The sequence below is a fragment of the Prosopis cineraria genome, unplaced genomic scaffold (assembly GCF_029017545.1).
Source record: "Prosopis cineraria cultivar Desert tree isolate PC_DT_omini unplaced genomic scaffold, ASM2901754v1 PC3, whole genome shotgun sequence".
NCBI classification, from domain to species: Eukaryota; Viridiplantae; Streptophyta; class Magnoliopsida; order Fabales; family Fabaceae; genus Prosopis; species Prosopis cineraria.
The window spans coordinates 7,255,752-7,399,930 of NW_026555334.1; the positions used below are offsets into that span (position 1 = coordinate 7,255,752).

Here is a 144,179-nt window from a genome sequence, read left to right on the forward strand (position 1 = left end):
TCCATAATAAAAAATGATAGAGATTAAATATCCTCATATTTACAAGATTAAATAGTATTGATAAGTTTTCACTGATATGGTTTATCAGTTATATTTTCATAGATTAGAAAAACGAGAAAAAATATAATTATTTGTCCAAAACAGATCAAACACAGTTAGTAAAAAATTCTAGAGATTTTAGTTTATCATAGAGAATTAAATATCTCTTTACAATGAAAATTTTAGATTTACATTTATCTTCGCACAAGGAAGCCTTGCAATGAGACTCATTTAAAGAGGCACAAAATAGAACTACTCATGTTGAAATGTCTCTTATAGAAGAGCACACTTGTTTGGATAACAAGAAAGCAATTGGTGAATAACACCTTGATTCCTCCACCTACCAAGAAAGGGAAGGAATTATTGTGAAAAGGAAAGAGATATGATGGACATGTGTGTAAGGATTTGATTCAGTTAGTTAAATGTAATGTCATTTAGTTATTATAAGAGATATATTCATGGATCACTTTATGCAAAGTATTTTAATAATATATTTGTTCAGTGGATAAAAGGAAAAAATCACCTATAATTGATTTTGTGAATGGCAAAATATTCAAAAAACCTTACCTATAATTTATGACAATTGTATTGTTCATGGCCATTAGGCCAATTTACTCATTGTTGGGCTAAAAATGAAATGATGCCTATTCAAAGGTCATAACAGCTATAATAAACATTGGGCCAAGTAAGTGAGTATCAGGCCCAATAAAAGATTCAATTATAATAGGTTCGGTCCATATCATGGTAAGATGACTTGATTAAGTAAGCATGGGTCCTTGAATTCCTTTAGCTCCGAATTACTAGTTGGATTGTTGCCTTACATGAGACCATGGTCTAAACAAGTTCAAATCTCACGAAATCGTGATTTTTACCCACAAATATTTAGAGAACATAGGCTGACAGTTATAAACGGGCCAACACGGCCTGTGCACATTGTAAATAGAAGAACAGCTACAGAGAAGATATATGCAAAAATGCCTCAAAACTTTTAGGAGCTCTATCAATCATTAATTTTTAGCCTTAACTTACCTTCTAGTTTAGTTTATCTTATTAATTTACCCGTTGTAATTTTGTGCGCACACACACTATTTAATCATACTTTTTCCATTTTGTCTCAACTTGCATCTCTGCATCTAGGTAAATTGAGGTAAAGGAGCTCGAGAACCCATTTTATTTGAGACTCAGTTTTTCTGACACGCCTAGTACTTCAATCATTTGGTTGATTCACTTCACAAATGCTAATAGTATTAAAATATCAAATTTTGAAAAAAAATGTAATTTTATTACCTTGAATTTACAACTCACTTTCCTAATTTTAATAGAAAATAATAATCTTGGCTTGACTCATGAATAATGGACCATTGTATCAATAATAATAATAATAATAATAATCATCATCATCATCATCATCATCTTAATGACTAAATTTTAAAAATAATGTGCTATTATTTGAATTAATGGTGGTGTCAGGACCTTGGATCAAGGGGTGCAACATTTTTTTAAACTTCAATTGAATATATTTAAATTTTTTTAAGAACCCAAACATCTTTAAAGTTGGGCTAAATTAAAGGGTGAAAAATATTTGAACCAAGAGGTGAAAAAAATAAAATATATAACCTTCTTTATAATTTTCTTCAAATTCAGAGGGTACATTTACTCCTCCTCACATACACATAGTGCTGCCCCATGATTTGCATACCTCTAAAAAATTGTAACTTAATCTCTCAACATTATAATTTTACCTTCTTGAATTTTCAATTCATTTTCCCCCTTTTTAAAATTTAGAACAGTTTGCATTATATGAAAATATCCGTCAACAATTTAAGAAACTTACTTCACATTTTAAAATTTATTAAGACTTTACTTGAGTAAAATAATTCCATTGGGACTTAAATGTCATTCCCCTATTTTAAAATGGAGTATTCACTAATAATAATTTGATAGGACTTACATTAATCTTATATACTTTCAATTTATTCTTTAATTAATTGATATAATATTTTCCAATATATTTGATTGTTAAAAGCATTCAGGTTATTTTCATCTTATTCTCACTCCTTTCTATGTCAACCAAACATGACTATGACAGCAGCATCGAAATCCCATTGCTTCACTCACTCTTGTTAGCATCAACTTCTTTTTACGTAACAAACATGCCCCGATATTTTTTAGCAATGGAATATAAGTTCTGGATTAACCTTCAAAGTCAAGCAAGAATAAATGATGTCAACTAAATATTCCATCAACAGGGGGCCAAAAAAAAAAAAAAAACTTAAATCACCCAGGGTCTACAAATGCCAGATATATGACAATACATAGTCACGTCCCTCACTTCAGCCTAATGGCAACAAACTCCAACACAATCATATGAAGGGCACGCAATCCAAAAATAAGTAGATTATAACTTAAGTGCTAATGGAAGCAAAATGCAGACAAATTCACAAGAGAGCATGGCCAGATTGTGTGCTTATCAGAACCTTATGTCGGGTCTAAAGATTCCTGCCAGGCAAACAAAGCTTATACTGAGCCATGAAGAGCATACAAGCTGCAGAAGCAGAAGGCCAGGTGTTGAAGGCACAGATGAGATCGTGTGAGATGGATGGCTAAGATGGCATTTTATTACACACACAAAACTTGCCAAACATAGTCTTACACCATGAAACAGTGCCTTTCGATGTTGATTCCTGTGAGACATGAGCTCCGTGCCTCCATTGGATCACAAGGGCTAGGATTCACTGGGTGAAATGATGTCATTTTGCTGGCGCCATGCCTATCTTCAAGACATGCACTAAATCCAAGCACATGATAGGTAATGAATTTGAATGCAAACATTAAAATGAATAAACAAATAGAATGAAACCAAAGAGTAGAAATAATTGGTAAGATGAGTTACCTATAAAGGAGATAAAACACCTAACGAGTCATGAAGCAGCCAAAGCAAAAGTAGGACATAGCGACAAAGCACAAATAAAGAAACCATGACACATAAGCATGAATACCATCGATCTCTATGTTGCTTAGATCCTGTTCCTTCATAGCCTTTATCATCCCTCCCCGTACTTTGGTCATTTAACACAAGTCGATCTTTCCAGCACGCAACTTGATATTCCCATTCCATTGGATCCTGTTCAGAAGATAGAAGGCACTACTTAGCGCACAAAGTAAGAAATCATGCAAACAAAGTTTTCGACAGACATAATATGATGTGTACAACACTAGCCATTCTGCCTTTTTATTTTTGTTGCATTAGGAGGTTTAAAATTTGAACCCTAACTTCTGTAGTCATACTCCATCCCATCTTTACCACCTAAACTAACCTACTGTCTCAAGAGCATTACTCTCTCTCCAAAAAAACTAACTTAATGAAGTATGTAACGCATCCACTTATATATTTAGGACCCTCTCCAAGTCCTTCCGATGTGAGACATATCAACTCCTCCAACCAATCTGTGACTCTCCCCTCACAGGTGACCTATCAACTAGGCAAATTTGGATTCAACTCTAATACTACTTTGTTATAAGGTTATTACTCTCCTCTAAAAAAGGCTAACTCAGTGGGGTGTGCAGTACACCCATTTAGGTATCCAAGACCCCCTCCAAGTCCTTCCAACGTGAAACATAACATTACGGTGGCTAACCCCTTTCTTTCATCTATGCTAATTATTGTGATCACACAAGTCCCATTTTCTATGATAATAGAGAAGCTACTTCATTAATTGCATGCTTAATTCCCCATTAATATGTTAAGATTGTTAAGATCAATAGTCTTTTTGCTGAATTCCTAAATTGTCCCTGTTCAATTTTATCAAAACACTCTAAAGGTGTTCATGGGTTAGGCATCACTTTGGCCCCAAGTACAAGGCCTGGCGGCTGGACCTACAAAGTTCAAAGGATGTTTATGGGTTAGAACACCCTTTGAGCCAGAAAAATAGCATGCCTCGCTGGACCAATCTAAAAAAGTAAATGAGCCACAGCTTATTTTCATGGCCTGCCTGAGTAAATGAGCAATGGAATTGGTGGTTCTTTAATCCATCTGAAAATGAAAAACCAGCGTTGATAAAATAATCAGACGGTTTCATTGGAAGTGATTTCTGCCCTGTTACCCTAGAGCTCTCCTCAAGCGCCAGCTCCCCAAACGCGGATCCGACTTAAACAAATAATAATAATAATAATAATAATAATAATAATAATAATAATAATTTGTTTTTCTCCTATCTTTGAGCGGTTCAACTCTTGCCTGAGTTGTGGACCATACTTAGTTTTAGTTTTGCCAGTCTGCTACTAAAATTGGCCAGTTTAGTCTGGTTTTTTAGAACTTTGACATGCTAACAAAGCTTTCAAAATTAATTCTATCAAAATGATAAAATTAATATATTTTAAGCTTCGCACATGCTCCTTTACGCATAAGTGCAAGCATACACAGATCTAAACTTATATTTGATCAAAATTCTTCACAGTGGAATCAATTTTTTAACAGAATTTAGTAAGCATCATATGTATACAGTGAGGAGAGTAAGAACGTTGTGAGACAGGGAAAGACATGTAATGCACATAATGCCACTGCCCTTATAAACCTAACAACCATACAACAACAACAACAACAACAACAACAACAAGCCTTTATTTCACTAGGTGGGGTCGGCTACATGGATTGCAAGACGCCATTGTGCTCTATCATTTATCAAGCTTTTAGGAATATTATTAATTAAGAGATTGCTTCAATAACTTCCAAGAGTATTCTCTTAGGCCTTCCTCTACCTCTTTTAATCGGACTCAAAGTTATATGTTCCACTCTTCTCACTGGTGCCTCCCTTGGTCTTCTTTGTATATGCCCAAACCATCTCAACCGATTTTCTACCATTTTTTCCTCAATAGGTGCCACCCTCACTTTTTCGCGTACATGCTCATTTCGAATTTTATCTTTATGTATATGTCCGCACATCCATCGTAACATTCTCATCTCTGCTACTCTAACTTTATGCTCTTGCTGTCCCGTTAGAGCCCAGCATTCACTACTATATAACATTGTCGGTCTGATAGCAGTGCGATAAAACTTTCCTTTAAGTTTATTAGGCACCTTACGGTCGCAAATAACTCCTTTAGCTTTTCTCCAATTAAACCACCTAGCTTGAATTCTATGTGAAATATCTCCACTGATTTCGCCATCATTTTGAATAATGGCTCCCAAATATCTAAATTTTTTCACTTGAGGTATAATTTGATCTCCCAATTTCACTTCCAAATTATTGTCGAATAATCCTTTACCAAATTTACAATATAAATATTCCGTCTTACTTCTAATCAGACGAAAACCTTTCGACTCTAATGTCCTTCTCCATAACTCAAGTTTGCAATTAACTTCTTCTCTTGTCTTTGCTATAAGAACTATATCATCCGCGAAGAGCATACATTTCAGAATTTCCCCTTGAATATGTTCCGTCAAAACATTTAAGATCAAATTGAACAAATAAGGACTCAGAGATGATCCCTGATGTAGTCCAATCTTTATAGGAAAATTCTTTGTTTGACCACTAGGCGTTCTTATACTAGTTTTTACCCCCTTATACATATCTTGTATGACTTTAATATAAGCAATCTGTACTCCCTTTTTTTCTAACGCTTTCCAAAGCACTTCTCTTGGTATACGGTCGTAAGCTTTTTTCAAATCAATAAAAACTATGTGTAGATCTTTATCTTTACAACGATACTTTTCCATTAATCCTCTTAGTAGATAAATCGCCTCTGTAGTTGATCTACCTGGTATAAAACCAAACTGATTCTCAAAAATACTTATCTCCGATCTCAACCTGTGCTCAATTACTTTCTCTCACAATTTCATTGTGTGGCTCATGAGCTTAATCCCTCTATAGTTAGTATAATTCTGAATATCTCCTTTATTTTTATAAATAGGAATTAATGTACTTCTCCACTCATCAGGCATTTTCTTGGACCGTAAAATCACATTAAATAACTTAGTTAACCATCTCACCCCTTCTTCACCTAATCATTTCCACGCTTCGATAGATATACAATCAGGTCCGTTAGCTCTACCATTTGTCATTTTCTTAAGAGCTTCATTTACCTCCTTATCACGTATTATTCGATAGAATGACAAATTTTGTTCTCCTTCACCAGTTACTAAATCCTCCAAGTTATTAGATAAACCCTCTCTATCATTGAAAAGTTTAGAAAAGTAAGTCTCCCGTCTATTTTTAATTTCATCATCTGTAACTAAAGTTCTTACCTCTTCATCCTTAATACACCTTACCTGTTCTAGATCTCTTGATTTTCTTTCCCTATTCTTGGCAATCTTATAAATATTTCGCTCTCCTTCCTTCGTCTCAAGGCTCTTATAAAATTCTTCAAAAGCTTTAGAACGAGCTTCACCCACAGCTCTCTTAGTTTCCTTCTTAGCCATATGATACCTCTCCCAATTTTCCTCATTATTACACAAATGTATGGCTTTAAAACAGTTCTTCTTATACTTGATTTTGTCCTATACATTATTATTCCACCACCAAGACTCCTTATCTCTCGGACCATAACCTTTTGATTCTCCCAAAACTACTTTTGCAACCTCCCGTATCTTTTTAGCCATATCCTCCTACATGATGTTAGCATTTTCCTGAGATTCCCAAATTCCTTTATCCAAAAGATTTCGCTTGAAAATATCTTACTTCTCACCTTTTAATTGCCACCACCTAATCCTTGGTGCTACCACTTGTCGACGTTTTTGGATTTTACTCCTAATACACACATCAAGGACTAGGACCCTATGTTGTGTCGTTACAGCATCTCCAGGGATCACCTTGCAATTTTTATAAAGTCTTCTATCTGTGTTCCTAACCAAAAGAAAATCAATTTGTGACCTTGAGACTCCACTTTTGTAAGTGATGAGATGCTTATCTCTCTTCTTGAAACAAGTGTTGGCAATCTTAAAATCATATGCCAATGAGAAATCAAGAAGAGTTTGTCCTTCATTGTTTAGCTTTCCAAAACCAAAACCACCATGCACCCTCGCATACTGACCAGCTTCCCTCCCGACATGCCCATTAAAGTCTCCTCTAATAAAAATCTTTTCACTCTGTGGTATGTGTCGAATCAACCCCTCCAGATACTCCCAAAATAATTCCTTAAAACTGGCTTCTGTCCCGACTTGCAGCGCATAAGCGCTAACAATATTAACAATCTCACGTTCAATTATCATTTTTAAGGAAATAATTCTATCTCCAATTCTGCTAACTTCTACAACGTTCTTCTTCCACTCCTTATCTATAATGATGCCTACTCCATTGCGTGCACTTACTTTTCCTGTATACCAAAGTTTGAAACCTTAAATATCCTTAGCTTTTTCTCCACGCCATTTTGTTTCTTGCAGGCAAAGGATATTGATTTTCCTTTGAATCATAACCTCTACAACCTCTACAGATTTACAATTCAATGTCCCAACATTCCAAGTTTGAAACCTAACAATCATATTTATAAGAAAATAATTAAAGAAGTATTTCAGTCATGAAAAAATATTTTGAAATTTTAATACGATGAGCAACCTTATTGTTGACTTGTTTAGGGTTCATAGTTTAATAAGCTATTTTATTCAACTAGTAGTTAGTTAGGATTAGGATTTTCTTAATTTGCAATATAAATATAAATTTAAATTATATATCATTATATTGTAATTTATCTACTAAGGATATTAATGAAAAAGCATAGATACAAAGGTAAAGATTTACATATGATGTTTGTTGATTTGAAAAAACCTTATGATCATGTATGAGAGGAGTACTTTGAAATGCACTGGAAAAGAAGGGTGTCCAGGTTGCCTATATTCAAGCTATAGAAGATATGTGTGAGAGGTCAATAACTAGTATAAGAACGTTTGGCGGTGAAACAAAAGCCTTTCCTATAAGGATTGAACTGCATCAGGGATCATCTTTAAGTCTTTATTTACTTGACCTGATCCTATATGTTTTGACTGAGCATATTCAAAAGGAAATCTCCAAATGCATGCTTTTTGTAGATGATATAGTTCTTATTGCGGAGACAAGCGAATAAATTAACTATAAACTTGAGTTATGGAGGAGAACATTAGAGTTAAAAGATTTTCTCTTAAGTAGGAGTAAAACGGAATATTTACATTGTAATTTTGATAAAAGGTTAGTGAATAGTAATTTGGAAGTGAAATTAGGTAATTAGAGTATATCTCAAGTGGAAATATTTTTGGGAGTTATTATTCAACATAATGAGAAAATTGATAAGATATTGCACATAGAATATAAGTTAGGTGGTTTAATTGAAGAAAGGCTAAAAGAGTTATTTGTGATTGTAAGATACTCCCTCTGTTTTTATTTATAGGAGAAATTGTCACCTTTGCTTTGTTTTTTTTACATAAGCAAAATCACATTTTTCAATAAACATTTATTACAATTTTTTTCAATTACTCCTCATAATTTCATCATTCACAATCATGAGAAAAAGAGTGAGATTAAACAAAGGGTATTTTAGTCTAACTTCTTTATTTTCAAGTACAATTAATACAAATGACCAAATTTCTTAAACTGTGTCATACAATTTTATTTCCTACAAATAGTAACGGAGGAAGTAACTAATAAACTTAAAAGAGAAGTTTTATTGAACTACTATAAGACCAATAATGTTATATGATAGTGAATGTTGGGCTTTAATTGGATAATAAAAGCATAAAGTTTGAGTAACAGGGATGAGAATGTTAAAATAGATGTAAGGACATATACATAAAGATAAAATCTAAAATGAGTGCATATGGGAAGAAGTGGGTGTCGTATCTATTGAGACAAAAATAGTAAAAAATCATTTAAGATGATTTGAACATATTCAAAGAAGACCACGAGAAGCACCTATGAGGAAAGTAGAACAAATAACTTTGAGTCTTATCAAGAGGGGCAAGAAAAGCCAAAGAGAACACTTTAAATTGTTGATCGAAACCTCTTAGTTAACAACATTTTTAAAAACTTGACAAATGATAAAATCTAATCACATCGTATAATCCGTGTAGCCAACCTCACTTAATGGGATAAAGCTTCTTCTTCTTCTTGTTTGTTTATCATTATATTGTAATTTAATGTAACCTGGGGCCCATATATAAAAACCATACCTGCTAGGGTTAGTTTAGAACAATCATTAAAATTCAGTATTTTGTTCGTACTTGGCTTGTCTCCACTGCTTTTCCTCTCCATTTCCTCTCCACTACCCAAAAATAAAATCTGAACTGTCCATATTTGGTGAAAATTAAATTTGGACAGTTCAATTTAAAGTTTTTATTTGTTTATTTATATTTATATTTTATATTTATTAAAAATAAAATTAAAATTTTTGATACAATTTATTTTATAACCAACCAAAATAATTCAAATTTAATTTGAAGGATTCAAAAATTATAAGTATAAAATATACATTTTAAATTTGGACCATGCAGATTTAATCTGCACCAAATTAGAACTGCTCATATTTTATTGTAGGGTAGCGGAGAGGAAATGAAGAGGAGGGTAGTGGAGACAAGCCAAGTCTATTTTGTTCAATACCGAATCCGGTTTCAGCGCTCATTGTCCGGGAAACCAGATTTTTTTAATTTTAATTTTAATTATAAATTTTTTTGATAAGTATATTTATTATCAATCTGAACAATATTGATTCAATCTTGAGACTCTAAATAGTTTAATTTAATATTATAATTTTTATAAATTAACTATCTAGATATACTCTGGACAAGACAAATTCAATATTAAATTTTTAATAATTTTTTATTTTAATAAATATAAAATAAAAATAAAAATAAAAAATTTAAATTTAGACCTTGCAGATAAAAATTTATATTAAATTTGGACTATCCAGAATACATCTAGATAGTTAATTTATGAAAATTATAATATTAAATTAAATCATTCAAATTAAATCAGTACTATTCAAATTGATGATAAATATATTTATAAAAAAATTTATAAATTTTATTTTTATAAAATTAAAATTAAAATTAAAATTAAAATTGAAAAAAATATGGACCATCCAAATTAAAATCTGAATGGCACAAATCTTCTTAGACCATGAGCACCGAAATTGGTTCTATTCAATACCACCCCCCCTTAGGGGGGTTTTTTCTTTTTTTTTTTTCCTTTTTTCCACTCTCGCGTTGGTCACACATCATATATCAGCCCAGAAGACACACTAATGAACTGATGAAGGGAAAGGATGAGCAGGACGGGCTGAGATGAGGTACCAAAATATGGACTTGGTTCTCTCCTCTCACCCCTCCCCACTCCTACTCTCACTGCTCCTCTAGAAAATTTATACCATCCTGATTGAATATTTAATTTTTATTTTTATTTTATATGTATTAAAATAAAAATAATAAACTTTTTTATTAAATCTGATTACCAATTTGGATATTCAAAATTTAATATAGATGATCTAATCTTAATCTTAAATTTGCACTATCTAGACTCTAAAGTATATTTAGATAGTTAATATATAAAAATTTTTAAAAAATTTAATATTAAATTTAAACCACCCATGTTAAGTTTGAATTGTTTAGATTGGCAATGATTAATGAAACATATTTATTACAATTTTTTCTAATTTTTTAATAAGTATAAAAATTAACATTTTAAATCTGGATCGTCCATATTTATTAGACCTGCCAGGCACAGTGGAAGGATTCCCTCCAACTCCGCCAAAATATCAAGGCACACTAGCAAATCAACCTGGCAGAGCAAATAACCACTAACAGTGTTTCTTAAAAAAAAAAAAAGGTACTTCTCAATGATAACCGTACCTCGGATAATGTATTACTGTCCTTTTCCTTATTAGCATCGTCTCTGTAGACAAGCATATCCTTGTCTCTGGCTTTCCCAACATTTCCTGAGCTCTCTAGGATTTTCTCTTGCATGCCAGTTGAATGCTGCTGCCGTTGCAAATCTGAAATTCAAGAACTAGTTGATTATCACCAGTTTATCAATGATAGTGCTTTGAAACATATTTGTGCAAAAGCTCTTTGCTAAAAGAAAAAAAAAAATTGTGCAAAAGCTCCTAAAGTAATTAATGATATCCATAAAAGAGCAGACTCTGTGATCAACGTTAAATGCAAAAACTTTTTAGAATCGAACCATGCTTTCTTGAATAGCTGAGTTTCTTTACATCTCTACATTGAACTTGCATAAATTTCAAATGATGAACAATTTCATCGTTGAAAGGATCTTTTACTTGTGTTTAAACATTGTCAGTCCTTAACAACTGAACACTAGAATAAAGCTAACATTTTGAAGTCGAAACTTATGAATGTTTGCTTAGTTCAAGCAATATTGTCGAAATAACATGAAAATACTTAAACATAGAAGTAAAACCAATATTTATCAACGAAAGGCATTAACATCCTAATTAGTTAGTTTTGTGAGGTTGCGTGAGCTGTACCAGTCTCTTTAACTCCTTTAAAAGCAACCTGATCAGACTCTAACATGCTTTCCGGTGAACATGGAACACTTTCAGCTTTAGTTAACTGTCCTTTTAAAGATGAATGATCATATTCAGTATCAAATGTATTACTGCCCTTTTCCTCATCAGCATTATCTCTGTAGACAACAATATCTTCTTCTTCGGCTTTTCTGACATTTTCAGTGCTTTCTAGGATTTGCTCTTCATTATGAGCTAAATGCTGTTGCTGTTGCAAACCTGACATTAAAGAGCAAGTACTTTATCACCAGTCCATCATCAATAGTGATTGTAACATAAGTTGTACAAAATCTCCTTCTATGATCAATGTGGAATTTCATTGAATGCAAAAGCTTCTAGGAATTGCACAATGCTCTTTCTTGTGTACAGCTGAATTTCCTTGCATCCATATTAAACTTGCAAGAACACCAAATATTGAACAATTTCATTGTTGAATTATGTCGTAAACATTTTTATAGCCATTCAAGGTCTGAAATTGAGACTCTACTATTCCTAACAAGTGCTAAAATACCTTGAGAATCTTCAAGACAAACACGAAACAAATATTTACCAATGAAACCATGTTAAACAAATATTTACCAATTAAAATTAAACCATGTTACTTTTGTTTAATTATAAAAACAAAATATCATTTGGTGGTCTAATGGTAATTAAAAAAACAACAGGTTTTGAATGAGTTTAGACCATCAGGGGATAAAACTGATTATTGGATAAACCACATGGGATAAATAAAAATGTATCCTAAATTCAATTCACAAAATGCTTTAGGCAATGCTTGACTTAAAAAAAAAAATTAAAATAAAAAAAAAAGCCAAAACAACTGAGCCTGTAGCTGAATAGAAGAATTCTGGTAGTAATTGGAGCATTCTATCCTCATTTATCAAACTAGAAGAATTTTCCAGGAGACCATTACCGTCACTATTAATGTCATATGAATTCACATCGCTGCTAGAGCTCTCATACGCTTCAATTGCATGATAGTATTTGTAATACAAGCTGTCTGCGTACCAAAACAATCATGAAATTAGATTTTTAATACAAGAAAAACAAACTATATGTATGCATATGTATGCATTCATATCACTATTACCTTCTCTACTGCTGTCACTATAAACCCAGGACATCATATCTTCATCACAAAACCAATCCTCCAGTATCCTCTTTGGAGGGTTAAGATTTTCCAATAGGATATCATCCATGCAACTTTCAAGGTTGTAGACATAAACTCCAATGCACTTTACAAGTACAAAGGCATCCGAGACATCTTTATGGTATGCACTACACGATATCTGGACATGATTGAATTTTTCCTCTGGAAGTTCCCTCCTAAACTCAAACAGACTTTGGTGCCACAAATCATCAAACAGATATATATGGCCAGTCTCTATATCTAAAACATCAGTCTTCACAACAAAATTGTGAGTGTCATTGATGAGAACTTGAATTTCAAACTCAAAATGGCAAGAGCCTCTTCCTTTGACATCAAAAACAACACAAACAGCAATTTCTGGAAATCTCTTGCGAACCCTGAAAGCAACAGAACTTCCAATGTTAGAGCATTGGAAGCATGCTGGGATCCATTCCCCAGGCAGTATAAATTTTGTGTTCCCAGCCTCATGCAAAGCCTGCGAACAAAACACACATACAAGCATACATTCATACATGCATATACAATAATTAAAAGTGTCTGAAATTTCACCAAAAATTGCTTAACAATTGTGATTGCGAGTTAAAAATTGAGAAACCTGGCTAAGTAAATCCAGGGTCATGGAAGTCAATGACATGCAGTTTACTGCTGATAATACTTTAATGTTTGGCGGAATCACGCTAATTTCTCGAAGTTGTTTGCACCTATCCAAATAAAGTCGCTTCAGACTGCTACATTCTTGGATAAATGCAGGAAGGACAGTGATATTATTGTCACGTAGCTCTAGAACGTGTAATCCGGGAAACCATCTAAGAATCAAAGCAAGAAGCTCATCTGAAATATTATTTTGGTTCAGGTGCAATCTTGTGACATGAGAGAATACAAGATTCACTGGCCACTTTACTTCTTGATCTTTTAACCAGTTAAATATCCCACATGATCCAGCTTCCAATCTTAAAAGTTTTGTCAACTTACAAAAGCTATCCACTGGTATCTGACGAAGACTACTGCAGTTGTGTAGGTATAAACATTCAAGCCCAACAAGTTTCTCAATGGACTCTGGTAGTTTTTCAATGGCAGTGCCACTCAATGCAAGAGTTTTAATGCTATTCATTTTTTCTAATATTTCTGGAAAAATTTGAAAATCTGAGCACCCTGTGAGATTTAAAATTTCAAGAGATGTCAATTTGATGCCATCTTCTATAAAACTCTTGAGTTTGGTGCACCATTGAGCTCCCAACACTTTAAGTTTAGCAAGATGTCCCACGGAACTACCAATCGTCGTTAAATTCTTGCAATGTGCAACATGCAATTCCTCCAAGTTCAAGGCTCTAGACATATCAGGTACTTCCATCAAATTTTCGTTGTGCTCAAGATTCAAATAACGCAAATTGCCCCACTGTGTGACCAAAAAGAAAGAAGTTACATATGTTAGATGAGGAAGAAGAATTACTTAGTGGAAAATTTTCCAACAACTCATTTGTAATGAAGTACGTATGCTGTGTTTATTTTTAATACAATAATAGACCACTTAAGGTTTACATCAATACAAATCTTGTATAAATGTCAATAGCAATAAATCTTATGTGAAAAATACATCAATCTTAACGGACATATACTCATGAAAGATTTACCGCATTTTAAAAAGTTCAAAAACACAATCATTTTGACACAGGAAATTATTCAAACTATTAATGTCAACAAACTAGTCTTATTTTATTCAGCTGAATTCTTTACATATTAAACAACAAAATCAAACAAAAGTAGCAAGGTTTTATAATTACCTGGAATGATTGTTTTTCCAGTGTAACAAGACGACTATAGGGCAAGTTGAGTATGACAAGATTTCCAGGATTAAAATTTGGTGGCAATGTTGTTGACGGATAACCCATCCAATCCAGCACCCTTAAACTACTTGGCAGAGATTTAGGAGGAGATCCAGAGAACTTCGCATTGTTGATGATGAGTACCTTGAGACTTTTCATCTTATCGAAGGCTTCCTCACTACAACACACCTCTCTAACATTAGAAAAATCCAGCTTGATAGCTTCAAGTTCATCAGTTCCCTTTGAAATACAATGTAAAAGAGAAACAGAGTAAATTCCATGTCCTCCATCAAGTAAAAGTAATTAATTACAATGCATTTCCCTTAGAAAATCTATTTTTTTCAATATGATTAATCAGATTTATATTTCTTGACAACATAGAAATTTTGTAAAAGAATCAATTATAAGAACTAATGTGGTCAAGTAGTAGTTGGAGTTCTCAGCAATTAGCAATGGATCATAGTTTTAAACCTCGCTCTTTATTATCCACTAAAAATATAATCAAGCATAATGCTTCAGTTTTTTTTTAACATTTCACGTTATTAAAAACATGAAGAAAAAAATTTATGCTAAAATTAAACCATTTGCTCTCGAAAACTTTCAAAATAAATAAATAAAGTTCTGAGCAATGATGGTTTTCCTCATCCATCTACTTTATCATATCATATGTCTGAGTTCTTGATGAATAAATAATTATCAATATCACTAACGATATCTCATTAATAGGGACGCTTAAACATAACGACAGCACAAAGTGACACATACCATACATTCTTGTAAGACATGAAGAATGTCTTCCGAGGACCACAACCTACTGCGTTTGCCTGGCTTTAATGGTGATTGCTGCCTTACAATTTCCCGACCCATATCTTGAATCAAGTCATGCATTTTGAGACCACCCTGATCAATTTTAACAAGACATTTATCAATCAATGCTCTAATGCAAGATTCTGGCCGAGAACCATGGCTACACCACAGCATATTTGTGGCATATTTCGACCTGCATCCTTTGTAGAAACATGCAATATCAAGAAAAACTTGTTGATGTTCTTCTTCCAAGCTATCGTAGCTTACTTTAAGAAACTTGAGAACAGTTTTTTCAGGAATTTTTTTATATATATCTAGAGTAGATTCCCATTCATGTACCGTTAGATCACACAATTTAGAACCTAATGTTTCCAAAACCAATGGAAGTCCACCAGCATAATGTACAGCACGATTTATAACATCCTCATACTCAGGATCTGCTTCTTTGTTTCTAAAAGCATTCCAGATCAGTAGTTCTCGGGCTTCATCCTTGTTTAATCCTTGTACCTCATAGATTCTGGAACCTCCATGCTGTTTAGCCAATTTTTTATCCTTTGTTGTTATGATGATTATACTGCCAGAACCAAACCAGTCAGGTTCTCCTGCCAGTGCTTGTAACTGCGCTGGTGAGTCTATATCATCAAGAATCAAAAGAACCTTAATATTGCAAAGCCTATCTTTTATAATTGGAATTCCACTTTTGTCATGTTCCAACCCAATATCCTTCTCCCTAATAGTTTTGGAAAGCAGTGTTATTGGAAGATCTTGGATTGGCTTTTCTCTAATATTGTCCAGGAAGCATACATGTCTAAATTGACTTGCCATCTCATTGTACACAGCTCGCGCAAGTGTTGTTTTACCTACACCAGGAAGACCGTAAATTCCTACCATTTTAGCTCCATCACAATATGGCTGTTCATTCAGAAGTGAGCATACTTCTTTGACCCGAGACTCAAGTCCAACTGGAAATGGAGCTACATGGAAATGGCCAATATTGATCTCTTTGGACACCACTTCAATTATTTTTTCTATAATCTCATATTCATATGATTCGGTGCTGTCCAATCACAAAAGTCAGTCAAAATCAAATATCTCTTTAATGTAAAAAGTTTCATTTATGCAGCTGTTTGATCTTAAACTTTTACTCGAGCACATATGAGAGTGAAGAATTATTCACAAATACTATTAAACTGATTCGTTTTCAAGTATATAAATTCATCACTTGTGAGTAATTTCGCTAATAATAAATTTTATTGTGTATCTATCTGTGTCTGTGTGTGTGTGACGATCATATACTCTTCATATTTGTTAGTTGTTCTAAATCTAATTAGGGAATTATAAATAGTTATCATTTTTCCAAAAAAATAATATCAAAAATAAAATATTGTAATTATCATTTAAGAAATAATTGTGAAAACATTTCGTAACAATATTTTTTTATGAAATTTAGCAACACTATTTATTTACTATATTAGAAAGACATCTTTTCAAAAATATAAGCCATTTTTTTCCACCTAAAATTGATTCAAAATATAAAAAAAAAATTAATTTTTTTAGAAAATAACTTTGGGGAAAATCACTATGAAGTCCTTCACAACCATTCAAAATACCCAAAGGTTTCATAAAATCCCAAAATGGCTATCAAGTCCCTAAAGGCTTAGGGGTGAATGAGATTGAAATGACAATGACTAAAATGCCCATGTTTACATACCCAAACAAGTTTGGTTGCACTTGTTACTAGCTAATGCCTCACTTGTTAATAGTCTTTGTCCTAAGATAAATAACCATTGTTAAATTGTCAACATGGCGTCTCATAACATGAGTATTTTGGTGGGACTTTTGGGTATTTTGAATGGTTGTAAGGAACCTCATGGTGATTTTCCCAATATTTTTTCCATTTTTGACTTTCCCACATGACATCCTCGTTAAAAATTATTGACATAAATAATCTATTTCTAATTTAACTCATTAGTGATAGTTGGGGTTGAGGGTAAGCTAAGAAAATTACAAACATACTTCTTTCGTTAAAAAATGTAAGGCATTTTTTGAGGAATTAAATCTTAAAAAATATAAGGCATTTTTAATTTTTCAAAGCATAATCATTATCTTTTTTTTAAAAGTGCTCTTATTGATGAATAATTTTATATTTATTGTAAGGTATTTAATAAGAATAAATATAAAAAAATAGAATTAATTTAAAAATAAATAACTACTTTATTAAGAGGTGAGATTCAATTAAAAATACACTATATTTTTTAATGGAGCGAGTAACTAAATTTTATTAATATGCGAATTAGTGTTAAAAGTTGCCAGAAAGTATAAAATATCTCTTGGGGATTTATCACTCAAGCAGTCCCTTTTTTTTTTTTTTTAAGCCAGACGCTCCAGCAGTCTTTTTATCCTTATCAAATCCTAAAAATATCATAAATTTATTTATTTTGTAGGATTGGTATGACAAAATTGGAAACTAAAATCAGAGGAAAAAGATAAGATACAGAATAAAAAAAAAAATAGAGGCTGCGCACCTTGGTTTCACAGACCAGCCAACCAATTCAGCCGCATGAGACAAAGCCAATCTCCAGCGCTCCACCAACTTGTCATCCTTGTCTCCCTCATGCTTGTCAAATGCAACCTTATAGGATCCCTTCTGATATCGCACATCAGATGGATCCACATGGTAAAACACGGGCCAAACGAATCGACCATCTCCCTTGACGCAATCAAGGATCTGAACCAGTTCCTTCAGACAAAATGTTGAGAACGCGTAGTTTTCAGAGAAAATAACAATAGCATTCTTAGATTCTTGGATTACTTTGAGAAGAGTCTGGGTAATCTGCTCCCCTTTTCTAATCCCCTGATCGTCAAGGAATGTGCGGATCCCCCTTTCACGGAGGTCGCGATACAGATTTCCGGCGAAACCGTGGCGGGTATCTTCACCTCTGAAACTCAAAAACACGTGATATTTCCACCCGTAGCTGAAGGAGGGGGAGGAGGATCCTGCGTCTTCGTTCATCGTTGCTTTCGGGGTAGCATAGCCTTGAGCGCTCTCGCCACGGGCTGTGCTGCACTTACAAGTTACAAGGCCTTCTCCCTCTCTTGAAGTCAAGTAGTCAACTCAAGAAATGTAAATGTAGGGTACGTTTGGATTTCAGTTGGGTATAATAGATTATGAAAATAATTAATTAAGTGGTAGATTTTAATTATAATTGATTATGTTATAACGCAATTTGTTTGGATACTGTTTTTCTAAAATTGATTTTAACAGAATTGAATATATTTAGATAATTTAATCAAAATTAATTTTTACCTATATAAATTACTATATAATTTAATTTTTAAATATCAAATATTAATTTTTTAAATATACAAAGTTTAAATTTTATTAAGGAAAAAAAAAGGAAAAAGAAGAGAGTTTAATTTATTTTTATTAAATTATGTGCTTTTTTTGTAATTTTTTCCTGAGCTTGTTTTTGTAATTTTCCCCAACATTTTTTACAAACGTTTATCAGGAAGCTGATCGAAGTAGCTTACGGTAAAACGCGCGTATGGGGTCAAAATCGATTTTCACCTTTTCTGACCGTTTGGCTAATTTACTGAAATAATCGATTTTGGAGGGGAAAAATCGATTTTTTCCCCTATCCAAACACACCAGTAGTAAGAGTTAGGAAGGAAGAACACGAGGAGGGGAAATGAATGACATGAGAAGAAAAATAAAGATGCTTTTAAGGTGCATTTGGTTATTAAAATAAAGTAAAATAAAATAAAATAAATACACAGGAAAAATTAATACCGTGCCCTTATAGTTTTTTCAAATTTTGAATTAAATCCTTATGTGTGTGTGTGTGTATATTTTTTATTGAGTCCTTTAAGTTTTCTATGTTAAATCTGTTAGTCTTTTATGTTTAAAACTATTAAATAAATGCTAACAATGTTAAAAAAATCTGTTAAATAGCCATGAAGTGGCAGTCAAGTGGACATAATTTTACAAGTGGGATTCAGATGAAAAATATATGCCACATAAGAAAGTAATTTTTTGATAAGAAAATAGAAAACTGCCGTGACTTTGCAATCTGACTCTGCTCACATTCACCAAGATTCAGGTATGCATAAAAAAGAGGAGGAGAAAGGAAGGAGGTTTAGCAGAGACACAGAGAAGCTAGTATTCAAAGTGGAGATGGAGATAGGGCTACACGGGACATTCAGCTTCTTCCACGACTTCTCATGTTTTTTCCAGTGAAAAAATGGTTAAATGAAACGAAGCAAGAATCTTGGAACAAGAGGGGGAAAAAATTAGGCCTATTGGATTTTTTTTCTCATTTTTTTCTTTTAAAATTGTTTTATAATACAGTTTTTAAAATTATTTTTAAAACAAAATAAAATAAAAATCCGTTTGATTCTATCAATTAAAATATTTAAAAATTAAAAAATAAATTAATAATGATAGTTATAGGAAGTTAATGATAATAGTTAATAATAGAAATTGATCAAAGTAATTATAATTTTTAATAATTAAATGTAGTGTATTTAAAAATAAAAAATAAAATGACAACAACTTAAAGTTGTTTCTTTTTTTATTTTTAAAAATAAAAAATAAAAACAGTTTTAGAAATAACAACATAAAAATTATTTATCCAAGCAAATTTTTAAACTTTTTTTATTTTCAAAAATAAAAAATAATTTTTAAAAATAAAAAATAAGCGGTCCCTCAAATTGCAAGTTGGAATTTTTTTTATAGATATAAAAATGGGTAGCCTTGTGTCATAGTCCGTACTTTCTAACCCACAACATGAGTGCAGTGACCATTCCCTTTCTTGAGTTCCCACTATGCTGCTTTCCCCGTCTTTTATATAAAAATGGGGGTCGACGCCGTCCCAAGGCAGCCCATGGCTTAAACCTCAATGAATCTAAATACTGACTTCTCGGCGTACTTGAACCCCGTCGTCTTCCTCGACCAAACTATCTTCCTTTCTACTCCTCACTTCTATGCGTGCCTGAACCCCAGCGAACGTGAGCAAAGCCAGATTATAATCTCAGGGTAATTCTCTATTTTCTGATCAGAAAATTACTTTCTTACACGGCATATATTTTTTATCTGAATTTCACTTGTAAAATTATGTCCGCTTGAGTGCCACTTCATTGCTATTTAACATATTTTTTAACACTGTTAGCATTTATTTAACAGTTTTAAACATAAATTAGAGGAAACTATACATACCTAATTCAAAATTCAAAAAAACTATAAGGACCAGGGTATTAATTTTCTTTAAAACTTATTAATATATATTGTATTAGGTCAAAAAAAATATGTATTGTAAATGTAAAGATCATCACACCTTTTTAATTTCATGAATTAATTTTTCATTCTCTTTTATAAATATAGTTTACTTATACTTTTTAATCATCTTATTTTTACTTTTTCACTTTATTCCATTCCAATCAGTAGGACCTAAATTTTAGCTAATTCATTAACAAAAAGTAGTTAATTAATTATCTGTAATTAACGTGAAAGATATTTGTGTTATCTTTTTACAATTATCCTAATATTCAAATAAATGACTTAATCCCTCCCTTAAAAAAAATAAAGCATGCTTAGATAAGTAAGATGTTAAAAAAATATGAAAAATATAATTATTAATCCTTATAGTTTTATTAAATTTGCTTTTAGTTTATATAATTTTTTTTTTCAATGCTCTAAGCATTCCAAAGAGAGATTCAAAGCACTAAAAATATTGACACTATAAATACCTAAATAACAAATATTACCCAATATTATTAAAACTATAGAAGCTGAAAACATGTGCAAAAAAATATATTAACTAAAAGGGAAACAGATCAAATTATAAGGATCGATAACTATATTTTCTCTAGAAAATATAGAGTATTTTGAATTTTTTAAAGTACAATTAATTTTTTTAAAAAAATACTTTTAATTAGTAGATGTAACTATTAAGGTTTTCTGATTGACATACCTTATTAAAAAAAAAGTAAACATGAATAGATAGTGTAATTTTAAAAATAATTAACTAATTTATTAAAAATATAATTCACTCAAAATGCTTCATAATATTAAACGGATGGAATAACTAGTATCAGGTTTGAAAATATATATGTAAACATCTAAAAGTCTCCCCCAAGTCAGGCTGCAAAAACGATCAAGGAAAAAACAAATGCATCCTTCAATTTTCATCCAAACAGGTTCAATCCCTCCTGTGGTTTCATAGCTGATAGCCCCACCTGACCTGCGAGAAAAGAAAGGCTTTCGCCTACACATGAGAAATATTGAACTAATGGCTCTCATCATCTTTCATAAAACTTTCTGTGAGGAAGGTAATGAATCAGAGTGCAACCATGAAAAATATAAATGCAATAATTGGCAAGGTGAGTTACCCGCAGAAGAAAGAAAACGTCTTAGTGAGTGATGAAGAGCCAAAGATGATGAAGGACATAGTGATAAAGCACAACTGAAGAAAATATAATACACAATAATATGTGCCATCTATCTTCTCTTTGCTTGGATCCCATTCCTTCATAGCCTTTATCCATCTTCATGCTTTGAGAATTTGAGTTAATTTGATCTTTCTGGCATGTTATTTGATATTCCCATTCCATTGGATCCTGTTGATACTATAGGCAACATAAATTACGGCTAATAGTAAGAATCATACAGAATAATTTTTGAAGGACGCAACATGAAGATATGTACAACTAACCCCATGCCTCCCAAACGGGGTCTCTGGATATTTTTCTTCTGGAGAAATTTGAAATCCTTCCTCGGATTTCATATCTGTAGATCACAAAGAAGAGAGGACCAAGAAGGAATTGAAGATGAATTATTCTTACACTTTTCAATATGTCCATTCCATTTCTTATTTGAAAACCAATAGAATTTATAAGAAAATTGAAAAAAGAAATGGTGAAAGCATAAAGAAAGAGGAATGCTCAAGACCATTACCGTCTGCACTGATGCCATGCGAGTTCACCTCACAAGAAGAGTCCTCAGGTGCTTCCGTAGCCTGGAAGTCTTTGTAATACAATCTATCTGCGTGCCATAGTCAGAGAATGCAAGTCACGTAAGTAAGAAAGAATGCGGATGGGACATAATCAATTGATGAACTATAATCCTTTCGTCCCATCTTCGAAGAAACTCAGCCCATATATTTATTCATATCAATAAATTGGTTTAATAAATTTTGACACGTCAATATTTCAACTGAAGGTCACAGAGTTGTCTATTAACATTTACTAAATCCGATCAGTCAGAAAACAAAACCATTCAGAGTAATTTGTTTCTTGAACTTTTGCACTATTCTATCATCTCTGAATCTCATTTCCGTAATCCATTTCATGAATACCTCCTTTGGTTCATAAACCAATTTCTGAGAAGTTCCAACATCAATGTTTAATTTAGATTTCCCCCTTTTTTTCATTTAGAAGAAAAAAACTATATATATATAAATACAGATGGTGAACAAGAGAAAAGATCCGCAAAGGAAGTTACTAGCACGCAGAGACAGGAATAACAGGTCACTATTACCTTTTCTGCTGCTGTCACTATAAACTGAGAAATTGCAATCTTCATCACAAATCATATCCTCCAGTGTTCTCCTTGGATTTTCAAATAGGATATCATCCGCACAACTTTCATAATTGTAGATATAGACCCCAATGTACTTCACATAACTAAAGGCATCTGGTGACACATTTTTGGGGTGTGTACTGCATGATATCCGAACATGATTGAATTGCTTTTCTAGGAGTTCCCTTCTGACCTCAAACTCCTTATTTTGGTGCCTTAGATCATCAAACAGATATACATGACCAGTCTCTATTTCTAAATCATCAGTCTTCACAACAAAACTGTGAGTGCCACTGATAAGGACTTGGATTTGGAACTGAAAGTGGCTAAAGCCTCTTCCTTTTACATCAAAAACAACACAAACAGCAATTTCCGGAAATTTATTACGAACCAAAAGAGAAACTGAACTTCCACTGTTAGAGCTGTGGATCCATCCTGGGACCCGTTCTCCTGGCAGTATAAATTTTCTGTTCCCAGGAACCTGCAGGATCTGTGAATGAAGCACAGGCATCAGAAGCACAATATGACATATATATAAAATTGATAAGAGTCTGAAGTCGTAGCCAAAATTGAATTTGATATGTGATTGAGAGGTAAAAATTAAGAAACCTGACTAAGTAAACTGATAGAAGGCACGGAAGTCAATGATGTGCAGTTTATTGCTGACAATACTTTAATATTTTGGGGAATCCCTCTGATTTCCTGAAGCTGTTTGCATCCGTCCAGATAAAGTCGCTTCAAATAGTGACAATCTTCAATGCACACTGGAAGAACTTTGAAATCATTGTCGCGTAGCTCTAGAACTTGTAATCTGGGAAACCATCTGAGAATCAGATTAAGAAGTTGATCTGAGATATTGTTTTTGTTTAGGTGTAACCTAGTGATATTGCAGAATGCAAGATTCACTGTCCACTGTACATCTTGATCTGTGAACTGGTTGAACAGCCCACAAGATCCAGCTTCCAATCTCACAAGTTTATTCAATTTACGAATGCTATCCACCGGTAAATGACAAAGCCTTCTGCAGTTGTATAGGTATAAGCATTCAAGCCCAGTAAGTTTCTCAATAGACTGTGGTAGTGTTTCTATGGCAGTGCCACTCAATGCGAGCGTTTTAACATTTTCCATTTTTTCTAATATTTCTGGAAATTTTTGAAAATTTGAGCATCCTGTGAGATCTAGGGTTTCAAGCGACGTAAAGTTGATGCCATCTTCTAGAAAACTGATGAGTTTGGCGCATCCTCGAGCTCTCAGTGCCCTAAGATTAGCATGGTATCCAGCGGTACTATCAATTTTCATTAAATTCTTGCAATGTCCGACAGACAATACCTTCAAGTTTGATGCTCCGTACAAATCAGGTAATTCCGTTAACATGTTACAGTGCTCAAGATTCAAATAACACAAACTGGCCCACTGTAAGACCCAAAAAAAAGACGCATGGGTTAGACGAGAAAGTAGAAATATTCTCTAATGGTAAACTTTCTACAAATAAAGCCATGTCACATTATAATGTCTTAATGAAATAATGGATAAATTAATGGCGCAAGAGTTACTTGCATAAAGGTAAAAAATTAGGAAGGTTAATTGTGAAGATTTAAAAGTAAGGAAGATTATCTACACACAACCCAAACTTAGGGGGTTACTTATATGCATCTTTCCCTAACTAGTGAGATTTTATTAGAAGAATATATGCATCTTTCCCTAACTACTGTGATTTTATTAGAAGAATTTTATAGAAGGGAAGAGAGAGAGAGAGAGAGAGAGAGAGGTTTATATTTTAATCAACAGCTGATTTACATAACCACCAGAAATGCGCGTGCTCCCACGCACACAAAGGTAATTGATCAAAAGTAGTAAAAAGACGAAGCATACCTGGCGTCCCGGCTTTCCCAGTTTCAAGTAACTACGAGGCAGGTTGAGTATGACAAGATTGCTTGGATTAAAGTTTGAGGGTAATGTCCATGAGGGATAATCCATCCAATCCAGTACTCTTAAACTACTTGGCAGAGATTTAGGACCTCTAGAAAACTTTACACCGTAGATGAAGAGTACCCTCAGATTTTTCATCCTCTCAAAGGCTTCCCCGTTCCAATTCACCTTTTTAACGTCAGAACAACGCAGCAGAATTGTCTGAATTCTAGCAGTTCCCTTTGCAGCCAGAAGCAAAAGTGAAAAAAAGTGAATACACTATACCCTCCATCCAGTTACAGTAATTAATCATGTTGCAGTTTGGCAAGTTTATTCTTTCAGATATAATTACTCATAAAATTATATTCTGTTTTTTGTCAACTTGTCAAAATTTCTGTTTTGATATTAAGTCAAAAGTTAGCACAAAATAATGTACAGGAAAAAAATTATAGAGCATTACAAAATAACCAAAGAGAAAATAAGGGTGTTTTTTTTTTTCACCCGGGGGGGGGGGGGGGATCTTCCCGGACAACTTGGAAATGATGATGTTGAAACTAAAAACAGGGAATAGAAGAAAAAGTTGAAAGATATGTTTATCAATATCATACGTCTGCATTTTTGGCTAATAAGAATAATCACTATTTATAATATCTAACTGCGAAGGATAAGAAAAGAAAATAAAAAACAACACTACGAAACACTACATACCGTACATTCTTCTAATACATCATGAATGTCCTCAAACATCCATAATCTGCTGCGTTTACCAGGTTCGTGCGGTGATTGCTGCCTTACAATTTCCTGACCCATTTTTTGAATCAAATCATGCATTCGCACAATACCATAATCATCAATTGTAATAAGACATTTATTGATCAACACTCTAATGCAGATGCCTGCGTTAAAACTGAAGCTAGTCCGCAGTATATTTGAGGCGTGTTTCAACTCCCATCCATGGTAGAAACAGGCAATATCAAGAAAAATTTCCTTTTCTACTTCATCCAGAGCATCATAACTCAATTTGAGAATGTCAAGAACATGACTTCGACTTTGTTCACTTCGAATTTTAGCCAATGCAGATTCCCATTCACCAACAGTTCGACCAGACAAGAAAGAACCTAGCACTTTCAAAGCCAATGGAAGTCCACATGCATGAGTTAGCATGAGATTTATGACGTTTTCGTACAAAGGATCTGCTTCTTTGCTTCCAAAAACATTCGAAACCAGCAGTTCACGAGCTTCATCCTTGTTTAATCCCTGCACCTCATATTTTCTGTGAATTCCATGATGGTCCAACAAGTGCTTATCCCTTGTCGTTACAATGATTATACTGCCAGAACCAAACCAGTTAGGTTCACCTGCCAGAGCTTGTAACTGCTGATGCCTGTCTATATCATCCAGAATCAAAAGAACCTTCTTACTGCGGAGCCTATCTTTTATAATTGTTTTGTCATGTTCCAACCTAATATCCCACTCCCCAGTTGTTTCCAAGAGCAGTGCCTTTAGAAGATCGTGGATGGGTTTTTCTCTAACATCGCTTAGGAAGCATAAGTGTTCAAATTGACATGCAATTTCATTGTATACAGCTCGCACAAGTGTTGTTTTACCCACACCACCAATACCATAAATTCCTACCATGGTAGCTCCATCACTATGAGGCTGCTCGTTTAGAAGTGAGCAAACGTCTCTTACCCGAGACTCAATCCCAACTGGAAATGTAGCTACGTATAAAGGCTTAAAACTAACGGCTGTGGAAACCTGTTGAACGATTTCTTCCACGAACTCATGTTCATATGATTCCTTGCTGTTCAATTACAAAAACTTGGTCAAAATCAAATGGTAAATTTATTACTTCGATAGAATTCCCATTTAAACCACATATTTAAGTTGAGAAGAATCGTAAAGTTTTAAAAAGAAAAAAAAAATGACTTTGAACTTTATGGTTGAGCACCTGAGAAAGCAACGATATCGAAGACTATTTATTTATACTCCAATTTTCAAGTAACTAAGGGGCTTTTGCATAGCTCATTTTATAGAACCAAAGTTAACAAACAGTCTAACATTTATTATATCTAACATTTATTATATTTTATATTATGGTCATTTTAATATTTAGTTGAGTTTTATATAATAAAACTACCTTCTTTATAAATAATATGACATCCTTTTAAATACTTTTTTTTTTGGGCAAAAACCTCCTTTTAAATATTAGAAGACAGAAGAAAGATCATTTGTTCCTCTTAAAAAAAATGACGAGATTAAGCATCCTTATATCTTCAAAATTAAATAGTATTGATAAGTTTTTACTGATACGATTTATTAATGATATATAAACGTATATTACTGATATATTATTATAGATCAAAAACATAATCATTTGCTTGAAAAAGATCAAACACTATCCATATAAAATTCTGAACATCTTAATTTATCATAGAAAATCAAATATCTAAGCTAATAAATATCATTTTTCATCATATGAAATGACTAGATTAAACATTCTCATATTTATAAGATTAAATGATGTTGATAAATTTTCACTAATATGATTTACTAGTGATATACAATTGTATATCATTGATATACTATCGTAGATTAAAAGCACGAAAAAAGCATAATCATTTGTCAAAAATTAATCAAACACATTCAGTAAAAAATTGTAGATATTTTAGCTTATTATAAAGGATCAAACAGCCATTTGTAATGAAATTTTTAGTTTTACATTCATCTTTGTGCAAGAAAGCCTAACAATGAGACTCATTTCCAAAAGCACAAAATTAAACTACTCATGTTAGGACTTTTTTTGCAAAAGAGTGCACTTGTTACTGGAAAGTAATATATGAAAATTTTTTATATTTTTAAATATTCACCTTCTTAAAAAATATTTTATATTTTTCAATGAAAGGGATATAAAATTAAAAGACAAAAGTAAACTTACTTTATCAATTTGTCAGAAAATATATTATTAATTGCAACTTTTATATTTTTGAACACTATATTTTAGGAAAAAAATGTGCAATTAATATTATTAAGAGGAGGTACCAGGCAGCAAGTATCTTGCATATAATATATATAGAGATGTGAGTAGTCATAAAAAAGTCAACGTAGAAAAAAGAGAGTTAAGGCAGTGGGGGAAAAATGGAGTAGATAAATAAAAATATGAATGTTGTCCCCAAAAAAAAAAAGCATGAAAATAAAAAACTGAGGCAAGGTGGAGGTGGTACCATGGTTCCAAATACCAGCGAGGCAAATCAGCGGCATGAGACAAAGCCGATCTCCAGCTCTTGACGATCTCATCACGGAGGACTCCCGCACCATCATACCGATCAAAGGCAGCCTTATAGGGCCCCGTTTGATGCTTCACGTGAGATGGATCGACTCGGTAAAACACGGGCCAAATGAATCGACCATCTCCCTTGACGCAGTCAAAGATCTGAACCAGACGCTGCAGACAAACTAGGGAGAAGGCATAGTTCTTAGAGAAAATAACAATAGCATTCCTAGACTGACGGATTGCTCGGGAAGCATATGGTAAAATCGGCTCATCGCTAATGAATGTCACGATTCCCCTTCTACGGAGGGCATGATTAAGATCTGTGGCCAAGTTGCGGCAGTCATCTTCACCATCGAAACTCAGAAAGACATCGTAAGCGAAAGAGGAGGACGCTGAACCTTCATCCATGGTTGCTTCTGGTGTGGGCAGTGGGCACTCCGCTCTCTGCCTGCTAGACGCTGGGCTGCACTTTGGTATCACGTTTTACGCGTTATCTTACCTTTTATAAATTGCATTTTTTTTCGCCGTTCATAATTTATATATGGTGTGTTGAAATTTAATTGGTTGTTTGTTGTTGTGGGGTTTGTAATTTTGTTTTTTTTTTTTTTGATGGGTTGCGATTTTCGAAAATCATCAAGTCACTATTTAATATTAAATTTTTTTTACTGTTATTTATACAGTACAATTTCTTTAATACGCTTGTGCAATGTTTGAGTCCTATTGCTTGCGTCAATTTTTCTCCAATCTTTTATACCGTAAAGTTGGTCCAGAAACCAAACTCTTCAATTTTTTAAATCTAACATTAATAAATTAGTTGTTTTAAAAATTAAAATTGCAAGTACCATTACATTTAAAAAAAATTTAAACAGTAAAAGAGCAAATTAATCCTAAAATTATATATTTAAATATATATGGACCTTAAATTTATTTTTTTATAATGTTTCCTTTTAACTTTAAAAAATGATGTAATTTAACTTTTTTTATTAACAAAAGTTAGCTTTAATAATTAACTGACTAAAAAATGATAAGAAAAAAATCTAAAAATTTTTGGAAAAGGACAAAATGTAGAGTTAAAGACCCACAATTACATACAAGAATAAAAAATATTACAGAAAATGATTAATAAAATTTTATTAGTTATTTTATAATTTTTGAGGTTCTTTTTTTTTATTTTTTGATTAACTATCTATTAAAGTTAATTTTTGTTAGTAATAAGAGTTAGATTACACCGCTATTAAAAATAAAAATATTGCATAAAAAAAGAGTTTAGAGTTTCAGATATGCCGGACTTATAGTATAAGAGCTAATATGTTCTTTTATCCTTTGTTAAAATATAATTAAGGTAATAAATTTTGAAATAAAATAAGCTCAGGTAATAAATTTTGGAGTTATTTATAGTTTTCAATTTTTAATATGTACATATATGATGAAATTTAGAATTTAGAGTAACATATACTATCAAGTTTTTAAAATGCAAATATTTTGCACAGTGTAGATACTATTACTATTGTTTGTTTTTAAAATTATCATTAATGTTTACTAAATATTTTACTTTTATTAGTTTTGACAATCTATTTAATTTAAGGGAAATGAAGGGGAGGTGAAAAATTTTAATGACTTTAATTTTAATATATATATATATATATATATATAAAGTGAGGTTAAAAGTTTGTAATTGAATTTTTTTTTTCATTCTGCATTCCTATCTATTAAAAGTTTATAAATCTAATGGTCTATTTTTATAAAATTTAACTAATTAGAATCATATTCTTTTCCATTCCTCTCAAATTAAATAGAGGATTAAAAATTTAAAATAAGAAATAAATAATTTTTATGAGTATTAAATTTAAAAAATGAATAAAGAATTAAAAGAATATATCATTTAATGTGTTGGAGGTAACATGAATAATTTTTAGATAATATTTATATTTAAAGAAAGTTATTTTGATTCAGCATAACTGATTTAACTATTGACTAATAATTGGATGAATGAAAATAAAAACTTAAAAGTAGAACGAATGTTTGTATTTGTCTTTATTAATTTTAAGAGTGGTTTGTATATATTTTTAAAATAAAAAAGAAATATCTACAATTAGGATAAAATAGAAAAAGCACAATGCATTTTATTTTAAATTGTAACCACTATAAAATCATTTTAAATTTTTTATAATTATTTTTATTTTTATCTTTTATATACTAAAACATTCCTGTTTATCAGATAAATCAAGTCTAGGTATAAATATTGCTCAGTTTAAATCTTGGGAAAATTGGTCAAAAAGAACCAAATAACAAAAATATGCACGGGGAAGTATCAAAAGTTTGAAAAGGCACAAGGAATTTCAAATAAAATTGAGTTTGGATGAGAAATTACCTAAAATAAAAAGGGAGGAGAAAAAATTACACTCAAAACCCAATACATTCTGAAATTATTCTACAGAACTAAGGGCCCTTTTTGCAAATATATTTTAGGGAGAAAATACACAATTGTCCTTAATGAAAAAAGATAACAAATAAAGTTTAGATTTTTACAATTATATATTTACAAATTCATAACTTTAAGTTCACATATTAATAAATAATGTCCATTAAAAGTAAAATTCTTGTTTAGAGTTGATATATTCATCTTGACTAATTTAATATATTTACAACTTAAAGTTTGAATATTTATAATATATTTCATAAGTCAAGGTTGAGAATTTATGACTTCATATATTCAAAACTAAAATTTATGTCAGCAAGTTCAGATTTTCACAATTACATGTTCACTAATTCACAACTTTAAATTCACATATTAATAAATAATTATCCATTGGTAATGAAATTCTTATTTAAGATTAACAAATTCTTGAAAATACATTAAAATTTTTTGAAGATTAATGAAGATTCTACCCATCATCTTATATCCTAATGACATGTAAATTTTATTGTAAGTGAAAGGTCATGGTATGGTTTTGATATTTTTTTTCAATGTCTGATCCTCTAATTCTAAATTAAGGCTCTTGATAAAAATAGAACGTTTTTTTTTTTTCATAAGAAGAGCCTCCAACTATAGGCCATGAGTACAGCGATGGGTATCCTTATTTAAAACATGCAAAAAGCTAATAGGAGGAGAACTAATAGTTGCATAACCAGGTTCCATGTCTAGTGCTTGATGAGCCAAGCGATTAGCTGCTGCATTCGCAATACGTGGCAGATACGTGAACTTGAGCTCCCAGCTTCGTTTCCCAAGCTCATTTATATCTCGTAGAATATTAGCATCAGGATGAGCAGTGTTATCCTCCCTATAAATCAGTCGAACAGCCTCAGAGGAATTTGATTCAATGAACACTTTACGGTAGCTAGCATCCCACGTTAGACGAGTACCAAGGAGTATACCCCAAAGTTTAGCAGTGAGACTATCCCCCTGGGCCAAGCGATGCACGAAACCTACAACGAATTGCCCAGAGCTGTCTCTTATCAGACCTCCACAACCTGCGCTTTCTGTGATATGGGAAAAAGCAACATCAACACTAACTGACGCCCAGCCATGAGCAGGAGGTGACCACCGTTGTTCGAACTCACGTAATACCACACCGTTCCAGTTAGCACCCATGATCTTTTTCCTGGCAGAGATAATGGAGCCATAAATGGCATTTGCTTCAGTTAATAAGCTCTCATTAAACTGACTCTTGTGTTCAAAGATTCGTTCATTACGTCTCTTCCATATCAACCAGCATAAAATAGTGAATATAACAGCCCAATCATTAATGTTTGAACTTCCACTCCATTTGAGGTTTCGTTCAAACCACTGTGTTTTGTCAAGGGGGAAGAATTCATGAAGCTTACTATTATAAACAATAGAGGATCACAGCTCAGTCGTGATTGGGCAATCCCGTAAAGCGTGTAAAATCCCTTTGCGATCCAAGTTGCACCACGAGCACCTATCATCCATACCATACCTCGCCTAGTTTTGACTTCATTTGTCAAGAGACGATCTCGGATTACCAACCAGACAAGGGACTTGCACCTTTGAAGGACGTGCAGCTTCCAAAGTTGTTCCCAGATACAATTGGGGTTGGAATCAAGCTTTTAGGAGGGAGTCATAAGCCGACTTCACGCTAAACATTTCGTGTCTAACATGGATCTTATAATATATTAAAAATAGAACGTTCTAAAGGGTTGTGATTGACATGGATCTTATAATATATTAAAAAAGTAAGGATGCCATTACAATGTTATTGAAGGAGAATGACAATAAAGTTTTAAAATAATAAATTAATAATAATTAAGTCCTGATAAAATTTTTATAAAATAAATTATAAATATCAATTTAAATAATTATAAATAAAAATTTAAATTATAAATTAATTATTATATTTAGAATATAAGTATTATATTTATAATTAAAAATTTTAAATTCATAATCGCCTGAATCGATATTTATAATAGACTTTTTTGAAAAAATTTATTGAGAATCTAAATATTACTTAATTTTTTTGAAATTTAATTGCCATTTCCCCTGTCATTGATTCATTAGTGTGGGACCCAGTGTACCTTTTGATTGTCAAATTAATGTAAAATCAAAAAGGCATTTTAGCATTTGTAATTTCTCGTCCAAACTTAATTTTGTTGAAGGGCCTCTTACTTCCCCACCCAAATGCTTATGGCTTCATGCTACTTGGTCGTCTTGACCAAATCTACCATCTACTGTATTTATTCACCGTCGGCCACCTGACCTTTTCTTTTCTTTTTTTTTTAATAGTAATTTTTTTAATATTTTTCAGTAAATGAAAATAAAATATCACAGGGCATCAAAACAAAAAAAGATAGATATGGGATCTACAATGAAAAATAAATGGTGAATATGAACCAATTCTAAAAAAATATTCCTTCCATCCTTATAATATTTTTTTTATAAAATTACGCATACTACTTAATAAATTTTGAAAAATACACTTCATTTAATATAATTTTATTTATAAAAAATTAAATAAAGAAATAAAATATAATAAAGTGAAAATAGTGACATTAAAAAAATATAATTAATGAAACCTTATTTTGTCAAAATATTTTATATTTTAGAATATCAAATCACCTCTAAAATGTCTCAATAGTTATGATAAAAAGAGTATATATTATAGCTGACTTTTTCTTTTTTATTTTTATAGAAAAGAGAAAAAACTTTATAAAAATTAATGGATCTCAATTTCAGGATTTTTTCCCCAAAAAATGAATGGTGGATATGAAACCTATAGTAGAAAAATTTGTGTGAAAAGCGGAACAAAATTCAAATAAAAATTACACAAATTGTAAAATGATAGTCATACAATGCAATGAAAATTTTTTATTTCTAGAATTTTAATTCATACATAATACTAAATTAGAAAAAATAATTTGAAATTCGATGCTTATATTTTCAACATGTAAAAAGTATTAAACTGTACATTAAAATAAACCGTTTGTTCTTTTAATATGTAAAAGAGAAATATATCATAAAAAAATATTTCTAATTAACATTACTTCTAATATATAGAGTTGAAAAATGAGTGGACCTAATCTTATGCATTTGGCTCCTAAAACCTTTTACCTTTAAAATTAACTATTTCTTAAAACTTGTTTTTATTAATTGGGCTTAGGGTCGAGCTTGAAAATCTATTTTTAATTTTTTAATCATTTAAATTTTTAAAAATTAAGTTTGACATTGTAATATTATTTATTCATTATCTAAAATACAAGTTATAATGTTCTAAAATAAAAAAAATAAAGAAATATAAATTATCATTTTAAAGTGCAAACACATATTCTAATGTCACCCTAGCGGCCTAGCCCCTTTTTAGGGCTTAAATGGATTAGATTTAAAAGCCTTTCATACAAAAATTTCTCATTTTTTAAAATATGAGCACATAAAAAAAGCAAAAACAGCTGGTCTTTGATTCATATTTTCAACTCTACTTGTGCGCATGAACCATGAGATTATAAATTTTAGAATAGCATACTGTTCGGATTGAATTACTGGCAGAATGAAATATCTATCGAGGCCTAATTCAGGTTTGATAGAAATATAGGCCCAATAGCTAGTCAGCCTCTCAGGAATTAAGTAGAACGTCGTGTCTTAGAGGCTCGACAACCTGGTCCCTCCCACTTTCCCTACTCTTTGCATAAAGCGGAGCACTTGCTCCCTCCACTCTCCCATGATGAGGTGTAACATCCCCAATGTTTTATATCTTGGCCTAAGTATTAAGTAAGGGTTTAAATGGCCTTCTTCTGGTGAAATCAGGGTGTTTTGGCAAGAATAGATGTCGTTAACACTTTGATTGTTAAGAACGCAATTAATTGATTAGATAAGGGTTATCCCTCTTATTTCCAGTGGTTATAGGACAAATTTTGGTGGAAAGTAGAGCCTCTGCCCATATCCGTTGTAAATATGGAAAAATAAGTTGCTTCATACTGTAGAATGTTATTACAGTAACTTTTCAGCTTTTATGGAAGAGATTAAACAATTTATTTTATACGTTAAACTATTAAAAACCTTTGATTCTTCATTGATATTTAAAATATTTTAATTCTAAATTATAATTAAATCAATATATTCGTACCAAAGTTCTATCCTCCTAGTTACACTGGATACTTTAGACTTTAGAGTGCCACTCCCTATAGATATCATTGGTATATTAAATATTGAGACTAAAAATGATTTCGAATTATATATTGATTGATTGTCCAGACATGGGACTATATTGAGATTTGTAATTGTATGGTCCTTCACAACAATACAAATATATTGGGTTTTAAAAGTGGTGTGACCTACTTATACCACTTTGACACGTAACAATTAATCTAGTATTGTTTGTGCTATCAATGCTCAGAGATTTATTAACTGAAATAGAATAATAATATTTCAAGCAATATTATTATTTTCCATCTCCCCGGTTGATGCAGCAGCTCCATAGAGAGCTTTAATTTGCTCAACATCATCGTAACTGCCTAAGAATATTGGAGATCGATCATGTACTTTCCTTGGAACCAAGTCAAGTGCCTGCATTTTTAATTCCATCGTCACACATTGTGTTATTTCAAATTATAATAATATGCATGCACATAAAATACACAAGTTTCTTGTTATAGGATTTCTTTTCCCCCTTGTCAAAGAATAGTCTATGAACTTGAGAAAACTAATGATATATAGAACAAAACGAGGAAATGTCATATACCCTTTGTTTTCCCGTAAAAGCTTGACCTCCTGCTTGCTCCATCAAGTATGACATTGGAAACACTTCATACAGAATCCTATTAATCACAAAACAGTATTCATAAGCACTTAGATATTCATTAGACGCAGCCACTAACCACTGACAGAAAACAATGCACTCTGTTAATTAAGCTGTTCATTCTCCTTCAGAGATCATGAAAACCAACAAGCCTTATCCTATTAAATGTAGTTGGCTGTATGGATAGCATGACGTTATTATACTCTATCAACAATCAAGCCTTTAGACATAATGTTAGCCAAAAAGTTTCATTTAACAACTTCCTTAAGTACTCTCTTTCATTTTCTTCTGTTGATAAAGTACAATGGTATCATGAAATCTACATGCATAACACTTAAGGGATAAAGTTTGTTACTGTTATTGTATTGAATAATAATTACAGAAACATGACAGACATTATCTAGAGATGATAGATGGATTTTCCGTCCTTGTAACCAAACAGAAGATGAAAAAAAGAGTCACAAGCTACACTCAAAATGGAAACAGTATCATTATCATACCTGAGCTTTCCACTTGAGCTTTTCTTATCAGCAGGGTACATGAAGATACCACCATAAAGCAATGTCCGGTGGATATCAGCAACCATGCTGCATGGCTTATCTCTGTTAGCGTCAATGAAGTAATTTTGAAGAAAGACAAGAAATTGAATCATGTTGAGGAGTCCAAATACCTTCCAATGTACCTAAGAGACTTTGATGGTGAACCATCTTGAGGATACTTGCAGCTTTCTACATATCTGTAAGGGCCAGGATGTCACAACAGACTCACATATATCCTTCAAAGCGTTCATTCACACCCCAATTGATTTGAACCAAGGATGTAATCTTGAAGCATGAGCTTGGTCTTTTTGGTAATTTTTACTAGAGTGGATTGAGGTATTGGAAATCTTTTCGCATAAAATATAGACCTAGTGTCAAGAAGGTAATAAGTTTCATTGACAACTTTGAAATACAGGTTTTAACACCTCAAAAGAGGTGGAAGGAATCTTGATGGGAACCCAACAAAAAAGGGGAAAACCTCTTCCAAAAGTCAGGCATTGAAAGTAAGAAAATCAACTTACTTAACCGCTTAAGGATCATATAAAGTAGCTTATATCACTCAATGTGGGATCAGGTAAGGCATGCTACATAGATCTCCATGAATTGGTTTCTATTTGAGAGCCAAAGTCCTAAAGACTCTACTCCGCGATATCTTACTCAAATTTCTTGCTAGCTAGAACCCTCCCTTAAGTTGCAATTTTCTGAGCCACCAACCATGACCTCTCATACTGATTGATGGTCATCCCAGCAGGACGAGAAATCTGTCCTCAAAAATTAGATATTGAAGTATTCCCCAAGTTCTATTTATGGGGTAGAGAAAAAGTATTTGTTTTGATCCTAATTATAAGATACCTCAATGATTCTTCTATCTATCTTTACCCCTTTTCCCCTATTAAATATTGGGATGGTATTAAATATTAGAATATTTTATTTTTAAAATATGTATAGTTAATAGGAGTAAAGTTAGAAATTTCATTGAATTTTTAGACAGATTTAATAAGATTTAAAGTTTTTCTTAACTTCGGTAAAAATGCTAAGAGTGATTGGTAACTAGAAATGGAGTAGAAGATTTGATCTACTTAAAGTAACCCATAAAACAGTTCATACATACTATTTAGTGTGATACTAGACAATCTTAACTACCTTGATTTTCATCAACTATGTAATTAATGAGAAAATCCTCAAAACTTACTTGGCAGTTGGTTCATCCCAGTTTTTGGCATTTCCTTCATTCACAGAGTAAAACTTTCCTTTCTTTGGTACCTGTATAGAACATGTAGTTTAGCATACTGTTTCACACTTGACTTGTGTGACTATTAACTTGAGATACCATTTTGTCATCCAAATACCTTGATGTCCGGATGTGTCAATATAAATTCCCCAAGACAAGGATCAAGTGTGAAGCCATTCACACCATTTCCTGTGCTGAGCACAAACTGCAATTCCAAAACTTATCGAATCAACATTTCGTATTCATCAGAAGAAAACTGAGATTTCAATGGAACAAAGAAAAATAGCCCTCATTAAGAAAATGGATGTCTGTTTTACCGTACAAGAGCTTCCATACATGCAGTAGCCAGCTGCCAACATGCTGGTACCAGATTGCAAAATATCATCAATAGTTGGATTATTTTGGTCCTTCACCAGGTAAATGCCAAAGATCTAAATGCAACAAGAGGAGCATTATTTATCACTATTATTTCTGTCACGATAGCTTTCCAAGTCAATCATTTATTTTTGGGATGACAAATTCATACGTACAGTTCCTATGGAAACACCACAGTCAATGTTTGAAGATCCATCCAAAGGGTCAAATACAACAATGTATCTGTCAAAATCAAGAGGTTCTTTCACATAGATATCATGGAATTGTTCAATGGATATGTTTCCAAAGTGTTTGAGCTTACTTTCCACGTTGCGATGGCTCCACGAATATAGGATCCTCATTCTCTTCAGAAAGTAGAATGCACTGACAAGAGATGAGGCAGCAAATTACATTTCAATTTATTATATCCAATACAAATGCTAGAATATAATATATGTACTATATTTAATACTTTTTCAACGTACTGGTGCTTCCTGCAAACAAAGGTATATTGTATATTGTGTGCGCTCAATACTCACTAACACTTCAAATCACATCTAACCACTTTATATTATGAATATATATAAGCCATGAATAATTTGACTTATCCTTAATTTCTCGCGTAATGTACGGAGAAATGTGTCAAGTTGAGCGAGAGAAAAGAACAAAGAAGAATAGAGCATAATTGAGAAGAGAGAAATGTTGGATGTTATTAGAGACTTACAGTACGTCCACTGCTAATTAATGCCTTGACAAACACTTCATTTGAAAGAACATCCAACTTCTTCTGATCTTCACCCTGGAAATGGCTTTCCAGATTAAAATAAAATATATGAAAGAGATGACAAAGAGTTCATAGAAGCATCATAAGGAATTCTCAGAATCAGAAAACAGAGAACTTACTTGAACATTGATCTCCCCTGCAAGTCCAAGCAATTTTGCCAGCCCTGCCTGTTAATGGAAGTGTTTTTCAGTCAAGTGTTCAATTGTTTTATACCTTTTCCAATTTTTGACCCTTCAGTAACTCAAATAACTTTATTACTGACATGATCTCTTTTTTAGCACACTATCTAAATTAAAATTTAATTATTTATTATTCCATTGGCATTCATTCTATATGAGTACTTGGACAAAGAAAACCTAAATAAGTTAATTTAAAGATTAAATTGATGAGAAGCAATAATGGAGGTTACTAAATCCCGAGAGCAAGCACTTGCATACAATAATTTAAAAATATGGCGGAGAAAATTCTTCTAATGTTATATCTTTAGCAATAATATGATATCTAATACCACCAATTAATTTATATTTAAGCATCATTAAATTTACATTGGGTAACTCTTGATGAGAAAATCTTAGATGGACTGGTGCATCATGTTATCCATGTCTATTCAATAAAATTACATCAACTCAAGATGACATTGTTTTAATTTCTTGTATTTTCTCTTTATACTATTATTAATATCAAAATTAATTTATATTTAATATCATTTGAATATCATATTTTTAAGATGGGCTATGAATGATATGCTAAGTCCTTCCAACTTTGATTATGATTTTTTCATCCATTACATTACCCTTATTTAAAAAGTATTGAATCTCTTTCAGGTCTAATGCCTCAAATCCCTGCCCATTACGGATTGGTTCGGTTAAAAGTTTTTGAAGGGAGGGGGAGAAGAGTTGCTTCCATTCACTTGTTTGGTTCATATTTAAAAAAGGAAGTAAAAGGGAGCCCCTTGTTTAATTAAAAAATTGAAGGGGAGGGAATGAAAGCAACTCACCTCACCTCCCCTCCCCTCCAATTTGGGGATTTTTGAAGGGAGAAAGGAGAGAGAAAACTATAATTAAATTAGTTATTTATTATTTTAAAAATTTTAAACCATGCTTGATATTAAAAAATTGTGCATTATATTTCCCCCTCTCTCTTATAATTAAATAAATTTTATCGCTTCATAAAAATTAATATATAATTTTTATTGTCTAAAATTTTAACATTTTTTTCATTAGATACATGAATAAAATATAATATTAATGTATTTATTCTTTAAAAAATATTATTAATATAAGCTTATATCCTTAAAACAATAAAGTTACTAAAATATAATAAAACTATTTTTAATAATAAATTAAAGCAAAAAAATTAAAATCAACTTCAAATTGATAAGAATAAAATTGTAAACATATTATTGGTTTCCTCCTTTCCCTTCCTAATTCAAACAAAGGTACATTAAAATCTCCCTCCCTCCACCTCCCCTCCTCTTCATACTCCCCTCCTCTCCCCTCCTCTTTTTCATTAAAATCTCTCCCCTCCTCTCCAGTTTTTTCTCCTTTGAACCTAGCACAAATCTAATTATCAAATTAAAAACATTATACATACACACACACACACATATATATATATATATATATCTATATAAAGCATGTCCTACCACCAAAATAATCTCCAACGTTGAAGTCTTCATACTAATAAATAAAATTCATAAAAATAAATAAATAAAATTTTACATTTCATTTTTCACAATGAATAAGTTTTTTATTTCAAAAAATACTAAACAAAATCAAAGCCTTTTTTTCGGACCAAAGAAAAAACGATTTTTTTTTTTTTTGCCAATGGAAAAATACGAATTCTTTTTCTTCGACTGAAAAAAATGGAATCCACTCCCTGGGCCTCTCTTGGAAACTGGCAAATTGCTTCTAGCTCCATCCTCTTACTTGATTTTCTTCCTTTTGTGTGTGTGTGTGTACGTGCTATATAAAATGTCCGAATTATTCTCCAAATATGAAGTAGGAGGAAGAGAAGGAGGAGAAGAATAAGAAGAGAACCTTACTAACAGAAGAGCAGACAAATTTGCAGCCAAGGACGATGTGATTGAGTAGGATGGTGAAATCGCCTCGCGATTCCTTGTGCTTCGATTGTTCGTTCAGAACGAACCGAGTGATCGTCATCAAATCAGTCCTCTGAGCATCCGCCGCGTGATCCATTTCTCTCTCTCTTTCTTCGTCCCTTCCCTCACTTCTCAAATCCTTCAAATTCGCAACTCTTCTTCTTCTTGTTCTTCTTCGCCAAAATAGGGTTGTTCTATAGAATCAGAGAAAAAAGAGCCTGAGAAAATGGCAAGCGATTGGAGGACTTATACTGAGGCTTATTCCGAAATCGCAGGATTATAAAGCGGAGGTGACGCACGCATATGATGATTCTGACTCTGATCGGTGTGTGTGGAAGAAGTTAGGGAACAAGAGAATAAAGAAAAGAGATGGAAGTCTTGCTGGAATCTCCCAATTATATGCTGGTTTTGCGGAGTCAATGAATCAATCTTGATCTTCAAGACAAACATGTATGCGTGTATATTTCTCGAGTCATGCTGATGTGGAACCCAAATCTTCTTAAATAGTTGACTTCCATGAAATAGAATACAGGGAAATCTCATCTCTGCACATCTAAATTCTACATTTGAGTTCATTTCTGTGTCCTTATTGTCTCTCTGTTTCAATCTCCAGTCACTTTAGAGGGGAAAATTTCTCCAGTGATTAAAAACGAGCAAATTAGACCCATAATGAAGGGGTGGGAATGATACTAAAATCTCAACAAAAACAAAAAAAGGTTAATGATATATAACGTCTAAGGGTTGTTTGGGTAAATAACATCCCACAATTGAGAAATACCTTCTAGCCTTTCAAATGTGGAAAATTGTTTAAGAATTTTTTAATTGGGCAAAATGATTTTTTAGAATGTGGATTTATAGAACCACTAAAATGGATTAGCCAACATGACGTCCAAGAGCTCTTCAGATATATTAGAAAGCACATTCTCAACCTTCATACTTCTCCACCATTCATCATTTTGACACTTGTTCCCTCATCACATTGTTCCTCGTTCAATTTTTTCATATCTAAACACATGTTCTAATTAAAAAAAATAGTCAAACAAAACAAACACAACAAATATTAAAAAAATGTAATACATAATTAAATTCTTTTTAAAAATATTTTATGATAAGAATTAAATTTCCTTCATAAAAATGTTTTATAAAAATATTAGGGATGCAAAATATGATTATGACTTTATGTATTTTGAGAATGAAAATATGATTAACCTTCATAATAATCATGCCGACCATACATCTCCATTATCAATTTTAATCATAGTTTCAAGTGTGACTCCTAATAGAGATGTACAAAGTTTGTAATTCAATTAGAGATAAGACTATACATTATAGATCGAATAATTAGTCAAATAAACTTTTAGTAAATTGACTTTTGTTTAATGGAAAATCAACCATGCACTAAGTTTTCAATAAATTTTTAAAAATTTTGAATTATAACTATCAATTCAAAATCATAAATTAATAATTATATGTTATAATCATAATTCTTAAATTTGGGAAAATGTATTACTCTCTCCATTAAAAAATGTAAAGCATTTTTAACCGAATCTCATCCCTCAATAAAGTGATTATTTACTTTCAAACTAACCCTATTTTTTATCTTTATCCCTATTAAATACCCTATAATAAATATAAAATCACTATCAGTAGGGGCACTTTTGAAAAAAAGATAATGATTACACCACGAAAGACTAAAAATGCCTTATATTCTTAAACATCCAACTCCTAAAAAAATGTCTTACATTTTTTAATAAAGAGAGTATTTAATTCTTATAGTTTCATCGAATTTACAACTCAATCATTATACTTTATTAACTCATCACAACTTAGGTCTCGTTTAGTTACTAAAAAGAAATAAGGTGGATTTAAAAAATAAAAATAAAAATGAGATGATCAAAGGAGATAGTGAATCACATTCATAAGGGAGAAAGATAATTTAGTTTATAAAATTAAAAATAATGATTCATGAGATTTTTGAAGGGTGTAATAATTTTTATATTTGTAGTACATATTGATAAGTTTTATCATACTTATTATAAATAAAAAAGATGATTTAGTTCATTTTTATATTATTTTTTTTAATTCATTTTATTTTATTCTTTTTTGGTAATTAAACGGGACCTTAATTCTTATATTTTTCTCACATATCTCTATCCATCCTTGTTTTCAGAAAATAACTAAGTCTCTTATAACTCATCCTACAGGACACTATTAACAATTAACACTGTTAAAGTTGGTAAAAAAAAGGCTGTAAAAAATTACTTAGTTGGCATCTAGATAAATGCCACATCAGATAAAATAAAGTGAGACTAATCTGTGAGAGTGATTTTTTTTTTTAAAAAAAAAAGATACATAAAACCAGCTGCAACAAAAATAAATTATTAAACTATAAACTTTAGGGTATATCACTTTTGATTTTTGAAAAGTACTTTCCCACTTTTAAGATGCAAAATATTATTTGAAAAAAAAATAAGAAAATGAAAGTACATTCTAAAAGTATTTTGAGGATGTTATTGAGACAATGAAGCTTTTGAAAAGTCAATTTAAAAAAATGAGATATTATTTGACCGTACTATTTTAAGTTTAATATATTATTTTTTTATTTAAAAATAGTATTAATTCATTAAAAATATAATCATCACTTAAATAATAATAATAATAATTAAAAATTAATTTTTAAACATTATAGATTGAATAATTAATCATGTTACTTTTTAGCATTAATATATATTCAACTAAATATATAATATTTGTTCTAATTTATCAAATTTTATATTTTATACTTTTATCATTTAATATAACAAATTTTATATTATTTAACATTTTTATTAACCAACAAAAGTTTATTCAATTGATTAAAATTTTTTTGAATAAAAAAAATTTATGATATATATCTTTTGAATCATATGAATTTTCAATATTAACGTATATTAAATTATTTATTATATAATTTTTTTATATATCAAAATTTATATTTTTTATTTTTATTATTTAATATTTCAAATTTTATGTTATTTAAAATTTTTATCATATTTTTAAAACATTTCAAAATATATTACATTGTATAATAAAAATTATAAATTATTATAGATCAATGTTCTTTTTAATAATTATACATTCAAAAATATATTTTACTATCATAATTGAAAAAAATTTTAATTTATTAAACTTACTTTTAAAAAATTATATTTAAATACAAAATTTGTCATAATAGCTAATTTTTTCTAAACTAATTTTTATTAAATAATTTTTTGACAAGCTAGCTTTTGAATACAGAAAACCAATGCGCACGAAGAAGAAAACGAGGGCAAAGGCAAGAAGGCGATTTGAGAAAGCAAGATAGATGATGGACCTACTATTGGAGTATTTATAAATATTTATAGATTTACATTAATTAATAAGTCTAAATAGATTGATCTTTATGATATTGTGTGAACTATGATAGATAGACCATACAAATGAAGTCAATGGATAGAGACTCAACCTACAACCTTATAACCTTCAGTTATTTCTTATCTCCTAACAGACTGAGTTAAGAATAATATGAGATAATTAATTAATTAATTTATGAAAGCGGTTATTGAATTGATCCATATAAATCGATCAGTCAATAACCAAAACATGATATACATTTTTTATTATCTCCATTATCTATATACTCTCTATAAACTACAGTAGGTTGTATATCTATTTAAACTTGAGGTAATTGAAAAGTTACAATCAAATATTAATTCTTTCAATATACACATTACTTTGTTCAATCTTATTAGATTTATATGAGTTGAGATATTAAAATTAACACCCACTTCTCTTTGGTAACATAACATTTGATATTTAGAAAGTTATTTTTTTACTTTCAAGAAATCCTGTTACTTGGATACGATTCTTTGCTCATAAGGACCATGAGGATTGGAAGTAGATTTTAGCCAGGGATATGCTTGGAGCTTTTGAGATGTAATTTTATTTCGACCGAACGGTGGAGATCTGTTTGAGACCTGTCATTGGTAAGCATTTCTCAAGACATAGCTTTTTGTACGATAATCTAGAGTATAAATAGTGTGTTCTACTTCAGTCTTTTGTATTGCCGGTTTATTTACATGAAATCAACATATAAGAAACTAACATGGTAACGGTGCAAGAATATACATTAACTTTTTTATATTCTTTTCTTTTTGCTTTTTCGTTTATTTTTTATTAATTTCTTAATTTTACATTATACCCTCGTTAGTCTATCACAGTTTCACTTTCACAGTTTTCACATTCAATCCTCCACAGCAAACAATGTAGGCTCATTTTTCAAATATCGTGTAACATAAAAATACATGTCTAATTATTATTAAAAAGAGCAAGTATAAAATAAATAATCAAGCTTAATCAAAGTTGTTATTAAAATAAATAAATAAACTTAGCCAAGTTGAGGGTTACATAGACCAAACTAACCAAGATTGAAGGAAAGAAAGACTGCAATGTTGAAGGACAAGGGGAAAAAATTTCACTGCAAACTCAGAGTCCATTTAAAGCATACAACAAATATAAACAGAACTGACTCAAAAATCCCAGCCTGGGAGAGGAAAAAAGAATCATAGAACCTCTCATTCTCCTAACTCAAGGCATCTAAATTTATAGCCAAAGCATGAAAGAACAAAATAAACCAAACAGAACCTACCAAGCCTGCCAATTCATAACCTAGACCAGCTTCGTTTTTTCTTGGCCAAAAAACTAGACCAGCTTTTAAGGACCTAATGAAAAAAACATATAAATTACAAGCCAAAGCATTCATTCCACTAGAAATGTCCCTTCTTCTAAAATCCGAAGATACAGGAACTCAACTATACTTGATTGGCAATGACACAAGACTGGATGGATGCATGAAGAACTTCAATTTACCCACTACCTATGTTTGACTGTGAACCAGCTTAGAAGCACTTACGGTGGACAATTGCAGGACCAGATTCATCGTATTCACCCTTGGAAATCCACATCTGGATAGGAGGAAAAGGACAATGAATCAACAATATAACAATCATAAATCTATCTGTCCTACTAATTGGATCAACTATACGGAAAACCCAAGAATGCGGATGAAGAAATGTGAAGTTGCAAACCTGCTGGAAGGTGCTTAGTGACGCCAAAATAGACCCACCAATCCAGACACTGTACTTTCTCTCAGGAGGTGCAACCACCTTGACCTTCATGCTACTTGGAGCAAGGGCAGTAATTTCCTTGCTCATGCGATCAGCGATTCCAGGGAACATGGTTGAACCACCACTCAGCACAATATTTCCATAAAGATCCTTCCTAATATCGACATCACACTTCATGATAGAGTTGTAGGTTGTTTCATGAATTCCAGCAGCTTCCATGCCAATAAAAGATGGTTGGAAAAGTACTTCTGGGCATCTAAACCTCTCAGCGCCAATTGTGATAACCTGTCCATCAGGCAACTCATAGCTCTTCTCCACTGCTGAACTACTCTTGCTAGTTTCCAACTCTTGTTCATAATCAAGGGTCACGTATGCTAGTTTCTCCTTCATATCACGTACAATTTCCCGTTCAGCAGAGGTAGTGAAAGAGTATCCTCTCTCAGTAAGAATTTTCATCAAGTAATCTGTCAAGTCACGTCCAGCAAGGTCTAGCCGTAGGATTGCATGAGGAAGAGCATATCCTTCATAAATGGGTACTGTATGGCTCACACCATCACCAGAATCGAGGACGATACCTATTTAAAAATCCCAGATTTCAATAAAAATGTACGATGAAAGTAGGGCTTGAAGCTAGCCGAAAAGACTGAAGAAAGCAATGCAGGTCTCTCAGACATGTGCCAATTAAATTAAGCATGGTGGTCATTATTCAATAAACTTTAAAAGCTGCGTCTAAGAGTTTCTTTCAGCAACCAGTTCAAGTTCAATATCAACCAGCTTCGCAAAATTTATAGAAAGGTAGAATTATGACATACTAAACCTACAGCAATTAGCCTAACTTGAATTTACCTAAACCAAGTTCTCTGACCTAAAATGCAAGGAACAAATTGACTCTTCAAACAAACCTGTTGTACGCCCACTGGCATAGAGAGACAGAACAGCCTGGATGGCGACATACATGGCAGGCACATCGAAAGTCTCAAACATGATTTGGGTCATCTTCTCTCTGTTGGCCTTGGGATTAAGTGGTGCCTCAGTAAGAAGTACTGGGTGTTCTTCAGGGGAAACACGAAGTTCATTGTAGAAAGTGTGATGCCAAATCTTCTCCATATCATCCCAATTGCTTACTATGCCATGCTCTATGGGGTACTTCAAGGTAAGAATACCTCTTTTCGACTGGGCTTCATCACCCACATAAGCATCCTTCTGACCCATCCCAACCATAACACCAGTGTGGCGAGGTCGCCCAACAATGCTAGGGAACACAGCCCTTGGGGCATCATCACCAGCAAAACCAGCCTGCAAGCATTGTACAAAAAATAGACCAGCATCAGCCCCAAGCCCAATAATAAATGTAAAGGCTGAAATTTTCAATTACTAAGATTATAAATCTTTATTTACTCATTCCTTAAAAACAGATGGACTAACCTTGACCATTCCAGTTCCATTGTCAACAACAAGAGGTTGAATGTCTTCAGCATCAGCCATCTTTTATGATCTGCACAGTAGAAAGGAAATGATAGAGTTATTGCTCATTAACTATAAAAAATATAAAAGAGAACATTCCAGTAAGCAATTACTGTAACAATTAGCATATGAAACTCCGAATTGCATGAGAATAAAAACAAATACAGGTCTGTAAATGTATTAGTTTGATGATATATGTCCATTTAATAGAACATATGCCTATAAGGAAAAAAGTTAAACCCCACTTTACAAATTTACAAAAGCCATTATTGCCTCAAGGATATTTATAAATTTGAAAACAAAAATCAATGCATTCATTATTCCCATTGATATCATTTTCCAGATACAAATAATTCAGAACATCAAACGCCTTGGTGAATTCGAATTCTATACCAGCACATAGAGAGAATAGAGAAATTGAAATTTCTGGGACTCAATTTATGCATATACCACAGAAATTTGTGCCATACTATTTTACAATCAGTTCACTGGAACGAAAGGTAATGATAGGAGACCCCACAGACAGAACTCGTGCACTATAAACAGTTTCCATTGATTTACTTCCCAATTATGAAAACGAAAAACAAAAAGTAATTTAGTTTAGTTTTGCAAGAATCTACTACATGCAAAAAAAAAAAAACATTATAGATCAGAAGTATGCATAGCAGAAACCACGCTTAAGACTCTGGAAATAAAAGACAAGTCAAATTTTCGACACTAGAATATGCAACGATCATGTAGAAAAAAAGAACGAAACATCAAATCCAGTACATAAGAGCCACTACACATGAAAATCAACACAATATTTTACCCAAACAAAAAAATGGCAATAAAAACAGATCTATCTCCTAAAGAAACAAATAAAGAAAGGATAGTTTTGAAACCAGGACACATTATCAGAGAAACACTGACGGATAACACATCCAGAATTTTTAAAAGCGAGATATTAAAAAAGGGGTTTATTGGGACACCATGCAAAACAACATTGACTCAAAATTCAGAAGATTGAGTAGCTAAAACAGGAAAGTGAAAAGAGGAGCCAAACGCACCTTATAAACCTGAACTTGAACTCCCCGGTTTGCAGATACAGGAAGAAAAGAAGGATATCGGTTCGACGAAGCAGAAGCAGAAGCAACAGCAGAGACCGAAGGAGTATATTAGAAGGAGCTTCAGCGAATTCGTCATCTGAGCTTTATATTAGACGAGCAGAACTAAATGAGAGTGAAATGAAACCCAAATGCACATAGAAGATGCCACTATGGTCCATTTGGTTTCGGCAGTAAATGAAAATTATGAAGGGAAGGAATGTGCACCCTCCAAATGGCAAAGAAAACATTTTTTTTGGGGGGAAAATTGTAGCTTGGTTTGAGTGACATTAATTTGTCCACTTCCGAATTTGAATACTTGCCATGTGACCATAAAAAAAAAATTGTCCTTTTTTTGAAAAATACTTAAATCCTTAACATTATATATTTAATACACTTTTTATCTAATTAAATTAGGATAAATGAATTTTAATAATGTTAATAATATTAACAATAAGAGTTATTAATAAGTATTCTCCATATAAGAGACTATAACTGCTTAAATATAAAATGTCAAGTTTAAATTTGTGTGAGTGCAAGGTAATTTTTGAAAAGCTATCCTAATTAGACTCTGACAATACTCAAATATAATTCAATGAAATAGTCATATAAAAAATTAATAACAAAAAGTATATTATAAAAAATTCATATTGCTTGATATAATTAAAAATAAATACTTTAAATATATATAAGTTTTTCCTTTTTCATTATAATGGAGTTAGTTATTATATTATTTTATAATATAAGTAACTAATATAATGAATATTTTTGGGACTAAAATAGGTTTAGTATATAGTTAACTATAGATAGTTCAAATAGCGAAGGTGAAATGGGTTGTATAAGTAAAAATCAACAATTCAAACCTTCCCAATGTAAATAAAAATATAACAACTTATAATAAAATAATATTAAGAAATATTTCTGCATAATTTACAAATAAAAAAATTGTATAATCATAATATCATCACTTTCTGTATGCTTTCTAACTTCTGATGCACTTGTTATTTCAAAGTCATTTGTTGATACTTTTGTTTTCGGAGTTGGACTAGGCATTGGTTAATTATATTTGTTGTTTTTTATCACTTCTGTATTTGTTTTCTGGATGCAGACTTTTGGTATTCGGTTAATGAGATTTAAATTTTGAAGTATTCATGACAAAAAAGAAATGAATACTTTAAAAAAGTAGACATATTTATATGGGATAAAAGTCATGTCTGCATGTTTTTGGTGAGTTTGTGTGTTAGCTTGTATTCTTTAGTCTTTTTTTTTTTCTTTGGCTGCGAGTGTATTGTTTAGGTATTTTGTTTCCGAGTGTTTTACTTGGCTCCAGGCCTCCAGCAATTTGTAGTTGTATTCTGTGTTTTTGGTAATTAATAATATTATCTCTTTTGACAAAAAAAAAAAAAAGTCATGTCCATATGGACTCTGCTTCTCTCCTCTCATCAACTCCTTCGTTGCCTTCTTCCCCACCCGATAAGATTTAAATATTAAATCTATACTGTTTAAAATATATTTTCATAGTCAATTTATAAAAAATTTTAAAAAAATTAATCATTTGTTCTATATAATGTTGACTCAGTTGTAATTTAATTCTTAAATTTTGACTCACTATAACTCACTTCTTATAATTTTAACTCAGTTTTCATTTAAATGTTTAATTTTTTAATATTTATAATATCTATAATATTAGTAATAAAATTATAAAGATTAAAATTATGTTAATATTTATTATAAATATTAAAATTTTAAATATTTTTAATCTTTATAATTTTATTTTTTAAATATAATGATCAATATTTAAGTAATTGAAACTATAAGGATTAAATTATAAAAGATAAAGTTTAAAAACTGAGTTACAACTGAATTAAAATTATAAAAATTAAATTATAATGAGTTAAAATTTAGGGATTGAGTTACAATTGGGTCAAAATTACATAAATCAAACAATTATTTTTTTTTTAAAATTTTAATATTAAATTTAAATTATTCATATTAAATTGTAACTATTCAAACTAGTGATCAAATTTATTAAAATTTTTGTACTTTTTAAAGTTTTCTTAATAAACACAAAAAAATTAAAATATTAAATTTAAACTGTCTAAATTTTTCTTGTCCTTCAGCTGATTCCCTCATTGGAGGGAATCCGACTCTAGTTTGCATTCGCTTATATCTCTTAAAAATTTAATAAAATAATATAACCATTTTGAGTTTTTAAAATATGATAGGAAAAAAGTTTTTCTTCTGTTTCTTTTTGTCAAGTGATTTTTTATATTGAGAAGAAAATACAAAGAATTAAAAATTGGAGTATCTTGGCCATCCGGTAAATAGATGAAATCTCACTTGGAAAGACTTTCCTTGATGGACAAGTTAACGATTAAGATGGAATTGTATAAGATATTTTGTGAACAAACCTAGAAGTCATGGCCGCGCTCATTGCAAAATTGAGCAGCATTCTTCAAAGTCCCCGAAAATAATGTTAAAATAAAGGATTTTGAAATGTTTTGCTTTTTAGCAACTCATTGGAATATTAAACACCATATTCAAAAATAATATAACGAGTCCTTCTTCAAAATGTACAACTGATCAAGTTAATAATATTACAATTTTAAGGCTTCATTTAGTGTGATAAAAGAATTTTTAATGAAATTAAAATTAAAATTAGAATTAAAATTTAAATAGAATTAAGTTATAAAAAATATGTTTGGTATGATTGAAAGAGTTTTTAATGAAATTGAAATTGAAATTAGAATTCAAATCAAAATTAAAATTAAAATAGAATTGAGTTATAAAAAATATAATTGATATAAATAAAATTCTGATATGATTTTAATAAACATATGTATTTAAAATAAAAGACAAAAATACCTCTTTAACAAACAAATAGGATTTTTGACTTTGAAACACAGTGGTTAGAGAGAGAGAGGGGGGGGAGCGTCTTTGTTAAAAGCGGCATAGGGAGAGTCAAGATAGACCATTTCATTGAAGCAAAACCCATGGGTGGAGGTCATCAAACAAAAATGGTGTTGTTTCTATATAGATCTGAAAGCCATCATTACTGAGAGCAAAGATGGTGAGCCTGTTGTTGCTTATGCTAAGCCAATTATAGAGGAGGAAGTCGTCATCTAATGCTTGTGAAAGATGGTCACAAGAAAAAAGAAGGTATAAAATGAAGAAAGGGTAAAATAGACAAATGAGATAGAAAGCATTATAGAATCAGATTCCATATAATATTGTACATGATAGAATCTAATTTTGTCTATTTTGTAAGAATAAGGATCCTTAATAATTATATTTATAACATACTAAACACACATGATATAGATTCCATATTCAATTTTTTTTCCCTTTGTTGATTTCAAAGTACCAAACAAAGCCTGAATTAAAACGTAAGTTTGAGCATATCTGCCATGAAGTTAACATATGTGTGAATTAGCTTGTAAGGAACAACTAAAGCATTGAAGGACATTTATGTATTTTTCTTTATTATCTAACTTTGTATTTAATTTATGAAACTAAAAATGGAGAATGTGGGACTTGGGAAAGAAACGAAACAAGGAATAGCAAGTGGAGGAAGGCACGACTTTTTGGGGGAGGCAAAGGGGATCTGAGGTGGATTTGGAATCCGACAACGTTGTCATTGCCGTGATGCCGTCCATGTCCCTTCATGCTGATGCTCTGCCACGTCACTACGGGCGGCTATGATGGGCTGGCGGTTCTTCTTGGGCCCACCCTAACCGACCGTCCCTTAAAAGTCTTGCCGTACTTTATCACTACCCACCCCCCTTTCTCATTTCATGTCTCTTTCTCATTGCTTCATTCATTCCTTAATAATTTTTCAAAGTATTTCTAATATTTAATTATTATTATGACCAGCCATATAAATATTTACTAGATATAATGTAAATTGTGAGAAAGAATCATATATTCATAACTTACAAATTTTTAAGGTGATGAAAATTTAGAGACAAAAATAGTTGATTTGGTTATTCTGGAGTTAAAAAGTTATACTTTAATAAAATAAAAATTAAAAAAAATATGTGGGTAAAAGCTTTTTATTTATTTTCTTTTTTTATATATCGAACGCTCTACCATTTCAAGAGTATTTTATGAGCAATTTTATTTTTACTTAATACAATTTTGGAAAAAAAAATAATATGGTCAAATAATGGATGCACTAGTGTTTTAAATATTAAAATTAAAATTATTATATAATATAAGTACATATATATCAATATGTCATCCGATGGGGGAAAATCAATGTCAAATAATTTCAAAAATTTGGCAGAGTGCACAAATTTTCAATAATTAATATATTATTAGCACATGAATTAATCATCATTATCAATCATTAATATATATATATATATAATATAAAATTATAAACAATCCAACTATTTATATTAAATTAATGGGATAATGAAACATGTCCCTCAAGTTTGTCTCAATTATCAATTTAATTCCTTAAATTTAATTTTTATCAATTTAAATCTTTATGTTTGTCTTAGTTATTGATTTGATAATTTTTGTTTAAAGAGAAGACAACATGGTTAAGATATACTGATATAGATTAGGGAATATTAATGGTAGCAATATAAATTAATGAAAAAAATATAATTATTTAGGTTCAAAAAATAGACTCAAAAATTTTTATAAACAAAAGAACAAAATGCAACATTAATGATTAAATTAATAAAAATTAAACTGATTTAAAAATTATTTTACTCTCATTTGCTTACATATACATCCCAAGTTATCGTTTAGTGTGTAACAATCATGCTAGTTGTCATTCGAGTACAGAAATGAGTCATTGGCTTGGTACACGTAGTTTACCAAATTTTTCATTTTAATTTGGTCTTTGTTGAAATTCTTACAATGGAAGCCAACTTTTCATACATGAGTTTTTTTTTTTCCCCCCTTCGTCAAATTCCTATATAATCTGCGGTGGTTGGTAAAAAGAAAAGTAGGATTTAGCACTCCATGAATAATATCTTATCTTATCTATTTATATAGAGTAAAATATTTTAAAAAATTCATTGTTCATGAAACAGTGAATTTAACAATGTCATAAGACTCACAATTGTTTTTTTTTTTTCCAATTCAATTGCTTCTTTATCACTTTTTTGCTATATTTTTTGACATGCTTAGTTTTTTAACTCTTTTTAATGATCTTTTTTTTTTCCTTTATTAAAAAATAAGATATTTTTTTGGCTAAAAAAAACTCTATTGTTATTATTCAAATATTATAATCATATTTAATGTAATCTAACATTGGCGAATTTTGCTAAAGAATAAAAAAATAAAATAATTATAATGTGTTATGGCTAATTAAAAATATACTATATATTGAATATAATATAAGGGACACATCCTATTAAGCCAAAATTTCTCATAAAGACATAGACACACCATGTAATGTTCAGAGACAGATACGTGAATTTCTATTTAATCTTGTGCATCCCACGGGCCCTTTTCTACTTTAGAGTAAAATACATTGATGTCTATTTTATTTTGTTAAAATTACAGAGACCTTACTTCTGTTTTAAAAATGTACATTGTAGTCTATTTTGTAACACTACTAAGAATATTTTGTTAAAGATTTTAAAAAATTTTATTTATAATTAAAAATTTTAAAATTACTAATTTAAGTTTATAGTTTAATTTGAAAAGTAAATAAATTATATTCACTAATTTATCTTTCATTATATTAAATTCCTATTACATTAAAAGAAATTTGCATGTGTGTTGTAATGTCCCCCAACATTATCAAACACTAACTCAAACTTAAGAATTGACCACAGTTTTTTAAGCTTATAATAAAATATTAAAAAGATAACACTAGTTATAAGCATTAACTATAGCCAGTTGAAACCTTAAAGGTTCAATTAAAGAATTTTAGAATAAAATGAAATCCCCGAAAACAACTCAAATTTGAAAACAAATATCTGAGGCCCTTTGAAACACTTAAAATTAGAGTATCAATAGTTACAAAAGCATAAGAAAACATTTTAAGCATTAAAACAAGTTAAAATGAGGTTAAAAAATTCATTTTTCCAAAAAACAAGACCATTTGTCATGACCAAGACAATAGCTGCCACATCTCATGGCAGCTTTTAAATCTTCACTTTTAAAGTATCTAACTTTCAGTTTAAACCTCTAATTAAGGTGAAATAAGTGCCCATATGTAAGCAATTAAGTACTAGCTAATGGCTTTCGTCACATCTCAATCCGGTATCATATGGATATTTTGGACATTAGAGGCTAAAAACATACCTGCCACACCTTTTCCTCAATCAACGAGAACCATTAAATATCATTTTACAATATTAATTAAACATACTATATTTCTGTCGGATTAGGAGGTGTAATGAAAATATTAAAATCAAAACTAATGAACCTCAATCATGACTGCGAACCGATCAAATTTGTTTAAGTCAAGGTGGATAGAAAAAGAATACCTTTTAGATATCAAAATTTTGAGCTTCCTTCAAGCATTTGGACATCAAGAGTTGACAACACACATAAATATTTATCAGATAAATATTCAAATACATACATAATACACACACAAAGATATATATATATATATATATAATATGTTTGCCTTAGATAAAGCATAGGTCAAGTTAAGTTGTTCTTATGTGCAACCTTGTAAGCCCATATGAAGTTGGCAATAGACCAATAATACTACTAGCCCATAAGTCACGAGTAGCCTCTAGTAAGATATTATGACTACTTAATTTATATAGGGATCAATAATCTAATGTAGTCTATTATATAATCATATCACATCCCTTTTGTCACGGTATATTTCAGTCAAGTGTAAGACTAAAATTGTCATTCTCATTTACCTAACCATTACATTCTCGATCTCTAAGTGGATTGATTATAGTAATGAAAAAAACCCTTTTCCATTATAGTATGGCCATATATTTTCTTAGTCTTACTCATTGAGGGGCCTAGTAATATCTCTCAATTAATGTGAGGGACAAATTCAATCTTGACTACTCTTATTCCTCTACATGAATATCACTAAACTCAATCACAGCCTTTATGATCACTCAATTAAAGTTAACTTTCGAATAAGTCAAAGTTCAATGGTCATCATGTAAGAATATATGATGATCTCAAGTTAAAGAGTTTAGTGACATGGTTACATATGAGATAAGCTTATAACTTATATCATGTAACTTTTCCATGACGAGTCAATCCAACACCTTATACCTTTTCGAATGCCTATGACTTTAATTTATATCTTTATAATTAATTAAAGTTATACTAATCTAGTTTTATCTATGATCCTTCATAGATGACTAATCAGGGACATTTATGACAATCACTATGTCTATCTAAAGACATAGTTATCATCGTAAACATGTAATTAATACGATAACAAAAGAGAAATTTATTAAATAATAATATTCATAATACAATGATTGGCTCTAGGGTATAATTTCTAACAATCTCTTCATGCATTAAATATCTAATCATCAACCTGATAATGCACATTTGTATGATTAGCCTCAACTATCAAAAACACCATGAGGGGCCATAAACAAAAAGTATCTAAGTCTATGTTGGGCTCATGCACATGAAATCTAGTCTAACAATAGAAAATCCCCTAATATTGACAAATATGATATTCATTTATACATAAGCAAAACTGACTAGAGACTTTACTATATAAGTTATGTGTCTCTAGCCTTATATGCTTTCCTCTTGTTCTTGCCCTTAATGCCACCTGTTAAAGTGTTAAACCATAGAGAGTGACATATGAAATTTCACTAACCAAACAAATGGATTCAAGCACATGAACATGTGATAGCAAAATCATGTAATACAAGATTTTACATTTGATAAATCCATTAATACTCATGATATCACAAAGCTATTACTCAAAATCATATAGCATGTATGTCAATGATAACAAATACACTTGATTATGCATCCAACATTATTCCTCTCCTTATATCTTTTGACCGAATCCTTAAGCTATCAAATCATATAAATTTGAGTTCTATGACTAAGTCAAACTTACTTTCCAATTATGAGTGGTTTCCTGGCAAAAGGTTCTCACTCTTAGACTATAGATTCCTCCTTATCAAATTCATAATTGCTTGACTTATACCTTTCCTTCTAGGAATCTGATGACATTGAGCGCCATGGTTGACCCATGCCATTCCCATATACAATGTAATACTAAGCAAATTTAATCAATAATAATGCCAATTATCGTACGATAACTCAATTGAGACTACACCATGTGGATTTTCATAGCGCTTTTACTTGCTTAAGTAAACTCCCACCCATCCATAATCATGCAACTACTCATGCTCAATGACATATCATTCTTATATACTTTAACAACTCAATACATGCACAAGATCATACTATCAAGCCATGTATTCATACTCAACTTCGAGCATCGTGCCATAGCCATTCATTTACTTAATCACATATCCACATCCTTATATACATTTTCATTAATCCACATGTACACACTCATGCTCATTAAGATTACACTGGTCACAATTCCATTATCATATCACGATTAACAATCACATTGACATTCATTCAATCATGCCATACAAACTCATGCCATCATCATATATTAACATGGTATAAACACACAACTCAAAATAAATCATTACATTTCATAATCAAACAAGCTCAAATTTATAAACAACACACATATACTAAAATTTAACTTTTGATTGCCTCAATTATTGAGTTACCTTCCTAAGAGTACAATTTGGATTCCGAGGTAACTCATAAATAGTTTATGAGCTCTAAGAATAGCTACTCTACAATTCATGATTAATAATAGCATAGATGACTAATCATTATTAATTAGCCCTTAATTGCGATTAAGGTGTAAGACAATCATTTTCTATATTAGTTATAATTAATCTCATTTTTCATTTTCATCAACTTATTTATCCTCCATTTAGCCCAATGAACACTATTGAGCAACTATATTAGCTTAATCAAGATTAATTAGTATTGGGGTTAAGTTTAAACTCATCATTAACGCTAATAACCACTGTCATTAACAATAATCAATGATTAAAAACATAAAACAACACCCTTAGATTACATTGGAGTCATTAGAATAGGTACAACTTGACTGGAATTTCGGACATTACTCTCTCATACTCAATTACCCAAGAAAAACACACAGAGGAGGGAGGAAAAGAGAAGAGGAAGCTTATTTACTGAAAGACACTCTTAAACAACCTTAAAACACTCTAAGAGATGAACCTTAGCAAAGCTATGAACACCTCCCCTTAAATTCTCTCAACCTCTCTCACTTTTTGTTTAATTGATATTTAAAATTTTGATGTGCTAGTCACTATGCATGGCACTTTCCACTATAACATATGGCACAGTTAGGAAACTCTAACTTAATCTCATTAATCTAGACCTTAATTGGCACAAAAGATCCTCTAGCCCCTTTTAAGCCTCACATAGGGTCTAATGGACCTAATGAGCATTCTATTAAAGTGATTAATCCAATTAGGAACTAGATTAATTAATTTAACCCTTCATTAATTTTTAATTAATCTTATTATAAATTCTAGGATATGAAACTTGTTTGAAATATTATTTTACCTAACATATTTATTTAATTTTTAAAAATTACTAAATAAATTAGTTTGCATAACTAAAAAAATTAAAATATGAATAAAAAGTTACAAACATCCATGAAAGTTTTTTTGAATAACTTAATGATTTTTAAATAACATTTTTATTTAAAGAAGGAGTATTTTGATCCAACAAATGTGACTCAATGATCAACTAATAGTTGAGTGGATGCAAATAAAATTTTAAAAATAAAATGGAGAATTGTGTTTAGTAACTATTATTTTGAAGGAATCTTCGTATAAATTTTAAAAATAAAAAAGAGAGATATATAATTATAGTAAAATTGAGGGGAAGTCATTGTATTTAACTCTAGTATCTATAATATAAATTATTCATTCAATCTACAATTCTTATTGTTTATAACTAGTATGTGGCTCGTGTCATGCACGAGTGTCAAATAAATCAATAAAATATATAGCAATAAGTAATGTAACATTTTTCATAACTTGTGAACATTCTGATTTATTAAAAAATAAGAATAAATAAACATATAAATATGGCCTTTGGTGTGAAGAAAAATTAAACTTCACTATGTGTGCACAAGATGGAATGATAAACTATGAAGAGTTTGTAGTAATATGGGAAAAAGAAATCTAGAAACTATTAGCTGTGTCCTGCAAGAAGAGGCATGTGTTATGTTTGGCATCTATCATTATATATAATTTTTTCATAAGGTTCTAGCTTTGAGGATGGTAAGTTAAACTTATAATTTACAATATAACTTAATTTATTATTTATAATTCATATTATTTGAATTAACTATAAAAATTAGTAATTTGATTTCACCTAAGTAATTTCATTTTTCACTTTAATTCTATTTAACTATATAATCATTAAAAGGTTTACTTGTTTTGTCAAAAAATAATAATTTTTTTTTGGAATTTTACCATTTATTAGTTAAGCATAAGTAAAAATTTTTAAATTGATACCAATGATTGTATCAAAAATTTTATATCAGTTAATCATACTTAAGTTTTGTTTTTGATTTGTGGAATTAAGTTGTTGTTTTAGAGACAACAACTTAATTTCCAACTTCTCCTTTTTTTTCATTTTTAAATTTAAACTTTTAATTCTCAATGAAAGAGAGACCAACGTGATGCTAAGCTTTTTGAAGAAGTATGGATAAACATACAAAAAAATTCAATAAAATATGTGATAGGCACACGAGCTTTATATACCTGCTTGGAAAGCTTTGACATGTATACTTGCTTGGAATTGAAATTCCACATTTGAGCAGTTTTATCATTCATCTTCAGTTTGATTAGAAAATCATTAACACAATTGTCTTCTAAAAATATTCCTATAAGGTTGTGCACATAACAAAGAAGGATTTAGCCTATGCCTCATACTAAGAAGAGGGAAAAAAAGAGGCTATATGGTTAATCTTATTAATGACTGAACTAAGTGGTCACACACTTAGCAATTTAGACTAGATTAACTAACTATATAGTATAGTGACAACTTAGGTAACCTCCTAAAGAGATGTTTAAAGATTAAATCCAGAACTTCTTAATACAATTAAATTAAAATAAAAGTCCCAAGACTTGATTGATGTTAATTGATTAAAATTAAAATACTAATTAAGCTAATTAAAGCCTAAACACTTAAGTTAATGAGTTTGTGAAAATGAGATCGAATAGGTACTTAGAGTTAGATTAATGCTCAAATCCTAACCATATCTTACAAATTTAATTTATCTCATAAATTAAATTTATGATATCATATCTTATTTGAATTTATCTTATAAACTTAAATTATAGAATCAATATAATATCCTCTCATATTATGTTAGTCATTGAATTTAATCTATCATATAAAACTAAATTTAAAACTAACATAATATAACATAACATAATATAATATATATATATATATATATATCAGATACACACAAATATATATATATAAAATATTATATTTGAAATTTTATATTTCATACACATAAATATTCAAATACATACATACATACATACATACATACATACATATATATAAAATACGTTCACCTTAGATAAAGTATAGCTCGAGTAAGGTTGTTCTTGTGTGTCACCCTATATGCCCATATGAAGTTGGTAGTAGGCCAATAACACTACTAACCTACAAATCACAAGTCATTTTTAGCAAGACATTGTGACTCTTCAATTCATATAGGGATCAATAATTCAATATAACTTATTATATAATCTTATCACATCTCTTTTTTTACGGTATATTTTGGTCAAGTGTGAGATATGAAATTGTCATTCTCATTCACCTAACCATTACTTTCTCAATCTCTGAATAGATTGATTATAGTAATGGAAAAACTTTTCCATTGTAGTATGACCATATATTTTTTTAGTCTTACTCATTGAGAAGCCTAATAATATTTCTCAATTAATGTGAGGGACAAATTTGATCTTGACCAATCATATTCTTCTACATGAATATTACTAAACTCAATCGTAGCCTTTATAATAACCCGATTAAAGGTGACTTTTGACTATATTAAAGTTTAGTGATCATCATATAGAAATTCATAATAATCTCAAATTAAAGAGCTTAATGACATGGTTACATATGACGATTTCATATAATATCAATACCATATATATTTGATATTTTATTGCAAATTTTATAATTTACATGGGTGATAATACCACAATAAAAATATACAATAAACACAAACTCAAACACCAAACAATACTTCTTCTTGTTTTTTTTTAAGTACAATAATAAGTAGATAATAAAGATTCTTTTCTCCAAATACTGATCTGCTAAGTAAGTAGCTAGACAAATACTTCTTTAAAAAAAAGAAAAGAAAAAGAGGGACGCAAACTGGTTATGCAAATTTAGCCAATTTAGGCCCTGGTGGGGGATTAGAGAAGAAGGCATCAAGGAGGGCATTAACTCTAGTGTATTTGTAATCAAGATATAACTGTGAAGCCTTTATATCTTGAGCACTCAATTCAAACATTGTTTGTGCCCCTTTCACGAATATGTTGTGAAGTATAGCCATTGGTATATTGTCTAGAAAATCCAGTGCTGTAGAGCATCCATTGATTTTTGATTAACTAACTTCACTGTCCCAAGTAATCTGTAGAAAACATGATAGCTTAAACATATAATAACTATTATTGTATCTTGCTTTCACACAACTTCACCATTTCTTGCTCAGTTATATGTTCTTGTTTAAAAGCACAATTCGTCCTATTCTCCCATAAATTTATCAACTCCAACTAGGAAATAATGTTCCCTTTAGGTCTAATGATAACCACTCAAATTTGTGTGTGTGTGTGTGTGGTTTTGATTATAACAAGAACGTATCCTTGGCGTCACCAGTGCCATAAAACAAGAATATGTTGGAGTTTGAGGTCATGTGGGTGAAGCAGATGACTAAGAAAGTAGGTTGCAAAAGAGTTGCCGGAGACGTAAGTGTAGGGGATTCCTGCTTCTTCTGTTGCCCTTCTTATCTTCCTCTTGTTTTCAAGAAGGGCCTCGAATGGTGGAAGCCCCTTCACTCTGTCCACTTCATTTTCATATTTTGAGGGAACAAATCTCTGTCACAACATAACATGACATGATAATCATCAATACTTGTGTTTGTGTCTATACATATGTTACAGTTGACAATGTTGTCTGAAAGAATAACTTTGATATTCTCAGCTTGTTTGATGGCCTTGATTTTCTTGAGTTTCTCCAGATGTTGAGGAACAGCAAGTGTGAAAATGACAACATCAACCTGTTGAAAATAAGATATTAGCTTCTCCTTTTGATCTAACTCCCCTTATATTTGAGAAACAATAAATTTTACACACACAGAGACATTATATGATATGAACATGTAATGTAAGAGAAGATTAAGGGGGAGGATTTACTTGAAATAAGGTAAGGCCTGGAGATTGAAGATGGTGGAGCTTGGAGAGGTGAGAGGAAGTGTGAATGGGACGAATATAAGCAAAAGTAGGATGATCTAGGGAAAGGCTTGCCTTCACCATATATTCCCCAAGGTAACTTGTTGCTCCTATTACAAGTATTTTGCTCTTCTCACTATTTCCCATTATTGCCTTCACTGTTTTGATATAAAACGTGATTCTATGATTTCTTAATGCTACAACCAACTCTTTATAAAAGCGACACAAACAAAAAATGTGGTTGAAAATTCTTCAAGTCATTCTTTTAACATGGACCAAGCTCAAATATTTAAGATTGGGGATTTTTAACGGCGCATGTTTGAGCAAGGCCTTTCTAGTCACCACCATAGCTCAACAAGATTAGTAGGTTCCACGTGTATATGAACAAGAATCCATGCATGGGCCACGCGTGGGCCATGCTAAGGATTTGTAGTCTAGATCTTATAGGGAGGTGTCACAAATTGCGGGGCATCAATGGCTTGGGCATTGGTCTTTCCATTTTCCCCCTCTCCATTTCTCCTCCATTTTTTTAAAATTACACCATTTTTCTTATTAAAAAAATACCAAAAAAATAGAAAGCAATAAAAATGAAAGCGTTCTTATCCTATCTGACCTTGCACAGTGTGTATGTATATTAAAAATTATAAAAAATTTAATAATATATTTTATTATTAATTTCATAGTCCATATTTAATATATATGATCCAAATTTAATATTAATTTTTTTATAATTTTTATAAATTAACTATCTAGATATATTCTGAATAGTACAGATTTAATAATAAAATTATAAAAAAAAATTTAATATTAAATTTATGTTACTCATTAAATTTGAATTGTTCATATTGGTAATTAAATTTAATAATTTTTTAATTTTTATAAATTCGACTATTTAAATATAATCTGAACAGTACAAATTTAATATTAAAATTATAAAAGTTTTTAACATTGAATTTAAACTATCCATATTAAATTTGGATTGTTCAAATTGCTGATCAGATTTAATAAAAAAATTTATATTTTTTATTTTAATACATATAAAATTAAAATATTTAATTTGGATTGTGTGCAACGGAGGAGGGTGGGAAGAGAGAAGCCAGGTCCACTGTTTTTATTTTTATTGCTTTCTATTTTTTTAATAAATAAAACAGTATAAGCTTAAGGAAATGGAAAAGAAATGTGAAGAGACGAGATGGAGACACCCATGCTCGGCATCAATATATCATATATAATAAAATAGTTGAAGCCATATCTCAAAAATAGCCGAGGACGACTCCATAGTTATCATAAAAATTCGATCACTTATTGTTGGGCTCCGTGCTTCCAAAATAAAAATTCATCTTCTCTCTTCTTTTAACGTCAAAACTCCCTCCATCTTTTCCAACTTTAAAATAAAAGCTGATAATATTTTCGAGCCCTGTGCACAAAGCGCTATCATTCAGCTCAGACGCTCTGGAGTTGGACTTTCTTTTCTGTAAAAGGGAGGAGAAATTATTATAAATTTAGATCGTTAAATTAAAATTTAAATTTAATAATTTTTAAAAATATAAATTTAATTTGAGCGATTTAAATTTACGGAGAGGCAGTGGGAAAAAAATAAAGGAGAGAAATCACCACGACACCCTTGTGCTCTACTGTTTATTTTACCTCTTCTTTCTCCTTCATTTCTCTAACACGGCATGCCATTTGGATTTAGATAGCAACTAAAAAAGCTCTCCCCTTTTGCCCCCCTCTCTCAGCAGTTGCATGGCTCTTCTTCTTCAAAGATGCAACGAGACCATTTCGGTTGCAATGCGAGTGAGGGAGTGAGTAGAACCAGAAAAGCAGAAATGAGAGAGGGGAAAGAAAGGGCGAAAGAGGTAGAAGGAGTGGTGGGAAATGGGTGCTTGGGCAAAGCTACAAGAAGAAGAATCAGTCTTCGTGCCTTTACCCAACCCACCCATGCCTGTCGTTTCTTCTGCTTCCTCTCTTTCCACTCCCCTCTTCACTCTAACTCTTCTCTTTCCTTCATTTTTTATGATTATGCAGATTATCTTCCAACACGTGTATCAATCTGTCTTCCATTTTTTTTTTGGAATATTTGTTGTTATGACTCTTATCTTGACAGCTACTGCATAGTAGCCCTGAATATACTCATTTTTATGGACAATTTTGTTAGATGAATTTTAGGCTTCTTTAAGTTTTAGAAGATTCGATTTAAAGTGTTGTTCTTTTGTTCCTCACCCTTGTCTTTTTTTAACCAATGCAGAAATCAAAGGGACTAAGAGGTTCCTAGGAGCAGTTTGAGTGCTTACAACCAAAATTATGAACTGAAAATTTTGCATCTCCTACTAAATCTGATGGCAACGTTGCATCTTAGAGGAAGAAGAAAATCAATAAGCCTCCCCTGTTCATGTCAAGGCCCGAAGTATTTGTTGCATTTTATGCTTTCTTACTCTATGTTTGGTACCATGTTAGTTCAAACTTCCCCTGAAAACGGTGGTACTCCAGTGTTGCCGATGGTGATGGTGGCGGGGAAGCAGTGGCAACGATTAAACAGTGAGGGTGATATTGTTGTTGGCCTCATTATTTACTGCAATTGACTTCACACGAGAATGCGGTGGTGGGGAGGCAGCTTGATCGATGTTAGAGAGGAACTAGTGATGCTTTCTTACTTTTGTTTGAATTTCCTTAATTATTCTTTTGTCTATCCTTTGATGATATTGTTGAACATGTCAGAATGGGGCTGAGTATAAACTTGCATGTGGGCCAAAAGCATTCGTTGCTGTATCAAATCCTATAGTTGTAAGACATATTCTGTGAGAAAAATGCATTTGTTTTATGGCAAGGTACCATCTTAGATCTGTTTGCCCCTTTTTTATAAATACGTTGAGTTTCTTTTAGCTCTTGGAAATACATTGGTAGCCTCAAGACAATATATGAGGTCAAGTGATTTACAACCTTTTAGTGATCCATTTTTTATTTCACTGTTTCGAACAATTAAGTAATGTGTAATGTGGCTCAAGTTCATAGGGGATAAATTTGTGGCTATTGGAGATGATTAAAGACAACTAAAGACAGTGAAAGTGGTGCTACGCTCTTTGATCTCTCAATGAAGTATTGTTTATACAAGAAATTGTATAGGTCACTTCAGTGAGAGAGAAGAAAATTTCATTTCAATTGATAGAGAAACAGAGGTGGGGCTTCTGGTGCATTTCATTGAAAATATTTTCTTATATATTGCTTTAGTTTTGATGTATAGCTTTGCCGGCATTTTGTGGGAATAATTTCAACTGGATGCGATCTTCTTTCCTAACGTTGAAACTCTTGTGAATATTGTATTTCATGTTACCTGAATCCATTAATCTTGGAGAGCATGTTAGAATTTATCTCTAAAACAGTTTGATTGTGATGAATTGACGTCACGGGCAAGAGAAAATTTTTATTCTTTAATTCACTACATGATTGCACCTTCTGTAAAAGTTTATGAAACCAAACTGTTATTTAGTTATTATGTTCCATGTCTGCATATAGTAATGATTACGTAGCAGGCTTTGGTATTTTCAGTTTATGTCAAAATACATTTTAAGTTCCAATTTGTGCCGTTATAATGAAAGCATATTCTTTAGTTTACGTAGCTATATTATAGTTCCTTACTTTGTTTTCTTTATCAAACTCTTTTAGTGAATGTTTTGTTGCTGTATTTGTTCCAAAAAAAGTTCTTGTAATTGACTTCAAAATTTTACTTGCTGCTTCTTTTCATTTTTCATATCTTTGTACTGAAGAACAAAAAAGTATATTCAATATGCCTTCTTTATGCTCTTGTGCTTTGTGTGACATGTAACAATTATTTATTTATTTGGTGTGCTCTGTTCTCCTTTTTTATATTGTCCATTTTTATTTCCCATCCTTCTATAATCTTAAATGTTTTTCATACTGTGCTACCTTGTATAGATGATGTCATTTCTTCTTGTCAATTTTCTGTTTGAAGTGATTAAAATCTGGAGATGCTTTCAATTGCACCTATACATGGTAACCAAATATGATTGATGCATATCTGCTATAAAATTTGATATCATCTGGTGCTTCAATGGTCTATCACAATATTGTTAATTATTATATATTGATTTTTACATTTTATGCAACGTGCAGGGACTCAAATATCGGACTGTTTTTCTTAACAGCAACAATTTTGAGGAAACTTCTTTCTTTCAAACCTTAGAATGTACTCTTCGCATCTATTGCCTCTCTTTTATGAAAGTTTTATCTGGTAACTGCTTCTTTTCTCATTCTCTTATCTGTTTGGTTTCTTTCTTAGTCTCATATGACTCCTCTTTTTTTTTTTTTTTTTAATTTTTCCTCTCTTTAATTCTGTGTCTCAGCTTTTGATTGAAAATTAGGGTACCTCAACATTAACTGAAGTGGGATTGCTAAAGAATAGGAAATTAGTGTGCAGAAAGCGTTATTTTGCATGGTAATTAAATTAAGGATGGAATGATGAAGTCTTATTTTAACGCATATCAAGGAAGATCAATTGATGGTTCAACTAATTTTTTTAGCCTATCGTAGTGCCACGTCAGCCCCCAGGGGTCCCCAAAAGAGTCACCAAAAGCCCTCAAATTGTGATATACTTACTAAATAAGTTGTCAAATATCATTATTAAATCAGTGAATGCTGCTTAGCTTTGCTGTCTTTTGTATTCCAATGGACTTCAGAGTTCAAATGCGTTAACAATAATGACTTTTTGCAATCTGAATAATGCTTGACATCTATGGCTTTTATAGCTTATTTTTCAATTGCAATTTTCATTATTGAAGCTGATCTTACATCCATATTCCATACTCATTTATATTCATTTTCAATTTTCATTATTGAAGCTCTTGATCCCTAAAGAAGAAAGTAAGGAAGCAGATGAAAACTCAAAAAAGAGTATTAGCACTTTTGTTGTTGGGGTATGTTGTTCTCGCTCTCTCTATCTGTGTGTGTGTGTGTGTGTGTGTGTGTCTTTGCTCAACCTTATCATTGATGTCACCCATACATGAAATTTTTTGGGTAGAAGCAGAATAATGAATGAATTATCCTTTTGCAATGGTGACATGAAAGTGTGTTATATTTAAAATTGCAATACTGAGCAATTTCAGCATTTTTAATCCCTCACAAAGTAAAAACTATCATGCAAAGGTAGGCCTCAGGTTTTGTTATACTATCGTTGGATACAGTTAAATTTAGCTATTAGAAAACATTAGATCCTGCACAGGCCTTCCATTTACTCAGTGAATTGTTTCAGTATTAGGGCTTGATTTTATTTATATATATATATATGTATTCCATTTGATAATTGTTTATCTTTTCTTAACTGTCTACATATTCCTTATTAGATGTTTTCCATTTTTACTGTGCAGAAGAACTTGAGAGACCTAGTATGTTAACATTCTAGGATTAAAATGACCTAAAGGCCTCATTTTTGGCACCCTGCGCTAAAGATTTTGAGTTTCCTGTCCTCCTTCAGTGTCTATCATCTTCTTGGAACTTAGATGTGGTTTATTTGTTTTCTTTCTAATCAATATTCTTTTGCATATTGCAATAACCCATGTTCTTTTGGTACAATAGATAGCAGAATGCATTGAACAGAATGTGTTCAAAAATCTGTTACATGTTTTGGTTCTATGAAAGTTATCAAACCCATAATAAAAATAATTTATTATCCATTTATCATATTTTACAATATAAAGAGAGATTTTGAATGGCACAATGGGGATGAAAAGAAAAAAAAACAGTGATAATGGATGCTCTGTGCTCATGTTCCTCTTATTTCTTTTTTATTACCGCAAGTAAATGGTGTTTTACAATACGGATCATTTTTTATTTGGATATGGATTTCCAGAATTTGATTCCTTGTACTCAATTACTCACAAATATCGGTTTTATGGCTTCATGTTACTTTCTGTTATCCTTACTTGATCTATTCATTCCAGGATTTATGCATATAGATTGACTAGCTATGTATATGCTGCAAGGGTCTTCTGGAACCCACCTTTTATGAGATCCTTTCTACAAGGAGGGCTCTTCTTCAGCTTACCAAGAGGCATTAATATGAGACCAGTAGCTTGAAGTGCCTTGCTTTTGTAGTTTTAGGTCCTTTTGTTTGTGTTAAATTATGGAATTAAGTTTATGTAGGAAGTTTTCTGTATTTTCTTTTCTGGGGCTATGTAGGGCAAAATCACCTATTGTCCCCAATGGATATAAGCATTTGGCTCTTTGGCCTTTTGAATAATCATGTATTAGGTTGTAAAGTTAAGACATAGCAATTCAATATTATTGTCTTAACAAGTCTATTGATGGAGAAAAATTAAGAGAAAAATAAAAGGATTACAAAATTGAAGATCCAAGTGGTTCATTGAGCTTCCATCCTCCTTCAAGCACCAAAAATAATTTAGCCTTTAAAGTTCTTGAAGTCTTCCATGAAAAGCTCAAGTTGGCCAAACCCTTCTATGGAACTAAGTAGAGAATAAAGTATGACATAGATGATCAAGTGGTAGGGACGTGTAAAGGAGAGTGAGGGGAGAAGAGTGTAAGTGATTTCATGATGATCTAATGATTAGATGAAGAGAAATGGAGGAGAGAAGGGGGCTATCATGGCTGGAAAAATGAGAGAAAATAAAGAACAAGAATGTAAAATGAAAATGAAAAAGGTGGTAAGAGATTGTGTGTTGGCTAGGGTTATTTCCTTGGGTGAAATGGAGCTGATGTGTGCATGCATCTCCAGCTGCAAATGAGGGGGAAAAAATAAAATAAAAAGGAAAAGAAAAGGTTAGGGTGAGACACATTTTTTTCACATGTTCAAATAAGTGGCTTCCTTTCATTGACTCAAAAGGAATATCCTAAGTAAGAATATTCTCTCTTATTTTATCGAATGATCTGATTATTCTCTCCCTTTTCAGCTCATAAATGATGTCACATTTGCCCTTTTTAGCCCTCTTCCATGATTTTTGACCAATTGCAAAATGTCCGAGTCAACATGTTCTACTTAAGTGACAAAATATATATAAAATAAAAATTAAATATTCATGTGACCTAATAAATAAATCCTTGCACATGGAATTAATTAACTAGTAGGGGAGAATATTAATAAAGTAAAATTCAAGGGTAATGACATGTGAAAGCTTATGCAAGCACATAAAATCCTAATTCAGTTAATAAAGTTAACAATTTTAAAATGTGATTTTTATTTTATAACTCCCGTATCAAAATGAATTTTGAAAAACTTATTTCATATTCATTTTTTTGGGCATAAAATACATGGAATACAATGTTAATCTAATTTTTCATAAAAAGTAAAATTTTAAACCAAGATGCCCTTGGTGTATAATTTTGCCTCTTAGGTAATTTTCTTACTTTACACACCATGAATGCACCAAAATGGAGAATAAAAAATTTAAAATGGGTTATAAATAAATGGATAAAGTGTGTAAAATATGAGTTTTATCAGTCATTGAAATTACATAATGAAAAATAATAAAAATGAGATAGAACATGGGTAGATTTTATAGTGAGGAATTGCTATAATATACCATGATAATGACTATCATATTTCAAATAGATTGAATAGAAGACAAATTGGCATTCTTACTTTTCAAGCCTTAAAATCTTTAAGAAAGATCGATGAAGGAAGGGTGAATACTTGCAAAATTGGAAAAATTTATAAAATTAATTAATTAATTAAGACAAGATGATATTAGGTAAAAGGAGTCATGACTTTCTTCCATTAAGAAGGATAGTTCCAAAGTAACACACAATTATTGTTCCACTGAGTCTCCTAAGTGGTAGAATAAATACAACATCAACTATAGTGAATGGAATAAAAATCATATGAAAATAAGTTTTCAAACAAATTCCATACATGTGTGTCTAAGCAATCAAATACAAGCCAAAAACAAAAGGAAGGAAAAAGAGGTGCTCAAAAATTTGTTATAGACATATTACAACTAAATAAAATTAAAAAAATCAAATAATGTTTATGAAAAATAGAGAGAAGTTTAGGTTAACTTTGAGAGAAATGAATGAGGCTAAGAATAGAATGGAGATTAAGTTTGAGAAGGAGATGAACTGAGAGTGAGATTGATGAAAAATCTCACCAAGAGAGATGAGACGCTGCTTATGGCTTGTAGCTTATGAATTTCTAAGCTTGACTTTTGTGGCAGTTGACAGCATCATTTTTTATGTCGGACGAGGATGAAATTGAGAAAGCCTATGTGCACTTCCAAATTTAAAATGTAATGGAGGGAGAAGTAAATGTCATGATATATGGAAGTTATGTTATGATAAAAGTTGTGGGGATAAAAAATTATTTTATGATTAATAATTAGATTGTGGATTCACATAAACAGTTAATAAAATATATTTTAGGAAAGTTGTCGGTATTCAATTTTAAAATTTTAAATTAATTTGAAATATCATAACTTTTAAATAATTCATATATGCTTGTGATAATTTTTTTTAAAAAATATTTACATTGAAAAGATTAAATTAGTGGAGAAATTCTGGGAAGCAGATTGAGATAGTTAAGGGATTGAATGCATTTTATTAGTTTTTAAGTTGAGGGAAGTTAAGTTTTATTAAATTTTAAGTTGAGGGAAGTTATCATATGATAATAGATGAGATTATGGGAGAGAAAATTCAAGAATAAATTGATAAAAAATAAAGTAAGGGATAAGTGGAAAGATAGCTTTAGATATTATATTTAAAAAAATATTAATATAATAATAGAGAAAATAAGGAATAAGAGGAAGTTATCTTAATATTTTTAAATATCATATTTATTATTTTTAAAAACTATTTTAGAAATCAGTATAGTAATGGATGGGATTATGAGAGAGAAAATTCAAAAATAAATTTAAAAAGGAGTTAGGATAATAAGAGAGAAAAATAAAGGATAAGAGGGAGTTATTAGGAATTAAAAATGAACTTTAAAGTTAAACGGCATCCGTTGTAGAAGGTTGCACTGCAGAATGCTTTGCAATTTTGCACGCACCAACACATGTGATAAATATATATTCTCTTCATTTAAAAATATAAAATATATTTTAAAAGTTGAATATTAAAAAATATAAAATATTTTTAATATCTTAAAATGTAATTATTTTTGTTTAAAAAGTGCCCCTAACAAATAATTTACTTTATATTTATTTTAAAATAAAATAATATATTAAATAAGGATAAATATAAAAATATTATATTAATTATTTAAAGATAAGTAATTAAGTTATTGAAAATGAGATTCAGTTAAAATATTTTATATATTTTAATTGAGAGAATAAATATATAAATATATAAGTACTCTTACAAGTATCTCAGTTAATTTAAGACCCTCGGGCAAGCATTTACTTTAGTCTAATCGCATTTGTTTTTTAATTATCATTCATGGCCAAAGATATTAATTATATATCATTATATATATTTTTTATTAATTCTCTCTCACTTAAAAGAAATCTTAGATTCGTATTTAACATTAACATGTCTGTCTATGTGTATATTTTCATTTTCAATAAAGAAGGGCTGGGTTAAAAGTAATTTTTTCAAAATATATTTTAATTAATATTATTATTTAAATTTTTATAAGTTCTAAATTTCTTTTAAAATCCATGCATGACATGCGAATTCTATCTAGTTTTATATATACCCGACGGGTTCATTTGAAAAATCAACAACCCACTTTTGGGAAGCACTTTCCAACTTTTTCTATCTTAAAAATTGTTTGAATGGACTTTTTGATGTAAAAGAACTTTCTTGAGACTACAGTCAAATAAACTTAAAGTGAATTTAACCAACTCAAACATTTGGAGCTTTTGAGATGAATATTTGGAATGCAAGGCAAAATCAATGGTAACATGTCACATAATTCTTGACTGCTAGGCACTTGAAGACAAACACATACTGTTTTAAGCTTCTCTCTTTCATGAAAAATGCAACAATATCTTTCACAAAAATATAATAATGTAATAAATATTAATAAAATACAACTTGAATTGTTAATCGCATTGAAAAAAATTAAATGATCTTAGAAAACAATAAAATACGAAACCTAAAATAAATCAAATATTATGAGTTTAAATATTAAAACTATTGATAAGTAAAATTAACTAAATCTATTTCGCACAAAAAAAATAATTAGATGCTGGTATTTTTTTTTATGGTTTGTCTATACTTTTTATTTAAACAATTATGTTAAACCACTAATATTCTGTCATATATATTAAATTTAAAAATTTACATAAATGAATAACTGTTAAAATTTTTAGAAATTAAATTTAAGAAATATTATTAAATCTAAAAGATTAATATTCTTTAATATATCAAATTATTATTATATTATTTAGCATACCAAATTTTATGCTATTTAAAATTTTTATCACATTTTTTAAACATGTCTAATATTATTACATTTGCAAAACAAAAATTATATATCATTATAAATCAATATCCATTTTGTAATTATACATTTTAAGGGACATTTCACTATATATAACTTAAATAATTTTCAGTTTATCAAACTAATTTTTAAAAAAATATATTTCAATACAAATTTCATTATAAAGTGATTTTTACTAAATTAATTTTCGTCTAATGAATTTTTGGCAAAGTAACTTTTAGCTAACGAAAAAGCAAACACGCACTGCAATTCTTAAAGGCTTTAATTTTACTTTTGTTTCATAAGAAATGAGGAATTTGACTATATTTCTTGTAGATAATACGAAAGATGTTTGTAAAAGAAATTAGAGCCTTGAACAAGCAAATATTACTGCTAAAAGCAAGTTAAAAAGAGTTACTTAATGAACTCTTTAAAATGTATTCATCCCTATTAGTTAATACAAGAGCACTTCAATCATGTATCTTCAATGAGCTATATCAATCAAAAGATGATTTTGAGAAGTTGTAGATCCATATCAATCAAAAGGTAATTTTGAGAAGTTATGGAAAGAAATTAATATTTAATTAATTTTAACTAGTTATTTTAAGAATAAATGGGTAAAAATATCCATAAAGTGATCAGCCAGAGGCATCTAGTATTTTAAAGTAAAGAAAAGGACAAAAATATCCATAACTTTATATGAGTGGGTGCAAAAGTTACTAGACTGTTAATTTTAACCTAAGGTCATTAATTTTGATTGTTAAATGCTGATTGTGCATGTCACGTGTCAGCCTTTGCTGACGTGAATTAATAAAAGGACAAAAATACTTATGAAATAAGTGGCTAGAAGTAAAAATACTCATAATATTATCAGAGTTGGTGCAAAAGTGACTAATCTATTGAGTCCCTTAAATATTAACTGATTAGCTGATGCCTTAGTAGAAGTTGACCATTTTTTTTTATTGAAACAGACAAAAAATATTTTCAAATGAAATTCTCTAAAGGTTAATCGATTATTGTATGAACATCATGTGCTAAAATTTCATTTTGACAATCAAATTAAATTGTTTGTTTCTTTACAATAGTGATGAAAACCATTTAAAAATTTTAAACCCATCATGAATGAAATCATTTAAGGTTGTGACAATGTTTTTAAGGTAGGGCAGCATAGGAAGTGTGTTCAGTCTTGATCTTCGATTGTGTACAATCTCTTTCACTATGTTAAATATTAGGTTTTGCAGACAAAAAAAATGAGTGGAGAGGGAGGAAGGAAGAGGGCAAGATACATGATGATGGAAAGAAATCATGTGTCATGAATTTTGACAGATTGGTCACTAATTAGGGGTACTCATATGATGATCGATTAACATTTGTAAAAATTCATCTAAAAATATGTTCGGTCTATATCAGTAAAAAGATAATCAATTTTTGGTCTATATCGATCAACATTTAAGGAATTTGATGGATTGATCACTTTTATACCAACTCTAGTAATTTTATGGGTATTTTTGCTCATGGTCAACAACTTTGTAGGTATTTTTATCCCTTTATTAGTCGACAATAACAAATGTTAACACGTGGCATGCATAGTCAGTATTTAATAGTTAAAGTTAATAATGTTAAGTCAAAGTTAACAGTTTAATTACTTTTACACCCACTCATGTAATATTATGGATACTAGGTGTCTCTGGTTGATCACTTTATGTATATATTTGTCCTTGTACCCTTATTTTAATATAGAAAAGCAGTTAAAATGAGACCTTATATAATTGAAAGGGATTATTAGACAAGCTATAATAATCTCTCGGCCCTTCAACCCTATTGAGTTAATCACATATACTTATTTTTTCAGATTTCAATTAACTTTTTAAATTGTTCTAATAACTTATTTTCATTTAGGTACAATGATAATCTCATCTACAGTCAAACCTCAAACCTCAAACTTATATCCTTTTTTCTTTTTGATTTTATTTTTGGAGATTAATCTATTAAAGGTTTGATTTTTAACCGCAAATTTGATAAGCAAATAAATGCGTCATTCTACTTCTCAACCAGACAATAACTTAGACATTATGATCCTCAATCATTTGCCAACAGAATGTAGAAAACCATGTGTGTTTTGACATGAGTTATCAAGTATAGAATGAGTTACGTTTCCATTTGATTTTCCATTTTTTGAAAAAGAAAAGTATACATGAGTTAGATTTTAAGGCTCATCAAAATTAGATTGGGAATCAAAATTTAAAGAATTTCATAAACATATTTACAAATTATTTACCAATAAAACTTTTATTTATGAGGCACAAACTATATCTATACCAACTTGAATTTGACTTCTAATTCTCCCTCCAATTCTCATTCTAGAATCATTTTAACTAATTTACTAGAATTAAGAGAATTAATTAAATTAATTATTTGTAATTAACCTGTCAAATACTTTGAAGGCAAGTCCAACCGATTACAAATTCTCAACCTCAATTTTCTTTGCATAGACTATAATAATCCCTCACTTTTATAAAACCTGTGTAAAACCTCAAATTCACAAATTTTAGAAAAAGAATTTAGCGCTCAAACATAATAAATTTAATAACAAGAGTAACAAGTCAATCACCAAGAGATGTTTCGGTTAACCAGTTGAATAAGCTTATCTTGACATTTTTGAGATACTCTCAAAATAAAAAAAAAAAATAAAAACATTACACAGAATAGGGGTTTATATTAGTTTGGATTAGGATACCAGATGATAGAACAAAAAAATTAATAAGTAAGTCATGACAATTTTTAGGGGAGATGACAAATAAATCTTTTCAAAATAGGCAAATAAGAAAATGGTACCAGAAAATGGGATAATTACTCCAAAATCTTATGAACTTATTTGTCACAATCTTTTTGCTAAATTACGTTTCTGATCCTCTATAAAATAATCATTAATTTGAAGTCATTTAATAGGCATACTTGTCATTCCATAACTAAACTAGTAACCATGCTTTATATATGAACAACCTTACATTTATTGTTAACAAATTTGGCTTAGATATTAACAAATAACAACTATGCTCTTTTTTTTTTTTTTTTGCTTATGGTCGAGATTCAGGAATACTTCCTCCATTTAAAAATGTAAGGTATTTTTAACCAATCAAGTTTCATTTCTAATAAAATAGTTATATACTTTTAAACTAACTTTATCTTTTTATATTTATTCTTATTAAACACCCTACAATAAATATAAAGTTATTTATCAATAAGGATATTTTTTTTAAAAAGGTAATGATTATATCTTCAAAGATAAAAAATACCTTATATATTTTAATATTTAACTCCTTAAAAAATGCCTTACATTTTTGAATGAAGAGAGTATAATTTAGTTAAAAAGTTTACGTTAAATAATTTTTGAGAAACTTCAAAATAATACTCATATTTTATAATTTTTATTTATCATTTTCTTATTTCAATGAAATTTATTTATCATTCTCTGTTTTTTTTTAATTTAGAAAAGGACCTTAGTCCTACCTCCCTCGTATTGAATATTAAATACTAATTTTAAGAGAAAAAATGAATATTAAGAATATCTTAAAGTCATTAATTATAATTAAAGATCTTAAATTATTAAAATTTTGAGAATGGACTATAATTTTTACTTAAAATTTAAAAATTTTTAAATAATTTAAAATGCCCCTCAAAAATAATTTTAATAAATTTTTAATAATTATTATATATTCATAAGTACTCTTGAAAAGTTTTAAAAATAAATAATAATTTTATATTAAAAAACAATATATTCTCAATGATTATATCTTGGTTTCTCATTTAAAATTAGTAATATTTTTATCTCATAACAGTAATTTTAATAATATTATTTTTTATTTTTCAAATGATTTATTTACATATTGTTAAATATAAAAATTTATAAGTGATTAAATTTATATTTAAAAATAATTTTAATAAATTTTTAATTAACTATTATGCATTCATAAATTTTCTTAGAAAGCTTTAAAAGTAAATTTTAATTTTATATTAAAAATAATTCATTTTTAATTATTATTTTTTAGTTTTTTTAACGAAGATTAATATTAGTGATTTTAGTAATATCATTTTTTTATTTTTTAAATAAAGGATAATTTTATAAATTTATATATGCATTTAATTTCCTAATTATCATTTTCGCATTTTAAAATTCGCGGTTCCTAACAAAAATGGTGAAATAACTTCCTCTTGTGGTCCTTGGATAAAACTTTCCATAGAATCATCCTGGAATCATCTTGAAGTTACCACTGCGGATCGAATCGAACCCGGATCCGACTACGGCGACTTAGACCTTTCTAGTTGGCTCAAGCTCCGCTGAAACCAACGATCAAAGCAGCCAGTGCCACTATTTCCAACCGCTAGATCTCTTTGACTCGCGACACTCGTCTTCTGCTTATCCCAGCAATGTACGCCCGAAGTTCCTTTTTTAATTCCATTACTTTCAATGAAATCTAAGTTCGTCTTTGGTTATTTTTTTCGGCAGCATGTTCGTCTTTAATTTGAATGCGGTTCTTCTTCTAACTCTGTTTTGCAAATCTAGGGTTTGGGAATTTGCCGTAATTTGATTGTTTTAGTGGTTATGCCTGTATAAAACCCATATAATTTTTTTCAATAAAAGCCTCGGAATTTAAGTCTCATTTGATTCCTCCGGAAATAGAGCTGTAATATGAGTTCTCTGTAGTTTGACCCAGTTTTCTTTTGTAGTAAAATCAATTATGGGTTGATGTTTATTGCAGTTGTTATATGTTAGGTTTCCTGACTTAGTTGGACTTAGCTTCTCTCAGCATTGAATTTAGCTGCTCACGGCATTCTTCATATTCAATATTGGAGCTTGATGTGTTGTAGCTTCTTAATGATAACCCCTTGAAAAATGGATTTTTCTAAGGCTAGAAATGATAGTAGAGGAAGCTTGTTAAGTGTCTTCTTGTTGCTGATGCCTGATGCAATTTATCCATTTACAATATGTTCTGCGGTGCTCTGGACTACATCTTTAGAAGGAAAAAAGATGTTGTTTTCCTGGTGTTTGAGTCTGGGTTTGTAGTTTAGTACACGTACATTCAGGAGACTTGGACTCATTCGATGTTTTCATATCTTTTCTTGTATTAGTTCAATATATCTGTTTCCTCATGCTTGGTTGCATGAGTGTTATGTATACCTTGTTCTTCATATGCATGCTCACCTACTTTGTTTTGGAAATTGATCCTTTATTCTCTGTAATATTTTTTGGTGTGTGGAAGGCACCTCGTTGGATTCACATTTCGTTGCATTTTATGTTACTTTTAGAAAAGGCATAATACTATCCTTAAAATACACACACAGCTAACTACTATAGTTTACTAAGATGTTTGAATATGTTTGAACTCATTTTTGGGCCCTATATCTGTACCTATTCTCTTTAGGTTTGTTGAGTACTCTAGGTCTTGAGAGTGATATGAATTCCTTTTGAATGTAATTGGCACAACTGGACTTATGTAGCGTGTTGAAAGCAAGATAATTTAGAGGTTCTGATGTTTTAAATATCTACATTCTACAGTAATTATTTGGAGCCATGGCATTCCAATAACTAGGTTTTTTTTGGTAGGATCATACAGCAGGAGCTTTTTTTTTTTTAAAATAAAAGTAAAGTTGTCAAATATAGAAAATAAGTGATAATTAAAGTTGTCGAATCCTTTTTAAACCTTAGGGGTGGGGGAGTGCAAAGTGAGAAGGTGGCCACTCACGGTTGCAAACTAGCTTTGGATAAATTTTGTAATGTATTGGTGTTCATTGAAAATCCAATGTCATACTCCATGCGGCTCAAAATATAAGCAGCTTTCAACAATAATCTTCATATCAATAAAATCCTTATTTTCATGAAAATATATATTGTTCTCCCTTTTTACCCTCAATCCCTATTACCAAGAATGAGTGATAAGAGGGAAGAAATTTACAAAAGAATTCAGGTTAATAAATACAATGGGTAAAATATGAAAAAAAATTCTACAACTATTAAGTCATTTATATTTTGGACCAAGATTAGCTAAAAGAAAAAGCTTATATTTTCAACTGGAGGGAGTATTATATTTAAGGGTTGCAGATTGTCTATGAAGTATTCCTCTCCGTGAAAATCATTGCATATTTAGGAATATATATATTTGCTTCTTTGTATTTTGTAACTTCTGTATCATTTGCTTCTTTTAAATTCTGTTGCTTTTGTTTATTTTGACTCAGGTCATTGCTCTACTATTTAGTTTTCAATGTTGTTATTTCATCTGTGTTTTATTGTGAATACAGGGCTGATGAAGAACCTGTTGATCAGAAGGGATATCTCGAAGAGTCTTGCAAACCCAAGTGTGTGAAACCATTACTTGAATATCAGGTGTGCATTTTTGAAAATTTTCTTTTTGAAGTTTGGGATTGAAAACCATATCATTTCATTGATACATCAGCTTTTGTCTCAAAGACATAAACTATGTGATTGATAGAATTGACATTCTTATGTCCTTTAGTAGAGCCTGGAAAATGGGCTGAGGCCGCTTAAGCCTGAAAATAGCAATGGCGGAGTTGCTAATTTAGGGGGTAAAATGGTGAGGCTTAAAAGGGACTGCCCTAATGGGCCTAGCAATAAAAAAGAGCCGGCTTTTTTAAGCCCTATTATTATTATTTTTGTTTAAATTTCAGTTAAAAAATACAAAGCAAAAAAAAAAAAACATCTGAAGACTGAAACTCTAAATAAACTTAAGATTTAGCTACTCACGAAATGAAGTCAGGCACACTCGAACTTGAAGTCACGGCAGCAAAAGCAGAGCAGAACACTCCCTTTGGTCCGGCCTCCACGGACACCCTTGAGTCTTGACTCTCGAGCTTGAACATGAACAGAATCACTGCCATTAGCTTGGCTTGCCAACCTCCTGTGATGCCACAGTCCCAGTCCCAATCTTTATTGATGTTGATTTTGATAATGTTGCTATTTGCTATGATGTTGGATTTGGATGTTTAAGCTTTATGGATTTGTTGCGGTGTTGATTAACTTAAATTTATTTTTCTAGACTTAATCTTATTTTTAAGAGTTTTTATTTTTTTGGATTATAAATATGTTTGTTACGATTTTAAATTGAAAAAGGAAAAAAAAAAAAAATTGGCCCCAATGGCCGAGGCTGGGTTTCCAAAAAAGGAACCCTAAAGTATATTTGGACATAATAGGACCATTTAGGGCATAGCCCTTCAAGGGCGAGCCTTAATTCCCAACTTTATCTCTGAGCGGGTATCATAGTTGACTTATTTGTTGAATAGATACCCTGAGTGACAGTTTTGTTGAGCAATCAGTTGGGATGAAAGAAGTGATGTTGTGTATTTTCCATCTCCCAAATTTTTGTTTCTGAGAATGCAATCTTTGATAGCAGATAAGGTTACATCCTTCAACGTTTTGCAGGCATGTGTTAAAAGGATCCAAGGCGATGAATCTGGGCACAAACACTGCACAGGACAATATTTTGATTATTGGTCATGCATTGACAAATGTGTAAGTATAGCTTTATAGCATATTAAAACAATGTTAGAGTCACATTCTAGCTTTAAATTCCACACTAAATCATAATCTTGCAATGCAGGTTGCGCCGAAGCTATTCTCCAAACTCAAGTAATGTCAGATGACGATGGTAGATTGTGATACTTATCTTCTCACCTCCTATTTTGTTGGAGACATTTGATTTTTGTACCCAAACTATAGTTCTGTACGCTTGTTATTGTGGTCACTCTGAAAGTTTGAACTGATTGTGATCTTAGGTCTTCATTTAATAATAATAAAAAAAAAAGAAACTATTGGAAATCTTTGCTTCTTTAGATTTGGAAGGATGCTAGTTTATGTGACAGTGTCTGATGTTGATTGATGAATCTGACTTTTTGAGTCAAGTGGGATTTCGTTGTGTAGTGAATACATTGTTGGGTTTTCCCAATTCCCAGAGCAACTTTTGTTTTATATTCGTCTTTGTATCAGAATGAGACATGAGCACGTTTTGCTAAGGGGTTAGATCTAGTACTAGCAGAAGAGACTAATTTTTTACAACATGATGAATTAAGATTTAGATTTTTGCTGGGAGAGATGTCTACATTTAATGCCAATCATATCTCCACAAGCAGAGGATGTTTATTGGTGATAGGGAAAAAAAAAAAAATGGGACGTGAACTTTTTTTGTCATAATTTCAGACCATTGGACTTTTTGTTTTTGAAGAGGTCCTTGACTTAAACCGTACAGAAAAAAAGAAGATTTCCAAATTCAAGGTATCCTGAAGCGCTTGAGCGAGCTAGTTTATGTATTTATTAGCTTTTCAAATCATATGTTGATATATGTATATATATGTATATATATTTTCAAACGAGCGTGCCTCGTCTCATTAAAGACAAGATATGAAGCCCTTTTCATGATTGTACTGCGCGTCGAATTTAGAGGGGTGTCCAAGGCTTGATTGGCCTTCCCCCCCCCCCCCCCCCAATTCGACCAAATAAATCGGGCAACGTTTTATTGAAAGAAGTAAAATAATAGTTAAACCTTTTTTTAATCATAATTCTATTTTTTATTTGTTATAATAAAGTAAAATAATGTCTCACTTGGATTTTGCATTTCTCGTTCATTCTTTTTATTCACTTGATAATGGCGTTTCTAAGATTAATAGTTGCAAGTTGCAACTTTTTTTTTTTTTTTAATTGTGCAGGCTTCATTGGAAACAATTTTATTTGAATTATTCTCGAGAAATGTGATAACTTCTCTTAACAAAAATTTAAACATCAGTTCATCACATTATGAATGACTATTCTCTTTTACTAGACTAAACCCGTTGATTGTAAATATTTTAAATTTAAATTAGATTTTCTCACAAAATTTGAGATTATATGTTGCTTTGACTTTAATAGCTACAAGCTTCGGCGCCTTAGCCAACATCATTTTCCTTCTTACAAGATTAATTTTTCAGTTTTTTGTTTGTTTGTTCTTTTCTGTGGCTTCAACATACAAGTCAACCTAAGATTTTAATATATCTGTATTCTTGTTCGGGGGATACACAACATAGAATATGAAATGAGAAATGATTTTTAAAATAAGGAGACCGTAATATTCTTTTAAAACGAAAGTAGACATGGTAACATAAAAGAGAAGGTTCAGAGATATACAATATATATACTCTTGTGTTGAATATTGTCGCACGTCCAAATTTGTTTTACGCGTTTGATTTGCTTCCGCCATCTTAGGGTTCAAAGTTCAAACCAAATTTAGATAAACCAAAACACAATCTTCCAACTCATTTTAGTATAATTATTTCAGTCAGTCTATGACTTCACGTCAAATTAGTGAAGGGTTCGCCTGCTATTTCATTCTATCTGAGTACTTCTTCCGATCTTATTATAGGTCACCATTTCTAAAGGTTTGTTTTTTTAGTCTTATTTATTATAAGTTACTTAGAAAATTAAAATCTATGAGTAATCAATATTTTTTCAATGATGTTGTCAGTATTTTTTTGGTCAAAGAATAATGTTAGTATTAATTAGCATATTCATGGTGGAGTAGATATAATGGAGAGGGATAACATTGGATTTGTATTTCTTATAGTTAATTAATTAAAATTAAAAGTAATACTAAAAAGATGTGATAATTTTAAGAACCCCAACTAAATTTAACCAACTTTCTTAGTCTGGATGAATTAATTAAAACTTAAAAGTGATGCACTTCCTTCAGCCCATAATATAAAACAACTTTAATCAATTCATGCTTGTTAAGAAACGATAGTTATATGCTTAAAATTAGATTGTTAAAAAAATGGTATAAATTTATCAATTTTGCCCTTCCTTGTAATTAATAACTATAATAAATTATTATAAAGAAATTCAAACTATAATAAATAAGGGTAAAATTAGAAAAAGACATTAATTACTCTAACTTGGCCTTATATTAAGGGCAATTTTTTTTTTAGAGTTTACCTTATATTAAAAATAGGAAGAAGTATATAAGATTGACCTTGACTCTCCTTGCAGTGTATTTTCTGTGAGTATATAAGAGTAGTAGTTAGGAGCTTATAACGTTTCTTTCTCTAATACTCTTTACAATGTGTCTTTTTTCTTTGGATCATTAGTTTTAACATAAAATAAGTGATATTTGGATATCTTAAAGTACTGAAACAGTAAAATTTTGTATTTTTTTCATGCTTTTTAAAAGAAAAATATTAAAATTACACAGTTTTATCTTTGAAAAATTGTTAAAGAAAAAAAAAAACAAAAATCAACCGTTTAATCTGGGGGGCTTTGCAATATTAAAATTTTTCTTATTTTCTGTAGAAGATAATCATTAAAAAAGAGAAAAATTATAAGTGGAGATACCCCTCAACCATGCATGCAAACCAGAACCATCCCACAGTTACACATTATATATAGCTTCTCTCTCCATTGTCCCAAATCTCACTTAGAACATATAAGCAAATTAACCAAAATCAGTCCAGCTTCACAATCGTTCTTCACGTAAAAACCCTTACAATGACCAGTGATGAATACAGCAAAAGAGTCCGATGGCTTCGACTCGCCGTTCTCAAAACCTACGAGGGCTTGCTCTGGGCGGCAACGCTCATGATGGGAGTTGAATTCGCTCAGGACGACGAAGACAACGTTAGGATGATGATCATCATCGTCTTTATTGTAGGCATAGCCTTCGGAGCTTCTGCTATAGCCATCTGGGAGTTTCTGTCTTTGTCGTCGCAGTTTGAGAACTGCGATACCGCAAAGTCACTAGGCCCGTCTCAAGTGGCCATGGTTGCCGGAGTTTCATTCGCCTTTGGCGCTGTGTTGTTGCTCGGAGCGGCATTTATAGGAGAGTACACTGTGAGGATGGTGGTGGTGGTGGGTGTGACAAGCATTGTGTCGACGGCGTTCGGAATTTTACTTGGGGTTTTGGGGAAGGCACCAGTGGTGATGTCAGCTTTGAGGTTTTTGATCGGAGGGTGGCTTCTGATGGCGATCGCTTTTGGCTTTACAAAGTTTGTAGATGCAGTAGTCAAAGAAGAAGCTTGTGGATCTTTACGTGATTAATTGATGAGGTTTTGCTCATATCTAGTTTTGGAATTTCAGCTTTTGATTTCACAGCCAATTGGATCAATGTGTTTGTTTTCTGTTGTGATTTATGAATGTGATTGTCATTAGGGTTTTGTTATGTTTTGGGTTTTTTAAACTGGATTTTTTTATATGAAAAAAATGGTTTAGGTGAGTTAAATCTCGAGAGTTAAATAGGATTAAAATATGTTTTTAAATTTAAAAAGTATTTACAATAATATTTACAGATTGTCAATCAATAAGGTTCTCATATTAATAGCAAGATTGATTTCATGACCTTAAAAGATTATGAGCTAAAACCTTATAACCAGACCAACATTTATTGATAGATTGTAGACATTATTTGGACTAGAGCCTTTAACGTGTCTTTTCCTTAGTGTGGGAAACTTTGATCTGTGTAGTTGGTTGGTTTTTTGTGTAGAATTATCAATTTGAAGCTTCTTGTATGCAAAATTATCAAAATGATAAAATTGATTCTTTCTTTTTTATTATTATTGGCTTTAATATGGAGATAGAGATCTTTCGTTTCAAAAGTATACTTAATCCATTTAAATCGATATTTCTTGCAGCACTTTGATGTGCGGTATAAATAATACACTAAGTTTAATTAGAAATTTCTTTCAACATTTAAATTATATTGAAATGTGTAAATAAAGTTTTATGGAGCCCAATGATAATTAAGTGCGGATAACCATTTTTTTTTAATACAAGTTCATAGAAACCGTGAAAAAAAAAAAATCAATCCATGTTAGAGCATATAAAACTTCTATATCCTACAGGCGATTATGCAAAAATCATGTGGAGAACAACTTATAACATAAGAGTCCAAGTGGGAAGAAGGTGTGGAACAATAATAATATCTCATTAACATGGAGTCCAGGAGGAAACTATAAAACTATTTATTAATGCGCGCGCGCAAACTTAAGTTTATTTTATTATATATTATAAAATTGATTAACGTGATAATTTTAAATTTTTCAACGGTAAACATTTATTTAGAATTTATTATTTAATAAAATTTTACAATTTTAACACATAATATGGCTATAACAATTTGAAACGAAATATTTTTAATAGTGTTAAAATTGAATTAAATTGCAGCATGTAAGAAGAAGAGAAAATGATAATAAAATCCTATAGAAATATATAAATAACAATTAGGTTTCTTAAAATGTCTAATTTCTTTGAAGTTGGGTACCTTCATGATTAAATTATCCCTTGTTTAAAATAAAAATAATGGTCTAGCTTCATTTTTTCAATCACAACTTTTATTTAAGAAATTATAACTTTTTTTTTCCATGAATTACAAAACTTAAACAAAAAATCACAACTTGCTACGTGACAAATTTTTTTTTAATGATTGATAAATAAGTTATAAAAATAATCAATTTTAATCATAACTTTTATTTAAGTAGTTATAACTTTGATTTGTGAATAGTAAAAATTAAACAAGAAATCTCAACTTTTCACATAAAATTTCTTTTATTATCATAGCTTTTATTATTTAAATCATAAAAATTGAATAAGAACCCACATAAACCTATTATTTTTTTAATTCTTAGAGAAATTTAGTTATTGAACCTAAAATTATTAATGTTAGAAAGGTACATAGGAACTTTAGAGGACTTATGGCATTTCAAGAGATCTGATTATTATTTATATATTTTGGTAGGATTTTATTTTTATTTTTTAAAAAAATAAGAGAAGTTCCCGGTAATTTTAATAAAACTCACGAAATCCCATGCATTCAATATCTTTCCTTCACAAGTGTATAAGACTAGCTGTTATGCTAGTATTTACCGAATTTCCCATAATTTATTTTGACAAGAATTTCCAACAATTAAATTCATGGAATTCCATACTTTTTCTCGACCAAGCACTAAGAGAGGTGAAATTTTGAAATATTAAAATATATTCAAATTAATTAATTATTTTAGATTTGACGTGTAGAGGGAATATGTTCTCTTGCGTTGGTGTATATATTGCGAGTGATAAAAATAAATGTTGAATGAGTCGTCTCATTTATTTTTAGTTGTCATTTTTTTTTATAATATACTCCTTCCAATTTTATATATAAATTATTTTTAACTAACTCACCCAATCAAGAAGAAATAGTTAAATAAATTGATGTTATCTAAAAATAAAAAAGTCTCAATTTAATATTATTAAATATATTATTGTTAAAAACATTTTCTCTTTCTCTCTATACAATCTTTTATCTTATTCAAAAAATTATGAAATGGTAACATTAGAAGAAAATATTTAATAATTTATTTTTAATTATATTAAGTGACTGATAAAAAAATATCATTTTCTTTTAAAATGTCACTTATATATAAAACTACTGAAGTCCATGTATTAGTTGCGAACGTAGTCAAAGAGCCAACATTACATGTTATACGTATTACTTGGGTTTTAGATATATATCTCCATGAAGCAAACTTTCTAAACATTTAATTAATGGCTCTATGTCTTTTTCATGGTAGGACGTAGGGGTAATTTTTTTCTTTGATTAACCCGCGAAGGTAATGAGCGTATAGGTCCTTTTATTTTTAAATTACTATTTTTTAAATTAATTTATACGTTGAAAATGGAGGCACGAAGACACATATATTATTTTTAATTAGAGTCAGGAAAATGGATTGAACCCAAAAGCTAGCACGTTCAACCCGCATGGTTGAAAAAATTGGCCTATTTTTTAAAATGGGTTGCACTAGCTCAACCTGCAAAACTGACAGGCTAAATGGGCTGGCCCGCAAGCTAGCATATTTTTTTAAAAATAATTTTTTATTTTTTAATCACATTATATCTTTTTGTACATCTACAATAATGATAATTTTTTCAAATATATAATTTATGAATTTCAAATATATTCTTTACATTTGAAATATAATGTAAATCTTTTTTATAATTTGCAAATAAAATTTTTGTTATAGTTTATAAACCAATAATTTATTAGTTTTTATAAAAATATTTTGAATATATAGTATTTATTAATCTCATAAGATCTATTGATTGAAATCATAATTATAAATTCATTGAGAAAAATAATATAAGTTTATATTTAAATTTTCTTTCTCATTGAGAAAGATAACACAACTGGGCAAGAAGATGATTAATAATAAAAATCTGGCAAAATGAATTTGCTTAGTTGAATTCTATATTTATTTTATTTATTTAAAAGTTCTTTAATTGCTAATTTGCTTTAAAATGTGATATATATATATATATATTATATAAAATTTAAATTATTAAAAAATTTGATAAATTTTTGCAAGCCAGCCCGCGAGTTGGCTAGCTGGCTAGAAAATGAGTTGGGTTGAGTTTTTTTAGCTTGTTTTATCTAATAGACTGGTCCAACCCAATCTATAAAAATGCCAACTTGTGTGGGTTGGCTCTAACTCGTTTGCCTAGTGCTACTCTTGATGATGGTAAGTTTGGAGACAATTTTTGTATAATTTTAAGTTTGAATTTCTTTGTCAAACCCTAGAAACATGCCTTGCACTCAACACTTATAAAATAGCGTATTTTGTCAGAAAAAATATTTTTTTAATTATTTTTAATTAAAATGTTTTAACATTGAAAAAAAATTGTACTTGAGTCAATGGATACTATTTTAATGTACAGTCATCAACACTTCTCCTACATTCTGTAAAAATTACAAAAAAAAAAAACTATCACTTACGCGACTGTGATTTTAAAAAATAATATTTTTTACTTACATTTTTTAAATTATAAAATATATAGTCAAGACTTTTTCCAAGTCTTTTGAGAACATGATAGTCACGTCCAACATAAAAGAAATAAAAGTTCAAAACATACTTGCTAGGAAGTTTCGCGAGTGGATGGAAACTTGGTAATTGCTTTGTAATAGAATATTATAAGGCTGGATAAGAAAGTACTGTAGATAAGAGAGTTAGAGTATATAAGTAAATTGAACAGGCAAAAGTAAATCTTTGGCGATTTAACTTTACAAGAAGTTTTATTTTTGGTTCCTTAATTTTATAATATGTCTTTTCAATCCTCTAATTATCCTAATATCATTAGTTTCATTCCCAAATAATACTGACATCAAACTTGTAAATATTGATAAAACATTCTCAAATATTAACATATTAAATTTAATTTTTAAAAATAATGTCTGGCAAAAAAACTAACTATCATATGAGACTGACAGCATTAAAATTAGAGGATTAAAAATATTATAAAAAATTAAGAGTTAAAATTTAAATATTATATAAATATATCAAAGAATATGATATAGTTTTTATTTACATAAATTAAGAATAATTGACGATATTGATGGCTTATGTAAAGGGGTCTCGACGTAAATTTTATAAATACATTAAAACATGTGGGTTTTCAATATCTTTCTTCACAAGTATAAGACTAGCTAATTATTTTTACTTAATTCATGAAATTTTGAAAGATTAATTAATTCATATATTGAAAGTAACAGTTGAAGGGTGTAGGGAAAATGTTCTTATCTTGTGCGGGATAAAAATAAATATTTGTTAATGATGAACAAGTCGTTTCTTTTTCATTTTTTTTAACTCGCCATTTTCGTCATATGTATTATTTCTTTGTTTTGTTCGAACACCAAAGCATTGCATTGTCAAGATTTCTGCATCTACATGGAGCAGTTATGCCCAAGATTTCTCTGTGCATGAATTTGAAGCAGACTTCATTCCTTTCTTTTCATTGTGTTTTTCAATACAAGGCCATGTTAAGATGGGTGCATGATCGATCTATCCTCTCGAGTTCCCGATCACATGGTGGAGGCGGGGCCCATTTTAAAAAATGACCTGCCCAAGAGAGGAGAAAAGTCTCAGTGATGCAATATGAGATAATAATTAATTAAGATAATTATAATTTATCTAAAATATTAAGATTGTCCATTAAGAATTTTTAAATAAGGATATTTATCCATTAAAATTAGAATTTATTTTTATTTTATTATTATCTTAGACATCAGTATTTTTTAAACTAGATTTAGGATTTAGATTTAGATTCATCATTTTATTATTATTTTATCATTTTAAAATTTTATAAATAAAGTTAGGGTTTTTATTTATAATAAACTTTTGAGCATTATTAAATAAGAGTTTCTTATAGTTTTGTTAGTCCCCTTCCTTTTTTCTCTTTCTTCATCCTCTTTCTCTTCACTCTCTTCCCCTCTCCCCTTTCCATTTTACATTACTCGGTCTCAGCAAAGATGAGATAATAATGCCCTTTCGTCGAGGGTGTGCTGGGAAGAATAAAAAGCATAATGACAATGTTGTCTATAAGGTAATTAAGCTTGATAACTAAACTCATCGGTATATTTATTTTCTTCTTGCACTACTACAAAAAAAGCATAAATGATGGTTATTTTTGTTTATAAATGATGGTTAAGAATTGTCATTTAAAGTCTGTTCCTTTAAATGATGATTATTTTTCTATCATTTATTCTTGGCTATAAATAACAATTAATAACTCATCATTTAAAAGTATACTTTCTTTGGTCCCTTTCGTAGAGTAGCAAAGAATAAATGATGGATATTTTAAATACCCGTTATTTATTCTAATTATAAATAAAGGTTATTTGAAATGTCCATCATTTATTGTGATCTTAATATATGACAATCAATACCAATGACCATCATATATATTAGATTATCAAATACAAATTTTATTACTAATAACTGTCATATTTGATGAACTAGAATAAATAACGTTGCATATGAAAAAATGGTGCCTTCAAATTTTACCCTTTGAAGGTGCAGTGGTCAACTTCAAGCTAAGATCACCGTAGCGCTCTTCTTGTTGTACACAAGGTCATAACTCCTTAGAACCTGTGATGTACGTAATAAACAATTTCCATATAATTATACAAATTCGATGAACTACAAAAACAACTTTTGGAAGGAAAGAAATTTTTTAAACTTAAATTTAAAGCTATCATGACATCAATCACAAATACAAATTTATCATCTGCATATTTCTATTGCATGTAATCAAATTGCCTTACTTAAACTAGAAATCTCCTACTTAAAATGCTTCAGGATAATGAAACATGGAAGCTAATGATGGAATGAAACAGTCTTGAAGCTAATGATGCAAGCTAATTTTTCCATAGTCAATTTTCACAGCAGGGCAAGGTATATAGAACTAGTTAGACTCAAGCATTTGAATTTGACGGTAGTGATAACACCAATTGATTCCTACCAAGAAGAAATATAGAGGTCCCTTTCAACTCAGGGGACACTCTGCAGCTTTCTTCTGAATTAAAATTGAACAGTTAAAATAAGTACATTGTTCAAGCCATCAGGGAAAAAAGCCCTACCAAAATAATTTTTTAGTTTTCAGCAAGGTATTGAAAACCGGATCGGTCATTGAACCGGCCAAACTCAGGGGTCAGGGGTCATGGGTTCAACCGGGGGTCAAACCGGAGTCAGACCGGTCATAATAAAATAATATAATTTAAATAAAAAATGTATTAATTCTCAATATGTTCATACATATCTAAGTCTTAATATCTCATATAACATATAACAATAATTCTAACAATAATAAAGTATAACAACATTTCTATATTTTTTTAAAATAAGGTTAACTAAATGATAAAAAAATTTCAATGAGTTAAAATAATAGAAATAAAAATTTATTTTAAAATAAAAGATAATAAATGAAAGTGATATATTTTAAAAATTATTTAATTAAATAATTCAAATTAAAAAATAATATAATATAATATATATTTATACTTTTTGATTTCTTTTTACTTCTTTCATCCCCTTATCTGACATAAGTATATTTTTTTTACCCTATGACTCATATTGACATATCATTAATCATTATCATGTTAAAAATAAATATATATCTTAATTAATCATTATTAATTTTTTTTAAATTTCAACCCGCCCAACCCGCCTGAACCGAGGGGTTGGGCGAGTTAATCCCGGGTCACCCGGGTTAACTGAAAACAAAAAAAAAAAGAAAACCGGACCGGACACATGACCGGGTCACCGGTCGGATCGGCCGGTCCGGTTCGGTTTTAAAAACAATGATTTTTAGTATCATACCTATCACACGGAATAGTTAAGGCAGGTAAAATAGTCTCCTTTTTCCTTAATTACACTCCTGTCAAAGTAACCTAACTAATCCCTAACAAGTAGGGAATGGGATCTCAGTCTCTCACCTTCACTGTAAGAGATATATCATTGATGGCAACATTGGTCGCAAAATTTACAGAGGCAGGAGAATAAAAGGTTAAAGGTCAAAAATAACTTTACATTTAATTGTCGGTCATTTATATCTTTTAATTTTAAAAAAATTTTGTTTTATCACCCCACCATTTCTTTCATCTATTTTTCATTAGTGGAGCCCATTTTTTTATTTTTTAAATATTTTTTATTGTAAAATATTAATGTGGGCTCCACATCACTTTTTAATATTTTTTATTCTTTCCTTATCTCTCTCCTCTTCTCTCCCTCATGTCTGCATGATCTCTCTGCTCCCATATTCCACATCACCTCTTCTTCCTCCCTCCTCCTTCTCTCTCTCCATCCACACACCTCTCTCACTTCTCTCTCTCTCTCTCTCTCGCTCACTTCTTTTATAAATAACAACTTTTGGTGGCCAGTGAAACAGAGCATTTGACAAGAATGTTTTGAAGTTTGATTCCAACATTGGTGTGTCTGATTTTAAGAACGATGAGGTGCTCATTAAGGTTTTTGCTGTGACTCTTATCCCTGTTGACGTTAAGAGGAGGCAGGACAAGTTCATGGCCACGATTTTCCCCTTCCAGTAATGTTGTTTCTATCAGTTGCACTAATTTTCCCCACTGAATCTCAATCATTTCCTTGCCTCATCATACTTAACATTGCATCTCTCTCTCTCTCCCCTCTCCTTCATTACACTCCTATACGTTTCTCTTATATCTAACTTCCAAGGTTCGAAATGCAACTTTAGCAATGCTAAAACACACTCATAATGTTCACACCCAAATTATCTCTAAGATAGCAATAGCTCATCTCTCTCACTCCTTCCCTGTCTATCCTCCTCCTTCCACCTTTGTTTTTTATTCAAAAAACAGGGATAAACAAATGCATGAGAGGATGGCTTCTTTGTACTGAGTGAGAGAGAGAGAAAGTCATTGAGGCTCGAGTCCAACATGGCCATCCTTGAGGTCCATGAGGCAACGGCATGCTGTGACCCACCATTATCACTCTCTACTCTTCTTCCAAACACTTCACAAACTCCATCAATATTTGCTAAACAGTGATGGTGAACGTATTAACTATAACAAACTTTGCTTTCTTGATCCTGCTTGCATGGTTGAAGAAAAATGGCACCCACTCCTTGGCCAACGTAACACTGGGGAAACACAGGTAGGGACATGGTTCTGAAAACTTGGGTTAGCAAACTTGAAGCTCGAGTCCTTGAAGTTGAACACCATCGTATCAACATTCTCTCGCTCCTTGAGCGTGTGAATATGAATCATGAACTTTAGAAAACGCGGTGAAGAAGATATTGGCAGGAACCCTTAAGTCTGTGGCTACGTCCATCATGGTGGTGCAAAACATTGACTATGAACCCGAAGAGTTGGGACGAGTCCAAGCCCAAGGCGAGTTTGCAGGGAAGCTAAAGCAATCTAAGCCGAGTCCAAGACCACATAGATCTAGAGGGAATGGAGGAGAGAGAGAGCTCCAAGACTAGGAATACACGAAGCTTGTAGGATGTAGGAAGATGTAACTCCTGCAGGTAGCTCCATAAAGAGAGAGAGCCGAAGAGGTCATCGAAGTGCTCGCGAGGTCGTTTCATCTCTTCCATTAATCACATGCATGCTTTCTCACTCTCACCCCTAAATTACCCAGCATGAATTTTTCTGTTCATTAAATAAATGTCATCATCTATATCTTAATTTTTCTTTTTCATGCTTGTATTAATCCATGAGCAATGTTTGAAAACTGCTTTTTACATATCTTGTTTGAATACTATACAAAAACTAAAAGCGTATATTTGAAATGCTTTCTATAGGTGCTTTGGCTAACCCATTGGAAAGTTCGGCCGAGAACTCGTGTGGGTAATTGGTCAAAATAGGGAAGCTAATTGTCGTGGGGTTATTATTTTTTTCCTCAAAAAACTAACTTTCTCAAAAAACTAGCTTAGTAAGGTTTGTAGCATTTATTTATATGGCCAATGTCTTTCCTAAGTCTATTCAATATGGGATGTAACAGCTCGCCCAATTCATGATGCCTGGTGTAATGACTTAAATAAATAAAATAAAAATAAATACATAATAATTTATTTAGAGTGTATTTTATTTATGTTTGAAACAATTTTGACAGCAATGGGTGTTGGTATAGTGAAAGTGCATGTATAAGTCATCCATTTAGTCTTGAGTTCGAATCTGCAGATGGCAAAGTGGAAGTGCATGTATCAGTCATCCATTTGGTCCAGAGTTCGAATCTGCTGAAACAAAAAGGTAGTTGATTTTTATGACTTTAGTTTTGCGAAATTACCAATATACCCCTCCCATATCAGATTTATTTTTTCTTTCTTCTCTTCCTTATTTCCGTCTCGGTTTGACGGAGGGGGAGGGAGAGAATGTTTTGGAACTCATGCGATCTGGTCTCCGTTCCTCTGCCATCTCCAATCTCTTCTCTTCTTCCTTCACTCTTTGCCATCGCTGATGAGAGAGCTGAGATGCTGTGCATTTTCTGTTGCTGGTTCACTGTTTTCCAGCCCGTGTCTGCTCTGTTTCTTGTTCTTGACCATATTTCTTCCTCCACTCTTCTGTTCGTTGATGATGAAGCAAGTGAATAGCTGATTTGAGGTTGTAAGAGAACTAATTTAGTGGGTTGGAGGTTGGAATTGTGCTGTCTTCTTCTTCCCCTGTTCAGTCGTAGGTTCTGTTCTGCGCTTCCCTGTGCGTTTATGATCGGCTGCCTAAGGTGGTGATGGAGACTCATGTTTAGATAAGTTTCATATTGTATCTCTTCTTCCTCTAGCTTTTGGCGTGCTCATCCTTGAAAGGGTATGAGATCTGAACTTTGGCTTCTTTCTTTCTGCTATTTGGCCGAGAGTTTAGGGAATGTGGATGAGGTTGATAAAATAAAATCAATTATTTTCCTATTGTCAGGTGCTAATTGGAAGTGTGAATTGAGAATTTTAATTATTCTAGGCTTGGAGATGAAAATTTGCTTAAATGAATGAGTTGTGGTGTATGGTGCTGTTATAATGCATTTTCTTGATGGTGTTGGGTTGTTGGTTTCAAGGCTAAATGGAATACTATTGTATAGATTGATACAATATCATTATGGGAATTATTTGTGGGCGCTTCCAAGATGTTGTGTAAATGATTACGATAAGAGTAATGTATTTGAAATGGCCAGTGTTGAAGTAATTGTTAGAATGAAAGTGGAAGAGAAGAGCTTAAATGGGACACTTAGAGATTAGTATTTATGAGATATTTGTTAAAATGCTTGTTAGGAGAATTGAACCTGATTTTGAAATTTCATTGATTCTTGTAGAAAGTAGAGTTAGTTTAGATGTTGTTAATCTATAAATTTGACTTGAAAGTTGCAAAGGACATTTGACTATGAAATTAATAATATGTGCTTATTAGAGTGCTTGGAGATCGATAGTTTGTTGAGAAAATATTTAAATGCTAGAGTTTTTTTTATTTCTTTTTTGTGAGGGGATTGAAAAGGATGTATTTAGTATCTTGACTAATTGCTAATGACGAATATCTTTTAAACAAAGCTTTGGTTTTGAAGTTTTAAATGTATTATAGTAGATAATCGATTAGACTATTGAAATGAAATTATTGTACTGGCTGAGAGTTGAATAAAATCTTAATATGATTTATAAGGTGTTTAGAAGAGAAGAAGTTTGATTAAAGTTGAGAGGAGAAATTTGACTAAATTTAAGGTAAGTGGTTAGCGTCTCAACTGATTTTTTTTTTCTTTTCAATTAAAATTTCCTTTGTTAAAATATTACTTTTTTTGAAAATCATTTTAATAGCATTAATGTGATTATTGGATATTTGTTGATTAACATTACTTTATTTTGATAAATTAGCTTTATCAAATTTGAAATATTATTTGATCAATTAAATTAAGTTTGTACCTTAATTATGAGATTTTTATTTTATCAAATATTGGATTGATACAGAGAATGATTCATGCGAGTTCGACCTTAAAATTTTTGATTATTCAATAAATGCAAGCATGAGCATTGGATATGAAATTTGATTCTGGCAAGTTTTAATGCTTAAAAGTATTCATGCGAGTTTGATTTTGAAAACGAGAACTGTATCTTGGAAGTGATGATTTTCTCACATGTTTGAAAATAGTTTAAAAAAAAAGGAGACTTTATACGGAACACTAGTTGCTAACGGCAATTTCGTTAACCCTTAACGCGCCATGGTACACCTAGCTAGCAAGGTGTTTATAGGAGGTGCTAGCCCCGTGCGATGGCCAACGCACGTGGAATGGAGGGATGGTTATTCGTGAGCGTCGTACTCACGTTTGTTTCGTGGCTTCAAGCTGCGTTTGATTAGCATTACTCTCATGGACTGTGTGTCCACGTTTGTTTTGTGGCTTTGGCCGCGTTTGGTTACTTACCCTCGTGGACTGAGTGTCCACGTTTATTTTCGTGGCATAAGCCACGTTTGGTTAGTTACCTTCGTGGATTATGTGTCCACGTTTGTTAATTATTTTGATAAGTCCCTATATTTATGAATCCAATCATTTAATGGTTTCATATTTTATTAGTTTTTATTTAGTAAATTGTTTATAAATATTTATTTCATTTATGTGCTTTCTTAAAATCAAGTGATATTATCATTTTCTATGATAGTCCAATGATTTGAGATTTTATTTGAAATTTATAGAGCCATTTTATTATGAAGTTTATAAAATTTTTACGAAAATTTTATCTATTTAACTTACATAACTATTTCAAACTTTTCATTTTATTTATGTTCTATTATTTATTGTTAGGACATTATTCACTGAAAATTTATTTTGGTCACAGATTTATTAGTTGTCGCTGGTCCTACTGGCTGACCTCTGAAGGGCATATAACTAGTCTGAGTGAAATTTTGCTTAGCATTACTATTATTATTATTATTATTATTATTATTATTATTATTATTTTTTGTAAATACTTGAATTGATATTTTATTTTAAAAGTAAGGTTAGATGCTCCACGTAGTTTATAGCTAGTTTACATTTTGATATATGTTTTTTGCTGGCTGAAAGGAGCCAAGCTCCTGAATGATACCATATTTTTATGTAAATTATTGTATTGTAGAATTTTGGAAGATCCTATGTACAAAGAAAATTCTGTCAAAATTTTCACAAAAGTATTGAAACTTTTATTAAAATGATTTTTTTATGTTATAATTTTCAATACAAATTCAACTATGTTTTACAGATGAAAAGATTTCTCAATCTAAGGCTTGAGGGATGTATGATATGGTTCTCATCCCATGCCGGTCACCCTCTGATTTTGAGGTGTGACGCCCGGGTGGCTCACCGATTGGACAATCTTAAGTCCGGCTCTAATATTATTCTGTCATGAGGCTATTAATCTCACCCCCCAAAAAGATGACTCAATGAGGTGTGTAGTCTATTTATATGGTCAGGATCCTCTCGAAGTTCTTCTGATGTAGGACATAACATGGCAATGAGAAACAAAGTGGGGAGAGATGAGAGAGAGGGGGGAAGAAGGAAGAGAGAAGAATAATTTGACAATAAGAAGAACTATTCAGAGAGCAACATATGCTTGGGTTTTAGGTCAAAGCACATATTTAACAGTCAATGGATGTCTGGGTTAACGGTGGGATAATATTGCCTCTTTCAAAATTTCAGCTCCAAAAAAATGTCCATGAGATTATGTGTCTCTCATGAAAAAGTTTTATAATATTTTTACCCTTTAACCCTTATAAAAATATAGAAATACACGGAGATATCAAAAAAAATTTTATGAAGAGAGATCAAAGAACATATCATAAAATTTTAAAATCAGTAAATAATAATAACTTTTTTACAATTGTAATTAAAAATAAAATAATTTTAATTTTTTATAAAATCTCTGCAAAATAAATATCTTTTTATAAAAATTTTAAATGATATAAAAATCACTTATTCTTTAATCTAAAACAAATAGCCTTAAAAAATTAGTGAAAATTAGAAAAATGTAAAAAGTTAGTCTACCTTATGCATCGTCTCCATAACTCACAATTCCATTGATCCTGATCGACCTGACCTTAAGATAGATGAGTAAAATGCCGCAATATTTTGTAGATGATTTTCTAGCCACCGATTTAATTTTTTATTGTTTAAGAACAACTATATATGAAAATATTACAAGGTTATAGGATGTCGTATATCTATGGAGAAAGAGAAAAGCTAAGGTCTCGTTTAATTACTAAAAAAAATGAAATAGAATGGATTGAAAAAAATTAAGACAAAAATGACTTAAATCACCATTTTCTTCATGATAAGCATAATACAACTCATTAAGATCTATTATAAATGTGAAAATCATCACATCCTTTAAAAATTTTATGAATTATGATTTTCAATTTTATGAACTAAATTACCCCTTTCCTTTATAAATGTACTCATTTATCCTCTTTGATCATTTTATTTTTATTTTAATTTTTTCAATTCATTCCATTACATTCTTTTCTAGTAAGCAAACAAGATCTGAATAGACTATTCCACCTTCCTATTTTACTCCTAGAGAGGATCTCTACGCTAGATGATTTAAAAGAGTACTATACTAGCATGGGTCGATTTTTTTGTCCGGCCATCAAACATTCCATGATAATTTTGATATAATAATCTTGTAATTTTAAATATGACTTGATTTTTGTCTCTTTGCTTGGCTTGTTACGGCTTTGTATGAAGAATATGGCAGCTTATCTTGCACAAGGATATTGAAATCAGCAACCCAAATGGGCTTCTCCAAATAAAATTTGGCTTGCGTGCAATGAATAAAGAATACAAGAGATAAGTCTGAAAAACTTCTAGATATCTGCAATTTTCTTGATCCTTCCAAGGTGTGATGGAGCATCAGTTCTCCTAAATGGTTGACTTTTGCACATCAATGAAGATGAAATTTAATTTTTGATTCTGACAAACTTTGCAGACATCGATATCCTAATTTTCTCCAAGATGCTGATTGTGAAGTGCCTGAGGGATAGATTTTGACTTGCTGAAGCTTGAGGTTATTTCAACAATTTTCTCCATTTCAGGCTTTCAATTGGAGGCTGTGATCATGCATGGAATAGGAATCAAAGCCTATACTCTGTGAGCATTAACTGTGATTCTTCCTGTGATCGCGCAAGCTATAATAATGTGTATTATTGGAATCAGAGTTGATTTTGCTATACCAGTTACAACTTAGAATGAAAATGATATGAGTTGTGTTATTTTAATTAGAAGATTATAAATGACATTATATTTTCAGTGCATGTAAGAATTTTTGATTGAGTTACACAAATTTATAAGGAAAAACATAGTTATTAGTCATTATAGTTTTATCGTATTTTGTTATTATTGGTCCCTGTGCATACTTTTTTTTTATGCTCCAGGTCTTTATAATTTTTTCCATATATAATGTTAGTATACTTATTTTTCCATATATAATTTTTTCCAATAATGTGTATTATTGGAATCAGAGTTGATTTTGCTATACCAGTTACAACTTAGAATGAAAATGATATGAGTTGTGTTATTTTAATTAGAAGATTATAAATGACATTATATTTTCAGTGCATGTAAGAATTTTTGATTGAGTTACACAAATTTATAAGGAAAAACATAGTTATTAGTCATTATAGTTTTATCGTATTTTGTTATTATTGGTCCCTGTGCATACTTTTTTTTATGCTCCAGGTCTTTATAATTTTTTCCATATATAATGTTAGTATACTTATTTTTAATTAGGAAAAACATAATAATTATTAGTCCTTATAGTTTTAATGTGTTTTGACATAGGTTCCCATGTTATTTTTCGTAATTCTAAGTCTTTCTAGTTTATCCTATTTGCAACATTAGTTTCTCTATTTTCAAATATGCTTAAAAGGATGATGAGATGGTACTAAGGTGTTAAATATGTTAGACCTATGACTAATGCCATTAATTGGTATAATCTGATTTAGGTTATTTAGGTTTCAATCTGTTAAAGCATAATTTCACCTCAGCATAAAGATTAGCAGCGTTAGTCACATGTTAGTGTATTTAACATTGTTAGTACAACCTCATCATTTTTTGGACATATTAAAAGATAGAGGACTAATGTTGCACACTGGAAAAATTAGAAAGACCTGAAAAAATGAAAAAGAAACTTCAAGGAGCTATACCCAAATACGTTAAAACTGTAAAGACCAAAATGGGCAATGATATAATACTACCAGTGCTAAATAATCTTATGCATAGTTAATGCCCTTTCACCAAGGGAGAGCCTCGAAGTTGAATCCCTGGGTTGGCCAAGTTCCAAGGGCAAAATGGGAGGTGAAAAATTGTAGAAATGTAGCCGCAAAGAAACAGGAACATCAAAGTGGTAGAGAGATAGAAATACGTTAGCATGGCTTGATTTCTGGACACGTACGCCAAATTACCTTGTGGTCACTACTATTGAAGTCAAATGGATAGAGACAGACACGTAAGGTGGATATTCAACGACAAGCATGTACGAGGTTGTGATCAGAATTATTGGTCCGATCCGATCAATCGTAAAATTAACTTCTAGTCATCCTGTATGTTGAGTCTTTTTTCATTAGCTTATGCCGGCCCTCATCTATATAACCAAAATATAGCCTCAAGCTACTTTATTGGTTAAGATTGTTGATGTTGGATATACAATGTTTGGATCTGAATTGGCCAAGAGTTGGAGTTGAGACTGACAGTTTTGGAGTTGGAGGTGGCCCTCCCCTAGTGTTGAATGTCAGGCTACAATGTAATTAGAGTGGTGCATGTATTGGGACAATTACACCCTCAGCTATCTTATGTATGGGTTGACCGTTTTGCCCTTCTAGCACCCTCTCCGACAACCCTTTTCACTGCTAATTGCTCTCCCATGCTCGCCGGCACTCCGTTGTGGTACGGCTAGCGAGTTTTTTTATTTACAATTCAAACTTTCAAGCCGAGACCCAAATAAACCTGAAAGTCCTAATGATCATGACTGGACTTTGCTACACGAGCTTTCTCTTACACCCAAGCTTGTTGGGGCAATTATATATATATATATATATATATATTTTAAAAAAAGCATGCTGGGGTGAGACTGAATAAGCTCAACTTAAATTGAGTGCAACATAAATGAGTTTGTCCAGCTCAAATAAATAGTTCTATATATATACACATACAACCATGAAGGTTGTGTCTAATAAAAGGGACTAATTCTTCACAACATAGAAAATTAAAGTTTGAATTTTTATTAGAAGAGGTACTTAATTTAGTATCCGACAGTGTCTTGAATATGATTGTCAAATGTTACTTGTGGGTTAAAAAAAAAAAAAAAAACCTGTTCGCGAGCGTTTGGCATCCACGCATATGAGTGCTTACGCAGAGATGCTAGGAAATACAGACACTAATTAGTACATCAATCTTTATCCTATCAATAATTGCACAGATAGTGGCCCACTTCATCATTAAAGCAAGGCCTGAAACAACAACGAGGTATAACCAAAACCAAGCATATAGAGTATAACTAAACGCTGCACAGTACTTAATGCAATACAGTCAGCCAAAATAAAGGATATTTTGTAATAATTAAATTATATTTTTTAATTTTATCTCTTCTTGATTAACGTGAAAATATTTAATGTGATTGTATTATTATTTAAAATTATTGGTAAAAATGAAAGTGTATATCACTTTTTTATGGTGTCAAGAAAAAAAATTTAATTTTTCTTAATATGCGTGACATGATTGAAAATGTCTTATAATAAGGACCAGCAGGAGTAATTCTTAAAAAATATGAGCTATATGTGTCTAAAAAAAGATTATGAATAATATAAAATTAAAAAATGATTTAATAATTAAACTTAATACATCTTCACTATTATTCTTTTTGTTTCATGATCTTATATATCATTTATTTCTAATTATATATATAAAATAAGAAATTTAATTTCATAAATATTTTTTGAATGATTTTATTTAATTTTAAATTTTTAAAATAATTCATAAGAAGTTTTTTATTAATTTAAATGATAATGTTATAAGTTCTTTCATATAATTTAAAATTATATTTAATCTTTTAAAAATACTTTTAGTGGAGACAAATATTATCACTAAAAATAATTGTACAAGTTATTTTTAATTTTTAAATTATTTTTTATAAAAATACAAATGTTGTTAGTAAAAGTCCATTTGTGATAGCAACTATTAAAAGTCACTATCAAAAATAGAGTTTTAGAGGTGATTTTTAAATGTTGCCACCAAAAATATATTTTTTGTGATAACTTTTGGTGGTAACATATTGATGCCACTAAGAGTAGAGTTTTGGCGGTAACTTTAATTTGTCACCGTTAAAAATATTTTTTTGATCACCACTAAAAGTCGTCATCAAAAGTTATTTTTTTTTGTAATGTAAAATAGCTTTGCCATCTTATTTTACTAACTGGTCCGTACCATGGTTCAACCTACTTTTTCTAGTGATGTAGCATTTATTGTGAGATGACAATGCCAACCGGAGTTGGTAACTCTAGCCAAGCCTACATCTCATGAAATGAAGCTACTCTCCAACTTAGATGACCAAGATGGGTTACGACTTCAAAGCTCAGTGTTACATTTTTATCATCATTAGCCTTCCATGAATTTTCAAGCCTTGATGAAGTTCTATGGTTGTGTGAGAGGGTTTGATATACACATAGAATTCAAATTCATGGAATAACACAGTCGTCGATCATGATAACACAATATATGTGTGTATGTGTGTGTGCATGATCGATGACTGTGTTATTCCATGAATTTGAATTCTATGTGTATCTCAAACCCTCTCACACAACCATAGAACTTCATCAAGGCTTGAAAATTTATGAAAGGCTAATGAGGATAAAAATACAATGCATGCAAAGAAATACAGACAATGCACATATAGAGACTCGTTCAATAATTACATGGATCTACAACCAAACCAAACATATATAATCATAAAGTAATAAAAAAAATAGACCATGCACAATACTTTGCGCAATCTAGCCATTAGCTATAGTTATATTTTTTTAATATTAACTTTGAATTGTTCAGTTTAAATCTAGATTGTCTAGATTGATAATGAATATATTTATTAAAATTTTCATAATTTTTATTTTAATAAATATAAACTAAAAATAAAAGCTTTAAATTCGAATCATCCAACAAATGAAATTTGGACTATTCAAATCTTATTAGACATGATTAGCACCCCACCGAGTGGCTGCATTGGCCAAGTTCGGTAGTTACAAGGGCAAAATGCCCAAATGGGAGGTGAAAAATTGTAGAAATGTAGCCATAAAAGAAACAGGAACATCAATGGGGGAGAGAGAAATACATTTGCATTGCTTGATTTGTGGATACGTACCAAATTATACTGTGGTCACTATTGAAGTTACATCTGGCGGTGGCAGCACGTAAGGTGGATATTCACCGACAAGCAGGTACGGCACCTTGCTTGTGATCAGATCGATGGTAATGTAATTAACTTCTAGTCATCCGGTATGTTTGAGTCTTTTTTGTTTTCGTTAGTTTGTGCCGGGCCTCATCATTATCATGTATTTGACCAACAAGAGCTAGGTTTAACGACAACGACTAATATCTCATAACATGATGAATTAAGCTTTCAGTCTTTATAAAAAGAAATGCTCACACTCAATAGTGTCTCAAATAAAATTGCCCGAGAATACTTGTGGGCAACTGAAGGGAATATATATATATATATATATATATGCGCGTGTATGGCATCCATGTATGAATGCATGCTTCGAAATGCAGACACCAATTAGGACGTCAATCTTTATCCGATCAATAATTGCATGGATCGTAGCCCACTTCATCATTAAAGCAAGGGCCTAAAACAACAACGAGATATAACCAAACCAAGCATATGGAGTATAAATATAATTTAAAAATTAAACTAAACGCTACACAATACTTAATGCAATACAATCAGGCATAATTATGATAGCTGACTAGCTACAAGCGATCGAGGCTTGATTATTAAGTTCCCCAAGTAAATGATCCAACTCATGGATGAACCTCTTCATAGCACTGAGCGGCAGGTAGAATGATACCACTATACCTTCCTCCCCTTTTGAATTGTCGCATGCTACATAGTAGCTTACTCCGGCAAAGAGACCGGCCCCGGCCGTTGCCGATCCACCATACACCGCCTTCCCCCACCCGAAATCCACATCTCTAAACCCAAGACGTGATGTATCCGACACAAGCCATGTTCCAGGTATAACAAAGCAAGGTCGTCCTTTAATCACCATAAGATCAGCTACAGACTGTATATACTCTGCCGTTGCGTCAGCTTTCGCTTTCTTCACCATCTCTAAGGCATGCCCGAATGAATTTTCATGAAGCTTTCCTACTGTGGTGACTGAGGCTGGGTACGCAAAAGCATTCCCATAATACCCAAGTGGCAATAATGGAGGATTTGACTTGCCCCTAACATTATTAATACACATAAAGCGAACCTCCTCGTGTGGCTCTAATTGCAATGCCTTAGTGCGACAATACCATAGAAATGATGTGAGGACTTCAAACCTAGTGTTGTGTTGACCATTATGATGGGAAAACAATTTACGGATGGCCTGTTACTTGTTGGGTCCAAAGAAGAAAGAATGGTGAACCACCCTTTCTTGGGTCCATATTTGATCAAAATTATTAGGCAATTCCTCGTGCTCACGATGCATGCATGTAATTCTTGGTGGGTCTCTTGCTGATAGGAGATTTCTACACCACACCGGAGGCACTGATGGTTCACGTGCACCTCCTGCAATCTCTGCCACGGTCTTTAGAAATTGGACAATACCACCACCGTCACTCATAGTGTGGTTTAGGTAGTAGGCGAAGATGAAACCACCACATCTGAGGCGTGTAACCTGTGACAAAATGTAACCAGTTGTTAATTGGTTGAGGCATTAGTTCAATGGTTAATTGTGGTTAGATCAATAATGAACATATAATTTCATTGAACTAGTTAAGGTACTGATGGTTTGATAGTTTAAGTATCCATTCAACTAGTCAAGTTAACTTAGATATGAATACCATGCAAAAATATCAATAAAATCAAAGTCTTGAGCGAAACTGAGAACTGGATAATTAAGAGAGGACAATTGATAACTCCTTTTGAGCCAGGAACGTTGTAGAGGAGGTCATCCAAATATGGAAATGGAGGTTGAAGAGGGTAGTCGAATTTTTGGAGAGTGATGTCTGCATCAGCTTCAATGAAGATGACTCCTTCTCCATTACAGTCTACCATAAGTTTCCGACCAGGACCTTCCCTGAGCCGACCTGCAAATGGATAGTAAAACACCAGAGCTTGAGCCAGAGCCTCCTTGATGAGTTTTGCAGGGTCCTTCCCTTTCATGGAAAACTCATGGCGATAAAAGTGTATGATAGGGATTTGAAATCGTAGACCAACTTGGTCATCTATGTCGGAGAGAAGCTTCAATTCACGGGGGGTGGGCTTGACTGGAGCTACCAGTTCTGGTGGGCATCTCCTCACAGTAAACTCTACATCATGGGAAAATAATGGAGGTGGATCCATGTTATCACAGGAAGAAGATTGCAAAGGGAAAAGCAGACTCTCTCAGTTATATGTTCTGAGTTTGAGCTAGGAACCAATGTTTATTTATAATGATAAAAGGATGATAAAAATATATCAGAATATTTTATGTAGCTGTCATAATTTGCACGAGCAAGGGACAAGAACATGTTAATAATTAAAGGATGTTGTTGCACCTCCCCTCTCTGTTTCTCTATAGTGTTCTCTCTCTTACTGTCGCGTGTGTCTCATTTTTTTATTTTCTTTTACAGAGTCACATGGTCGCCAGCAAAGGTGTGGATATTCAACGACAAGCATGGTGCGAGGACTTTAATTTGCTTGTGATTAGAATTGGTGGGATCCGATGATCGTGATGTATTGAACATCTGCTAGTCATCCTGTTGAATTCTTTTTTTATTAGTTGGTGCCGGGTCTCATCAGGGTCACCAATGTAGCCTTCAACCTACACTATTGGTCATAATTGTTTTTAAATTTTGTCTTCCCTTCGTCTTCTTTATTGTTGTTGTTAGTTATGTAGGGGGGGGGGGGGGGGACACGGATGAAGAAGACTAATGAAAAATAGAAGTCCCGTATATGTATAAATTAAAATGATATGTGAAAATTGTGGTTATCCTGATCAAACCGTTTAATAGAGGGGGCCGGGTGGGGAACAGAGAGAGAGAGAGAGAAAAGAGAAAGAAAGGGGAGGAATACTAAAATTGTTGTAAATTATATTCAATAAAAATTAAAACTTGAATACAATGAAAACTTTAATTTATTTATAGAGTTTTAGAAATAATAAAATAATAAATTTAAATTCTAAATATAATTTAAAAAGATACTGATAGGATATGCTAATATCTTATTTTATTGATCATAAATAAATCTAAAATAATAATAAAATAAAATAATAAATCTTGATATTAATGGATAAAATTTTTATTTAAATATTTCTAATGAATAATCCTAGTAACTTGCATAAACCTTAACTATCCATTATCTCATAGTCTAACACATACACATATATTTCAAATTTAATAAAAGTTACCCTTCGTAAAATTTGTTAAAAATTGTATAAATTGATAATAGTTTTAAGGAAAAATTACAATAAAATTCCTTTAAATTATATAAATGACAATATGTTCACTTAAAATGCTATAATTTCACTGAAATTCTCAGGAATTTCTATGTGAATAAATTTTAAAGTGAAAAGACTATTTTACTTTTATTGAAAATAACAAGTCTCAATCACAACTTTTGCTTATGAAATAACAATTTTTGTTTTGCAATTAAATTGTAAGAGTTGAACAAAAAATTACAATTTATCAAGTGCAATTTCTATTGTTGAAAAAAAGTCACACAACTTTTGTTTAAAGAATAACAATTTTTGCTTTATAAATCGCAAGAGTTGAATAAAAAATTATAACTTTTCAAGTATAATTTGAATTATTGAAAAATAAGTTCTCAAAATAGCAAACCCATTCACAACCTTTTTTTAAAGAATAAAAATTTTTATTTAAAAAATTACAAAAATTGAATAATAAATCATAACTCATCAATAAGGATAAAATAATTTTTTTAATTTAAAATTTATTGATAGAGAGGTCCTTAAGACTTTAGTAAAATTATGACATTTTGAGGGATTAGATTATCATTTATATACTTTGAGGAGATTTTATTATCATTTTTGATAGTTTTAAACATTTGATATATTGATTTTATTAAACGTAATTATGATTTTTTTTCTTAGTATAAGTTTCAACATATATATTTCGAAGGGAAAACGATAATTTTGTCCATGACTTTGATAATTATAAAAAAGTCCCTAGAGATAGAATGTGTCGTTTGCAGAATCATTAGGTCCAGATCCTCTCAGCCTCTACTCCCTCCAAGTCCCTCAGCATCCTTAACTTCTACCCGTTTAAATAGTTTGTAGGCTCATAAATGCACATACACCAGATTTTTATTCAAACATCATTATTTTCTTTTGTTCAGCTGAACCTTTTTTTCCCCCACTTTTTCCTCTTGAGATTTTTCTTTTTTTTTAGTTGTCCTTTATATTGAAAAAAATAATAAGACTTCACATTTTTGGGGTGGACTGGACGTCAATGTTGCAGCAACCATTCACACACATAATAGCTACCTCCAAAAACGAACCCTTCTCAAATTAAAATAGCTTTGTCGTCTTCTTTCACTAGCTGGTCCGTACCATAGTTCAGCTTACGTTTTCTGGTGATGCAACGTTTACTATGAGGCGGCGCCAACCGGAGCTAGTAACTCCGGCCAAGCCCACACCCAGTGAAATAATGAAGCTACTCTCTTATATAAATGACCAAGATGGGTTACGATTTTCAAGTCCATTGATACATTATATTTTTATTGTCATGAGCCTTTCCATGAAAGGGAAGGACCTTGCAAAGCTCATCAAAGAGGCACTGGCTCAAGCTCTTGTGTTTTACTACCCACTTGTAGTTCGTCTTAGGGAAGGACCAAGACACAAGCTTATAACTAGACTGTAACGGAGAAGGAGTCATCGTCATTGAGGCAGAGGCAGACGTCATGCTTGAGCAATTCGGTGACTCTCTTCAACCTCCATTTCCCTCTTTCGATGACCTTCTCTATAACTTTCCTGGCTCAGACAGGATCATTAGTTGTCCCCTCTTATACAGGTCTCACATTAATTTGCCTAATCTTCAAATTACAATCCATAGAAAAACTTGAGGAAAACCATAATTATTAGTCCCTCTAATTTTAGTATATTGTATTATTGGTTCTTGTATTTTTTTTCCTTTTCCCAACATTTTAAGTCACTATAATTTTTCACACATGCAATGTTAGTCCTTCTATTTTTAAATATGATTAGAGAGACAATGAGGCGATACTAATGGTGTTAAATTAGGATATTTGATGCATATAAGATAAAAGGCTTGATTCACGATGAAGGAAAAACTACCACCACAAAAAAAAAGACTTTCAGTGATGACTTTTAGCGGCGACACTAAAAAATTGTCATTGATTCTCAACTTTTAGCAGCGACAGTGATGAAATAGTGACTTTCTACTGTGACAAGATATAGTGATCGCTGATTATCAGACTTTCAGCAATGACAAGTGCATGTCGCTGCAAAAAGTTTCACTTTTAGCAACGATGTCTACTGTTGTCGCTGAAAGTTGAGAATTAGCGGTGACTTTTAAGTGTCACCGCTGATTGTCAACATATTTTAAAATATATTATAATTTTTTTAAAAAATTATGTTGTAAGTTTCAATAGTGACATACAAATCGTTCCTGAAAGTTGAGAATCAATGGTGACTTTTTAGTATCGCCGTTGATTATCAACATTTTTATAATTTTTTTAAAAAATTATGTTGTAAGTTTTAGTGGCAACATATAAGTTGCCGCTGAAAGTCGAGAATCAGCGGCGACTTTTTAGTGTCGTCACTGATTGTCAATATTTTTATAATTTTTTTAAAAATTATGTTGTAAGTTTTAGTAGTAACATATAAGTCACTGTTGAAAGTTGAGAATCAACGATGACTTTTTAGTATCGTCGCTGATTGTCAACATTTTTATAATTTTCTTTTAAAAATTATGTTGTAAGTTTCAGCGGTGACATACAAGTTGCTGCTAAAAGTTGAGAATTAGCGGCGACTTTTTAGTGTCGCCGCTGAAAATGAGACTTTTAGCGACAACTTCGAATATCGCCGCTGAAAGTTTGATTTTGTATTATCATCATAATTTTTTATTTATCTAATATTTAACATTTTAAGACATTAATTTTGTTGTATTATTGTAATTTTTTAATGAATATATAAAATAACATAATGACTTTTTATTTAATATATTCTACGGTTAAATTATAATTTTAAAATAAGGTTAAGGTATTATTTAATGCTAATGAGCTAAAGTAAATAATTAAGCTAAACCATATTATTGTACGTGTATGTTTGTATTAAAAAATTTACAACTAAGGTTAAGATTCAACCGAGGTTAGCAAACTAAAATTAGAAGAAAAGTCAGTAAATATAATATGATTTATGTTTGGATATGTTTTTTTTAGAAGTCTGTTAGATAAACTGAAATTTGTTTGAATAATTTTATTCAAAAGCCAGTTAAGATGTTTAATGGCCAAAATAAGCATGAAATTTTTAATATATATTTTTTGACTAATTAATAACTTAAACAAATTAAATTTAAAATTATAACTAATAAGTAAAAAATCTTAAATATTCAAGATAGAAGAGAAGAGAGAGAAAGCATAAGTCATTATATCAATGTAGAAGTCAATAACACTATTTATTTATAATAATTAAACATGTGATACTTAAATTTATTCATTCATAGAATCATATTTCATCTAATCTAATTTTTTAATTTAAATTCTACATTTAACACCAGTAACTTTAAAGCTTGATGCTAGTTTAGAAATATAAATAATTATAAAATAATGTATAATCATCAGTATTTTTACTATTTATTCTTAGATATTTTTATATTATAATTATAATTATGAATATTAAAATAAATAATATAACAACCTCAAGAAGTAAAAAAAATTAAAATAAATAATACAAATGATATTATACCAATTATATTTATAGTTTACTTTAAACAAAATAAATAATATAATTTATAATTTTATAAATTAAAAGAATTAAATTGAAGTATTTAAGGATAGTAATGATATTTTATAATATTTAATATATGTGTGTGTTTGGATAGTTTAATAATGTGTGTGTATATATATTTAATTATGCAATAATAGATTACAAGTTCATTCCATCTCAGTGTCAAAATGGTTGGACACAAAAAGAGGAGGTCACAAGTTCAAACCTTAGAAGAGACAACTTTCAAAATGAAAATATAAATTGATGACATGATGACATGTGGTACGCGGTGAGAATGACACATGGAGAGTGACATGGTGCCACATGACGTGAGATGAGGGCGACACGTGGAGGATGACATGGCGCCATGTGGTGTGAGGTAGGGCCTTATGTGGAGGGTGATATGGCACCATGTGGCATGAGGTGGGGTGCCACATGGCGTGTGGTGAAAGCGACACACGAAAAGTGACATGGTGCCACGTAGGGTGAGATGGGGTGCCACGTGGATGATGACGTGGTGCCATGTGTGTAAGTGAACCAACATTACTTTTCAACGGTGAAAACAAGTCGCTATTAATTGGTAGCTTTCACGACGAAAAATGTCGCCACCGATACTTAACATTCAACGGCAACAAAAATTGTCACCACTGATGTGTGGTTTTTGCAGTGACAAAATGTTACCGTCGATTTTCAACTTTCAGTGGTGACTATCGTTTGGCTGCAACAAATTTTCTTTTCTGCGATGATATTTGTCGCTATTGATTCTCAACTTTCAGCGGCGACTTTTATTGTCGCCGTAGATTGAATCAACAATAGGAGCTCTCGCGGTGATATTGTAGCGACTTTTTTTGCCGCTGAAAACTTTTAGCGTCAATTTTTTTGTATACTTTCCAAGATTGATAAGCGCTATTGCTAAAATAGTTTTTGTCAAAAAGCAATCATCCCTTTTTTTAACTTAGTGCTAATTCAAATTGCCAAGTGTTTTAAAAATGTTAGCATCCTCACCAACATTATTAGTTACACATTAGATAATTTAACACTGTTATTAGTGCCACAACAACATCATTCCTCTTGTTGCCATATCTAAAAGTAGAGGGATAAACATTGTAGATAAGGGAAAACAAGAGAGATCTAGAAAAAGGTACAGAAATCAATAACAAAAGACAATAAATTATAGAAACCAATAGTTATGTTTTCTCAAAATTTTACTATCAATATATATAAGCGTTCTGATTAACTATTTAACTGTTTGCATGCATATTCTGATATAGGTTATACGTCTCAGGTGCAATGGTTTCATCCTGGCCTTCCGATTAAACCGCACCATGAGTGACGGTCATGGTATAATTCAATTCCTAAAGGTCATGGTAGAGATGCTCGAGGTGCTTCTGAGCCTTGTATTCCTCAAATGTGGCACAGAGAGATATTAAATGCAATAGATCCACCTCGAATCACATGCACGCATGATGAGTTTGAAGAAGTGCCTAATTATCAAATGTGGACACAAGAAGATGGTGTTCATCAGTCTTTCTTCTTTGGAGCCAAAGAGTTAGAGGCCATCAATCAATCGTTCCCTTATTATAATGGTCACCATACTAGGCTTGAAGCCCTCACAGCATTCCTCTGTCGGACACGACACGACTAGGGTTTAGATATGTGGATTTTGGATGGGACAAGGCAGTGTATATTGGTCCGGCAATGGCCGGGGCCGGCGGCTTCCCTGCAATAAGCTATTATGTTTTGTGTGAGAATGCAAAAGGAGATCGGAGGAATGAATAGTGGTACCATTCTACTTGCCTCCCAATGCTATAAAGAGGTTCACCGATTGGATCATGTGTTTGGGATCCAAAATGATACCCAATGAGCCTCTAAAATAATTATTGAAGCCTTCAATGTAGCATCACTGTGAAAAATTAGACTGGAGTAAGATAAACTACTTCCTCCTCGTTCCTTGCCCCTTTGTAGCCAACTACTAATTACTTTCATGAGATTAATGTTTTGTTGAGTAGGTAAAAATATATTTTCTAGAAGGAAATGAGAAATACACTTATTTCATTTTTTTTCTTGGTACATTTCTCATTTCCTTTTGAGAAAACATTTTTTTTTGGTACCAAACATTGCCTAGGAGTCTATTTGAAAAAATAAGCGATTTTTCATGAAAAAATAAATTATTTTTTAAAAACTTAATTTTGTAAAATTTTATTATATTTGTTTAAGTTTTTATATAATCATAGTGTGAAATTTTTTTTACTATTTTGATGAGTTACTTTGGGTAACTTTTTAAAAATAACTTGATGTGATCTATGAGAGATAATATTATAAAAATATGAAAACACATACAGAGTAAATGTCATTAAATTTTAAAATAACTAAATAATAATTTTAATTAGAGAGATCCACGAGCATATTGTAAAATTTAAAAATTAAAAAGCCATAATAATTTTTTATTATTGTAATTAAACATACAATAATTTCAACTGCTATAAAATTATCTAAAAATAACTTATTTTTTAATCTAAAACAAATGACCCTAAAAAATTAGTCAAAGTTAGTTAAATGTAAACAATTAGTCTACCTTGTACATCATATCCATAGCTCATAATTAGCTCCATTGATCATCCTGACCAACCTGACCTTAAGATACATGCATGAGTGAAATGTTGTAAAATTTTGTAGATGACTTTCTAGCCACCGATTTAGTTTTTTTGATCATTTAAGAACAACTATATATGAAAATATTACAAGACTAGGATGTCATCAATCTATGGAGAAATATAAAAACTAAATAGACTACTCCACCTTTCTATTTTACTCCTAGCGAGGATTTCTACGCTAGATAATTTAAAAGAGTATAGTAGCACACATCAATCTATCCTGTGATAATTTTAATATTAAGATTTTTGACTGCTTGGCACTTGATTGTAGAAATCTTATGATATTACATATGACTTGGTTGTTGTTTCTTTGCATGATTCTAATTTCCCCGACCTTGTATATGGAAAAGAAGATGAAGTAGAGTATAGTAGCTTATAGATCTCTTGCATGAGGATGAAATCAGCTATCAAATCTGACTTGCTTGCGATGAATAAAGAATACAAGAGAAAAGTCTGAAAAATTTTCTAGATATCTGCAATTTTCTTGATAGATCTCCAGAAGGAAATGCATGAGGAATTGAAAGTGATATATGGAAGAGTATGATCGATCCTATCAAGGTGCGATGGAGCAGTCCTCCTCATGGTTGACTTTTCCGCCTCAATAAAGATGAAATTTAATTTTTGATTCTGACAACCTTTGGTGAGATCGATCCTCAATTTCCTCCTTGCTATTGATTGTGAGGTGGCTGGGACGGATATATAGATGTTGACTTGGTCATGCTTAGTTATTTCATTAACTTCGCATGGCTCCACTAGCTTTTAATTGAATAAGAACCTCTCGATTCCTTGGCCCAAATTAAATGATAGATCCATTTATGAGCCCCATCATGCCATGAAGAAATGTTGCTGCTCGATCTTCGGCCGTATGATCAACTGCCTGAGTATGAAATTAATCAGAGTTCATTTTGATATACACGGCCAGGTAGGACTTGGGATTATAATATAGAAATCATTGATCCAGTCAAATGGTTTGTCAGAAATATTAACATAAGATATAGAGAGAACATCAAACCACACAAGTCTACCTTTTTTATGTCTTATGTGTGTGTATTATAATCGAATGATTTATTTAGTTTCAAATAAAAATAATTATTATATATCTTCATAAAATTATCATTTAAATTACCATTTAATTTATTTCTGATCAAACATGAATTTTCAAAACATTGATAAAATTTTATGATTGCAATGTGGACACTCATTGGATGAGAGGATTTGTTGTTCTTTTTTGGTCGAAGGATGAGAAGATTTGAGATATTCATAGAATCCAATTCTATGGAGTTACAAAGTCATATGATAACACAAACTATGTATGTATGTATATGCATGCATGCAAAGAAATCACTATAAAAAATATGACTTTTGACGGCTACTTTTAACGATGATTAAAAAAATTGCCACCAAAAATAGACTTTTAGCGGCGACAAATTAAAGTCGCTGCCAAAAGTCGCCATCATAACTATACTTTTGGCGGCAACTATTAAATGTTGCCGCTAAAAGTCTATTTTTGACGACGATTTTAATTTATCACCGCTAAAAGTTACTTTTGGTGACAACATTTGTTGCCACCAAAGGTATTTTTATAAAATATAATTTAAAAATTTAAAATAATTAATATAATCTATTTTTGGCAGTGACATTTGTCGCCATCAAAAATATTTTTATAAAAAATAATTTAAAAATTTAAAAAATAATTAATATAATCTACTTTTAGTGGTAACATTTGTCGCCATCAAAAGTATTTTTATAAAAAATAATTTATATAATCTACTTTTGACAGCAATATTTATAAAATTACAATTCAATTTTTTTAAAAAATTTATAATTTAATTTTCTTAAAAAATTATGAATTGTTTTAAAAATTTAAAATTAAATAAAATTATTCAAAATATATTTATAAAATTAAATTTTTTATTTTATGTATAGAATTAGAAATAAATTATATGTAGGAACATGAAACAAAAAAAATTCAAGATGTGCTAAGTTTAATTATTAAATTATTTCTAATTTTATATTATTCATAATTATTTTTTAGATATATATAGCTCATATTTTTTTAAGAATTATGTTATTAAGCTAGTATTTTAACATGGTAAATTAAAATATTAATGGGTTATTAATTCAATTATAATTAGGTTAAGTTATACATAAATTATTACTTATAATCAAATATATAAATGACATTGAAAAGTTAAAGTTGTACAAATGTTGTGAGATACAAATGATATTGTAGACTACTTAGCATATTACGCACTTGATACTTGGCTTGATATACATATAGTGTTTACTTCTTCTATTGAGCTCTAACGACTTTTGGACAGGGATTTCATGTAATTCCTCCTAGTATATTTAGGTTTTTATTGTTATAAAAAAGAAGTTACTGATAACATTTTTATAACTAATTATTGCTCAGAATAATATGAATAACTACTCAAATCTACCTTGCCATGAGGTTGAGAATGATTAGATGTTAACTAGATGAATCATATATGAGATTCTTGTAATTATCATATATTGTAAATGTTATTAGTATTTATTTTCAAAATTATTTAAAATGACTATTAACAAAATTTATATGGTTAAAATTAATTTGTTATTAAAATAATTTTTTAAGATATTGCAAAATTATTGATAAAATATATTTTTAATAAAAGAGAGGAAAACATTTACCTATTTTGAGAGAAGATAAAAATTTAATCATTTAGTTTATCAATTTTTGAGAAAAATATGGAGAAGAAAAAAGTAAAAGATATTTAACATAAAATAATACAACACATATTTATAAATAAATTATATACTTAATAATTTTAATTTAAAAAATAAAAATATAATTTAAAAATTGATTACAATGTATATAAGGATATTATTTAATATTTAAAAATTATTTATTTTAAATTCATTTTCCTAAAAAAATAATATTTACTGGTGAAAAATAATATTTTATTAAAATTATAATTTAAATATTCATATAAGTCATTTTGTCATATTAATAATTGAAAATAAAATATAATATATGTATATCTTTTTAATAATATATTATTTGATATATGTATATGCAGTTACATAATATATATTTAATTTCGTATATAATAACTGTAGGTGTATTTCAATTCAACTGGTAAAGAAGGGAGATTTAAGGCTTGGAGATAAGAGAAATCAAGAATTCAAACCTTGACTTTGCCATATTTTACAACAAATATGTGATGTGGCATGTGGTGATGACGTGGTGCATGAGGTGGCTTAAGAAGGCACACACATGGCAGGTGATGTGACACTAGATGGTGGTATAGCACATGAGGTGGCTTGAGGGGCAACATGTGGCAGGTCACGTGGCACATGAAGTAGCTTGAAGAAGTGCACACGTGTCATGTGACATGGCATGAGATGGCTAGGTGATGTGGCATCACTTGTTGAACACATGTCATGTGATGTAACACAAGATGGCAAGTGATGTGGCATCATCTGTTGCATATATGGCAAGTGATTTGACATCACTTAATGCACACGTGGAAGAGTGATGTGGGATAAAGTAAATTATTATTTATTAAAAAAAAAGTTTTGTCGCAGCCAAAAAGACTTTTAATGGAAAAAGAATTTGTCGCCACTAAAGTCTACTTTTGGTGGCGACAAAATTTGTCACTATAAAAAATTATTAGTGATGATTGTTACAGCAATGACCTTTTAGCGACGGAAAGTCACCATTAAAAATTTTTAGCGATGACTTTTGGACTTTTGACGGCTTTTATCGTCGTCAAAAGTCTGTTTTTTTGTAGTGAATACAGACAATACACAGAAACTCGTTCAATAATTACAGGGATCTACAACCAATCCAAGCATATATAATTATAAGCTAATAAAAAAAAAAACTAAACCATGCACAATACTTAAGGCAATCTAGTCTTCAGCCATAGTTATAATAGCTAGCTACAGGAAAGGCTCATTTGTTTTAGACGCTTGATTATTGTTGAAGTTCCCCAAGTAGATTATCCAATTCCTGGATGAACCTCTTCATGGTTTTGAGCGGTAGGTAGAAAGGTACGACTACACCTTCCTCTCCTTTTGCATTCTCACATGCAACATAATAGCTCACTCCTGCAAAGGGACCGGCTCCTGCCGTTGCCGGTCCACCGTACACCGCTTTACCCCATCCGAAATCCACATCTCTAAACCCAAGACGTGACGTATCTGACACAAGCCATGTTCCAGGCATAGCAAAGCAAGGTCGTCCTTTAATCACCATAAGATCAGCTACAGACTGTACATACTCTATCGTCGCTTCAGATTTCACCTTCTTCACTATCTCTAAGGCGTACTCCAATGAATTTTCGAGAAGCTTCCCTACAGTGGTGACTGAGGCTGGGTACACAAAAGCATTCCCATAATAACCAAGTGGCAATAATGGAGGACTTGATTTGCCCCTTACACTATTAATACACATAAAGCGAACTTCCTCGTGTGGCTCTAATTGCAACGCTTTAGTGCGGCAACGCCATAGGAATGCTGTGAGAACTTCAAACCTAGTATTGCGTTGTCCATTGTTATGGGAAAACAATTTATGAATGGCCTGTAACTTGTTGGGTCCAAAGAAGAAAGAATGGTGAACCACACTTTCTTGGGTCCATATTGGATCATACATATTGGGCAATTCCTCGTACTCACGATGTGTGCGTGTAATTTTTGGTGGATCTCTTGCTGATAGGAGGTTTCTACACCACACAGGAAGAATAGAAGGTTGATTTGCACCTCTAATAATTTCTGCCAAGGCCTTTAGGAATTGGACTATTCCAGCGCCATCACTCATAGTGTGGTTTAGGCGATAGGCTAAGATGAAACCACCACATTTGAGGCGTGTAACCTATAACATAATGTGCAATAATTATGTTATAGCAAGTAGGGTATGTAAATTTTCAACTTTGCACCTTACTCTTGATATTTTACACTTTTTGAGCTAAATAAAAAATATTGGGACTCAAAAGCTTATTAGTTATATGATATTTTAAGGGTCAAATTAAAATATGAAGAGCATATTTACATTAAAAATCACATCAATAGGTAATTTTTCAAAAAGAAAAATGATAATTAATCTACTTGTGTTATGGCAATTTTAGCCCTAGTTTAATTATTATTTTTAAAAACTTTAGTAGTTTTTAAATTAAATTATCTTGCAGTCCCTAGTTACACTAGTAGGATTAGCCCTTTTAGATCTTGTATTTTTCTATCTATTTTTTCAATTTGTTAGGTGAAATTTTTAATATTGCAAAATAACATGGTTGAAAATGTTTAGTTTATTTTAATTTTTGAATTAATATATTAAAATAGCACTCTCTTTGTTCAAAAATATAAGGTATTTTTTAAAGGGTTGGATGTTAAAAAATATAAAATATTTTTAGTCTTTCAAGATGTAATAATTATCCTTTTTTTCAAAAGTGCTCTTCTTAAATAAATCACTTTATATTTATTTTAGAGTGAAATACCCTATTAAATAAAAGTAAATATAGAAAGGTAGAGTTAGTTTGAAAATATGTAACTAATTTAGTGATCGGTGAGATTCGATTAAAAATACATTACATTTTTTAACAAAAAGAATGTAGTTTATTAACTTGTGCAATAGCATAATTAAGACATTTAAAGAAAAATATTGATTATGCTGCCTTTCGGTCCCACCCTTGGACGCTGTCAATGAAAAATGTCAAGCTTAAAAATCATGGTCTATTTGTGTGGGTGTGACACAAGATAAAAAATTAGTTTCATTCATTCTTAGGGACGGGAAAACGGAATAAGAGTGTCCAAGTTCTGTCATGTCCCTTTCCATCTTGTGAATACTATTACTCTTAGGCCATGTTTGGTAGACTGGAATTGTAGAGATGGAACTGGAATTGAAAAAAGAATCTGAATAAAGTGATGTTTGATAGACATGAATCATAATTCTCAAGAATCCCAATTCCATGAAAATAGGTTGAATTGAATTCTTTGTTTAAAGCTATGAAATCAATGGCAATTCTATAAAATTGTGACTTTTAAGGCACTTTTACCCTCATAAAAATTATAGAAAGATAATTTTACCCTAAAAACATATAATCCTAACCACACCCAAAAATGACCACACCCAATTATAATATATGTGTGTATGTGTAAAATATAATACGATATATGTATTTATAATATTTCTTCTATGAAATATTTTACTTATATATAATATTTATCATCTATCTAATATTTTATTTATATACTAAACATGTGAGGAAATTAAAATATTTTTTGTAAAATATTTTACTTATATATAATATTTATCATCTATCTAATATTTCATTAACATATAAAATACATAAGGAAATTGAAACACAATTAAGCTTTTATTATGTTTTATTTTAATTTCTACATAGGAGTATTTTTGTCTTTTAAGTATAATTCTATTTTCATGGAACGTACCAAACAAAAATAATGTAAGAATTTCATCCAATTTTTCTGACATATCAAACATATTTTTGTAATCTAATTCTATTCCAATTCTGATTTTAATTATAATTTCGATTCCGATTCCAATTTCATCAAAAACTATTCAATCATATCAAACGAGACCTTAATGTTAGCTTTGCTACTCTTGTAGAATTAAGTTGATTCATTCCAGTTGACCCAACTATTGTTGGTTAAATTTTGAAAACTTTCTTTGCAAAGGAAACACCAAGAGGTTCTCATAAAGCTGAGATTAGATGCAATCATCTAAGATTAGTTGCCATCTCGCTCTACTCACATTTTCCCAAGGCGTTGTTCTCCATAACATGAAAAAAAAAAAAGAATCTCTAGATGATGCCCGAATAGTAGTTGAAACTATAGATATTTAATTTTAATTTTTAAAAATATATGAAAAATTCCTATAAAAGTATGCAAAGGAGGCTTAGATATGTTGGGAAAAGTTTATGAAATGGTGGCCTGATTTTTTATTTCTTTCTTTATTTTCCTTCTTTGGTTTTGTTTTTCAAAAACAAAACGTGTAAATTTGGAAAAGAAAATTTTTTATAAATATTTAACAGAATTCCAAAGTTAAATATATGTAATTTATATTTACTTCTCAAAAGAAAATAGTGAGAATGGAAAATAAATTCCATCGAAATAAACAAATAAAAAAAATAATGCCATGAAATGAGGTAATTATTTTGAAGTCTATAGAAACTTATTTGACGTAAATATTTTTTTTTCCCCAAAATTACATTTTTGACTATCTACAAAATAATAGAAAGCATAATTCCCAAAATCTAAACTAAAATTTTTAATAAAAAAATAATGTTGTTAATATAGAAAATTTAGTTGTTATTGCATAATTAAATTAAATTTATAGCCAGTTGTGTTATTAATATCTAAATTAAAGTTAATCACTAAAATGAAGTTTTGAAGATATAAAACATACTTGTTATTACATAATTAAACTAACAAATATACATTTCATGTTAACAATCTTACCTATGCTATTAAATACTAATTTTTTCGTTAATTTATGAAGGTCAAAAACATAATTTTGTCAAAAATTATATCTAATAAATCCTTAAAAAATTGAGTAATTACTTTATTTCGTGATACTATTTATTTGATCATTTAATTTTCCTATTACAAGCGGATTTATTTGTCATTCTCCTAACAAAATAATGTCATTTTTTTGGCCAAAAAAATGTTATTGGAATTAAACTCCAGGGCAAAATTTCTTATGAGAGAGGGAGGAACTAAGACCTGGAAAATTAAGAGGGGACAATCAACAACTCCTTCTGAACCAGGAACCTTGTAAAGGAAATCATCCAGATATGGAAAGGGAGGTTGAAGAGGGTCACCAAGTTGATTCAAACTGATATCTGCATCGGCTTCAATGAACATGACTCCTTCTCCATTGCAGTCTACCATAAGTTTTCGACCAGGACCTTCCCTGAGCCGACCTGCAAATGGATAGTAAAACACCAGAGCTTGAGCCAAAGCATCCTTGATGAGTTTCGCAGGGCCCTTGCCTTTCATGGAAGGCTTGTGACGATAAAACTGTATCATAGGGATTTGAAATCGTAAACCATCTTGATCATCTATGTCAGAGAGCAGCTTCAATTCACGAGGGGTGGGCTTTGCCGGAGCTACCAGTACCGGTTGGCTTCTCCTCACAGTATACACTACTTCACCGGAAAATGCTGCAGGTGGAGCCATGTTATCACACAAATTAATAAGAAGATTGCAAAGGGATTGAGAAAGATTGAGACTCTTTACGTAATTAGTTGTGTTTCGAGTTTGATCCAGGAACCAATATTTATAATGATAATGGGACGACAATATATTAAAATATTGTTTAATTTGTGGCTGTCAAAATTTGCACGAGCAACGCGACAAAAAATATTTAAATTTCTTAGATTTTGCTTATTTTGTGTGGATATTCTTCCTTGTTCAAAGAGCAATGAAATATGACCAGGAGATTTTTTTTTACCAGTAAATATGTCCAGAAGATTGTCGAAGTTTCATTCTGAGTCTCATATCCAAAGCCTCACAAGAAAACTGTGAATTATGAATTAAAAAGATTCTTTCACCTAACAAACTACTCTCCTGAAATGAATTTTTTCTTTAAATTTGTACTCATAATATCAGCCTACCTCTTATTGAGAGGTGCCATGGAATGGATTTATAAATTTAACAGTTCTTCCGTCCAACATGTTAGCTTTTTGAAATTCATTCTCCTTTTGAACTTATGCGCCTAACATGATTCCAAGAGCACATTGGAGTTTTAAATTCCAAGAACAAGGCATAATTAAAATAATATTAATTAACTCATATTAAGGTAAAATTCTTTCAAACTTTGTTTTATATAAAGGCTAGAGGGAGTAGATATACATGGTTGGTGTTTTAAATTCGTTTTCGTTGATTTCAAATTTAGATGTGGATTATGTTTATGTGTGTGGGGTGTGGTGTGCATAGAGGGATTTAGCGGGGGAAGCAACCATGACAAAAAATTCGTTAAAATTACTTTGTTTTTTTGTCAAAAATGGTAAAATTAATTTTAATAATGTAATGTTGTATTTTGGCCTCTCCATTAAGTTGGTTCTAGATACGCACTGGTGGCGTGCACAACTTGGCATCTGATTTCCTCAAGGCGACGTCAATTATTAGATCCTTCATCATTGTAGAAACAGGATCATGGAGGCACTACACATATAGATGTGTTGATGTAGACACGTATACCTCACCCTATATATTGTCACTATTTAGGTTATATAGATCAGTCAAAAAAACAAGTATATAGAGACAAATGATATGGTACGAACGTAAGGTGGATATATTCAACGATAATTAAACATCTGCATGGTACAAGGACGCTTGTCTGTTATTTTGTTTGGCCATAGGGCAAGAGGACGCTTCTTTGGGTTGTGTGAAATTGAAGTTATCCTATACACTGGAATAGATGACAAACCAGAAAGTTAGATGAGTCATAGTTTTAATAATTTAATTGATTAGACTAACAATCAAATCGATAATATAATAATTAAATAAAAATAATATATATATATATATATAAAATACAGATAATATCATTCTAGTTTGAATTTTTTCAATCATAGCATATTAATTTGTAGGCTGTGTTCATGGAAGCAAACCCTATATTCTGCGGCCATTGTGATTCTTTCTGTCAAGCTATGTACGTACTGGGCCAGTTAGGACTTGGGATTAAAATTTAAAAATCGTAAATTAAATCACATATGATTGCTAGAAATATTAATATGCAAGATATAGAGAGTACACCAAACTATAACTAGACCTTTTTCATATATTATATTTTAAGCAAATGGTTTATATGGCTGCAAATAGAAATGATTAAAATACATCTTCATAAAATTGTCCTTTAACTCATGGTTTCATTTATTTCTCATCAAGCATGAATTTTTAAGCCTTGATGAAACTCTATGGTTGTCTGAAAGGATCTGAGATACACATAGAATGCAAATTCGTGGAATAACACAGTCATCGATGATGATAACACAATCATCATGGGCGGACTCACGTGTATGTTGAGGGGGCAAAATGCCAAAATGGAAGGTGACAAACTGTGGAAATGCAGCCACAAAGAAACAGGATCATTGATGGGAAAGAGAGATAGAAATATGTTTGCATTGCTTGATTTGTGACACGTATCGAATTACCCTGTGGTCACTATTGATGTTATGTACAGATGGAGACACATCTGGTGGTAGCACGTAAGGTGGATATTCAACGACAAGTATGTATGAGGACTTTAATTTGCTTGCGATCAGATTTTGTCTGATCCGATCAATCGTGATGTAATTAACTTCTGGTCATCAATACCAGTACGTCACTATAATGTAGCTTCAAGATACATTATTGGTTTAGATTGTTGATGTTGGATATACAAAGTTTGGATCTGAATTGGCCAAGAGTTGTGGTTGAGATTGTTTTGTAGTTGCAGGTGGCACAAGTATTGAATGTTAGGCTCCAATTATTGAGTGCCGTATATATTGGGACAATTATATCCTCAGCTGTCTTATGCATTGGCCGTTTTGCCCTTCTCACCCTCTCCCACAACCCTTTCCACTGCTGATTGTTCTCCCATGGTCGCCGGCACTCCGTTAACCTTGTGGTAAGGCTGAGATAAAACGACTTAAGTAAAAAAGAACGTTGCAACCGTTGTTTTAAGAACCCAATACGCCACAAGTCAGACCAGTTGTTGACTGGAGTTGATAACAGCTCAGTTTAAACTGAAAAGATGTTCTGATGGTCGAGTCAAGTTGAACTAGAATCAAGAAGTCGCCAGAAACCAAAAACGGTTTTAAAGGAACTGGATTCTTCTAAACATAATATGAAAAAGGGAAAATTGAGCATATCTATTTTAACTTATTTTATAAAAGAATCACTTTTTTTGGGAAAAAAAAATAATTTGTAAGTTTTCATGATATCTATTTAAACTTTTGAAAGTAATCTAAATGTGAAAAAACATATTTTCAATTATTTTAAGAAGCTATTTTAAATATCTTTTGAAAATAATATGATACTATACATAAGAGAATATTTTAAGAAGACAGCCATGAAAACTTGTAGCTTGATGGTTTGTGTGCTGCACACTCAACCTACAAATTGCAAGTTCGATTCAAATGGCAAACCAAAAGAAAAAAATTAAGAAGACAAGATATGTAAAGATATAATAAAATTTTAAAATAATTAAATAACAAATTATTTTTATAAAATAAAAATAAAAAAGATATCATAAAATTTATAACTAACTAGTAATTACTTTTTTCTTATTATAACCAAACATAAAATAATGTGTACTTTTTATAAAATATCTATAAAAATAAATATATTTTTATAAGAATCTATGAACTATTTAAAACTTACTTACATTTTAATCTTAAACAAATGGGCCCAAATCATTTGATCATTGTAATTTGATGCAATTGTAACTCATTTATCCTTGAATTTTTACTTAATGTAAGTCAGTCTTTATAGCTTTAATTCAGTTGTAACTCAATCTCTTAAATTTTAACTCTTGCAACTATTTTAACATTTTAATCTTTATAACTATTTTAATAAATAAAATTATAAAGATTAAAACTATTTTAACATTTTAATCTTTATGAAAATTAAAAGGGTTTAATAATTTAAAATGTTTAATCTAATACACACATATATATCTAAGGATAGATTTTGAAGCTGAAACAAAAGAATTTTCAAATCATCAAAACCAATCACAGAAAGAATGGTAAGAAGAAAAGCTCAAGGATTTTTAATATATATATATATATATATATATATAAGAATTATCTTTTAGAAAGATGATTTCTTTGTTATTTTGTGTGTGTGTGTTGAGACCCCCACTCTAAAATCGATTCAATATGAAAAGGGGTTCATGATATGTGAACTTGCACGGGCGTCAACTTCTGAAGGTAGGGCCAATCATAAGACTTACTCCTTCCGTTTCTATATGTAAGATTTTCTAAAATCTTTTATTATCTTTAAATATAAGATATTATTTATATATTTTTTAATAAATTGATCATCATATCCTTATTAAATTTGAAAGAGAAAAAAATAAATAGTTTTATTAATTCATTTTAAAAAAAAGATATTCATTTTTTTATTTACAATAACTAAGAAAAAATTAAAATATTATTGTACTTTTAATTAGATAATTAATTTTTATTAATTTACATAATTCAATTGAAAATATTTTATATATAAAAATAAAAAGAGTAATTAAAAAGCATATTATATTCCATGTATAATCTTAAGCTTAAACAAATAGACAATTAAATTGTGTAGCTCATTCACTCCATAGCTATCGATCTCTTTCTTTCTTGCTTTCTAGCTGACTTTGATGGGCCATTTCTTGCCATCATCTTAAAGGAATCATTGTCCTACAACCACGCAAATTTTTTTTTAATTGAAAAAGTGAATACTAATGGCCTGGAGTGACAATTGAGGTAGAACCTGCAACCTTCTACTTATATATATATATATAAAAGTATGTATACAGTTAAATAATATATATTTAATATTATATATAATAATTATAGGTACATTTTAATTTAATTAATAAAAAAAGAGAATTTAAAGCTTAAGAGATGAAGGTTAAAGGTTTAAATATTAGTTTAGGCATAATTTATAATGGATATATAACGTGGTGCATGATGGCGACATGGCATCATGTGACAAGAGATGTGACGATGTGATGCATGATGTGACACAAGGAGGGTTACATGTGATGAAGTGTCCTGGAGTGAGGTGTTAGGTGATGTGGCATGAGGAGGAGCACACGTGGCATGATGAGGTGGCGGGTACAAGTAGAGGTGCAAATATGGCAGAGTGACATGGTATGGAATGGTTCTTTTAGTTTTTTTAAATAAATTTTGTTGTCGCCAAAACGTTATCATTAAAAATTTTGTTGCTAATAGTTTAATTTCTTGCAGTAATAAACATAGTCGTTGCCAAATATACTTTTAGTGGTGACAAAAGATAAACTCTTATTGGCGACAAATATATCATTGCTAAATATACACTTTTGGTGGCAATTATATTTATTATCATAAAAATTTATTAGCAACAAAATTCTTGGTGATAATCTTTTGACAGTAAAAAATTGTTGCTAAAAATTTTTAGAGATAACTTTTAGACTTTTGATGGCAACATATCAAAAAAAAATTTTTTTTTACTATATAGATATGGGAGTTTACATTTTATTTCCTCCACTTCTATTTATAAGTTAGTTTTATTAATATCATCAATACAAATATAATAAAAATAAAAAATATAAAAGTAAGTGAAATTTAAAATATAATACTGAAATAAAAGGTAAAAAACAAATTAATAATATAATATTATTTTTTTCTCTCTCTTACTTTCCAAGAGTAATTTAAGAATTTTAATTTAAAATAGAATAATTCCATCAGTTAATAACTTATAAAATAGATTATATTATATTTTTAAAAAATACTCCCTCCGTTTAAAAATGTAAGGCATTTTTTGAAGAGTTATATGCTAACAAATGTAAGGTATTTTTAGTCTTTTCAGATGCAATCATTGTCTTTTTTTTAAAGTGTCTTTATTAATAATAACTTTATATTTATTATAAAAAATTTAATAAAAATAAATATAAAAAAATAAAATTAATTAAAAAATAAATAATTATTTTATTAAGGATGAAATTTGATTAAAAATAATTTATATTTTTTTAAATAAAAGGAGTAATTAACATAAAGGACTGGAGGAGTATCAGAAGATTGCGGTGCGTAGCTCACGCACTCCATCTACGAGCTAGCTTAGCTAAGTGGTAGCAATCTATCTCTTTCTTTCTTGCTTTCTAGGTGACTTTGATGGGACCATTTCTTGCTATCATCTTACAGGAATCATTGCCCTACAATCCATCTTTTAGAAGCCGCGATTTTTTTTTTTATATGGGACAGTCATGCAAATTAAATACCCTTTAATTGCGCCGTTGCCTTTAATTTTAAGAAAAGATTAAAAATCAACTTCATTAAATATGGAATCCCTCCATGCTTTGTTTTGGACATCGCCATCACATGAATTAATTAAGAGCCTGTTTGAATTAATTAAGTATGATGTTGATGAATTAATAAGTCTGAGAATGTTTAGGCCCATCAACAAGAAAAAAGTGATGAGTGCATTGATATCTGTTCCCTCATCCTTTGCTCAAGAAAATTTTTGAAGCGTAGTTATATTCTTATTTATAAAAAAACAAAAACTCTTTTATCACTACACTCCCTCCATTCAAAAATATATATAAAAATTTTTTCTTAAAATTAGGTATTAAAAAATATAAAATATTTTTAATTTTTTAATGTATAATTAATAAATTTTTAAAATATTCTTAATAAATAAATCACTCAACCCTTCCTCTTTAAATGAAACACCTTATTCAATAAGGGTAAGTATTAATTTAAAGACAACTAAGAATTAACTAACTTGTTAGGGGTGCAATTCAATTTAAAATTTTTATATTATTTTAATGGAGGGAGTATTTATTAAAACATTCGTTTTATACCGTCATTGCTTTATTAAAATGCAAGGTGTTTTGTCACCACAACGCAGAAGGAGATTTGGAATGGATCAATCCCATACATTTATTATACAATTTTTTTCAGCTATGTGAGATAATGAGATATCATATTAGAACTTTTCATTTTGATGTAATTTTAAAAAAAAAATTCATGCAAAAAATAAAATGAGTTGGTAGATTAACTCATTTAACTTATCATCCCATGAGGGTTGAATTAGAATAATTTTTTTTTAACTTATATAAAAATGAATTGAACACAATCCAACTCATATAGTCTAAGTTGGCTCATATTCTCAACTTAATTTATGTTCAGGCTTATTAAAACAAGTTGGAATAAAGTCAATGCAAATTGAGCCCAGCAGAAAATTAGTAGTTCTAGTGTGTGTATGGGAGAATTACATGCAAGTTTCACTCAATACAATTAATTACTCTTAGATTAATTGGCAATTGAGTTTAGAAGAATAACATCTGTTGTCATTCTTAAAATTCAGTTGTTAGTGGATTTATGAGTAATTAATTATTTTGACTGGGACTTTAGAGTAACTCCCTGTATACATATCGCATCCATGCATGCATGGAGATGCAAGAAAATACATACACCACTGTATGCACAGATCTTTATACTTACCTTATATTTACCCCCCAAAAAAAAAAACAGAGAGAGAAATGCATATACCAATACACTGATCTTTATCCGATCGATCAATAATTTCATGGTCCATGGATAACCCGCTTCATTAAAACAAGAGCCCAAAACAACCAGGATGTATAACCAAAAACCAAGCATAATTATAAGCTAAAATTAAATTAAATCATGCACAATACATAACGCAGTCCAATCGGCCATAATTATGATAGCTAGCTAGCTAGCTACAAGCAAGGCTTGATTACTTAGAAGGCTTGATTGTTAAGTTCTCCAAGCAAATAATCCAACTCATGCAAGGATGAACCTATTCACACCATTGACCGGCAAGTAGAATGATACCACTACACCTTCCTCCACTTTTGCTTCCTCACATGCTACATAATAGCTTACTCCGGCAAAGGGACAGGCCCCGGCAGTTGCCGGTCCACTGTACACTGCCATATGCGACACAAGCCATGTTCAAGGCATAACAAAGCAAGGTCGTTCTTAAATCACCACAAGATCAGCTACATACTGTATATACTCTACCGTTGCCTCAGCTTTCACCTTCTTCGCCATCTCTAGGGCATACCGGCATGAATCATCGAGAAGCTTCCCTCCACTGGTGACTGAGGCAAGATACGCAAAAGCATTCATATAATAACCAAGTGACAATAATGGAGGATTTGACTTGCCCCTAACATTATTAATACACATAGAGCGAACATCCTCGTATGGCTCTAATTGCAATGCTTCAGTCCGACAATGCCATAAAAATGCTGTGATGACTTCAAACCTAGTGTTGTGTTGACCATTATAATGGGAAAACAATTTACGGATGCAGGGGCAGAGCCAGAAAATTTTATTAGGGGATGAAGATGATAAAGCATATATGATATTCAAAAGAAAAATTAAATCTATAACATAATATAAATATTTCAATGTATATATTTATATTCAATTTTACATATATATAACGAAAATAAATATATACTTTCATTTTTTAATTTTTTTCTCATCAATGTTTCATGACATAAAATAATTAATTATCATGTCTCCAATAAATTTTTTAGCAATTTCCTTTCAATGTAAATTATCAAGGCAAATATTCCATCTTTTCCATGAGCATTGAATAATTTAATGCATCATTAGGATTTAAAGTTCTGTTCAATATAAAAAACTCTATTACTTGCTTACTAAATTTGCTATTTAATTCTTTCAATTGATAATTATAGTAAATAAATATATCAACATGGTAATTATGCTTAATTGTTACAAATTTTTTATGTCAATTAGATCTAAGTATATTATAGTAAAAGACATTCATAGAATAAATTTCAATAGCTTAGTTATGACCAAAAAAAGTAAATTTTTTTCTAAAGAACACATCTTAACCATAACTTCTTAACTTTTGAGAGATATTAAGCACATAACATTCAATATATTTTAAGGTTTTTGTTGCAATACTTGTAATAATTTTCATAATTTCTTTTATCAAAATTAAATGACATCAATATTTTAAAAATAATAATAACATTAACTAGTGAAAACAAATAGGTCCTATAACAATTGTATTTTCAAGCTATTGAAATAGTTTGATTATACATGTATAAAAGGCTACATAAAATTAAAATGAGAATTTCATCTAATATTTTAAGGTTTTTATAATGTGCCAAATTATTGGGCTGAAAATATATAACATTAACATTTTACTAAAAAATTAAAAAAATTTGGCGGCCCCTGCAGATCTCTCACTATCCCTACCTTGTAATGGATGGTGGGTCTAAAGAAGAAAGAATGGTGAACCACACTTTCTTGGGTCCATATTTGATCAAAATTGTTAGACAATTCCTCATACTCACGATGTGTGCATGTAATTCTTGGTGGGCCTCTTGCTGGTAGGAGATTTTCGCACCACGCAGGAGGCACAGATGGTTCACGGATTTGTTAAAAACTTTTAGGCTAAATTACATACAACTTCCCTAAACTTTAAACTGTGTACAAACAAGCTTTTTAACCTTTAGAACTTAATAATAAACTTCTTTGAGTTTTAGATTTATGCAAATAATCCCTATAAGCCATTAGTTATATACCTCCTTTAATTTTATTTTTGTGTGCATTTAAGTACTTAAACTTTGATTGATATACGAATAATACTTCTAAACTTTTAAGTTATGTATACATGATTAATGTATAAAATTAATCACATAGAGTTATCTGCATAAATATATAAGTTGAGGGGATTTTATTGTAAAGTTTCAAAGGTTAAAGAAATTATGTGTACATGGTTTAAAGTTTAAGGGAGTAATGTATAATTTAGCCAAAATTGTATGAACTGATCATAGTTTTAAACATTTAATATATTGATATTATTAAAAGTAATTATGATATTATGTTTTATTATTATAAGTTTCAACATATATATTTCAAAAGGAAAGACGATAATTTGGTCCTGGCTAAGGAAGATAATGACAATTTAGTCCATGAATTTGATAAATTATGAAGTCCCTAGGGATAGATGTGTCGTTAGCAGAATCATTGTGAAGACAAAACTGCACTCCGCGGGTTCCAGATCCTCTCAGCGTCTATTCCTTCAGCTACCAGTTCACGTGGGGTTGACTTTGCTGGAGCTACCAGTTCTGGTTGGCGCCTCCTCAAAGTAAACTCTACATCATGGGAAAATAGTGAAGGTGGATCCATGTTATCACACAAATTAAAGAAGACTGCAAAGGGAAAAGTAAAGTAGCCTGAGACTCTTTTAATTATATTTCTGAGTTTGAGCTAGGAACCAATGTTTTATGTGTCAGCTGTCATCATTTGCACGACCACTGGACAAGAACATAAAAATTTAATGATGTTATTGCACGATTCCCTCTCTACTCTTTCTCCATTGTGTTCTCTCTCTCACCCTCAAGCATGTTCATATTTTTCATATTTTCTTATGAGAGACACATGGTAGCCAGCAAAGGTACGTGGATATTCAACAACAAGCATGGTACGAGGAGACTTTGCTTTTTATCAGAATTGGTCGGATCCGATGATCGATGGATCATGATGTATTTAACCTCTTGTCATCCTGTGGAATAGTCTTTAGGGATAGTGGATCTGGGTTGTTTAGATTTAATCTACGTGGTCCAAGTTTAATGTTAAAATTTTATATAATTTTATAAATTAATTATTCATATATACTTTAGATAATAAACAATTACTATTTGCTAGCATGGTTTTAGGAGTTGAGTTTGAAGTGTTGCAACCCTTAAGGGTTTGCTAGGCGTGCTAGAAGAGTAGATTCTCAGAACTGTAGTTTAGATTATATGATTGCATGGATTTTCAAGGTTCTGTACCATAATTTCTTTAGAATGCCAAAGAGATACGAGAAATAGGAGTACGCCAAGTGACACTCAAGGCTCAATTGCATTACTATTGTGCAAGTACAATTGGTGCTCCATCAAATGAAGGGAAAGCCAAAGTAAAACTAGCCTAATAAACCTCAATTGGTAGATATGAACAAAGTGAGTCACGTTGGGTGAACTTGGGTGACGCTGGGTCAGTGTTTAGAGTCTTCACCCCAGGGCAGTTGAATTAATTAATTAGGTTGATTGTGCAAAGTATCCACACTGCAAAATAACTATTTTAGTTAAAATTACTGGTTCGTTGCCTATTTATAGAGGAGGATAGCAGCATGCGCTTTAAAACTTGAATTCTGACACTTGAAAGAAACAGATAGCTATCCGCGCCATTTGAATGCAAAGAGTGTACCCGTCGTACGGAAGGGTGAGGCCAAATGCGTGCATCGTAATTCTCGAAAGAGTGGATGAGCGGCGAGGCTAGGCATTGATTCTCGAGATGTGGTGTTCCCCTTATCTTTGTGAAACTATCTTCCAATGGGCCTATCTTGTCGCGGCTTTGGTGCTAACCAACATCCATTTTGGGCCTAGCATACTAAATTTAGTCCAGACAAAATTAAAATTATAAAAAAATTAATATTAAATTTAAACCATTCATATTTAATTTAAAATATTTAAAATATTTAAATTAATTATTAAATTTAATAAAAAATTTATCTTTATAAATTGACTATATAATTTAAATAGTTCAAATTATAAAAATTTTAAATGTTATATTTAAAACATTCATATTAAATTTAAATTGTCTAAATTACTGATCATATTTAATGAATTTTTTTATAAATTTTAATTTTAATATATATGTGTGTGTAAGTAGAAGACTAATAAGCACCTTTTTAAGCTTGACACGTATGCAATTTTTAAATTACTGCAATTCTAAGCTATCCACATTATCATTAATTTATAAACATATTTTTTTAAAAAAATATCAACATTATCTCTAAAACTAACAAAAACTGTCCTCATTCGAAAATATTCTTTTCCATGATCTCAACCCTAACCTCTCAACTAATTCACAATTTTAATTTTAATTTTTTAAAATCCTGAAAATTTTTAAAAATCATGAAAAAAAATTGAGTATCAAACCTTCCTCAACTTATCTAATTAGTATATATAATAGATTTTAACGTTCTAATAACTACCCATTATTTTTTATTATTTTACATATTTTAAATTTTAAACTTATAGAATTTATATTTAAATGTTAAATTTTTGAATCATGAATAACTTCTATATCCCATGATCTCTACTCCCTAATATCATGGCCCCTATATTTTACGATTTCAAAATTTGTGAGGTATCATATTTTAACATTGTTTATGTTTGAATCAATGTATTTAATTAGTATAGTAGACTTTCTCATTCTAATAAGTACCCTTAATTATTATTAATTTAAATATTTTAAATTTTATTTTTTTTCAATTAGGAATAACTTCCATATCCCATGATCCCCATTACTTAATATCACATTCTCTTTATTTTTGTATTTCAAAATTTGTGATGTACTATATTTTACCAATTACGTTTAAGTTAATTTAATTAATTAGTACGATAGATTTTTTATCCTAATAACCACTCCATAATTTTGAAAGTTCATCTAATAGGGGATGAATTGGGCTTTATAAAATTTTGGCAAATAATAAAATTAAATAGATGAGTTTAGAATGATATCACAATCATAGTAGAGAATAAAGAATGATAGCTTACACAGATGTTTATCTAAGTTTAATTAGCTCTAAATATTTGAGCCTACATCCAGTTTTCAAGTACTACTTGAGATTTTCTCTACTAACTTCACCAAGATTAATTTAGAATCTTGGTAGCCTCAATACAATCCGGCCTAGACTCGCACTAAAGTTTGAATCATTCTTCCTTATAAAGGTAATGATTTATCTTTCTTAAACTCCCTAGGTTTAAGATACTTTATTTCAAGAAGGAAAAACAAAGACGAAAAAAGTGAGTTCAAGAATGAATCAATTCTATCAAATACTCTCTCTAAGAGTTGATGTTCAATCAATAAAGCTAACTTGTAATGAATAACAACTCATAAAGTTAGTAAAACAATAAATGAAACAACTCACTTTTTTCGTTCGTGTATTCTTGTTCACTGTCTTCATAAATTTTTTAATTTATAGTTAGGCTTCATAAATGATCCTTTAGACTCATAAATATAGCCGTTAGAGTTATCATCTTCTCTCTTCTAAGCTTTCTTTAAAGTGAGGCAATGGAAAACGGGCCAATCTAGTGTTTCACAATAAAGTGATAGATAGAATTGCCATTAAACGACTCATTAGAAGATTAATAGATCACTTCAGAATGGCATAAATGCTTTACAATGAAGTTTTCTCTCTTATGACAAGTAAGAAAAGTAAAGCCTCTTTACATGAAATGTTCTAACAAGAGAGGTGAGGGACTATTTTGAAAAAACGAAGCTATTTGAGAATTAGGATTTTTGAATAAGATCAATAAATGATTCTTGAAAGATTAAATAGCTAACACAACTCTCAAATAGTGAAAGGAAAGGGAATAGAGAGAGTTTCAAAATTGCTTTATGACATATGCGAGAGCATGATTCTTCATGCTCGTAACAGAATATAAAGAAGCATAGGAGGGTTATTTTGAAGTACATACCTTATATTGAAAGAAGATTATGTATGCATTTATATGAAAGTCTTTATTTGGAGATAAGAGAATTCTTCATCCTCGTAACAGAATATAAAGAAGCATAGGATGGTTATTTTGAAGTACATACCTTATATTGAAAGAAGATTATGTATGCATTTATATAAAAGTCTTTATTTGGAGATAAGAGAAGCTATTTCTAAACACTAGACTATTTTTAAATAAGTTATTTCTAAATAAGATATTACAAAAGATGCATAGAGAATAGTTTTGAAGGAAAGACCCACCATTCTAGAATAAAGCCAGCTATTCCTAAATAAGCTAACAAGAGGATATTTAAAAATAAGGAACACACACTAGAATAAGCTATATTGGGAAAATGAAGCTATTCTAAAATAAGGATCACTTTACTGAAAAATCATATATACTTTCAAATTTTGAATTTTTAATTCTAAGAATAATTGAAATACCTTTCAAGCAATAAATAGTTTCCTTAATGGTTAAAGATCAAGTCAAATATGTAATCTTTAGAAAGAAACACCATTTGAATAGAAATGAGAATTGATTAAGTGTTTCTTGGCTATTTGAGATAAGACACATATTTAGGAATAAGGATACTTGAATGGGAATAAAACTTGAGAGCCAAAATTTAAAAGCAAAGACAATCTATTCCCTTACAAGCCATTAATTCTTAATTATTAAATATGTAAAACACAAATTTATCTTTTTTTTTTTTTGCAATCATTAAAACCATGATTCAACAAATTTAAGTTCCCCCTAATTTTTAGGTCCATATTTTTGCACGTTACCTCCCATGTAACCTCTGTATATTATTTTAACTTTCCCAGCCTATAATCTCTCAATTTGCAAAATATATCCCCTCAATACCTTTCTAAACTATCACAATGATATTTCCCTCCTAACGGAAGCCTCCTCCTCACTCTGCTCCATCCTTACCCAAGGACAATACAAGGCATTGAGATAGCAGCCACATGAAGGCAATTATATGAGCATGAGGGAATTATACACTAACCCTTTAGCTCCTTCACAACACAACCTCAGGCGACCCCACTTGTAGGTAAACTAATATATGGGATTTGTTACATCACTGCAAGGCGTGAATGCATTGTTAAGAGATATAAGCCATACAATATCAACTTGTAAATGACATTAAATTTCTTGATGAAGTCATGGATATGCACATTGATTTCCTATGGCCTTTCTCTATTATATAATGTTATTTTAAAATTCTTATATTATTCATTCTACGGGTAGATCTCTTCTTTTTTAGTGTATTAAAAAGGTATTAAGAATTTAATTGCCTTCATATATATATATATATATATTGTAGGAAGAAGTGACTCTTATGGTAGAAAGAGGCCTTGATGCCTATAGATTTCATTTCTTGATCAATGATACAAGTCTTTTACTAACCTGTGTGCATTATATTGAAAATTATTCTATTGTGTTTCAATATCTTTCTGTCTTGATTTTCACTTACTTTTTTTTTCTGATTTATATGTTGATTATCTCTTGAGTTTGTATTTTATGTCACTCTCTATCTGCATATAATATACGTGGTCTTATTTTACTCTGTAATAATCACTTTCATATTTAGTAGGCATGAAAATTTCTTTGCAAATTTGTGTCTTGAGAAGGGATTAAGCACAATTAAGCTACATAATTTCACTTTCTATGATCATGTCATATGGAGTCAAGAGTGTCTAATTAAAGTTTAAAAGTTATTAAGCTATGTTTGATCACCTTCTACACCCTTGTCATGTAGAGTTGAGATCATCTTATTAATTTTTAAAAATTATTAAATTATATTTTATCATTTCACACGTTAATAATAATCAATTATATATTGATTTATATTAAAAAATTATTTTCATACATCCTATGCATTGCACAAGATACTTACTAGTATAATAGGTCCTGTATAGTAGATTTATTTATAAATAAGTCATGTAAAATTAAAAAACTATAGCCAAGCTATGTCCCATGGGACTTGGTTATATTTGTAGTTGGGGCATAAGGAGAATACTACCTTTATTAATTTGGCTTTCATTTATAACTACAAGTTCATAATTTACAAGAAAAAGTTCATAATTTATAAGTCAAATTTCTTGTTTAACACTTCATATAATATGGAGTTTCTATGAAGTTAATTATGTCTACTTAAGGCTATAATTAGTCTAATTGAGATGTAAAATTCATAGTTCACTATATAATTATAACTTAAGAAAACATAATCAACTTTAGAAAGACTCTATATTATGTCAAGTGTTAAATAATAAATTTGACTTGTAAATTCAATTTACCTGTAAATTGTGAATGTGTGGTTATAAGTAAAAGTCAAATTAATAAGGGTAGTATTGTTTTTATACCTCAATCATAAATTACACTTAAGTTTCGAGGCTTAACTATAGTTTTTAAATTTTATAGGACTTATTGGTAAATAAATACTCTGTATGGGACGTATTTGTAATTTTTCCAAGAATAAATGGTCACAATAAATTTAGAGTATTCCGAGTCAAAAGTAAAAGAGAATATTGATCTTTGTTATTCGAATGCAACAAATAATAATTAATTGAGAAAATAGAATAACAACTTGAAACGATTAAAATAAAAACAATGGAAAGAACTAAGCGGTGATTCACTCAATAACAAAATGCTAAAGATTAGGTTAACCTATTGAGATATCCTACTCTTACTTATCAAACCAATTCCTACTTAATTATAGGGAACTGTTACGAAAGTGAATTAATTACCTTCTAATAAATTAAGTTGTATTAAATTAAAGTTAAATTAGCTCTCACTACTTCTAACCCTCTAATTAAACCATTAAGCTATAGTTAATGCTTCAACAAATTCTTAAATTATTCCTACTCTAATTGTTTATGATTACTTTCCTAAGTCTAGGCTCGCTCTTACTCTTTCTAGTGCATTGAGCAATCCTACATACAGATAATATATTGGCCATATATAAATTCAAAATTCAAAATTTAAAACAAGGAAAAGTAATTGGTATTGATAAAATACTCTAAAAGAGTCATAAAACAATAAATCCAAATCAACAAGAATAAACAATAACATGAGAAAATAATAGAAACAACCCAGCCAAGCTACACATGTAAAGTTCGCCCAAGAGGAGTGAATTGGGCTAAATAAAATTAAAAGCAAGTGATGCAAGAATTAAATATAAGGTAGAAACAACATCACCAAACAAGGCTAAGTGGAGGAAAGAAAAGCTTTGCACAGAGCATGTATCATAGTTCAATTCTAACCACTTGAGCCTACATCCAATTTTCAAAATGCACTTGAGATTTTTTTGCTATTTCCACCAAAATTAAGTCAGGCTCTTAATTTTCACAATATAAATTAGACTCCTCCTTGAGTTTGTAACTCTCCCTCTTATAAAGATAATCTTATATCCCTCGAAATTTCTCAAGCTTAAGTTCTTCTGTTTCAAGTGAATAAAACAAGGGTGAACAAAGTAAGTTCAATGATGAACTACAATTGTCGAAAATTCTCTTTAAGAGTGGATATGCAATCAATAAAACTCAAATATAATAAAAATTACAGCAGAAAGTAGGTGAACAAGTAAATAAAAAAACTTTCACATTAAACTTAATAGTTCATTCTTCCTTTGTCTTTATAAATGCTTGTATTTATAGTTAATGCTTGGTAAAGATCCATTAGACTCTTTATTCTAGCAGCTAGAGACTTTATTATCTTTCCTTCTGTGTTTTCTTGAGGTTAAGCCAATAAAACAGTGTTTTTCGACGTTGTTGCATGTTATCAGCGACTTAAGAAAAGTAACAAGAATATGCATTTAATGCTTTGACAAATAATAGGCAAAATAATATTGGTAAAGCAAGATATTCGGGTATGAGAAGTTCAAACGAAAGATTAGATAAGAGTTTAATCTAACCCTTGATTGTGTTAAAGTGTGAACACGGCACTAGGCAGCTAAAAAGATGGAAATAAGAATGAGCTACGGATTGCTTTGTAAATCAGACGTGAAATAGAGCTTAAAAACAACAAAGATATGCCGATTTATAAAGGATGTACAAGTAAGACTGAATCGAAGAAGGATATACCGGTATATAAAGGTTATAACGATATGACTCTATTGAATACACAGGCTGCTCACAGGGGTGAGTCATAAAGATAGCGGTATGTATCCGGGATACTGGTATTAGGGAGATATATTGGTGTGAAAGGAACATATCGACATGTTTAGGAACACAAATTAAATTATAAGCTCAATTCATTTCAAGGAACCAAAGATAATTTAAATAGTTATCTTTAGTGGAAATAAATGAGGGATCATAGACAGACTAGGGAGGATGTCAAAGATTAAACACAAAGACCAATTACCCTTAGTTCTATTTAAACACAAATTTAAATCTCTGCCAAATCAAAAACTTCTCTATTTTGTAATTATTAAAATAAGGGTTCAATATTTATCCTCTTTTTTATGATGACAAAACTAAATACAACAAGTTAGTACTATGAGAGATTTCAACTTCCCCTTAAATAGACAATAACATAATTAGGTAAAAGACAAAAATAAACACAAATAGAAAGCACTGTAAAGAGCACTTGTATGATCATAAAATATGAAGTTGGATGAAATACAAGGCAATTCCAAAAGTTAGAATAAACAGATGAAAACAATAAAGCATAAAAGGGCTTGGCTCAAGATTTCTTGGGAAAGATAGGGTCCTTGTGGATTTCTTAGCATGTTCTTTAGGATCTTGGATTTGAGATGAGACAAGAATAGGATTTTGAAAGAACAGGGTAAGAAAATACATTAATGTCAGAAAGGTCCTATGAAATTTAAGAAGTATTATTTTATTTTATGAAACTTTATTATTATTTGTATATTTTAAGAGATTTTTTTGTTATTTTATTTCTCAAAATATAATCTAGGCTTTTAGACCAATCCACATAAAGTAAGCCTAAAATTAAGTTCAAATGGATATGACCGACCCATGTTATTTGATTTTTTTTTTCTTATGTTAAAGTTTATTTGGGCTAATTTGAATAGGCTTGGTTTAAATTGAAAATGACTGGAACAACCGAATTATCAACTCTAGACAGGTGTGTGTCTTATTGCATCCATCAATATTAATGCCTGCTTTCACATGCCAGTAAAGACAAACAACAATACACAGATGATCTTTATTCCATCAATGATCCTGACCCACCTCATTAAAGCAAGGGCCTGAAACAACAAGGACGATGTATAACCAAACTAAGCATAATTATAGTAAAGGTTAGGGAAAATTAGGGCTTGTTTGGTTATTATTTTCATTTTTTATTTTCAAAAGTTGTTTTTTATAAAAAATTAAAAACTGTTTTTGAGAACAAATTAAAAAAAATTGTTTGGTAAAAGTAATCCAAACACAGTTTTAGAATTAAAAAAACAAAAAAACTTGCTTGGGAAAATTAACATTAAGAATAAGTTCTGAAAACTAAAGTATAATAAAACTCGTTTGATGGAAGTTGTTTTGGCTGTTATTTTGTTTGGCAGAATTAGTCTATATGTTGCTATCAATCAAGTATAATTTTTTTTTTTGGAAGTTCCCTACAATTTACAAAGTGAGTAATATTTATAAGAACATAAAATTAAACCAAGATGGACTTTTAATTATTTAATATTATTAGCACATGAAAATTTATTTATTTGAATTAAATTAGATGAAAATATCTTAAGTATATAAAATTATGTACGTTTGTTTGCTTTATATATATATATAATAAAACATTAACAAAATCAGAAATATTTTTTGGAAAATGAGAAATGAAAATTATATGTATAATAAAATGAGATATTCTAATAAATACTAAAAGAATCTACCATTATTACAATAAATGGGATAGAGATAGAGTTAAGCAGAATAGGATAGAATCAATTAAAAATGACAAACCAATCCTTTTGTATAAATGGGAGAAAGCCTTAACATAAGCCTAAACATGAGGAGATCGAATCAAAAGAAATTAGGGAGTAGAGCAGCATGAAGTTGAGGAAGATAAAAATGTTTGAATTAATGATCACCAAAACCGTCCTCCTAGCAGTGTGGAAACAAAAACAACATTGTTTTGTTTCCTGCTTTTATTCAATAAAAATTTAAAAAAAAGGAACAGAAACAGTTAAAAGTTGTTTTGATTTTCTTGTATTTAAAAACAAAAAATTAAAAAATCATCAACCAAACAAGTTTTTTTTGTTTTAAAAATATTAAAATAAAAAACTATTTTTAAGAATAGAAAACAAACATGCTTATAATCTTTTAATCCTTAATGTTTTGACTCATTATGACTTATTTCTTCAAGTATGACTCAGTCCTTGAAAATTTTAACTTAGTTAAAATTCAATCCTTCATCTTTCAACCATTTTAAAAATCAGTCATGAACATCCTTAACTCATCTTGAGTCATCCTACTTGGCAAAAAATGTTACTAACACAAGTAAAAATTGCTGTCATGGCTTCCCAGTGAGCTCCACATGGATTTGACAGAAAATTGAGAAAAAAGGCATTAACTCTACAAGGCACATTGTGTAACTCCATAGCGTCCTCCCCACCCAAAACGAAATAAAACATGATTCCATAGGGTTTATTGAAGAAGAAAAAACCTAAAGAAACAAACCACGCTGGCGACAAATATGGGTGGTGAGACTTGAACAAGAACTTTTCAGTATCTGACCGTGAAAAGATGCGCACAACAATTTTGGACAAAATTGACAAATCTGCTAAAAAAAGATAGGTCGGGAGTAAGTGCCCTAGTGTGAAAATTCTTAGTAGAAGAAATGAATGAGTTCGACGATGATTTCTGGATGAACCCATGGAAAGGATCATCAACTTATTCACTATTTCTTCAACAATCATTCAAATTGGCCAAAGTCATCACAGGATGGACTCAACGATCTAATGCTACGATATCTGAAAATCAAACTTCTTCACTCAAGATAATAATCTTCTCTTCAATTTTCTTCTTCAGACAAGCCCAAATTGCTCTTCTCTTTGATTTCCTCCTCTGATCAACCTCTGATTCCTTTTCTATTCGATTTCCTTCGTCACTCGAGCACTTATTTCCTCTACGCTTTTTTTTTATTGTACGCTCAAAATCCCTAATTTTTATTCTCTCCCACTCATGTTGATTAATTACCTGACATGGCGTTGACAAGGATGTTGATTCATAATAGTTTTTTTTGCCTCGTAAGATGATTGGGTGATGACTTTGGAAGAGTATATATGATAAGGACAAACTTTTTAAACAGTAAAAAAAACCCAAAGACTAAGTATTGACTGAGTTAAAAGTTTTTGGACTAAATTATAATGAGTTATAGTTGAGAAACTGATTCTTAACCAAGTCAAAACTTGATGAGTTAAAAGATTATTTTAAAAAAAATTAAATTAAACCATGCACACTACTCCCTTCTGTATTGTTTATAATGTGAAGAGAGGATAATTTTTTTATCCTGTTTGTAAGTTACATTATTAATTTTTTTATCACAAATTATCCATTTTATCTTTCATTAAATGTTGTTGAAAGAAAATATTTTCTTGGTTTTGATTATTGGTCATCTCTAATTAACCATCGAAACCAAGAAAAGGTGATTAAATCATTAATTTTATCTGAAAATAAAATAAACTCTTAATTTTATTAATATTTAAATGAAAAAAATTCAAATTTGCATTACATCTCTTTCATGATTAATGAGGTTAAATTGGAGTAATATTGAAAAAATATAATTAATTAATACTTTAGCAAATGTCTTATATATATTAACAACCATGAATCTTTTTTGTAAAGTATCTTGTAATAAGAATTAAATTGAGTACATTATTTAAAGTACGCATGTTTAATAACAGCTTACTATTTTTTTTTTTAATATAACTGTATATCCTTAGATTCGACCTCGACATCATATGGTAAGTTAGATTCAACTCCCTTCATGGATTAACCGAGCACAGCTGCTACTACTCTCCATTTCATTGTACAAGACATATTTCGCAGAGTTATACATACATATATATATATATATATATATATATTAATATCCTTAAATTATTCTTATCCTTTTAAAATATATAATTCATTCGATACAATCGACTCACTTAATTGGGAGTTGACAAGGTAATAGAACCCATATTTGTTTATGTCATCATAAGCTATTTCAGGTTAACCATTATATTGTTAATTACTTTTAACATTCGGCAAAATTCATTAAAAATCACGATATAAAATCTTCAAAAATATGCCTGATAAGCGAGGGAGAATAAAATATATACCAAATTATTAATTATAAATAATGTCATTTATTTTAATTATGATATTAAACAAGACGATAGTACTTCCCTATATTTTTTTCCCAAAATTAGATTGGGATATATAATTTTAGTTTCTAAATATTTTCTCATTTATCTTCCATATTTAAAAATTGGTCATTAAAATTCATTAAGCTATGTTTGCGATCGCGTAAGAACATTTTGGTCATTTTTATTTCTTTAAGATCAATAAGGACTTTAGGTTTTAGTTGGAATTTAAAAATTTTGGAGTTATTCAATGCCATTATTTTCCTAAAAAGTTTTTTGGCCTGAATCTCGGTGCACAAATTATTCTATCTTATACTAAAATGTCCAACTTAATTCAAACATCATCCTTATCTTGTATTCTGCTATACCTTTTTTTTTTTTCATTTTTCTTTTGGGATGTTTCTTATCACATTTTTTTAATGACTAATTGCTTCTCGACATAGATAGAGTTAAGGTTCAGCACAGTTATAGGAGGAGCATAAATTTTACGATCACAGTATAGACATGGAATAAAAGAGTCATCATGATAGCATAGTACAGTATATATGGGAGAATTATAATCAGGTCCCAAATGCAAAAATTAATTATTTCTTCCATCTATAAAAAAAAAGAATTTTTGGTGGCAACTTGTGTCCAAAAGTTATCGCAAGAGGCTTTTAGCAAGGATGTTTTGCAACTAAAAAGTTTTCACCAAAACTTTTTTAAAAAAATAATAACTTATTTTATGTCACATCATTCTGTCATGTGTATATTAATCACGTGATGTCACCTCATATCATGTCACCTATCATTTATTCGATAGATGATGTCATGTCACCCACCATCTCGTGCCACGGGGGAGAGGCCACTCTCCCTTTCTCTTCACTTCTCTCATATCCACCTTTTATATTATTTTATTAAATAGTTTTTTTAAAAAGATAGAATTAATGAAAGGTGGAGATGGGATAAGTAGAGAGAAAAGGAGAATCCTTCTTCTCATGCCACGTCACACGATGCAAATTTAGAAGATGATGCCACATCATTCATTATATGTATGCCTCCTCAAGTCATGTCACGGGTCATATCATCATCATGCATGTCACATATTTGTTGCAAATTATGCCAAAGACGAAATTTTAACCCTTCACCTCTCATCTCCAAGAGTTAAGTCTTTCTTTTTTGTCAGTTGAACTAAAATGTACTTGCAATTATTATATATAAAATTAAATATATATTATTTAACTACACATATATCAAATAATATATTATTAAAAAGATTTTTTGTAGTTGAACAATAAATATCAAGCGTGCCAGAGACGCTGAGTCTCCATAGATAACGAAAAGGATCCCGAGTTCTCTTACCACAGTTGCCAAGCTCCATTTCCCTATACAACCCGTCATGACTGGCTGATTAAGCATGTATTTAATTAAGTCAGAATGAGAAAACACATACATAACTGCGTTTATTATATAATACCTTAACTTTGTACAAGTATAATATAGCGCCAAACACGCTATTTTCATAGCTAAGTATTTGGCTTTTGTGGGAGTTAAACACCTACTTAAATAATATATCGCCTACTCACATCCCCCATCAACATTTTGGGCTAACAAAGACATACATATATTATATTTTTAATAAAATATTATACTAGTAAATAATATTTTTTGTTGTGAAAATAAACTTAAAATAAACAAATTTTAAACATGAAATTATTTTCTTATAAACATTGAAACCAATTTTTAAATTTTATTTTTATTTCTTAAATGAAATTAAGTGTATAATTTATTTATAAATATGTATTATAATAGTGTAGGTTAAATATGTTTTACTTTTATCATCTCCATATTTTTCTCAAAAAATTAATAAATTAAATTATTAAATTTTTATCGTCTCTCAAAATGGTTAAATGCTTCCCCCTCTTTTATTGAAAATATATTTTATCTAAATTTTTTTAATGTCTTAAAATTTTATTTTGATAACAAATTAATTAGCCACATAAATTTTGTTAATAGTCATGTTGAATAATTTTAATTTTTTAATGAATACTAATAACTTTTACAATACAAGATAATTACAAGGATCTCATATATGATTAATTTAGATAACCTATAATCATTCTCTACCTCATAGCAAGGTGGATTTAAATAATTTTCATATTTTTCTTATCAATAATTAGTTATAAAAATTTTATCAGTAACTTCTTTTATAACAATGAAAATCTAAATATATTGGGTAGAATCATATGAAATCCTTGTCCAAAAGCCACTAAAGCCCAATAAAAGAAGCAAACACTATGTGTACACCAAGCTAAACATCAAGTGCAAAATATGCCAAGTAATCTATAATGTCATTTGCATTTTGTGACATCTTTACAACTTTAATATCTCAATGTCATTTATATATTTCTACATAAGTAATAATTTATATATAATTTAACCTAATTATAATTGAAAGTGATAACCCATCAAGATTTTAATTTATCATATTAAAATACTAAAATACTAACTTAATAAAATAATTCCTAAAAAATATGACCTATATATGTCTAAAAAGGATTATGAATAATAAAAAAAATTTATGAATAATAAAAAATCTTCACTATCATTATTTTTGTTTCACGATTCTATATATCATTTATTTCTAATTCTATATATAAAATAAGAAATTTAATTTCAAAAATATCTTTTGAATGATTTTATTTAATTTTAAATTTTAAAAATAATTCATAAGGTTGCCAGTGGTGGAAGTAAATTATGAGAGGTGATTGCATGTGTAGGTGTGAGGGAAGGGCTCAAGAGTTCGAGAGGTGTAAGGCTAAGGAATTTCAAAGGAGCACTGTTGGAGGTGTTGTTTAGCAGAGCATTTAGAGGAGATTAAGTGCAATGGCATCAACAGTGGTGAAGGTGAGTTCGAGAGTCATTGAAGGCAATGGAAGTGAGATGGCAAAGGAGGAAGGCGATGGCTTGGAGAAGTAGGGGCTAGAAAATCATCTCCAATTTATCGTATTGTTTTCTCCCAATAACAAGGGTATTTTTGTCCATTCGTTTCATCTTTTTTTGAATAAAATAATAAGTTTGGTCCTCCAAGAACATTTGATCTTTGAGACTAATTTGCTTTTTAACTTGGTCTTTTTAACTAATTTTCCCAATAAATAATTGTTTTTATAAAAATAATTAATCTCTACAATTTTTTTTATTATTTTTCTCTCATTATAATGATCACCATGCATACTAGGCTTGAAGCCCTCACAGATTTCCTCTGGCGTTGTTGCACTCATGCATTGCAATTTGAACTAAATGAGGATGTTCGTTTAATGTCTATAAACACAATATAAAGGAAAGGGTAAAGAGGTAAAAATACTCACAAAATGATCACCCATCAGTGCTCAGTATCCTAAAGTGAGGAAAATGACAAAAATAATCATAACGTCATAAGAGTTGGTGCAAAAGTGATAAAACCATTAATTTTGACTTAATATCGTTAACTTTAATTGGTAAATGCTAACTGTGCATGCCACGTCTTAATCTTTGTTGACGCAGACTAATAAAGGGGTAACAATACTCATAAAATCACCAACTAGGGCAAAAATATCAATAACATTATCAGAGTTAGTGCAAAAGTGACCAA

At 30.5% G+C, this 144,179-nt stretch overlaps 7 protein-coding genes, 1 long non-coding RNA gene and 3 pseudogenes across 17 annotated transcripts; 4 read left to right on the top strand and 7 right to left on the bottom strand.

The window, feature by feature from the left end:
- Nucleotides 1-2,238: 2,238 nt before the first annotated feature.
- On the bottom strand, nucleotides 2,239-18,435 carry LOC129306650 (disease resistance-like protein DSC1). Of its 5 annotated transcripts, none has more exons than XM_054947342.1 (11): nucleotides 18,113-18,435; nucleotides 17,826-18,028; nucleotides 15,259-16,357; nucleotides 14,452-14,733; nucleotides 13,266-14,066; nucleotides 12,611-13,145; nucleotides 12,434-12,520; nucleotides 11,482-11,739; nucleotides 10,847-10,989; nucleotides 3,039-3,163; nucleotides 2,239-2,827 (listed from the first exon to the last, which is right to left on the bottom strand). In XM_054947342.1, the coding sequence occupies exons 1-11, from the start codon at nucleotides 18,311-18,313 to the stop codon at nucleotides 2,689-2,691; spliced, it is 3,873 nt and encodes a 1,290-aa protein (XP_054803317.1). In that variant the 5' UTR covers nucleotides 18,314-18,435; the 3' UTR covers nucleotides 2,239-2,688. The 5 variants fall into 5 exon arrangements, with proteins under 5 accessions (XP_054803317.1, XP_054803316.1, XP_054803314.1 ...); XM_054947341.1 differs by having other exon boundaries at nucleotides 17,826-18,040; XM_054947339.1 differs by having other exon boundaries at nucleotides 17,826-18,435.
- A 2,908-nt stretch (nucleotides 18,436-21,343) lies between these two features.
- Nucleotides 21,344-28,551, bottom strand: LOC129306651 (disease resistance protein RUN1-like). 2 transcript variants are annotated; one of them, XM_054947346.1, is made up of 9 exons: nucleotides 28,009-28,551; nucleotides 25,493-26,588; nucleotides 24,749-25,024; nucleotides 23,486-24,289; nucleotides 22,835-23,366; nucleotides 22,253-22,339; nucleotides 22,011-22,084; nucleotides 21,688-21,915; nucleotides 21,344-21,539 (listed from the first exon to the last, which is right to left on the bottom strand). In XM_054947346.1, the coding sequence occupies exons 1-8, from the start codon at nucleotides 28,464-28,466 to the stop codon at nucleotides 21,709-21,711; spliced, it is 3,534 nt and encodes a 1,177-aa protein (XP_054803321.1). In that variant the 5' UTR covers nucleotides 28,467-28,551; the 3' UTR covers nucleotides 21,344-21,539; nucleotides 21,688-21,708. The 2 variants fall into 2 exon arrangements, with proteins under 2 accessions (XP_054803321.1, XP_054803320.1); XM_054947345.1 differs by having other exon boundaries at nucleotides 21,688-21,924; nucleotides 28,009-28,550.
- Nucleotides 28,552-34,728: 6,177 nt separating this feature from the next.
- Nucleotides 34,729-40,729, bottom strand: LOC129306652 (fructose-1,6-bisphosphatase, cytosolic-like). Its single transcript, XM_054947347.1, has 12 exons — nucleotides 40,253-40,729; nucleotides 38,333-38,380; nucleotides 38,154-38,228; nucleotides 37,752-37,813; nucleotides 37,606-37,672; nucleotides 37,393-37,506; nucleotides 37,194-37,280; nucleotides 37,037-37,107; nucleotides 35,976-36,041; nucleotides 35,806-35,892; nucleotides 35,249-35,324; nucleotides 34,729-35,073 (listed from the first exon to the last, which is right to left on the bottom strand). The coding sequence occupies exons 1-12, from the start codon at nucleotides 40,409-40,411 to the stop codon at nucleotides 34,936-34,938; spliced, it is 1,050 nt and encodes a 349-aa protein (XP_054803322.1). The 5' UTR covers nucleotides 40,412-40,729; the 3' UTR covers nucleotides 34,729-34,935.
- A 4,054-nt stretch (nucleotides 40,730-44,783) lies between these two features.
- LOC129305737 (actin-101-like) lies at nucleotides 44,784-48,125 on the bottom strand. Its single transcript, XM_054945770.1, has 5 exons — nucleotides 47,972-48,125; nucleotides 46,884-46,953; nucleotides 46,361-46,754; nucleotides 45,420-46,033; nucleotides 44,784-45,296 (listed from the first exon to the last, which is right to left on the bottom strand). Exons 2-5 carry the CDS (start codon nucleotides 46,941-46,943, stop codon nucleotides 45,231-45,233), a joined length of 1,134 nt encoding a protein of 377 aa, XP_054801745.1. The 5' UTR covers nucleotides 46,944-46,953; nucleotides 47,972-48,125; the 3' UTR covers nucleotides 44,784-45,230.
- Nucleotides 48,126-60,470: 12,345 nt separating this feature from the next.
- On the bottom strand, nucleotides 60,471-61,689 carry LOC129305335 (isoeugenol synthase 1-like; annotated as a pseudogene).
- Nucleotides 61,690-63,210: 1,521 nt separating this feature from the next.
- On the top strand, nucleotides 63,211-67,910 carry LOC129305109 (uncharacterized). Of its 5 annotated transcripts, none has more exons than XR_008591877.1 (5): nucleotides 63,211-63,347; nucleotides 63,791-64,718; nucleotides 65,674-65,791; nucleotides 66,399-66,473; nucleotides 67,497-67,910. It is a non-coding gene; the product is annotated as an uncharacterized LOC129305109 (long non-coding RNA). The 5 variants fall into 5 exon arrangements; XR_008591875.1 differs by having other exon boundaries at nucleotides 63,791-64,370; nucleotides 64,548-65,791; XR_008591876.1 differs by having other exon boundaries at nucleotides 63,791-64,370; nucleotides 64,555-65,791.
- Nucleotides 67,911-76,200: 8,290 nt separating this feature from the next.
- On the top strand, nucleotides 76,201-79,930 carry LOC129306981 (cytochrome b-c1 complex subunit 6-1, mitochondrial). Its single transcript, XM_054947817.1, has 4 exons — nucleotides 76,201-76,359; nucleotides 78,227-78,311; nucleotides 79,365-79,454; nucleotides 79,543-79,930. Coding segments are annotated over exons 1-4 (210 nt in total). The 5' UTR covers nucleotides 76,201-76,357; the 3' UTR covers nucleotides 79,576-79,930.
- Nucleotides 79,931-82,451: 2,521 nt separating this feature from the next.
- Nucleotides 82,452-83,000, top strand: LOC129305336 (vacuolar iron transporter homolog 4-like). Its single transcript, XM_054945394.1, has one exon. It carries the CDS (start codon nucleotides 82,452-82,454, stop codon nucleotides 82,998-83,000), a length of 549 nt encoding a protein of 182 aa, XP_054801369.1.
- Nucleotides 83,001-102,185: 19,185 nt separating this feature from the next.
- LOC129305337 (benzyl alcohol O-benzoyltransferase-like) lies at nucleotides 102,186-103,784 on the bottom strand (annotated as a pseudogene).
- A 275-nt stretch (nucleotides 103,785-104,059) lies between these two features.
- On the top strand, nucleotides 104,060-110,032 carry LOC129305338 (benzyl alcohol O-benzoyltransferase-like; annotated as a pseudogene).
- A 4,793-nt stretch (nucleotides 110,033-114,825) lies between these two features.
- Nucleotides 114,826-119,292, bottom strand: LOC129306125 (benzyl alcohol O-benzoyltransferase-like). Its single transcript, XM_054946507.1, has 2 exons — nucleotides 118,764-119,292; nucleotides 114,826-115,896 (listed from the first exon to the last, which is right to left on the bottom strand). The coding sequence occupies exons 1-2, from the start codon at nucleotides 119,217-119,219 to the stop codon at nucleotides 115,000-115,002; spliced, it is 1,353 nt and encodes a 450-aa protein (XP_054802482.1). The 5' UTR covers nucleotides 119,220-119,292; the 3' UTR covers nucleotides 114,826-114,999.
- Nucleotides 119,293-144,179: the final 24,887 nt, after the last annotated feature.

What these genes read in the sequence shown, in the direction of transcription:
- LOC129306650 (XM_054947339.1), bottom strand. Translation starts at nt 18,313, where the DNA reads ATGAACGAAGACGCAGGATCCTCCTCCCCCTCCTTCAGCTACGGGTGG. An exon ending in TAGTGACAGCAGTAGAGAAG is followed by an intron (nt 12,521 to 12,610) that starts GTAATAGTGATA and finishes TTTGGTACGCAG; the next exon opens with ACAGCTTGTATTACAAATAC. An exon ending in ATATGACATTAATAGTGACG is followed by an intron (nt 11,740 to 12,433) that starts GTAATGGTCTCC and finishes CTTTAATGTCAG; the next exon opens with GTTTGCAACAGCAACAGCAT.
- LOC129306651 (XM_054947345.1), bottom strand. Translation starts at nt 28,466, where the DNA reads ATGGATGAAGGTTCAGCGTCCTCCTCTTTCGCTTACGATGTCTTTCTG. An exon ending in CGCTGGTATTTGGAACCATG is followed by an intron (nt 26,589 to 28,008) that starts GTACCACCTCCA and finishes GTAATTGAACAG; the next exon opens with CAAGGAATCATATGAACATG. An exon ending in CCCCGTTTGGGAGGCATGGG is followed by an intron (nt 21,925 to 22,010) that starts GTTAGTTGTACA and finishes TGTTGCCTATAG; the next exon opens with TATCAACAGGATCCAATGGA.
- LOC129306652 (XM_054947347.1), bottom strand. Translation starts at nt 40,411, where the DNA reads ATGGATCACGCGGCGGATGCTCAGAGGACTGATTTGATGACGATCACT. An exon ending in GTGGTGTTTCCATAGGAACT is followed by an intron (nt 37,507 to 37,605) that starts GTACGTATGAAT and finishes TGTTGCATTTAG; the next exon opens with ATCTTTGGCATTTACCTGGT. An exon ending in AGCTCAAGTGGAAAGCTCAG is followed by an intron (nt 35,325 to 35,805) that starts GTATGATAATGA and finishes TGTGATTAATAG; the next exon opens with GATTCTGTATGAAGTGTTTC.
- LOC129305737 (XM_054945770.1), bottom strand. Translation starts at nt 46,943, where the DNA reads ATGGCTGATGCTGAAGACATTCAACCTCTTGTTGTTGACAATGGAACT. An exon ending in ATGGAACTGGAATGGTCAAG is followed by an intron (nt 46,755 to 46,883) that starts GTTAGTCCATCT and finishes CAATGCTTGCAG; the next exon opens with GCTGGTTTTGCTGGTGATGA. An exon ending in CACTAAGCACCTTCCAGCAG is followed by an intron (nt 45,297 to 45,419) that starts GTTTGCAACTTC and finishes CCTCCTATCCAG; the next exon opens with ATGTGGATTTCCAAGGGTGA.
- LOC129306981 (XM_054947817.1), top strand. An exon ending in AACCATTACTTGAATATCAG is followed by an intron (nt 78,312 to 79,364) that starts GTGTGCATTTTT and finishes AACGTTTTGCAG; the next exon opens with GCATGTGTTAAAAGGATCCA. An exon ending in GGTCATGCATTGACAAATGT is followed by an intron (nt 79,455 to 79,542) that starts GTAAGTATAGCT and finishes CTTGCAATGCAG; the next exon opens with GTTGCGCCGAAGCTATTCTC.
- LOC129305336 (XM_054945394.1), top strand. Translation starts at nt 82,452, where the DNA reads ATGACCAGTGATGAATACAGCAAAAGAGTCCGATGGCTTCGACTCGCC.
- LOC129306125 (XM_054946507.1), bottom strand. Translation starts at nt 119,219, where the DNA reads ATGGCTCCACCTGCAGCATTTTCCGGTGAAGTAGTGTATACTGTGAGG. An exon ending in GTCCCCTCTTAATTTTCCAG is followed by an intron (nt 115,897 to 118,763) that starts GTCTTAGTTCCT and finishes ATTATGTTATAG; the next exon opens with GTTACACGCCTCAAATGTGG.